Source organism: Globicephala melas, chromosome 3 (genome assembly GCF_963455315.2).
Source record: "Globicephala melas chromosome 3, mGloMel1.2, whole genome shotgun sequence".
Taxonomy (NCBI): domain Eukaryota; kingdom Metazoa; phylum Chordata; class Mammalia; order Artiodactyla; family Delphinidae; genus Globicephala; species Globicephala melas.
The window spans coordinates 88,910,255-89,054,433 of record NC_083316.1 but is presented as its reverse complement, the minus strand read 5'-3'; the positions used below and the strand labels follow the sequence as shown (position 1 = coordinate 89,054,433).

At 36.9% G+C, this 144,179-nt stretch overlaps 1 protein-coding gene across 2 annotated transcripts; it reads left to right on the top strand.

The window, feature by feature from the left end:
* Nucleotides 1-52,071: 52,071 nt before the first annotated feature.
* On the top strand, nucleotides 52,072-130,937 carry PJA2 (praja ring finger ubiquitin ligase 2). 2 transcript variants are annotated; one of them, XM_060296091.2, is made up of 11 exons: nucleotides 52,078-52,217; nucleotides 52,654-52,959; nucleotides 78,714-78,831; nucleotides 80,149-80,349; nucleotides 81,811-82,861; nucleotides 94,689-94,874; nucleotides 106,551-106,736; nucleotides 112,209-112,320; nucleotides 124,573-124,687; nucleotides 125,061-125,182; nucleotides 127,760-130,937. In XM_060296091.2, the coding sequence occupies exons 3-11, from the start codon at nucleotides 78,801-78,803 to the stop codon at nucleotides 127,883-127,885; spliced, it is 2,130 nt and encodes a 709-aa protein (XP_060152074.1). In that variant the 5' UTR covers nucleotides 52,078-52,217; nucleotides 52,654-52,959; nucleotides 78,714-78,800; the 3' UTR covers nucleotides 127,886-130,937. The 2 variants fall into 2 exon arrangements, with proteins under 2 accessions (XP_030725768.1, XP_060152074.1); XM_030869908.2 differs by lacking the exon at nucleotides 52,654-52,959 and having other exon boundaries at nucleotides 52,072-52,217.
* The last annotated feature ends 13,242 nt before the right edge of the window (nucleotides 130,938-144,179 follow it).

The following is a 144,179-nucleotide window of genomic DNA, read 5'->3' as shown; positions in this document are numbered from 1 at the left end:
CTGTATCAATTTACATTCCCACTGACAGCTAAGCACATAATTTATCACTTTAATCCATAACTTTGGAGATGAACTATTGCTGGAAAAGCATGAGCCTAATGGTTGGGTAGAAGTACAACTTTCACCCTTACTTTTAGCTCATACTGTTAAATAATTTTGGAAAATAACTTCTATTGACTCATTCCTTTTACACTCTATCCATTTTGTTAAGGAGGATTATGGCAACTATTCATGCATCAAAAAGTTTTGAAGACATAACTCATAGCATCTCTTTAGTGAATCAAGAGTCAGTGTATTTTTACAGCACTTAACTTTTCATAGAATGACTTTCACCTTTTCCTGAAAAGGTCAAGATAGAAAAAATATGGAATCTCTTATCTGCTATGCAATCAACTGTAAATATTCTTTGTATGCACGGTGCCTGGCACATCGTAAGAAAGAAAGGAGAAATGAAGGGAGAGAGGCAGGGAGGGCTCCCTTGGAAACCTGCTTTTGCATCACATTAAGAATTAACCTGAGACTGTTCTGCTCAGTCTTTGACTGTGATTTACAAAACGCAAATATACGCTTGTATCTGTAGGCTAATATGTTGTAGACTGGGGAGATGTCATTCCAACAGGGGAAACATTGTTTGAAATACTAAGCATGTCTCTTCTCTCACTACCATTAATGATACCTGGGTAAACCACAGAGACCTCATGGCATGACTTTTATTAGGGCCATGTCCTATTAGCCATGCCCAAAATCTAGACCTTGCTAGGTCCCACTGCTGAAGATATGACAGAAAAAGGAACATAATTTACCATTCTGCAACAGTGACGAACATAGAACTGGGTAGAGTTTGGCTTTAACTTACTAAGCTATAAAGGTTTGGTTTATATATATATATATATATATATTCTGTGCTATATAATATCAGAACAGCTATTATCAGGAGTGGTTATAATAAGCATCATAATAACTACCACTTAGTGAGTGACCACAAATCGAGGCACTTGGCTAAGCTTTCTTTTTTTTTTTTTTTTTTTTTTTTTACGGTGTGTGGGCCTCTCACTGTTGTGACCTCTCCCGTTGCGGAGCACAGGCTCCAGACGTGCAGGCCCGGCGGCCATGGCACACGGGCCAAGCCGCTCCGCGGCATGTGGGATCCTCCCAGACCGGGGCACGAACCCGTGTCCCCTGCATCGGCAGGCAGACTCTCAACCACTGCGCCACCAGGGAAGCCCCAGCTTTCTTTTTTATTATTGTGCTCAATTAATTACAACAACCCTGCAAGGTAGTGTTGTTCTGCCTATTTTGAGGACAGGGAAGTGGAGGTTAAATAACTTTGTAAGGAGTGGATCCAGTTATTTCAACTCCATCAGTCACCAAACCTCCTTCTCATTCCACAATTCCCACACATATTCAAAACCACTATATTCATTGAAACGTTTTTGAGTGGCCACTACCATAAATGGTATTTGGTGTAGAGTACATGTGAGTTCCCAAATTTATTTAGAGAAAACTGCCATTAAAGTTTTCCTGTGGAAGTCCAAGCCCTAGAACTTATTTCTTCTTTCTTTATCAAAGTCTGTTTCATGGATTTATAATTTATGTAAGACTATTCAAGTTGCCTGAATTTGAGGACTCTAAGAGCAAATGTTGGATCTCAGAATTTCAGGACAGGATTGATTAATTCATTCCACACTGACTGTGTAAGCACTGAGTTTGACACTGAGTATACAGAAGTAATGACGTGCAGATAGCCTTGACCTTGATGAGCCCACCGTGATACCTTTCTTTTAAAGTCCGATGAAACAAATTGCAGTAATGTTATGAGGGTGGGGAAAATGTATTAAAGAGAACAAATGACACTAATCATTTAGAGGCCCCTGAATTGCTAGGTCTGGAAATTGTTGAACTGCTAAATTCAACACCAGATTGTCTTGGGGCAGGTAAAAATATTGATCTGTCCCAGGACCGACACTTAAGCTCCCTCTTTCAAAATAAATGTCAGAATATCATTCTATTATGAATTCCCAGACAGAAATGGAAGCTCACTGATGCACTTTAAATTCCATCAAAGGATTAAAAAGGAGAAGAAATATAAGAGAAGCTTTGGACATGGTTGGGTACCCTTAGATATTGTTAATACATCCTAATTCTGCTTGCAAACACTCTTTATATTGAATAACAAGAAGCAATTAAGATGTGGTATAGTGAAGCATGCTTTGCCAGAAGCTGTTTAATCCATAACCTATGACATGGACTTTCTTATCTAATACTTCTTTTTGAAACCTTTCTCCGCTATACCCCTGTATAACTGTAAATACATCATCCTATTTATTCCTCCTGCTCTATGCTTCCAACTCACGTCTCCTTCAAGTTAAGGAAATAGGCTACCCCCAGAGTAAAAATATTACTGACAACTCCGAAGTGAAAACAGTTCTAATGGGAAATACCTTGGTACCATTGCAGGGGGCTACCAGCGCGGCTGTTTCTAGCAATCAGTTAGGAACTGGCAGATGTTAAATTGACATATGTTAGGAAATAGCTTTCAGAGACTCATGTTTCCAAACGTATAAAAGAAAAACAGATGACACCACCTTTTTTTGGCTTAAACTGGATAACTAGAAAATCACACCGGATGTGTTAAGATGTTTCCCTTTAGAAATATTTTCTGTTTCCTGAGAAAGAATGAGCAAAAGCAGAAGCGACATATGTGCTCCTCAAAGTGTGCTTTGGTCTTCTTTTATAAATTTAAATTTCTATTGTGATTAAAGTATTTGACCAAAAATAATGGGGCAAAAAAACAATGAATTCAGTATTTTTGTAATTGGTATAGATTTTATAAACTGATGAATTATTCAGTTCTTCATAAGGATTAGTTAGTGGGAGATCTAAATAGAATCCTAAGGGAAAACACATCATGGAGAAGCCTGAAATATGAAAAACAATTGAATGAGATAACTTATTCTATTCAATAAGAATTGAAATGTTAATCTCACTTTCCTGACATTTTTATCTTAAATGATTCATTCTGACGTAGGTAAGGTATTAACACAGAAAAACATACTTAGGTTGTTGGCATTTTCACTGTACAGATTACAATTTGACAAAGACATTTATTGGTTTTGCCTGTTTTGTCATTGCTCTCCTTCAGGTGACAGCACGTCTAATATATATTTGAGGAACCATCCCTTTTCCACACTCTATGTAGCTGTTCTCCACACCTGGGCGGGCTGGTCTCCAGGGGTGAGTAGTAATCTGAGATTGGCCAATCAGTGGATTCTAATCTCATAGCTGCAACGATTGACTCAGTGTTTGGCACATGGCTCAATTTAGGCCAGTAAGACACATCCATGGAACTCTTGGTAAGGTCATAAAAAAATGGACTTCTCTTCCTATTGGAATTCAGCTTGTTGGATATAATCCTTGAGCTCCTAGAAGACATTTTGCCACCATGAAATAAGGGTCTATTCAAAAATTAAGCCAACACAGAGGAAAGCAAGGGGATGGGGGAGGAGTAGACAGGGAAAAGGAAGAGCGAGAAAGAGGAAGACAGAATGAAAGAGAGAGAGGGAGAGACTGAGTCCTGATGGTACCTTTTTAGCCTGTGCATCTAACCTATTCTTGAACTTCTCAATTAGTTAAGCTAATTCCCCCTCTTTGCTTAAGACCAGTTTGCACTGAGTTTCTTTCATTTGCCATCAAGAGAGCATAAAGCTACATGAGAAATCACTTTAGACTGGGGGAATTAGGGATGTTCCATGGAGGAAGTAGTACTGGGCAGGATCTTGAAGGAAGCTAGACTGGAGTAAGCAGAGATGGAGAGAAGGGCATTGCTGAGTGCAGCTGCATGATCCAAGGCATTGGGGTCAATCTGAGAAGGGAAGTTGCTACAGGGTTATAATCTCAGGATCCATGAAGGACTCCACGTTGGCTCTTAGTCCCAGTTACCCCATCTAGACCCCGAACATCCTTGTTGACAGCACAGTATTCCATGAGGTGGGATGTACTCTCCTAAAGAGAATGGATGTGCTTTTGTGTGAGGAGACACACAGCCTGGAGCCTGCATGAATAGACACTGTGTACAGTAGTAATGGAGACATAAGCAGAGGGACCAGCCTGCGAAGCTGGGAACCCTACATCCGTGGTCTGAAAATCCTGGCCCAACCAGCATGGGACCTTCAGGACTTCCCTATAAATATATTGGTTGCTCAGGGAGAACTGTGGAAGTCTAGATTGGCTGGAAAAAGGTCACCACTGAGGATGGTGGCTTTATAACATTTTTGAGCAGAGTAAGAAAGATATGTTATATCAGAGCACATATACAAATAAACCAAACAAAAGTTTACACAATAGGACTTACTTTCACTACTGGTTATGAACCCTGAAATTTTCTATTCTATTTCATTCTACACTCTATTTCTTTCCTTCTTTTTCTGAATGCTAGTTGAACACACTAAAGTGATTTCATGGCCCACTTTCAAACTAGCAGTTTTAAAAACACTGACCTAAAAGAGCTGTTGGGAAATACCAGCAGATGTCACTGTAGGTGACCACACCAATGTAACAGCTGCAGCAGGTGACCATGGCAACGGCAGCTCCCTGCCAGGACAGCATCCAATTTAGTGTGTTTATTGTCATTTATTTTTTTAAAGGCCATGTAGTAATAAGGTTCTTCATTCCAAAAATGTAAAAGGACACACAGGGAAAACTCTCCTTCCCATTCCTGCCTCTCAGCCCTCCTCAAGGGCAATGAATGTTACTAGTTTCTTCTGTCATCTTCCAAAGATATCTTCTGCATATATAAGCATAAACATATATTCTTTTTCCCCTTATTTTACGTGAAGAATAGCATAATTCAGGGCTTTCCTGTTGGCACAGTGGTTAAGAACCCACCTGCCAATGCAGGGGACACGGGTTCCAGCCCTGGTCCAGGAAGATTCCACATGCCGCGGAGCAACTAAGCCTGTGCTCCACAACTACTGAGCCTGTGCTATAGAGCCCACGAACCACAACTACTGAGCCAGTGTGCCACAACTACTGAAGCCTGCATGCCTAGAACCCGTGCTCCCCAGCAAGAGAAGCCACTGCAATGAGAAGTCCGCATACCACAACAAAGAGTAGCCCCCGCTCGCTGCAACTAGAGAAAGCCCACGTGCAGCAATGAAGACCCAATGCAGCCAAAAATAAAATTAATTAATTAATTTTAAAAAATAGCTCTTAAAAAAAAAAGAATAGCGTAATTACAACATCGTTCTGTACCTTTCTTATCTTCCTTTAGCATATCTTACTGATTATTCCACCAGTACAAACACAGAAGGCATCCCCATTCTGTTTATGGCTGCATAGTATTTCACTGTACCTTGTGCCATTATTTATTGAACCAGACACCTACTGACTACATATTTAGGTTGTTTCCAATATTTTGCTCTTGCAGACACTGATGTACTGAATAATTTTCTGGCTCATCATTTTCCCCATATGAGAATATTGATGCCAACATCCTTAGAAGTGGAATTCCTGAGTAAAAGGGAATATATATTTGTAATTCTGATAGATACTGTCAAATTGCCTTCCAGAAACTACTTTTCTAGTTTGTACTAGTTTTACACTTGCATGTTCTTAAAAATAGTGTTATTTAAGTTTCCCAGTGTTTGCCAATGATTTGGTGAAAAATATTATCTCAATATGGTTTTAATTTACATTTCTTTTATTATGAAAATGACTGATCATTTTTTCTATATACTTAAGAGCCAAGGGTATGTTTCCTATTACTCTTTTTTCACTCCTTTACATCCACTTTGAAGAGCAACCATCAGCTGACAAGTAAAGCAAGCACTAGTACTTGGCTTAGCTTGTCTAAATAGCAAGTAACTGTGTATTTATTGAGCAAATACTATATCCTTGAGAGCACTGTGCAAAGTACTATGGAGTAGAAAAAAATGTATCCTAGTTATCATTAATCTGTGTGGAGACAACCTAATTATTTCAGCTGCTTTCATAGCTGATACGCCCTCAAAGGCCAGACAACCCCTAGTCCAATATCAACCACCGGATCAGATGAAATAATCTGCAGTCTAAATCCTAACATACTACACTAGGTGATGGTGATTCAAAGATAAATAAGACAGAGTTTTGTTTTGTTTTTTTTTTAACATCTTTATTGGGGTATAATTGCTTTACAATGGTGTGTTAGTTTCTGCTTTATAACAAAGTGAATCAGTCATACATAAACATATGTTCCCATATGTCTTCCCTGTTGCGTCTCCTCCCTCCCACCCTCCCCATCCCACCCCTCCAGGCTGTCACAAAGCACCGAGCCAATATCCCTGTGCCATGCGGCTGCTTCCCACTAGCTATCTACCTTACTGCGTTTGTTAGTGTGTATATGCCCATGACTCTCTCTCGCCCTGTCACAGCTCACCCTTCCCCCTCCCCATAACCTCAAGTCCTTTCTCTAAGAGGTCTGCGTCTTTATTCCTGCTTTACCCCTAGGTTCTTCATGACATTTTTTTCTTAAATTCCATATATATGTGTTAGCATACAGTATTTGTCTTTTTCTTTCTGACTTACTTCACTCTGTATGACAGACTCTAGGTCTATCCACCTCATTACAAATAGCTCAATTTCGTTTCTTTTTATGGCTGAGTAATATTCCATTGTATATATGTGCCACATCTTCTTTATCCATTCATCCGATGACGGGCACTTAGGTTGTTTCCATCTCCGGGCTATTGTAAATAGAGCTGCAATGAACATTTTGGTACATGACTCTTTTTGAATTTTGGTTTTCTCAGGGTATATGCCCAGTAGTGGGATTGCTGGGTCATATGGTAGTTCTATTTGTAGTTTTTTAAGGAACCTCCATACTGTTCTCCATAGTGGCTGAACCAATTCACATTCCCACCAGCAGTGCAAGAGTGTTACCTTTTCTCCACACCCTCTCCAGCATTTATTGTTTCTAGATTTTTTGATGATGGCCATTCTGACTGGTGTGAGATGATATCTCATTGTAGTTTTGATTTGCATTTCTCTAATGATTAATGATGTTGAGCATTCTTTCATGTGTTTGTTGGCAGTCTGTATATCTTCTTTGGAGAAATGTCTATTTAGGTCTTCTGCCCATTTTTGGATTGGGTTGTTTGTTTTCTTGTTATTGAGCTGCATGAGCTGCTTGTAAATTTTGGAGATTAATCCTTTGTCGGTTGCTTCATTTGCAAATATTTTCTCCCATTCTGAGGGTTGTCTTTTGGTCTTGTTTATGGTTTCCTTTGCTGTGCAAAAGCTTTGAAGTTTCATTAGGTCCCATTTGTTTATTTTTGTTTTTATTTCCATTACTCTAGGAGGTGGGTCAGAAAGGATCTTGCTTTGATTTATGTCATAGAGTGTTCTGCCTATGTTTTCCTCTAAGAGTTTGATAGTTTCTGGCCTTACATTTAGTTCTTTAATCCATTTTGAGCTTATTTTTGTGTATGGTGTTAGGGAGTGATCTAATCTCATACTTTTACATGTACCTGTCCAGTTTTCCCAGCACCACTTATTGAAGAGGCTGTCCTTTCTCCATTGTACATTACTGCCACCTTTATCAAAGATAAGGTGTCCATATGTGCATGGGTTTATCTCTGGGCTTTCTATCCTGTTCCATTGATCTATCTTTCTGTTTTTGTGCCAGTACCATACCGTCTTGATGACTGTAGCTTTGTAGTATAGTCTGAAGTCAGGGAGCCTGATTCCTCCAGTTCCTTCTTTCGTTCTCAAGATTGCTTTGGCTATTCGGGGTCTTTTGTGTTTCCATACAAATTGTGAAATTTTTTGTTCTAGTTCTGTGAAAAATGCCAGTGGTAGTTTGATAGGGATTGCATTGAATCTATAGATTGCTTTGGGTAGTAGAGTCATTTTCACAATGTTGATTCTTCCAATCCAAGAACATGGTATATCTCTCCATCTATTTGTATCATCTTTAATTTCTTTCATCAGTGTCTTATAATTTTCTGCATACAGGTCTTTTGTCTCCTTAGGTAGGTTTATTCCTAGATATTTTATTCTTTTTGTTGCAATGGTAAATGGGAGTGTTTTCTTGATTTCACTTTCAGATTTTTCATCATTAGTATATAGGAATGCGAGAGATTTCTGTGCATTAATTTTGTATCCTGCCACTTTACCAAATTCATTGATTAGCTCTAGTAGTTTTCTGGTAGCATCTTTAGGGTTCTCTATGTATAGGATCATGTCATCTGCAAACAGTGACAGCTTTACTTCTTCTTTTCCGATTTGGATTCCTTTTATTTCCTTTTCTTCTCTGATTGCTGTGGCTAAAACTTCCAAAACAATGTTGAATAAGAGTGGTGAGAGTGGGCAACCTTGTCTTGTTCCTGATCTTAGTGGAAATGCTTTCAGTTTTTCACCATTGAGGATGATGTTTGCTGTGGGCTTGTCATATATGGCCTTTATTATGTTGAGGAAAGTTCCCTCTATGCCTACTTTCTGCAGGGTTTTTATCATAAATGGGTGTTGAATTTTGTCAAAAGCTTTCTCTGCATCTATTGAGATGATCATATGGTTTTTCTCCTTCAATTTGTTAATATGGTTTATCACGTTGATAGATTTGCGTATATTGAAGAATGCTTGCATTCCTGGAATAAACCCCACTTGATCATGGTGTATGATCCTTTTAATGTGCTGTTGGATTCTGTTTGCTAGTATTTTGTTGAGGATTTTTGCATCTATGTTCATCATTGATATTGGCCTGTAGTTTTCTTTCTTTGTGACATCCTTGTCTGGTTTTGGTATCAAGGTGATGGTGGCCTCGTAGAAGGAGTTAGGGAGTGGTCCTCTCACTGCTATATTTTGGAAGAGTTTGAGAAGGATAGGTGTTAGCTCTTCTCTAAATGTTTGATAGAATTCGCCTGTGAAGCCATCTGGTCCTGGGCTTTTCTTTGTTGGAAGATTTTTAATCACAGTTTCAATTTCAGTGCTTGTAATTGGTCTGTTCATATTTTCTATTTCTTCCTGATTCAGTCTTGGCAGGTTGTGCATTTCTAAGAATTTGTCCATTTCTTCCAGATTGTCCATTTTATTGGCATAGAGTTGCTTGTAGTAATCTCTCATGATCTCTTTTATCTCTGCAGTGTCAGTTGTTACCTCTCCTTTTGCATTTCTAATTCTATTGATTTGAGTCTTCTCCCTTTTTTTCTTGATGAGTCTGGCTAGTGGTTTATCTATTTTGTTTATCTTCTCAAAGAACCAGCTTTTAGTTTTATTGATCTTTGCTATTGTTTCCTTCATTTCTTTTTCATTTATTTCTGATCTGATTTTTATGATTTCTTTCCTTCTGCTAGCTTTGGGGTTTTTTTGTTCTTCTTTCTCTAATTGCTTGAGGTGCAAGGTTAGGTTGTTTATTCGAGATGTTTCCTGCTTCTTAAGGTGGGCTTGTATTGCTATAAACTTCCCCCTTAGAACTGCTTTTGCTGCATCCCACAGGTTTTGGGTCGTTGTGTCTCCATTGTCATTTGTTTCTAGGTATTTTTTGATTTCCTCTTTGATTTCTTCAGTGATCTCTTCATTATTAAGTAGTGTATTGTTTAGCCTCCATGTGTTTGTATTTTTTACAGATCTTTTCCTGTAATTGATATCTAGTCTCATGGCGTTGTGGTCAGAAAAGATACTTGATACAATTTCAATTTTCTTAAATTTACCAAGGCTTGATTTGTGACCTAAGATATGATCTATCCTGGAGAATGTTCCATGAGCACTTGAGAAAAATGTGTATTCTGTTGTTTTGGGATGGAGTGTCCTATAAATATCAATTAAGTCCATCTTGTTTAATGTATCATTTAAAGCTTGTGTTTCCTTATTTATTTTCATTTTGGATGATCTGTCCATGGGTGAAAGTGGGGTGTTTAAGTCCCCTAGTATGAATGTGTTACTGTCGATTTCCCCTTTTATGGCTGTTAGTATTTGCCTTATGTATTGAGGTGCTCCTATGTTGGGTGCATAAATATTTACAATTGTTATATCTTCTTCTTGGATCGATCCCTTGATCATTATGTAGTGTCCTTCTTTGTCTCTTTTAATAGTCCTTATTTTAAAGTCTATTTTGTCTGATATGAGAATTGCTACTCCAGCTTTCTTTTGGCTTCCATTTGCATGGAATATCTTTTTCCATCCCCTTACTTTCAGTCTGTATGTGTCTCTAGGTCTGAAGTGGGTCTCTTGTAGGCAGCATATATAAGGGTCTTGTTTTTGTATCCATTCAGCTAATCTGTGTCTTTTGGTGGGAGCATTTAGTCCATTTACATTTAAGGTAATTATCGATATGTATGTTCCTATTCCCATTTTCTAAATTGTTTTGGGTTCGTTATTGTAGGTCTTTTCCTTCTCTTGTGTTTCTTGCCTAGAGAAGATCCTTTAGCATTTGTTGTAAAGCTGGTTTGGTGGTGCTGAACTCTCTCAGCTTTTGCTTGTCTGTAAAGGTTTTAATTTCTCCATCAAATCTGAATGAGATCCTTGCTGGGTAGAGTAGTCTTGGCTGCATGTTTTTCTCCTTCATCACTTTCAGTATGTCCTGCCACTCCCTTCTGGCTTGTAGGGTTTCTGCTGAGAGATCAGCTGTTAACCTTATGGGGATTCCCTTATGTGTTATTTGTTGTTTTTCCCTTGCTGCTTTTAATATGCTTTCTTTGTATTTAATTTTTGACAGTTTGATTAATATGTGTCTTGGCGTATTTCTCCTTGTATTTATCTTGTATGGGACTCTCTGTGCTTCCTGGACTTGATTAACTATTTCCTTTCCCATATTAGGGAAGTTTTCAACTATAATCTCTTCAAATATTTTCTCAGTCCCTTTCTTTTTCTCTTCTTCTTCTGGAACCCCTATAATTCGAATGTTGGTGCGTTTAATGTTGTCCCAGAGGTCTCTGAGACTGTCCTCAGTTCTTTTCATTCTTTTTTCTTTATTCTGCTCTGCAGTAGTTATTTCCACTATTTTATCTTCCAGGTCACTTATCCGTTCTTCTGCCTCAGTTATTCTGCTATTGATCCCATCTAGAGTACTTTTAATTCCATTTATTGTGTTGTTCATCGTTGCTTGTTTCATCTTTAGTTCTTCTAGGTCCTTGTTAACTGATTCTTGCATTTTGTCCAATCTATTGTCCATTCTATCTCCAAGATTTCGGATCAACGTTACTATCATTATTCTGAATTCTCTTTCAGGTAGACTGCCTATTTCCTCTTCATTTGTTAGGTCTGGTGCATTTTTATCTTGCTCCTTTATCTGCTGTGTGTTTTTCTGTCTTCTCATTTTGCTTATCTTACTGTGTTTGGGGTCTCCTTTTTGCAGGCTGCAGGTTTGTAGTTCCTCCTGTTTTTGATGTCTGTCTCCAGTGGCTAAGGTTGGTTCAGTGGGTTGTGTAGGCTTCCTGGTGGAGGGGGCTAGTGCCTGTGTTGTGGTGGATGAGGCTGGATCTTGTCTCTCTAGTGGGCAGGTTCACGTCTGGTGGTGTGTTTGGGGGTGTCTGTGGCCTTATTATGATTTTAGGCAGCCTCTCTGCTAATGGGTGGGGTTGTGTTCCTGTTTTGCTAGTTGTTTGGCATAGGTTTTCCAGCACTGTGGCTTTCTGGTCGTTGAGTGAAGCTGGGTGCTGGTGTTAAGATGGAGGTCTCTGGGAGATTTTCGCCGTTTGATATTATGTGGAGCTGGGAGGTCTCTTGTTGATCAGTGTCCTGAAGTTGGCTGTCCTACCTCAGAGGCAGAGCCCTGCCTCCTGGCTGGAGCACCAAAAGCTTTTCATCCACAGGCTCAGGATAAAAGGGAGAAAAAGTAGAGGGAATTAGTAGAAGTATGAGGAAAGAAAGAATGAAAGGAGGGTAGGAAGGAAGGAAGAAAGAAAGAAAGAAGCAAAGAAGGAAAGAAGGCAAGAAGGAAAGAAAGGAGGGAGGGAGGGAGGGAGGAAGGAAGGAAGGAGGGAAAGAAGGAAAAAAGACAGAAAGAAAGAAGATACAGTAAAAATAAAATAAAGTATAATAAAGTTATTGAATTAAAAACTTCTTATTTAGAAAAAAAAAAAAAGGGACGGAAAGAACCTTAGGACAAATGTTGGAAGCAAAGCTATACCGACAAAATCTTACACAGAAGCATACACATACACCCTCACTAAAAGAGGTAAATGGGGAAAAATCCTAAATCTTGCTGTCAGAGACCACCTCCTCAATTTGGGATGATTCGTTGTCTAAAGGAGGGAAGGAAGGACGGAAAGAAAGAAAGAAAGAACGAAGGTAAAGTATAATAAGGTTATTAAAATTAATTATTAAGAAAAAAAATTTAAAAAAAAACATGGACGGATAGAACCCTAGGACAAATGGTGGAAGCAAGACTATACAGACAAGATCTCACACAGAAGCATACACATACACATTCACAAAAAGAGGAAAGGGGAAAAAATCATAGATCTTGCTCCTAAAGTCCACTTCCTTAATTTGGGATGATTGGTTGTCTATTCAGGTATTCCACAGATGCAGGGTACATCAAGTTGATTGTGGAACTTTAATCCGCTGCTTCTGAGGCTGCTGGGAGAGATTTCCCTTTCTCTTCTTTGTTCTCACAGCTCCCAGGGCTAAGCTTTGGATTTGGCCCTGCCACTGCGTGTAGATCGCTGGAGGGCGTCTGTTTTTTGCTCAGACAGGATGGGGTTAAAAGAGCCGCTGATTGGGGGCTCTGGCGCACTCAGGCCGGCGGGGACGGAGGGGCACAGAGTGCGGGGCGGGCCTGCGGTGGCAGCCGGCGTGACTTTGCACCAGCCTGAGGCGCGCTGTGCGCTCTCCCGGGGAAGTTGTCCCTGGATCCCGGGAACCCGGCAGTGGCGGGCTGCACAGGCTCCGCGGAAGAGAGGTGTGGAGAGTGACCTGTGCTCGCACACAGGCCCCTCGGTGGCGGCAGCAGCAGCCTTAACGTCTCCCGCCCGCCTCTGGGGTCCGCGCTTTTAGCCGCGGCTTGCGCCCGTCTCTGGATTCCGCGCTTTCAGCCGCGGCTCGCGCCCGTCTCTGGATTCCGCGCTTTCAGCCGCGGCTCGCGCCCGTCTCTGGGGTTCGCGCTTTTAGCCGCGGCTCGCGCCCGTCTCTGGAGTTCCTTTAAGCAGCGTTCTTAAACCCCTCTCCTCACGCCCCAGGAAACAAAGAGGGAAGGAAAAGTCTCCTGCCTCTTCTGCAGGTGCAGGCTTTTCCCCGGACTCCCTCCCGGCTAGCTGTGGTGCACTAACCCCTTCAGGCTATGTTCAAGCCGCCAGCCCCAGTCCTCTCCCTGCGCTCCGGCCTCAGCTCGCAGCCCCGCCCGCCCCGGCGGGTGAGCAGACAAGCCTCTCGGGCTGGTGAGTGCCGGTCGGCACCGATCCTCTGTGCGGGAATCTCCCCGCTTTGCCCTCCGCACCCGTTGCTGTGCTCTCCTCCGCAGCCTCGAAGCTCCCCCCTCCGCCTCCCGCAGTCTCCGCCCGCGAAGGGGCTTCCTAGAGTGTGGAAACTTTTCCTCCTTCACAGCTCCCTCCCACTGGTGCAGGTGCCGTCCCTATTCTTTTGTCTCTGTTTTTTCTTTTGCCCTACCCAGGTACGTGGGGAGTTTCTTGCCTTTTGGGAGGTCTGAGGTCTTCTGCCAGCCTTCAGTAGGTGTTCTGTAGGAGTTGTTCCACGTGTAGATGTATTTCTGGTGTATCTGTGGGGAGGAAGGTGATCTCCGCGTCTTACTCTTCCGCCATCTTCCGCCTTCTCCTCCAATCCTTTTTAATGCCTCTCCAAACAGCTAGAGCCAACCATTCGGGGATGGCAACCACGCCTTCGGGCCCTAGCAGCGGCAGCCGAACTGACCAAACAAACACTCAAACTGACTCTAAGACAGAGTTTTGAGGGGAAAAAATAAACAAAATATAGCAACCAAAATAAAGCTATCTGTACTGAAAGTTATTCCTGGTACAAGAGGATGAAGTTGGGAGTGGCCAGTTCTGCTAGGGTGACAAAGTTCACTGAAGGAGTTGTTGCAGATAAGCCCTCAGAGCCCTTTCTTGAGAGGTCTGCTTGGTTACAAAACCCTTTCCACCTCACCATCCTTGCTTGCTTGAGTTCTCATAACTTAATCTGATTTTCTCAACAACTGAATGCTAACTTTGTTCATTCCTTCAAATTACTTGTCCCATTTGCTTTACATTGGTCACTTATCATCCTTCTAAATTGTAACCATCTGAAGGCAAGGATTAGGTCTTACTTATACCCAAGCCTGTGCAACATAGGCATTCAGTAGATACTCTTGAATGGGTGAAAGGAAGGGTGAATGGATGAGTACATTCCTTCCAAAAGGTCCTGTCTGGTGACAATTACCCTACTCACCACATTATTGATCAGCCAAAGCCATTCTTTGCAGGTGCAACACTCTGCAGATGTCAAAGCCAGCCCTGACCCCTGCTCAGAAGACACTGAGGGACCTGTCTCTTTAAGGGTGTCAATTATGGAACAACCCCTGATTATGGAATATTATCAGGACCCTAGATTATCAAATGGCTGTATCTGGGTCAAGGAGGTGTTACAGTTTTTATAATATCTCAAAGAGTTATTTAATTCATACTTTTGGAAAAGACAGGTAAATAATAAAAATGTTTACTGAACTGCCAGCTTAGGTATATGGTTATGTATATATCCCAAATGTTCCCTAGGATTTGTTTATGAAAATAATGAATATGTCTACTATAGGTACTATAGGTCTCTCAAAGTTACAAATTCATATCCAAAAGCCGGAATGAAAAGAAGCCACTCTCAGCCTCTATGCCTCTGTGAGGACAGTATTTTGACTATGTAGGTCATGGGATTTTTTGCCTTTAACAGAATACTTCCTGTTGTTTAATCTTTATGGTTTTTTGAACTGATTGTTTCCATGTCTGTAAGATTCCTATAGTTGCATCAACAATGACTAAGAGCTTGAGGAGCAGTTCCCTGTGCAGAGTCAGAACTTCAACCGAGTCCTGTTGTTCCATTTCTCTGGACCGCATCGTTCTCATCTGTGCTAATATCACAGAACTGTTAAGAGAATCATATAAAATAAAATTGCTTCTTTACATTGTAGAATGCTATCATAGAGTTATTGTAGAAATCTCCTAAACTTACAGGAATTACCTCCTGTTTGGGTTAAATTTCTTTTTATTGCAATGAGAAAGAATTAACAGGATATCAACAGATAGAGCATTTCATACTCCCTTCATTCCCTATGAATTCCCAATTAATAGTTCCTCCTAGTTCTTTGTCTAATGGTGAGAATCTTGTCTGAACTGTCCTGAGCCCCAGAGCTGAGGTCTCTTAGGTGGCAACTGGGGAGTATATGACAGAAAATGTTTTTTCATAGTTCTAAATCCAAGTCTCTATCGCGGCAGGGTGCTTCCCACATAAAGAAGGGTATATTCTGACCCTTTTTATTATTTTCCACAAGGTAAAACTGTGACTTCAATGAGAAATTCAATTATAGATTCATTGCAGGAGTTGCACAGATATTACCCACATACTCACACTCCAGACATACAGCCTCTTTTTCAGAAAGGGCCCTGTGACCCTGGGATACTTTGCTGAAAAACAATGGTCATGAGCTAATAATTCCATGTTCCCATAAGAAAAAAAAATCATTGCATAGAAACACCAGAGGTCTCAAGCCCATTTGGGAATTTTTGGGAAGCTCTCTCATAACAAGTAGTATAGCATGGTTGCACAAGAACTGCCCCAAAGTAAGTAGAGGTGGATTCTAGTCTGGTCATCCTACTCTGTATTATGTAACTCTGACAAGTCACAACTGTTGCAGTGTATGTTTCTTTACCAGCAAAACAAGTCCATATGATCTCCAAGACCCCTTACAACTCCAACATGCCATGATTTTTCTCATTAGAGCTGTCTTTAAATACACAAACGCTGATGTCATGTATTGGAGGGGAGAACAAAACAGAGTTTGACATTGAAATTATTGCCCTCAGTCATCCATACCTAAAAACTTAAGGTCTGAATAAGCATACTTTATAACTTTAGCATACCTAAATGGTCACAATTGTAGAAAGGTAAATAAACAGTCTCATAAAAGCAGTAAGTTATAAAGAATCTGTTTTATGGAACAAGATTAAATTTTTTCCAAAGGAAAAACTAAAAAAAAAAAAAAAAAACAGAGTTTGAATCTCTGTCTGTCTCAATGACTTAAAAAGTTACAGTTTTTAATCAGAAAGGCAAAATCTTTAGTGGTGATAATGAAGGACCAATAATGATTTTCTCTTCTTCATGCAAACGTAGAAGGATGTTATCTGCATAGAGGCTAATTTTGTACACCACTGAACCAGAACAGATCCAATGACTAGGCCTGAACATCTATCTCAGTGATATTGCAAAGGGCATTGATGAGAGAGGAGGTGAGAGGAGATTAGGTCTCTGTATCAAATAAATTATCTATTTGCATCTAAAAGCCACAGTGTCTATTCAAATGCCATGTTTTTGAAAGGGACAAATATTCCTTGGCTAGATCAAAAGCTATGAAGCCATTTTGGGGTTTCTATTCAATAGAATAAAAGGGAAGAACCAAGAATTCTAAGTTCAGTTCAGGATTGAAATACTCCTAAGTGTCAGCATGCTGCTAAATATATGCTACATGCATAATTTCCCAGACATCACTGACTATGTCTCTCAGTTTACTGATAACTTTGAAAAATTAATTTGATTCAGTATCAAAAGTTGTCAACATATTATTTTAAAGTAGTGACATCAGGGTTTAAGTATAGGGGAAGTCATCTTAGAAAGGTTGAACTTAACAAAAAAGCCTTGATTTTCTCCATACAAAGATGATCTTAATAAATTCAGATAAAATTTTTTTTTAATTAAAATCACCTGCAAGCCCATCAGTCCATTAATATTATCATGTTTTTTCCTTTGTATTTTTTCATATATAGGTGGAGTTGCACTTTTTTTTAACAAAAATGGGACCATGGTGCACGTACTGCTTTTTAATTTGCTCTTCTCACCAGCCCTCCATATTGAACGTCTTCATAAATCCCTGAATTTTCATGTATAAACAGTTTCAAACTGGCACTTTGAAGAGACCTAGAGCTTCCTCTGAGATTCCTGAGGTGTTTTCAGGGTTTGGACTGTGGCTGAGTGGACAGGGTGCCTCCCCACCCCCACCCCATCCCAAATCCAACATTCATCAATAGGAGATTTGTTTTTAAACATGCTTTACTTTAAAAAAAAAAAACTTATCTCTTTAAAGGGCTCTGCTGGTAAAAAGAAAAATTAAAAATCACTGCTCTATATAAATTTTAATGTCTGTAATTTTGGGCATATACATATATATGTATATCATATTCTGATTAATAGATCCCTTTTGACATAGTAGGTAAGAGTCACACTTCCTAGGTTTGAATCCCAACTCTGTCACTGACCAGCAGTGACCAACATTATAGTTGTCTTAAAATACCCACAAATTCTTCGACACTCCTGCCATAAGTATAGTTATAGATAGATATTAATCAAGAACCTGTATTAATCAGAATACATTCAACTTCAATGACAAATAATCCAACCCAAAATGATCTCTGCAAAAAGAAAAATAAAAGAATTTATTTATTGGCTTACATAGCTATTCATATTAGCTTCAGGCAAGGCTGGATCCAGGTACTCATCAAATCTCAGTCTGTTTCTAACTCTTGATCATTCAGTCATCCTCTCTTTTATGCTAACTTTATTTTCAAATTTATCTTCTTGTCAGGGCCCCTGAAATTTCTAGGTTTATATCTACCAGTTTTACATTATAGTCAGAGTTCTTACTTGTAACCACAGACTCTTAGTCTGAGGATTAAACAGAAAGTGAGTTTATTAAATGACTGCTTTGTAGGCTACAGAATGGTAAAGGCTAAAGAACCATGCCGGCAGCCAAGCTTCCAACAAGAATGGTCTAAAGAAACTACCATGATGCTGCCACTGACACCACCAAGGCTGGGTGCTCTGTTTACACCGGTGCCAAAAGCTCAAATGCTGATGGTAGTAAGGCCACTACCAGTCCAGAACTCAACCGTGCAACCACTGCCACCCTCAAAAGCCATACATCTTAGTCGTTATCCTCGCCAGTCAAATAGGGCCCCCAGAGCTTCCTTCCTTGTGTTGTTGACTTCCCAATGAAAGTTTCACATGACAGAGTGATTGAGGGAGGCACATAGGTCATATGCCTGTTTCCTCACTGCTAAAGAGACTGGATTTTCAGTGTTCTACCTTGGTGAGGCAGACCTCATAAAGTAGAAATTCTGTGAAACTTGGGCATTTGTTCAAAAATGCTGGGCCAAAAACATGATGAATATCCAGAAGAACAGCTCCAGGGTAGAGTGACTGTGCAGGAGTTACTGGCTTAAATACAGAACCAATTGCTCTATTATCCACATCCAGAGCATAGTTTGACTTCAGCCTCGTCTCCTCTCCAGAGTCAGAACATTAGCCCGTATGAACCAAAACCAAGATGGAACGGTGTCTTCTTTCCAGAATCCTTCCAGCAGGCAAGCTATTTCATACAACTAACGTATCGTGAGCTTTAAAATAAGTGCCATGTGAGAAAGGAAGTTAACCTGGCAAATGATCAAAACATAAAATTGCAAATGAGTTAATGACATTTCATAATTTTAAACTTTGCCTATTTGAAAAATAGTTGAGATTTACCACTATCTCATACATGAAAAGTTTAAGAAAAGAAGAATAATGTGCAGATGCCAGCATCTGAACAATTTTTAGCTGATAACGTAGTTCCTTTGGTATTGTTAACATGCTTGGATCTCTCACTCAGATATGTGCTATGGTCTTCACAAAGGGTTTTAGGACATTAATCACTCATTCTGGAAGCAAATTTACCCTCATCTGATGCTGATTGCTATTATACAGTTAATAAGATAAAAATGCATCAAATATTAAAAATCAATTAAGTTACAGAAAACATGATGAATGATCCAAAAGGATTGAATGCCGTCTAGACTAAGAACAAATTTTTGCTTTTATTATTTTATGGATATATCTTTTATAATTAATTTAACTTGGCAATTCAACATTTTTGCACCTGTCTATTGCATTTCATAATATAAAGATAAATTTCTCAGGCTATTATCCATGCTTTTCTTACATGTTTTTCTCCATATGGAAACAAATTTCTTACATGCTTTTCTCCATATGGAAACAAATTGAAAGTGCTGTGCTTGTCAGAAGCTAGATCTGGTGTGTATAGAGAACTATATATAGAGATGGCCCTCAAGAACTTAGAAATGAAGGAAATGGATTGCTTTATGAGACAAACTGTGAAATGAGCATAACTACCATATCTTTGATGGGCAAATTATCCTGCAAAAGAGATAACTTTCTAGCCCTTCAGAACTATAAAGTTTGGATGATGTTTATATCCGTACCTGTCATGTCAGCCCAGGAAATCCAGAAAAGGAGAGTCATGGAGTGTAGTTTGGGATCCTTCCCTGCACACACAAAGGAGAGTTATCAAGGATAACATTGGCAGTGTCCATCTCAATGGGTTCTTAATGAGAGGGAGTCTTAGGCATCATACTTTGAATACTGTCTCTAGGGCAAGACTATGTCCATGGAGATTTGGACACATCAGCCCTGATAGTAACAATCATTTGATTTATCTATTGCCTGTTGCTAAAATTTTTATGTTCAGATAAACTTTTAATCACATAAACTTGATTATAGAGAGGGAAAAGCTCTTCATTCTGACTGTGGGTCTTCTAGTTCCCATGACAGTTGTTTTTCATTTTTAGTTAGTAAGTTCTCATTCTGATATCTCCTGCAATCTCCTGGGCAGCTTATGTTAAATCAGTGTCACAGGACTTCTAGAAATTGACCATATTCAGTGGCCTCTCCCTGAGCCCACTTGCAAATGCTGATCTACATGGGAATTTCTATACTTGATCCTAAACTAAGCCACCATGGCTACAATATTAGAAACCAAATCAAGGTCTGTAAACCACAGTTTGCTAAGAAAAAAAAGAATTGGGGATGTCTGATATCACAAGGTGGATTTCAACATCCACCACTGTGTAGGCAGCCCAATCAACTGAAACCTACAAATGAGCATATTCTCAGAGCCTGGAACAGATAGATGTGTGTGGCTCAAGCAGCCCTTGAAGTGAGATGTTCCTCCCTGCATAACTGTTAGTTTTATGGTGAACAGTGTGTGTGTGTGTGTGTGTGTGTGTGTGTGTGTGTGTGTGTGTGTGAGAGAGAGAGAGAGAGAGAGAGAGAGAGAGAATCTAAATAGATTTTCCTGATGTCTGACCTAGAAATCAAACTAATACCAGCTCATAATTGTCACTGTGGTGGCCATTGTGATAGATATCGATCATGCAAGTAAGAAAGGGGGAGCAGGGTTGGAGTACCTTTCTGTGTAGCTGTGTATCATATATCCTGGGTCTGACCTAATAGAGGATCCTGATATATGTATAATTCCCCGGCCAGCATCGCTGCCTCCATTACGCCCACTATGATCACTATTACCCTCTTTCCAAACTCCCAAACCTAGAAGGGGACTGTGTTTCAATTTCAAACTGTCCATGAACAGAAATTTTCTCAAATGTGGGTGTTGCCACAAGTCAAATAACAATTTACTAGCTGACATTAATGGACTTCTTGGTATGTATCAAGTGGTTATGACTGACCCTGTTAACTAGAACTACTGGAATGGAAGAACACTTTTTAACAAAAGGTTAAAGGCTGTCTCCAAAAGAGGAAAGATGTTCTGCAAAGACAAAATTAGAAATGTTTTAATTTGTATTTCTCTAATATAAGTGAAATTGAACAGCTTGTCACATATTTAACAGCAATTTTTATATCTTTTTTTTGTGAATTGCCTGTTTCTCTCTTTCCCCCATTTTTTCTAATGATTTTTGATCCTCTCCCCCTCTATTTTTTATCTTATTTTATTTTGAAAATAGACATTGTTTTAGAACAGTTTTAGTACTAGTTAGATATTCCATACAATGTCCCACTACTGGCATTTGTCTTATATTTTCCTCATGATAAGACTGGAGTCATAGGTTAGGGGGGAGGAAGACCCCACAGGTCAAGTGTTGTTTTCATCACATTTCATTAAGAGTATGTACTACCAGCAAATGATTTATGAATATTGATGTTGATCTTTATCACCTGGCTGAGGTGGTATATGTCACATTTCTCTGTTGTAAAGTTACTCTTTTTTCCCCACTTTCCATACGGTCCTCTTCAGAAGGAAGTCACTGTGCACAGACTGCCCTTAAGGAGTGGGGAGTTATACTTCCCTTCCTTGAGGTTGGAGTATCTACATAAATTATTTGAAATTCTTCTGCACAGATTTGTCTCTTCTCTCCCATTTGTTACTTCATTTAATCGTTTGTTTCTATCAGTATGGACTCATTGATATTAAGTTTCCACTCTGGGCTGTAATCCATACTACTTTATTTTCTTGCTCAAATTGTTCCCACTTTGGCTAGTAAAACCATGGGTATGGAGATTTCTCTTTTAAAAGGTTTTAAACTACTAATTCAATTTCTTTGATAATTATAAGACTGTTATATATTTTATCTTTTGGTGTTAAGGAGTTTGTCCATTTTATCAAATTATTGAATTTACGTGTGTAGGGGGTTATTTTAGTGTTCCTTTATTATCCTTTTAATTTCTGAAGAGTCTATAAATATCCTCTCTTGAATGCCTCATATTGATAGTTGGTGTCTTCTATTTCCATTTGTCAGACTTGCTAGAGTTTTATCAATTTTATTAATCTTTTCAAAGAAACAGATGTTAATTGATTTTTCTCTATTGTTTTTATACTTTAAGTCTCATTAATTTCTGGCCTTTATTATTTTTTAATGCTTGCATTGGATTATTTTGTTCTTTTTCTAGTTTCTTGAGGTGGAAGCTTTATTTATTTGAAACTTCTTTTCTCATAGTATAAGAATTTTAATACTATAAATTTACCTCTAAGTACTGCTTTAGCAGTATCCCACAGATTTTGCTAAGTTGTATTTTCATTTTTATTTAGTTCAACATTTTTTATTCCCCTTGAGAATTGTCCTTTGAGTAGTGAACTTAGGACTGTATTTTAAATTCCAAGTGTTTAAAGATTTTTCTGTCATTTTTCTTTTATTGATTTCTAGTTTAATTCCATTATAGTCAGAATGCATTTTGCATGACTTCAATTCTTTTACAGTTGTTAAGGTTGTTTTATGACCTAAAATACGATCTATCTTGGTAAGTGTTTGTGCACTTCAAAAGAATGTGTTTTCTGCTGTTGTGGATGGAACACTTTATAAATGTTAACTAGATTCAGTTGGTCGATAGGATTCAGGTTCTCTCTGTCCTTGCTGATTTTCTTTCTACTGGGTCTATTTTACTGATAGGAGAGTGTTGAAGTTTCTCCTGCTTTCTTCAGTAACAGAACTTCCAAATTATAGCCGGGCGTTTCACTGCCTAGCTAGAGGTTGCATTCTCCAGCTACTTTACAGCTGAGTGTGAACTTGTGATTAGTTCTGGCAATGGGATGTGAGCTGAAGTGATATGTCACTTCCTAGTTACACCAAAAAACAAAACAATACAACTACCTTACTCTTATCCTTTCCCTTTTTATTTGTCTGGGAAATGGGAAGAGCTAGAGCATAACTATCTTCATCCCACAGAAGGAAACCACATGTTGAAGATGGCATAATAGCCTTGTACTGCCCAACTTTGGACAATTATGCTGCGAAAGAAATATGCTTTTATCTAGTTTTAAGCAACTCTGCTTTGAGGGGGTTTGTTACTTCTCTTTAGCTTATGAACTACTAGATACCAAAATTTAATGAATTATATTTATATATTTCATCATGTATAAAAGCCCAAAATACAATTTTCAGTGAAAAGAAGTTGTTGAATGATTTATACAGGTTTATATAAGTGTGAAAATATGAAAAAGAAAACTACATATTGTTTATATATAAATAAATAAAATTATAAAATGTATGCACAGGAATGATACATTCAGGTTAGGAGATATATCTAGGGAAAGTGGGAGGGAAATAAGATTAAAAAGACTGCACTAAAGGGACTTTGTTATATTTTATTTATTGTTAAAAATACTGACATAAATAATTGTATCAATAAATATAATTGCAAAACTGTATGGTATACATGTATATTCATGATAAATTTCTCTAGATTTTTATAAATGTTTGAAATATTTCACAACTAAAAAATAATTAAAAATAAAAGCCTACATGGAGAAAGTGGTATTTCCCTTGAAGGATATATGGGATTTACACAGTCATATTTTATCAGTCTGTATTAGTTTCCTACTGTTGCTGTAACAAATTGCCACAAAATTAGTGGCCTTAAACAACACAGATTTATATCTTACAGTTTTGACAGTCAGAAATCCGAAATATGTCTCACTGGGCTAAAATGAAGATATCAGCAGGGCTGTGTTTTTCTGATGGCTCTAGGGAAGAATCCATTTCCTTACCTTTTCCAGCTTTTAGAAGCTGCCCACATTCATTGGCATATGACTCCTTTCCATCTTTAAAGCCAGCAATTGTGGGTCACATGTTTCTCTCTCTTTCTGATTCTTATGCTTCCCTCTTCCCCATTTAATATTGTGTGATTACATTGGGCCACCTGGAAAAATCTCTTCATCTTAAAATCAGCTGATTAGCAATCTTAATTTCATCTGCAACCCTAATTCCCCCTTGCCATGTAGCGTACTATATTCAGAGGTTCTGGTGATTAGGTTGTGAACATCTTTGAGGAGCCATTATTTTGTCTATGACGGAGGCCATCAGTATTCTTCGTTTACAAGCAATAGAAATTGTCTCTAACTTAAGCAGATAGGGAATTTATTAGATGGATAAAGGTTTAGCTCATAGAATTACAGAGAAGCTGAATAATTTTGTGTTGGAATGGATGTGAAACAGAGCAGCTCTGGATAGCTAGAAAGTAGGAGATGTTTGACAATCTTTTTAATAGACACTACTATCTTGATGAATAGTTCCAACTATGTTTATTCTTATGCTGCTCAAGATTGAAATTCCAGGGAGAGATAGATTCTGACTGGCTTTCCATAAGTAATGTATCTACTCTTTAGCCAGAGTTGGGATGAGCACCTTGATTGATGGACCCACAAAAATTGTATACAATGAGAGGAAGTTCTTCCCCAATGGAAAATCTAGATATTATTATCAGAAGAAGAAGAAATGTATGTTAGGCAGGCAAAATAAGAGATGCCTCCTGTAGTAGGAAGAGGTATCTTGAGTAATAATAGCATTGTCAGCTAGTTGTAGTGGAATCACATAAATTTTATATATTATCAATAAGTTTAGTTTGGCTAACGTAGAGCATGTAAATAGCCCTTCCAGGATAACAACAGGAAAGTAGGCTCAGCTGTGTAGAACTGTCCCTGAGTGTGCTGGTGAGAGATTTTACCCAAGGTCACAGGGCATAGACAGCTACCAAATGCTTTAGGATTGAGGAATACTAATAGCCACTATAGTTAAGCAATCTCAGGTCAATGGCTTTGGGAACAAACGGAATAGCAAGTTAGATTCAGAATACAGTTATGCCACTAATAGCTAAGAACAAATCTTACCTAGTTATTTCCATTCTCTCTTGCATTAGAAACAAAGTTTCTAGTTAGTGAGAGACAAGTATGATTTCCTAGAAATCAATTATTTCTTCAGATCTTTGGGGAAGAAGGCAAGATTCATGATTTTCTGTAAAGATGTATCTAAAAAGTCCTACACAGAGACTCAGCATAACCTCCCATAATGACAATCATAGAAGCAAGCATACACAAAAACTTCTTTATCCTACTCCATTAATTTTTGTCTTTCAGGCCCCTTAATTATCTACCTCATCGTTCTTCCTACCCAGTAGCCATTTTTTCCCAGTTATTCAGTAAAGGAATTTGTACATTCATCCTAGCCAAATCCTTAACTAGAATATGCTCCACACAGAATTGTTAGATGATTTTCAAAGAAACTAATTTTAAAAGTCACACATTTGAAGGTTGATGTTTAGGCTTCACAAAGAAAAATTGCTAAAGTAAGTAATTTGATGCTCAAAAATATTTGCAACTTACATCCATGACAAAGATAAAAAGAATTCCTGGCCAGAACTACTACTCCTCAGGAATCCTGGAAGCAATATGAAACTCAAGCTGTGAATCTGAAAAGGAATGTAAAGTATTAACAAGTACTATCAATGTACCATCATCATTGACTAGAAATATTTTCCCCTTGCTTCTGAAACATCATCCATTTTTATCTGGATTATAACAGCTCCTCTTCTGTCTCTCTTGTTTTGTTGGCCAGTGGAATAGATGAGTCATTTCACCATCTGGGCTAGAGGAAAAGGAGATGTATTGCTGAATAAAGCTGAATATTATCTGCATAATGATGGCCCTGCAGTCCAAAATATCTCTCTTTCTCACTGTCCTCATCTACACTTAGTCTTTCTTCAAAACAAAATTAAGGGGTATTCTACAAAAGCAATTTCTGGCTACTTCTTCCCATCTCTAAGTCAACATTTCCAAACTTTTGGCAATATAAACTCCAGGCAGCATTGACTTTTCAAAGGCTTAGTAATGGCTGAAAAGCCTGGATTAAATTAATTTAGCAAAACAAATACACCATATTTTTTGAGGTGCCATTCAAATTTCTTCATAGCAACATTCCTCAAAAGCAAAGTCAGAAGTTGAAGAGATAAATGTCAGTTTTTGCTTAGAGGTAGAATTAGGGTTGCCCAAATGTTGCAGGTAGAATTAGGGTTGCCCACATGTTGCAGATTTTCTGTTCATCGTGTGTGTGTGTGTGTGTGTGTGTGTGTGTGTGTGTGTGTGTGTGTACATTCATGTATACTTTGCTAAATGCCAGGATACAGCAGAGAAAAGGAAAGACATATATCTTGTCTTCATAGTTTATAGAGGAGTGTGATCAAACATACAGACTATCTACAGGATATATATGTATTTCTAGGAATATAAGACCTGCGTTTAAAACACAGGTAATCATATTTTGTTTGTGTAAGATTACTTTCTTTTCATGAGTTAATGCAAGCCATATGGTTCATAGCTTTATATTGTTGTATTATATATATACATATATATGTTATGCTCTATTTTCAATTTTTAAAATACGACTAAGAATTTCAGTTATCTGAAGAAACAAGCTTACTAATAAAATAATAGCTTGAGTACTGACAAGCATTGTTGAGGAAACGTGACAAATGCTGTGAAGAGTCTATTAAGTTATACAAGGTACAATTGAGGGAACTGGTAATGTTCAGTATGAAAAACAGATGACATGTGTATACAGAATCTCAGAAGTTTAGAGATAAAAGGGGCTTTATTAAGATAATTTAATCCAAGTGTTTCATTTTGCAGAAAGAATGATATGGTAACTTCTTTTAGACTATGGAATTGGTCAGTGGTAGAATGAGGATTGCAACCGAAATCTCACAACAGTTCAGTGTTCTTTCTTCAGTTTCATTCGACATTTCCATGGCAGCTGACTTTAAGTTTCAGAAATGCTGTTATCATCATCATCTTCAGTCAGTCAATCAATATCATCACTAATATTTGTTGAATGCTCACTCTGTGTTGGTTACTGATCTAAGCACTAAATTACTACCTTATACCTCATAATAACTCTCTAGGGTAGGTGCTGTTATAATCCTTATTTTTCAGATGAAGAAAATAAGAATTAGAGAGGTCACCCAGCTAGTAAAAAACAAAGTCAGGAATCAAATATTGGTCTGACTCCAGTAGTTAAAATAAAACTTTTAAGTATTGCACTCTATTCTGAATAACTAGAGTCATCAGATCTAGGACTCATGGGTGGATGTTATAAGAGAGAAAAGTTCATCTTATATGAGGAGGAAATTTCTAACATCACACTACTAACAAGTCTGTTGGAATGAAACCCCATTTAGATGAGCTCCCTAAATACTACAAGGGTTCAAATGGATCTTGGGGAAGGATTTCTGCATTGAGTAAGAAGCTGAACCATTGATATCAACTCTTTCTCTTAAATCTTCAGATTTTTTATCTTTCAGAAATCATTTGATACAGTGTTGTAGATCTCACAGCCTAATTATCTCTGCATTTGCTGTTACTATAATTAGAAGAATCTATTTTCTAAACATATTTAAGCATTCACATTTCTAAAAGTTATGCCGAATATTGGTTCTGAATATCGGCTATGTGCTCTGCGGAGGCCATTTATTACTTCTTTTGGTTACCTGGAAACCAAACTTCTTTGCTGTTTGAGGAATTTCTTACTATACAAATCCTAAGGGGAGGCAGAGCTTCCCATTATAGTAGCAGAAAATGCCAGATACCTGCTTTCCTACTCTCTACTGGCACATGACTTAGGCTCTGGTAATCAGATGTCCCCTCCAGTGACTTTGACTCAGGAGCTGGTGATGTTAAGAAGCATAGTCAGGGAAGAATTCTTTTGGCAATAACAGCAACCAATTTTCAGAGGCAGAGTTGCCAAGAGTAAAATCCAGCACTGGTGCAGGCTGTATCATCCAGTGCTCAGTGGGGTGGCAGCAGTGTACTGATAGCACGGTTATGTGGCATATCTCAGGCTGTGATTCTGCATGCCAAACCTCTATTTGTCCCTGCCATTTTCCCAAGCTTACTTCTGCAGTCTTCTATACACTTCTGGGAACTACCCAATATATATATTTTAATTGAAGTATAGTTGATTTATAATATTAGTTTCAAGTGAACAACTTAGTGATTCTAATTTTTAAAGATTATACTGCATTTCAAGTTATTGTAAATTATTGGCTATGTTCCCTGTGTTGCACAATATTTCCTTGTAGCTCATTTATTTTATGCATAGTAGTTTGTACCTCTTAATCCCCTACCCTGATCTTGCCGTTCAATCCTCCTCACTCCCCACTGGTAACCACTAATTTGTTCTCTATAACTGAGTCTGTTTCTGTTTCTTATATTCCTTTGTTTATTTTTTAGATTCTACATATAAGTGATAACATACAGTATTTGTTTTTCTCTGTCTGACTTATTTCACTAAGAATACTATGCTCTAGGTCCAACCATATTGTTGGAATGGCAGAAATCCATTCTTTTTTGTGGCTGAGTAATATTCTATTGTGTATATTTTAAAAACACATCTTCTTTATCCATTCATCTGTTGATGGACACTTAGTTTGCTTCCACATCTTGGCTACTGTAAATAATGCAGATCTGAACATTGGTTTGCATGTATTTTTGGGAATTTGTGTTTTCATTTACTTTGGATATATGCCCAGGAGTGGATTTGCTGGATGATATGGTAGTTCCATTTTTAGTTTGTTGACAAACCTCCGTACTGTTTTCCACAGTGACTGCACCAATTTACATTCCCACCAAGAGTATACTAGGGTTACCTTTAATCCACATCCTCACCAACATTTGTTATTTGTAGTCTTTTTGATGATAGCCATACTGACAGGTGTGAATTAGTATTGCATTGTGGTTTTGCTTTGCATTTCTCAGATGATTAGTGACGTTGAGCATCTTTTCATGTGCCTGTTGGCCCTATGTGTGTCTTCTTTGGGAAAACGTCTATTCTTGTCTTCTGCCCATTTTCCAATTGGGTTACCTTGGGGCTTTTTTTGATATTGTGTTATATGAACTGTTTATATGTTTGGATAGTAACCCGTTATTGGTCGTATCATTTGCAAATATTTTCTCCCTTATAGTAGGTTAGCATTTCATTTTGTCAGTGGTTTCCTTTCCTGTGCAAAATCTCTTAAGTTTAATTAGGTCTCATTTGTTTATTTTTGCCTTTGTTTCCTTTGCTTTAGGAGACCAATCCAAAAAAAATATTGCTATGATTTATGTTAAAGAATGTTCTGCCTATGTTTTCTTCTAGGAGTTTTATGGTCTTACATTTATATCTTTAATCCATACTGAGTTTATTTTTGTAAATGGTATGAGAAAATTGTAATCTCATTCTTTTACATGTAGCTGTCCAGTTTGCCCAGCACCACTTATTAAAGAAACTGTCTTTTCTCCACTGTAATTCTTGCCTCCTTTGTCATAGACTAATAGAATAAGTGCATGGGCTTATTTCTGAGCTCTCTATTCTATTCCATTGATCTGTATATCTGTTTTGTGCCAGTACCATGCTGTTTTGATTTCTGTAGCTTTGTAGTATAGTCTGAAGTCAGGAAGTATGATAACCTCCAGCTTTGTTCTTTTTTCTCAAGATTGCTTTGGCTATTCAGAGTCTTTTGTGGTCTGATATAAATTTTAGGAGTATTTGGTCTAGTTCTGTGAAAAATGTCATGGGTGTTCTGATAGGGATTGCATTAAATCTGTAGATGGCTTTGAATAGTATGTACCTTTTAATAAAATTAATTCTTCCAATCCATGAACATGGGATATCTTTCCACTTATTTGTATACTCTTCAATTTCCTTCATCAGTGTCTTATAGTTTACAGAGTATAGGTCTTTCACCTCTATGGTTAAATTTATTCCTAGATATTTTATTATTTTGGGGGCAATTGTAGATAGGATTGATTTTTTAATTCTCTTTGTGATAGTCCATTATAGTGCATAGAAAAGCAACGGATTTCTGTATATTAGTCTTATATCCTGAAAATTTACTGAATTCAGTTAGTAGTTCTAATAGTCTTCTGGTGGAGACTTTAGGGTTTTCCATATATAGTATGTCATCTGCAAAGAGTGACAGTTTTATTTCTATGTTTCAAATTTGGATGCTTCATATTTCTTTTCCGTGTCTGATTGTTGTGGCTAGGACTTCCAGTACTATGTTAAATGGAAGTAGCAAGAGTGGTCATTCTTGTCTTGTTCCTGATTTTAGAAAAGAAGGCTTTCCGTTTTCACCATTATGATTTTAGCTGTGGGTTTTTTGTATATGACCTTTATTATGTTGAGATATGTTCCCTCTATACCAACTTTGATGAGGTTTTATCATGAATGGACATTGAATTTTGTCAAAAGCTTTTTCTTCATCTATTGAGATGATCATATGGTTTTTATTCTTCAGTTTGTTAATGTGGTGTATTGATTGATTTGCAGACATTGAACCATCCTTGATGATCAAATCACCAATTGATTTGCAGATATTGAACCATGCTTGCATCCCTGGAATAAATCCCACTTGATCTTGGTGTGTGATCCTTTTTATATATTGTTGAATTCAGTTCAGTAATAGTTTGTTGAGGATTTTGCATCTATATTCATAGAGATATTGGCCTATAATTTTTTTATATGTGATGTCTTTGTTTATAGTATCAAGGTAATTGTGGCCTCATAGATGAATTTGGGAGTGTTCCATCCTCTTCAATTTTTTGGAATCATTTGAGAAGGATAGTATTAGATCTTCTTTATATGTTTGGTAAATTCCTCTGTGAAGCTGTTTGGTCCTGGACCTTTGTTTGCTGGGAGTTTTTTAAATTACAAATTCAATTTTACTACTAGTGATTGTTCTGTTCAGATTGTCTATTTCTTCCTGATTCAGTCTTGGAAGATTGTGTGTTTCTAGAAATTTATCTATTTCTTCTATGTTGTCCAATTTGTTGGCATATAATTGTTCATAGTATTCTGTTATTATTTTTTATATCTCTGCGGTATTGGTTATTTCTCCTCTTCAATTTCTTATTTTGTTTGTGAGCATGGCTAAAAGTTTATCATTTTGTTTATCTTTTCAAAAAAAACAGCTCTTTGTTTCATTGGTATTTATATTGCTTTTTTGGTCTCTATTTTATTTATTTCCTTTCTGAGCTTTATTATTTCCTTCCTACAGCTGATTTTGAGCTTTGTTTTTTCTTCTTCTTCTAACTCTTTAAGATGGTAGGTTAGGGTGTTTATTTGAGACTTTTCTTGTTTCTTGAGGTATACCTGTATCGCTATAAACTTCCCTCTTACAATTGCTTTTGCTGTGTCCCTTAGATTTTGGAAGGCTGTGGTTTTATTTTCATTTTTCTCAAGGTATTTTCTGATTTCTTCATTGACCCATTTGTTTTTTAGTAGCATGCTCTTTAGTCTCCACATGTTTCTGTTTTTCTCATTTTTCTCTCAGCAATTGAATTCTAGCTTCATAATGTTGTGGTCAGAAAACATGCTTGACATAATTTTTAGCCTCTTAAATGCATTGAGACTTGTTTTGTGGCCTAGCATGTGATCTATCCCGGAGAACATTTCTTATATTCTTGAAAACAATGTGTATTCTGCTTTTTGCGGATGGAATGCCATGTAGATATCTGTTAAGTCCAACTGATCTATTGTATTAATTAAGACCACTGTTGCCTTAATGATTTTATGTCTGGACGATCTGTCCATTGGTGTAAGTGGAGTGTTAAAGTCCCCTACTATTATTATATTATTGGCGATTTCTCCCTTTATGACCAATAATATTTGCTTTATATATTTAGTTGCTCCTGTATTTGGTACATATATGTTAACAAATATAAAATCCTCTTCTTGTACTGATCCCTTTATCATGATTTAATGTGCTTCTTTGTCATTTGTTATAGATTTTGTTTTAAAGCCTATTTTGCCTGAAATGAGTATTGCTACATCCACTTTCTAGTCATATGTTTGCATGAAATATCTTTTTCCATCACCTCACTTTTAGTCTCTGTGTGTCTTTAGCTCTGAATTGAGTCACTTATAAGCAACATATAGGTGAGTCTGTTTTTTTTTTAATCCAGTCAGTAACCATATGTCCTTTGATTGGAGCATTTAGTCCATTGCATTTAAATTGATTATTGACAGTGCTTAATGTCATTTTTTAACTTGTTTTCTGATTATTTTTATAGTTCTATGTTCATTTATTTTTGTTTTAGTTTCTTGCCTATGGTTTGATGTTTTCTTTAGTGGTATGCTTGTTCCTTTCTCTATGGTTTTTGTGTATCTACTGTAGGTGTTTGATTTGTGGTTATCATGGGGTTCATATGTGTTGACCTAGAACTATATTTACTTCTTTTAAACTGTTAGTCATTTAGGTTCAAAAAGAATCTAAAGCATCTAAAATATCTACATTTTTTACTCCCCTCCCCTACATTTTGTCATATTCTACTTCTACTTCTTCTACTTTGATGTCATATTCTACTTCTTCAAGTTTATCCCTTCACTGTTTATTGTAGTTATTGTTGATTTACTTTTTTTGTCTTTTAATTTTTGTACTATTTAAGTGGTTCATCCACAGCCTTCAGTATTCATTTGCTTTTACTAGTAGGATTTTTCCTTTCCTATAGATTCTTACTTCTTGTTGTAGCCATTTTTTTCTACTTAGAGAAGACCCTTTATATCTTTTAGGGTAGGTTTAGTATTGATGAACTCCTTTAGTTTGTGATTGTCTGAGAAGTTCATTACCTCTTCTTCAATTCTAAATGATAATCTTGTTGGATAGAATATCCTGAATTGTATGTCTTTCCCCGTAGCACTTAGAATATATCATGCCACTACCTTCTGGCCTGCAAAGTTTCTGCAGAAAAATCAGTTGATAGCTTTATTGCCGGGGTAGGGGGGACGTGTCTTGTATATGACTCTTTTTTTTTTTCTTTTGCTGCATTTAGACTTCTTTCTTTAACTTTTGCCATTTTAATTATGATATGCCTTGGTGTGGATTTGTTTGAGTTCATCTCTTTTGAGACCCTCTGTGCTTCTTGTACCTGGATATCTGTTTCTTTTTTCAGGTTCAGGAAGTTTTCAGTGATAATTTCATCAAATCCATTGCCTACAACTTTTTCTCTCTTTTCTCCTGGGGACCCCTACAATGCCAATATTTGTACCCTTCATGTTATCCTAGAGGTCCCTTAAACTGTAAAGTTTTTGTTGTCCCTTTTGCTGTTCTGAATGTGTGATTTCCATCATTGTATCTTCCAGATCACTTCTGCATTTCCCCATATCACCCAGTCTGCTATTAATTCCTTCTGGTGTATTTTTTATTTCAGTTATTGTATTTTTCAGTTCTGACTGGTTCTTCTTTCTTTAGTTCTGACTGCTTCTTCATATTTTCTAGTCCCTTGCTAAATTTCTCACGTGTTCACCTATTCTTTTCCCTAATTCACTTAGTATTCTTATACTAATGCTTTGAACTCTTTATCTGAAAAATTATTTGTGTTTCATTAGCTATTTTTTCAGGGTTTTTCTGTTGTTCTTTCATTTGAAATAAATACCTTTGTCCTCTCATTTTGACGAAGTTTCTCTTTCTCTATGAAATTAGGTGAAATAGTTACCTATTGCAGTCTTGAAGGGGTTTTCTTATGTGGGAGTGTCCCTATACAGTCTTTGTGTACCCAGTGACTTGGGTGGGAGAATTGGATCTGATGTGAGCATGAGTCATGCCCTCCTCCAGAGTGTGCTGATGGCTATCACCTTGGTAGAAAGTGATGCTGGATCTGGAGGGACTAAAGCCAGAGGCAGGTGTGAGCCAGGGCTTCTCCTCTTCTCAGTGACCAACACCACCCATCACCTTGTGGGGGCAGGGTTGGGTCCCAAGTTGCTGGAGCAGAAGTCTTGATGGTTGGGTCCAAGCTGGCTCTGTTCTCTGTAAGAGTGTGCTTTCCCCCATTGCAGCACTGACACTTTTGGCACAGAGGGGAGCAATCCTGGAGCAAGAGCATCTGGAGCAGGTGCTCATTGTGAAACAGAGTGCAGACTGTGTCAGAGTCCTGGACTGCTCCTAATCTACTGCCTTTATAGGCACCAGCAATGGCCACCTTACCCCATTCGGATGCCATTCTGGGTCCAGGCTTGTACTGTGCCTTACAATTCCACACTACCATAAGCTCTGTCAGCCCTTACCTTAATGTGGAGCTGTGCCACAGAGCAAGTGTGGCCAGAGCAGGAGCTTGGCTCAGACTGGGGGGCACACAGTGGCAGTCACAGGAAAATGGCCAAAGTCCTGGGCAATTTCCATCTGCTTCCGCTGCCTTGTTTTGGGAGTAAGCAAGTGTTGGCTCACCCTTCACAAGAAGAGTCTAGGTTTCTAACAGCCCTTCTGCTAGTCTCACTGGTTTTCAAACCAGCTAAGCAAACCCATCTTCCAGGTTTGGATCCCAGGGCTGTGGTACCCAATATGGGGCTCAAACCACTCATTCCCCAGGGAGGATTCCCCTCTTCTTCTGTGTTCCCTGCTAAGTGTATAGGTCCTGACTTTTCTACCTATTACGTGTGGATTTTTTCTTACAGTCTTGATTGTGCAAGAATCTTTCTGCCAGTCTCCACTTTGTTTTCAGTGAGCATTGCTGTACATATAGATGTATTTTTGATGTGTTCATGGGGGGAAGGTGACACCATGTCCTCCTACTCCACTATTTTGATCTCCACCCCAGTTTCTTTTTCAGTACTTTCACTTACCTCTTTAATTAACCACTTTGGGTTAATTACAGCCTTAACTGATACAGTCCCCAACATAAGGAAACAGAATTCATCACTTTCAGTTTAAATATATACTCTCTTTCTCTTACAAGTATGGATGCATTCAAAATTAAATGAATCCCTACTGTTTTTAGTGCTCCTTGCCAGGCAATGCTGAAGACATATCCGAGTATAAGATCCAGGGAAAGACTTATAGGCTTGAATAATCTATTAGATCAAAGAGTATTTTTGAAACAACATGTTATCTCCTCTTCCTCTTGAATCTACATAAAAATAATATTTTTAAAAATTTATAAGTATAAACCCTAAATTATAAAGGTAATAGGAGGAAGGACATCAGCACATGAGAGACTTCAATTAATTTATAGGAAATAGAAATCAAATGGAAAATGTAACTGATGGCACCAGTCAGAAAAAAGCTAAAATCTCAAGGATACTTAGAAGGAGTTATAGCTGATGTGGGAAATTAGCAAACTTAAAAGAGTTTCAGATATACTTGGTATTCAGCAAGCTAGATATTAGAAGTACGAAAAGCATGAGTAAGATATGGAACTGAAAAATGATCATTGAAAGCTCTAAAGAAATGCTAAGCAATAGAAATATACTTTGAGCCAAATATATAATTTTAAATATTATAGTACCCAAAGTAAAAAGAAACAGTGAAGTTAATTTTGATATATTTAAATTAACCCAACACATATCTGAAATACTAATATTTCAATAAGTAATCAATATACAAATTTTAATGAGTTTTCTTTTTTGTACCAAATCTTTACAATCTGGTGTATATTTTATACTTATAGCCATCTTAATTCAGACTAGACTACATTTCATGTGCTCAGTAGCCACATGTAGCTAATGGCTACTATACTGCACAATGTGGCTCTATATGAAATTCCATGGGGAAAAGTAAAACAGTCAAGTGTCCATCTCCAAGACAGAATAGTTAAATACACTTTCACTCCCCTGAAAAAACTGAATGTCCCTGGAGCAATATTTTGGCATTTAAATATCTGTGATTCTCGCAGAAAAAGAGCTTCCTCCGCTTAAAGACAAATAAAAGACTGTCTTCCAGTCAACAAACCCCATTCATATTCACAGAACTTGCAATTTACTTATTATTTTCAAATCAGAACACAAATCAAGGGTCATCATATATGTAAAGAAAGCTTGTAATAGAAGGGAGAGGAATACTGATATTAAAAACTACTGTAAATAACATTGAAGGAAACATAACAGAAGGGAGCTTTAAAAAAATAAAAGAAACCTTTAATTAGAATTTTTGGGGTCAGCAAGATGGCAGAATAGGAGTTTTCTGTCATCATTTCCCCCACAGAACATTGATTCCGACAACCATCCATGGATAAGAGCACCTTTGTGGGAGCCCAGGAGTCCAGCGGAAAAGTTTCAGCACACCATTGGAACAAAAAAATCCAAGAATAGATGTATTGAAGAAGGTACGAAGAATAGTTTCACTTTACCCATGATACCCCTTCCCCAAGGCAGCACAGCTCAGTGCTGAGAGAGGTCCCTTTAACCAAACAATTTCTCCCACAGGGGAAAGTGAGAGCGTAGTGAATGAGTACCCACAGAAATGAGACAGATAGATGTATCTATCTATGGAATACTATTCTGCCTTTTAAAAACTTGCCATTTATACATGTGTGAACCTGGAGGACATTATTCTAAGTGAACTAAACTAGACACAGAAAGACAAATACTGCATGATCTCATTTACTCGTGGAATTTCAAAAACTCAACTCAGTAACAGAAAGTAGGATGGTGGCTACCAGGGTGAGAGAATAGGGGAGATGTTGATCATAGGTACAAACCTTCAGTTATAATATAAACAAGTTCTAGAGGCCTGATAAATAGGCCTAACATAATATATGGTGACTATAGTTAATAATGATGTATTGTATACTTGAAATTTGCTAAGAGGGTATATTACAAGTGTTCACACACACACGCACGCACACACACATAAAGTAACTGTATGATGTGATTACTATGCTAATTAGCTTGATTGTGGTAATCACTCCAAAATGTATATGTATAGCAAGACATCAGATTGTATACCTTAAATATATACAATTTTTATTTGTCAATCATACTTCAATAAAGCTGAGTGGGGTGGAATTAATCTTTGGAAAGATTCAAGAAAAGATTACATCCAAAAAATAAGAGCAGTATGGCATAAAAAAGGAAGAAATCTTAGAAATAAAAAATATGATGGCTGAAAAAATAATTCAATAGGAGGAATTAACAGTTACAAACTCTTAGAAAGCTGAAGAAAATTTTAGAGGATGAAAGAGTGAGAGCAAAGAATTGAAAGATACCTAGAGAGAGAGCAAAGAAAAGAGAGTGAAGGAAATTATCAATTATAATAATATTAAAAAAAATTTCCCTGTGCTCAGATTTGTCTTCATACCAAAATGTACCCAGTGCCTAGCACGTGAATCAAAATAGACCCACAATTTAGAACAACTTGTTGTAAAAGTTTAGAACACAAAAGATAAGGAAAATGTGCTAAAAGCTTCCAGAGGGGATAAACTACAGGTCACCTACTATATCATTTAAAAACAGTTTCAGAAAACTGAAATCCACTCTAGTAAAATTTCTTATATGATAAAGAATGGCTGGGAGGAAGGGCTGATAAATAGGCTCTGATTTGGGCATCCAAGAACTATCCATAAAGTCGCACTGAAAAGCTGGACAACCAAAAGAACTTCTGCCCTTACCATGAACAGAAAAAAGAGTATCAGGAGCTGTTTGGCAATTCAAAGAAATGATCACCTTAGTTCCCAGCTCCAGAACTGCATCATCTCCACAATAATCGACACCAACATAATGGATATCTCACCTCCTAACTCTGGACTGCCACAAAACTTAAGAGCAGACACCAGGATCTCGGCCACAGTTGCTAGAGATAATTCCAATTCTTACAACCTGGGCTTACAGCAGAAATAACCAGAACAGTAGAAGGGTAGCATTGACTTGTGAGATTCACTTTCATCTTACAAATCTCACATGAGTGCATGTAATTGGCAGAACCTAAATCATACCTGGAAACTTAGCAGCAATAGAATCTAAGAAGGAGAGTTCTTAACTTTCCAGTTTTCAGATATCTCAGAAGGTTGTAAGGAAAGCTGAAGAGGTCAATAATCATTGTCTGTCATACTACAGCCCCCACTTTCTTCTTTTCATACTTAAACTTTCACACAAAAACAGCTACCATATAACTGCATTTAGTCTTTCTAGGAAAGAGAACCAAAGTCTTATCAGTCACTGCACCCACTTCTCAAACCAATATTGATGTTTTGAAACCCAGTGATTCTCAAATCCTAGCCTGCATTTGATTCTCCTGGAAGGCTCATTAAACACACAGTGCTGAACCTCACCCCCAATGTTTCTGATTCAGTAAGTGTGGGATACACCTTGAAATTTTGCATTTTCAACAGGTTCCTAGGTGATGCTGTTGCACTTCTGCAGGTTCAATAGGATGAGAACCACAGGTGTAAGATTTTTTTTTTAGGTCTTAAAGCAAAATTCATATTTGCTCATCACATTTTTTTAATTTAATTTTATTTACTTTTTTATACAGTAGGTTCTTATTAGTCATCAATTTTATACACATCAGTGTATACAGGTCAATCCCAATCAACCAATCATCACACCACCATTCCCACCCCCCCACAGCTTTCCCCCCCTTGATGTCCATACGTTTGTTCTCTACACCTGTGTCTCAATATCTGCCCTGCAAACCTGTTCATCTGTACCATTTTTCTAGGTTCTAAATATATGCGTTAATATACGATATTTGTTTTTCTCTTTGACTTACTTCACTCTGTATGACAGTCTCCAGATGCATCCATGTCTCAACAAATGACCCAATTTAGTTCCTTTTTATGGCTGAGTAATATTCCACTGTATGTATGTACCACAACTTCTTTATCCATTCGTCTGTCGATGGGCATTTAGGTTGCTTCTGTGACCTGGCTATTGTAAATACTGCTGCAATGAACGTTGGGGTGCATGTGTCTTTTTGAATTATGGTTTTCTCTGGGTATATGCCCAGTAGTGGGATTGCTGGATCATATGGTAATTCTATTTTTAGTTTTTTAAGGAACCTCCATACTGTTCTCCATAGTGGCTGTATCCATCTACATTCCCACCAACAGTGCAAGAGGGTTCCCTTTTCTCCACACCCTCTCCAGCATTGGTTGTTTGTAGATTTTCTGATGATGCCCATTCTAACTGGTGTGAGGTGATACCTCATTGTAGTTTTGTTTGCATTTCTCTAATACTTAGTGATGTTGAGCAGCTTTTCATGTGCTTCTTGGCCATCTGTATGTCTTCTTTGGAGAAATGTCTATGTAGGTCTTTGTACATTTTTGGATTGGGTTTTTGTTTCTTTAATATTGAGCTTTATGAGCTGTTTATATATTTTGAGGATTGATCCTTTGTCTGATGATTCATTTGCAAATATTTTCTCCCATTCTGAGGGTTGTCTTTTAGTCTTGTTTATGGTTTCCTTTGCTGTGCAAAAGCTTTTAAGTTTCATTAGGTCCCATTTGTTTATTTTTGTTTTTATTTCCATTACTCTAGGAGGGGATCAAAAAAGATCTTGCTGTGATTTATGTCAAAGAGTGTTCTTCCTATGTTTTCCTCTAAGAGTTTTATAGTGTCCGGTCTTACATTTAGATCTCTAATCCATTTTGCGTTTATTTTTGTGTTTGGTGTTAGGGAGTGTTCTAATTTCCTTCTTTTACATGTAGCTGTCCAGTTTTCCCAGTACAACTTATTGAAGAGACTTGTCTTTTCTCCATTGTATATCCTTGCCTCCTTTGGCATAGATTAGTTGACCATAGGTGCAGGGGTTTATCTCTGGGCTTTCTGTCTTATTCCATTGATCTATATTTCTGTTTTTGTGTCAGTACCATATTGTCTTCATTACTGTAGCTTTGTAGTATAGTCTGAAGTCACGGTGTCTGATTCCTCCAGCTCTGCTTTTTTCCCTCAAAACTGCTTTGGCTATTCGAGGTGTTTTGTGTCTCCATACAAATTTGAAGATATTTTGTTGTAGTTCCATAAAAAATGCCTTTGGTAATTTGATAGGGATTGCATTGAATCTGTAGATTGCTTTGGGTACTATAGTCATTTTCACAATATTGATTCTTCTGATCCAAGAACAGAGTATATCTCTCCATCTGTTGGTATCATCTTTAATTTCTTTCATCAGTGTCTTATAGTTTTCTGCATACAGGTCTTTTGTCTCCCTAGGTAGGTTTATTCCTAGGTATTTTATTCTTTGTGTTGCAATGGTAAATGGGAGTGTTTCCTTAATTTTTCTTTCAGATTTTTCATCATTAGTGTTTAGGAATGCAAGAGATTTCTGTGCATTAACTTTGTATCCTGCAACTTTACCAAATTCATTGATTAGCTCTAGTAGTTTTCTAGTGGCATTTTTAGGACTCTCTATGTATAGTATCATGTCATCTGCAAACAGTGACAGTTTTACTTCTTCTTTTCCAAGTTGTATTCCTTTTATTTCTCTGATTGCCATGGCTAAGACTTCCAAAACTATGTTGAATAATTGTGGTGAGAGTGGACATCCTTGTCTCATTCATGATCTTAGAGGAAATGCTTTCAGTTTTTCACCATTGAGAATGATGTTTGCTACTGGTTTGTCATACATGGTCTTTATTATGTTGAGGTAGCTTCCCTCTATGCCCATTTTCTGGAGAGTTTTTATCATATATCGGTGTTGAATTTTGTCAAAAGCTTTTTCTGCATCTATTGAGATGATCATATGGTTTTTATTCTTCAATTTGTTAGTATGGTGTATCACATTGATTGATTTGCATATAGTGAAGAATTCTTGCATCCCTGGGATAAATCCCACTTGATCATGGTGTATGATCCTTCTAATGTGTTGTTGGATTCTGTTTGCTAGTATTTGGTTGAGGATTTTTGGATCTATATTCATCACTGATATTGGTCTGTAATTTTCCTTATCTGTAGTATCTTTGTCTGGTTTTGGTATCAGCGTGATGGTGGCCTCATAGAATGAATTTGGGAGTGTTCCTTCCTCTGCAAGTTTTTGGAAGAGTTTGAGAAGGATGGGTGTTAGCTCTTCTCTAAATGTTTGATAGAATTCACCTGTGAAGCCATCTGGTCCTGGGCTTTTGTTTGTTGGAAGATTTTTAATCAGAGTTTCAATTTCATTACTTGTGATTGGTCTGTTCATATTTTCTGTTTCTTCCTGATTCAGTCTTGGAAGGTTATACCTGTCTAAGAATTTGTCCATTTCTTCCAGGTTGTCCATTTTATTGGCATACAGTTGCTTGTAGTAGTCTTTTAGGATGTTTTCTATTTCTGTGGTGTATGTTGTAACTTCTCCTTTTTCATTTCTAATATTATTGATTTGAGTCCTCTCCCTCTTTTTCTTGATGAGTCTGGCTAATGGTTTATCAACTTTGTTTATCTTCTCAAAGAAGCAGATTTTAGTTTTATTGATCTTTGCTATTGTTTTCTTTGTTTCTATTTCATTTATTTCTGCTCTGATCTTTATGATTTCTTTCCTTCGGCTAATTTTGGGTTTTGTTTGTTCTTCTTTCTCTACTTCCTTTAGGTGTAAGCTTAAATTGTTTAATTGAGATTTTTCTTGATTCTTGAGATGGGTTTGTATAGCTATAAACTTCCCTCTTAGAATTGCTTTTGCTGCATCCCATAGGTTTTGGATCGTCATGTTTTCATTGTCATTTGTTTGTAGGTATTTTTTGATTTCCTCTTTGAATTCTTCAGTGAGCTCTTGGTTTTTTAGTAATGTATTGTTTAGCCTCCGTGTGTTTGTGTTTTTTACATATTTTTCCCTGTAATTCATTTCTAATCTCATAGCATTGTGGTCAGAAAAGATGCTTGATATGTTTTCAGTTTTCTTAAATTTACTGAGGCTTGATTTGTGACCCAAGATGTGATCTATCCTGGAGAATGTTCCATGCACACTTGAGAAGAAAATGTAATCTGCAGTTTGGGGATGGAATGTCCTATAAATATCCATTAAATCTATCTGGTCTGTTGTGTCATTTAAAGCTTCTGTTTCCTTATTTTTTTTTCATTTTGGATGATCTGTCCATTGGTGTAAGTGAGGTGTTAAAGTCTCCCACAGTTATTGTGTTACTGTCGATTTTCTCTTTTATAGCTGTTAGCAGTTGCCTTATGTATTGAGGTGCTCCTATGTTGGGTGCATATATATTTACAGTTGTTATATCTTCTTCTTGGATTAATCCCTTGATCATTATGTAGTGTCCTTCCTTGTCTCTTGTAACATTCTTTATTTTTAAGTTTATTTTATCTGGTATGAGTATAGCTACTCCAGCTTTCTTTTGATTTCCATTTGCATGGAATATCTTTTTCCATCCCCTGACTTTCAGTCTGTATGTGTCCCTAGGTTTGAAGTGGGTCTCTTGTAGACAGCATATACATGGGTCTTGTTTTTGTATCCATTCAGCAAGCATGTGTCTTTTGGTTGGAACATTTAATCCATTCACGTTTAAGGTAATTATCGCTATGTATGTTCCTATTACCATTTTCTTAATTATTTTGCGTTTGTTTTTTGTAGGTCCTTGTCTTCTCTTGTGTTTCCTACTTAGAGAAGTTCCTTTAGCATTTGTTGTAGTGCTGGTTTGGTGGTGCTGCACTCTCTTAGCTTTTGCTTGTCTGTAAAGCTTTTGATTTCTCCATTGAATCTGAATGAGATCCTTACTGGGTAGAGTAATCTTGATTGTAGCTTCTTCCCTTTCATCACTTTAAGTATATCATGCCACTGCCTTCTGGCTTGTAGAGTTTCTGCGGACAAATCAGCTGTTAACCTTATGGGAGTTCCCTTGTATGTTATTTGTCATTTTTCCCTTGCTGCTTTCAATAATTTTTCTTTGTCTTTAATTTTTGACAATTTGTTTACTATGTGTCATGGCGTGTTTCTCCTTGGGTTTATCCTGTATGGGACTCTCTGAGCTTCCTGGACTTGGGTGGCTATTTCCTTTCCCATGTTTGGGAAGTTTTCTACTATAATCTCTTCAAATATTTTCTCTGGTCCTTTCTCTCTCTCTTCTCCTTCTCCTATAATGCGAATGTTGTTGCATTTAATGTTGTCCCAGAGGTCTCTTAGGCTGTCTTAATTTCTTTTCATTCTTTTTTCTCTATTCTATTCCACAACAGTGAATTCCACTGTTCTGTCTTCCATGTCACTTATCCGTTCTTCTGCCTCAGTTATTCTGCTATTGAGTCCTTCTAGTGTAGTTTTCATTTCAGTTATTGTATTGTTCATCTCTGTTTGTTTGTTCTTTAATTCTTCTAGGTCTTTGTTAAACATTTCTTGCATCATCTCGATCTTTGCCTCCATTCTTTTTCTGAGGTCCTGGATCATCTTCACTATCATTATTCTGAAGTTTTTTTTTTGGAAGGTTGCGTATCTCCACTTCATTTAGTTGTTTTTCTGGGGTTTTGTCTTGTTCCTTTATCTGGTACATAGCCCTCTGCCTTTTCATCTTGCCTATCTTTCTGTGAATGTGGTTTTTGTTACACAGGCTGCAGGACTGTAGTTGTTCTTGCTTATGCTGTCTGCCCTCTCCAGGTGTATGATTTAGAATAAATTGTGTCACAGGCTGTAATTGGTATATTATTTGTAACCTCTTTTTCAACTACCTATTTCTTTTTTCTTTTGCCCTCTGGGTGGTCAAAGTTCTTTTTCACTATTCGGTGGGGAGTCTCAAAACAAACTTGGAACACATGGTTGTAGATGACTCAGGCTCTTCCAGGATGGGTGATTGAATTACAGTATAAAAAAATACCTCTCCCCCATCCCCTTTCTCTCCCACCAGTAGGTGGTCCTTATGTCTACAGCAAATACCACTAGACTTCTCTTGAGTTTCTCCATAACATTTTAGGGTTTATCTGTTACATTATCTAGTTTTGCTTAATTAATACAAGATTTCTTATAACAAAATATTGTAAATACATGGCACTGACCTAGCAGTTGGTCAGCAGATGGTAAAGTGTCTGATAGTAGATGCTAGAAAAATGGAGATCCATGCTATGCAGTCTCAAAGCTTTTGCTTATAAAAGAGCTGTCACTGTGGTAATTTGGGAGGAAGATAAGGTGCCTGCAGAGTCTACAAAATTTTGAAAACAGAATGTTAGAGGTGTGTGCTGTTGCCACCGACAGTTTATCAATGTATAAGATGAAAGAGATGAGCTCAGGCAAGAAATGGTTGTATGCAAATAGAAATAGAGAAATTCCCGAAGTTTGGAGCTGCAAATTACTGGAAAAGTGGACTTCCACTCTAAGCTGTGAGATAAAAGACAGAAAGGTTTTTATCAATACAGGCCAATGAAGACTAATCTTTAGTCTTTCCCACCCAAGCCTGATGGCCTCGAGGTAATCACCATTAAATGGAAATAGAGAGGCATGGAGGTTAGAAAGCAAAGAATTAAACAAGACTTGGGAATAAAATCTGCGAAAGAAGTCTTGATATGTCTAATATCACCTAAGACTGCATGGAAGAAAAAATGTCAAAAGTTTAAGATTTGAAATGAGTTTTATTGATAAAGAACCATGATTCTAAATGATGGTTCATGACTAAAAATGTGTTTCCTTGTTCAAACTTTAAAACAATCATCTGGTGTACTTCTGGTTGCAACCACAGTTGATAAACATCCATCAGACTAACCTTCCCACTGAAAGTAATTATAAAAATGGGGAAAATATATAAAACAATGTTTGAAGGCATTGAAGAGGTACCAACACAGGTAGGAGTTAAGAACCTATGATTCTTGAGAGAAGTGAAACATATGGGAAGCTTCACATTCATCCTGGATTTTTCCTTGACAGTGTTTACCATATTGTGGTGCCAAGTACTAGAGTTGAAGCCAAAAGTGGCATTCTTAGTACACAAGGAGACAAGAAGTCAGAAGACAGGGCTGTACATAAATGATATTATTACCAATGGTTTACACAATCCAGAATCAGCATTCCAGGAAAATAAGATGGGTGTTTTCAGTAAAAAAAAAAAAAGATGTGAAGAATGAAAATGCATTTTGTGAAAGGGAAAAAGGGTAGTTTTGTTCTAGAGCTGGTTGTTTCTGAATGGAAAAGAAAATAGGGGACGGATCAATATGGATACAGAAAGTTATGGAAGGTTTGTGGAAGAGGAACACTGAGGGAGTTTTGTGCTTGGTCAGGATTGGCTAAGATAAGATTGAATTTAATTAAGAAAATGGATTTAAAGGTAAAGTGGTACTAAACCTGAATTTGGTTTTCTCTCTGAGAGGACAAAGTTTCCTTAAAATGTTGAACTGCTTTTGATAATAGGTTGTGTGAGTTTCTTTGTATTTAAGTGATTTAATACAACCTTTGAGATCTTTTATTGTCACTTTGGTTGAGTGAATGGATATTGTTTCACATTGATTTATGATCCTATTTGACCAGGTGTTTTAAAACTTTTTGATATTTTTGACAAAATTCCCAAACATCAAATTTTAAATAAAGTTCATTTGACTTCTAGCTAACTTTGAGGTTTTCCAAAGGGTCTCTGAAACACCTCAAAATATTTGGGTTTTTTTTTCTATCTCAGAGAGAAATATTAAAGTAATTAAACTTATTTGGTATGTTGAATTACATGGGAAACATTATTGAATGAGTGGTGATAAAACTTCTTTGGTTGTATCATGTGGGTAAATGTTATTAACATAGATATTCTAGAAATTATATGGAACTCCTAAAATTCTGGTATGTCCTGGTAAAATGTTATCAGTCATATTGCTAGTAATTATCTTAAATTGCTATATGTCATAGCAGTAGCCAAGTTTCTTTTCAACTGCATTGTAATCAGTTCTTTAACCTTGACTTTTTAAGTCTTTTGTCATTTATTGTTGCACTCTGATGCTTTTGCAAAAATGCTTTATCTTCAAGAAGATTCATAGAAATGACTTTTTGACAAGTACAGGTTTCTGATAACTTTCAGATCATACCACTGAACTGGGTAAGGAATTAAAGAATTCTAGGAAAACCTGATTACTTCAAAAAAACTACTAACAGAAGATTAAGATCAAGGATAAGTTACATAGGACTGAACAAACTTATGAGTATGGTTATAATTTTTCTTTCTGTCTAAAATATCACTGTTTTTTAACCTGTGTTTTCCAGATATGAGGAAAGCTTTAAGTTATACCTCAATAAGTAGAATTGAAACATTTATCTTTCCTCTCTACCTGATCCCTCCAGAATTTGGAAACTCTTAAGTTCCCAGAAGCTTTCTCAGGCATAAGGAAGGCCAATTTCTAAAAAGTGCCAGAATCTCAAGGTATTTGGCAACCTCCAGAAGAGAAGAATTCACCCAAATCCATCACCCAAATCTATAGATATCACAAGTGGAATCTATGACACACCCCTGGTGTGGTTTTCCTGGCCTTGAGAGTTTTTGTTTTTTGTTTTTTAAAGTTCAATCTGAGATTACTTATGAAAAGTTCCAGCACAGCCAGTTTGAAAAAGCCTATGTCATCAGTTAACCAGACTTATTTTACAAACAGATTAGTCTTAATTTGGCTATATTTGGTAGAAATGAGGGTAATTTTAGGGAGAAAAAGATTATGTTTTAGTGAATATTAAATTCTAGTTTTGTTAATTGAGGTCTGTACTTACTGGCTAAGACTCACTTTCTAGATAGCTCCTTGTAAAGTTTAGTTATTAAAAGGACACTCTAAATTTGTTTCTGAAGCTTATCACGGTGATCTAACTTTGGCTGAAGTTCGGATTCACCATGACCTGCAACCAGGAGATTATTCATACTGGAAGAGATTTCACATAAAGGACTCTCTACAGCCACCTTGGAAGAAACCATCTCAGCCCTCTCCTGGATGAACTGCAACTCCTGTTTTTGACACTTGACTACAACTAAGACCAGCACTACCAGGGATGAGAAGAAGATGACATCTGAAGTATACAGCTAACCCAGGACACTGGACTAGGCCTGTATACTGATTACTTTGACAATTGCTCATGCTTTTGCTTATAAACCAAATGTATTTCTTCTTTGTGCTCAATCTTATGCAAGTTTCAAAAACTAATCAAATTGCTGAGTTTATGGCCAATTACCTATGTCCATTACTCCCTGTTTGCCTTGGTGGATTTCTCTTCTCCAGGGATCTAACTGGATGGCTCTTAGAACTTTTTATTTTAAAGGAAAGAACTCTAGCACCACTCAAGCTAATGTTACCACCAATGTCACTGAGACCCTCTTACCCAGCCAATTAATAATGCCTATTCTGAACTTGGCCATAAATACTCATTTTCATTAGATATTGAGTATTGGGTGGCTCCTAACAGGACCTAATGGATTTCTGGAAAAAGTTTATGACCTTGGCTCTCCCCAGATTGCTTAGGAAGGTATATAATTGGTGAAACAGCCCCTGCCAATCTGCCAATCTGCCTTTAATGCAGGCACATGGGGCTTGATCAGTTTTCCAATAGTACGATCATTTGATCTCATTATTTGTTCCTTCACTTGGAATAGAAGATATCATTATTCATATAAAGGCTTTAACAAAATTCACTCAGCAAGATTAGAATGATAGTAATCAAACCATTAGGTGCTCAATTTGGAAGTCTCCATGATGAAAAAAGCAATCTTACAGAATTGCATAGCCCTCAATATTTTAGCTACTTCCCAGGGGGGAACTTGTGCTGTAATATGTACTGAATACTGCATCTTTATACCTGACGAGTCTTCAAATGTAACCAGTCTTATGACCCATATGAAGTGTCACATTTCTGCTCTGAACAATCCTCTTCCCAGTTTAGGGGAAACATTAGGAAAATGGTTTGATTCAGGAAGATCTTGGCTTAAATCTTTGCTAATGATGTTGTTGATCCTAGTGGCAATTTTAGCTACAGTTTGTGGAACTTGCAAGGTAAGAGTTTCTTGCCTTTCACACTATGTGTCACTTGCTCATACTAAGATAATGATGTCTAAATGACTTGAAAGTATAGATTACACCAATAGTTCTCTATAAAATAATGGACATACACAATGCACATGTGAGAAAAATAGGCTTAAGTCTTACTGGACAACCTAGAATTGACTGTCAGTCCTTGCCAAACATTCTGCTATTATAATCCCCCCAAAAACAGAGAACCAGGCTATTAAGACTTGGCATTGGGACTTCCCTGGTGGCGCAGTAGTTAAGAATCCGCCTGTCAGTGCAGGGGACATGGGTTCAAGCCCTGGTCCGGGAAGATCCCACATGCCGCAGAACAACTAAACCCGTGCACCACAACTACTGAGCCTGCGCTCTAGAGCCCACAAGCCACAACTACTGAGCCTGTGTGCCACAACTACTGAAGCCTGCACACCTAGAGCCCATGCTCCACAGCAAGAGAAGCCACCACAATGAGAAGCTCATGCACTGCAACCAAGAGCAGCCCCTGCTCTCCACAACTAGAGAAAGCCCGTGCACAGCCACCAAGACCCAATGCAGCCAAAAATTAATAAATAAATATATTAAAAAAAAAAGACTTGGCATCAAGGGACATGATGACGCAGTGCAGGCAAGCAACCACCCTGGAAAATATTTGCTCATCTACTGCTTTCTATCAAAAGGTTAATGATCAAAAGGGGGAAATTGTGAAATAAAATTCATATTTTATGACAAGACAAGAAACAGTTAACCATAAAAAATTTTTTTTCTTCTCCCTTTGGCTTCCTCTCTCCCCTCTACTCTGCATTATATATTGACCAAACCTCCCCCATCAGCAGAAATATCTGCTAACCATAAAGAGCAACATTTTCCTGGCATCAACAAGACAACTCCTTAAAAGATAACATTGCTTCTTGATCTTGTAAGGGACCGCGATGATGCTTAGATATGGATTATGTAAACCTTCAATAATACATCATTTAATGCACAGCCCTGTCTCAAAAAGCTTATATAACTGTGCCTTGAATTCTAATGGGCAGATTATTCTCAGAGCTTTCTGAGTTGCTGTTCCCTGGGTTATAATTCTCAATTTGTCTTGAATAAAATTTTCCATTTCTTTCTTATATTGACTGATTAAGTTTTCATCAGCAGTGGTGTGTGGCCATTGATGATTCTGTTTGGTTAGCTTCATGCTCATCTAATGATTAGACAGAGATTTCCTTAGATGCCTTGAATCAGTATGTCTCCCAGGGTTTGTTGAGGGTATGTGTGTGTGTGTGTTTTGGGCAGGGCTTCAACACCAAGCCAGGCAGTTGACAGTTCTCCCTTAGCTTTCACTTCTTCCTTATGCAAAGCCTCAAGGTCAGCCTTAGGTGAATGTTTAGGGCCTTCTCAGGTCTTTCCTGAGCTTACGCACTGCTTAGCACAGCCCTGGGCATGTGTGTGAGTTTCTGGATTCTCATGAATATGTTGGAGCTTACAAAGTTCCTACAGACAAATCTCCAGCTTTTCCTTTTAAGCTTTTTGGTTAACCTATGTCTGCCCCAACCTGTTTCCACTGCCTAAGGTGTGGCAAAGTTAATCAATTCCCTTTCATTGTGTTTTTTTGTTTGCTTGCTTGTTTGTGTTTTTTTTGTTGTTGTTTGTTTTGTTTTGTTTTTTACAAACACTTCTGGGGAAAAGCCTTTTCCCCAGAAAACCACTGGTTTGGCTCTGAATCAAATCAAATCAAGATAGGCTTGCAAGTAAGATCTTCTGGGGAACCACCAGATAGGTTAAATGATGACTCTTCTCTTGGAATTAGGCTTTGGAGGAGTTCCAGCCTCATTCTGCCTTGTCTGATATCTGCCAGGCTGCTCTTTTCACCATGATTGTCAACTATTGTTTTTCAGTGCTATAGTGGAGTTGGAGATGATGGGATTAGATTAGAACAAGCCAAAACATTACAAACCTTGCTCTTCTTACTGAGATTCAGCTGTTTTCTTGAATAAATGCTTCCTGGGTTGCTGCAAGCCCTTGGTTGATTTCCACAGTTCTGAAAAAGTTGACTCTGACAATTTTGCCAGTTTTCTCATTGCTTTTACGGAGAGAAGAATTTTCAGAGGTGCTTACATCTGCATTTTTGCTGATGTCACTCTAAGGATATAATTTGAATTCAGGTCCTCTCACTCCTTTACCAATCCTCCTTCTGTTACATCTGTGGTTCTCCAACTTTGCGTGCATCAGAATCACCTCAAAGGCTTGCTAAGATACAGGTCGCTTGGCTCCACACCTAGAGTTTCCAATTCAGGTCTGAGGTTGGACCTACCTGAGGATTTGCATTTTAAAAAAGTTCCCAGGTAATGCTGATGCTGTTGGTATGGGGATCACTCTTTAAGAACTAACTACTGCATTACATCCTGTGGTACCTTCAACTCATTGCCTTAGGGAGTGTTTCCCACCTCTGAAATCAATAATAATACATATGTCATTAATACGTATCTCTATATATTATGTAATAATATAATACATAAGCCAATATAAATATGTATTTAGTACTTACTACATGCTAGGTATGATATGTTTCACATTTATTAGGTTATTTAGTCTATAGTACAGCAGGTCATGAGTAGGCTTTATTACTTTCCACATATTTAAACTGGAAATTGAGGCCAGAGATGTAAGAGTCCAGAGGCACTCAGCAATAAATGCGGGAGCTAGGATGAGACTATAGTCTTTTGATTCTGGAATACATGCTATAAGCCTCCACGAGAGTGTTTCTCAAAGAGTAACATAGATCACTTCTGATGCCTTGGATAACTTTAGTTGGGACATGCATGCAGGATTAAAAACAATGACTATTTTTCTAACCTTTGATTACATCATGATAAAAATGCCATTTGCCTACCTGCTTTTTAAATGTTTCTAGTGCTTACTAACGCTCCCTTTTTACAGGGAGTAGTCTTTAGGCTGAGAGATCTTAGTAGAAAAAATACTCTCTATCCCCAGAATTTAAAAACATTGTTTTATGTTCACTTTTCTTTCAGTTACTTTCAGCTTAGGAGAGGTGACACAGGTTTTCCATTAATAGTCATTTATAAAGGTTTTACTCTTAAAGAAATTGAAGGAAAGACACATTTATTTAAAGAAAATAATAAATACTACTGCGAGTGGTATACACAGATATGGTATGAAAGAGATTGAAATTTGGGGAAACCCTGCCCCAACAAACTCGTTAGTGTACCCAATTGAATCAATATGCAACAACCTAAAAGGAGATCAAGGAAATGTGATTAAAGTATCAATTCTCTTTCAAAGAAGGAGAGACTTGTATGGAGAAAAAGCCACAACTTCTAGAGCAACATGTGTAAAGCAGAGAAATATCAAGTGGGAAATGGTTTCTGGGTAAGAAATGTACTACTGGAGTGGGCTGAGCGTTAGTTTGGCTTCACAAAATGTCAAGCAAATTCTCATAGTCCAAGTTTTATAGGAAATCTGGGATAAGTTGTTTTCATCAAAAGCAAAAAAATGAGTCTTGGTTCACTGGCAGGAGATTTCGCAGTTGCCAGGGACAGCACAAGAAATGGGGTTCTTAACTCTTGGCGGAGGGGATGCGATAAATATATCTTGGGCATTGGGCATGTGTGCGGAGGGGGTGAAGAGGTGAAGAGAGTTGAGGGTAAGATGGAAGGAGAGTGGTACTGTAATCAGAGAAGCGGACACGTTCAGGATGAAAAAAGAGGACATATGCAGGATGAAGAAACAATTTAGCACCAGTGACATGACTGCCTAAACTGTTATCCTTGTTTAAATTAAGCAAGGTGTCCAGGGACTACAGCTGTTGTTATTTATTTTGGTTGCATGTGATGTTACTTCCCGGCTTGACAACCCATCAGCCCCAAGGTGCAACTGGAAGTCTCTGGTCAGGCCATAGCTATACAGAGGAAACGCGGGCATCCCCTATAACCCGCTCCCACCCCTAAAAGAATCAGAAAAGAAGGGGCAGGCGACTGACTGGGGGACTGCGGAGTGGGAGGGGAGAAGGCACTATATAGTGTGCAGGCAAGGTGGGCAGGGAGGAAGACCTGCCCTTCTTCCGTCTGCTATTTTCTCTTGGCCCACCCATATCTGAACTGCAAAGGTTTGAACTTCATGCCAGGAGACCTTAATCTTGTTAGTTAGGTTTCCAGTCAAATTAGGATTCATTTTAACGCCTCCATCTTGGTTGCTGCTGTTGGAATTTCTGAAAGTCTAGCTGCGCCAGTTCTTCCTTTAGCTCTCCGCACCCACTTCCCTTTCCCTGAGACCCCGCCCTTTTCTCCCAGCCCAAACCACAAAAGGCCTGCTGTTCCAGCCCTAGCATGGTGCCCCGCCCCTGCCCCCCAACGTCGCAGTGCTGCAGGGAACGGAGGCGGGGCCAGGCAGGGGTGGGTTTCGTCCTTCCGCTCTACGGCCAATCGGTGAACTCGCCCCTGGGCGAGAAAGCGGGACCAGGGTGTAAAGACAGTCCAAGTATGTTTCCCTTTTTCTGCCACGTCCCAACCATTGACGTGAGCCCACTCTCAGGTTCCGATTGGGTATGTGGATTTTTCCCGCAGAGGTCCTTTAAGCCTATTGGTCGACTCTGTTTTGGGGGCGGGGCGTGCGTTCCCTCCTCCTTCTCCTCTGCCGCGGCGCAAGGGGCGGGACGCGCCGCGGCCGCTTCTGCTTCCGCCTCCGGAGCCGCCGCCGCCGCTGCCGCCGCAGCCGCCGCCGCCGCCAGCCGCTGCGCGTTCGGCGGGGGAGGAGTCGGAGGCGGAGAAGAAGGCGGTGGTGGCTGTTGCAGGATCGAGCGCTGTTCTCGCTCCGGAGGCGCTGCACAGTTCGGTGAGGGTTTTTTTTTTTTTTTTTTAATCTGGCTTGTTCTCATGTTGGGAAGGTGAGGGACAAGGCGAGGAAATTGCTGCCTTCACCTCCTCCGTTTCTTAATTTCTGTCCTCGAGATGGAGTGGGGCCTGTCCCTGGCCCGCCGCGCCGGCCATGGTGGGTGGGGTTGATGGCTGGGAGAGGCCTTCTCCTTCTGGGCCCTGTCCAGCCCGAACCTGGGGCCACGCTCTTGTTGGCGGCCGCAGCGCCCGCTGCCTCCGGCGATGGCATAGATTGGTATTGGGGTCTCCACCGGCCGCTTTTTCTTGCTGCCTCTTCTGCTGTCCTTGGTGCCTTGGCCAAGGACCCCGCTGCCTTAATCCCTACAATCGCGACTGTGTTAGAAGAGTGTGTCACCTACTAACACCTCTCACCCGCCCTCTCTGCCCATTTCCAGTCACCCTGTGTAGAGCTGATCCGTCTTACGCTACAGGCCTGCATCAGCACCCCTTCCTCGAAAAACCTTCCATTGCCGTCGCTCTACTGACTGTATTTGCATTTTTCCCGATTGTCACCGAGGCTCTGTCACGCAGACACCCTGTACAGACCATAACAATCGTTCATCTCCCGATATTAGCACCATTCCATCAATGCTTCGCCTAGTTAGAGCTGTCAGGTCAGAGCACGCCTCTGGCGGATGCACCTTCAATTTCGGCCTCCCTGAGATTACTGCTTGTTAATCATTTTGCGCACATTCAAAATGGTGAGTTTAAAGCCGCTCAGACCAAGTTGAAGAAGAGGGGAGGAGGTAGTCTTTTTTACTGAGAGGAAGAATCTATTTAGGAGACTTAACCTCTCCAGGCATTTTTTTTTTTTTCTTCTTTTTCTTTTTTAACATACGCATAGGCACTGCTTTGAGTCTGCTGGTTCGGGGAAGTTTATGATTTTTTTAAAGGCCTAATATGTTGTTATTTTTATCATATCTGGTAAGTTAAATTTCTTTACATTGGCAGCCACCTCTGGTGAAGACTATAGATCATTTGCAGAGTATGTAAATAAACATGAAGATAAACGTTTTAAAGATTTTTATAAACGTTTAAACTATTTTTCCCATGTCCTCTGGAATTTATCATTTTTATATGAAATAACTTTAATTAAAAAAAATTAATTACAGACATACGAACTAGATGTAAAATTCAGCAATACAGAAAATGAACTATTAAGTAAAATGTGAACATTTCCTTTCATCCCCCAGTCTCATTCCACTGTCTAGAGTTAACAGTATTGTACTTCTTTCTCATGTACACTTTTAAACACATATGCATACATGTAAAGTTGGGGGAGTTTGGTGGGATATACCAAACACATTGGTATATCACTTGCTTTTTTCACTAAATTACATATCTTGGCCATCTTTACTTGTTAAACCTGTCTCCCTGATACTTTTTAAAAACTAAATGATATTTCAATAGCTTCAGTGGGCTGTAATTTACTTAACCATTCCCTTACTGAAAGACATTTGAATTAATTAGTTTCTTTTTCCTATCACAAATAATGCTTTATTTGAAGCCAACTTTTACATTTATTTGTTTTTAATTACAAACTTTAAATCTTCTTAAATTTTAAAACTTCAGACAGTATGGAAGACTGTAATGTAAAAAGTCTTGTCCTTCTAGTTCTACCTTCATCCTAAGAGCTGTTCAGGAAACTTCCTCTTTATGTGATTATTTCTGGAGCATGGATTCCTAGAAATGGAATTGCTGGGTTAAAAAGAGAATGCATATTTAAAATTTTGATAACCATTTCTCCCTCCTTATTACTCATTTTGAAATTATTCTTGACTCTTATGCATTTCTTCTCCAAATGAACTTTAGACTCAACTTGTAAATTAAATTAAAAATCCTCAGGTATTTTGAATGAGATTATATTGAAATTTTAGATTAATATGGGGCAAACTGACCTTCATGATAACTGGGTCTCTCCCCTCAGAAATATGTGTATGTATGGTATGTCTCTACATTTTATTCACACCTTGCTTAGGGAATGTTTTATAGTTTTATTCCCATATGTATGACATTCCTTCTTAGTATTCCTAGCTATTTTATGATTTGATAGCTCTGGTGGATGGAAACTTTCTAGTAACATTTTTTCTCTTTTTCTCCCCCTCCAGTTACATGAAAGCTTTTGAATTTTTTTCTGCTTATCATGTATCTAATCACTTTATTGAGTTGATTATCTGAAAATACAGTTTTTTGGCTTTCTTTTAAATTTTATAATTTGTGTGTTTTCCTCATTGCTTTGGCTATTATATGTTTTATATAATGTTAAATAATAGCAGTGATAGTTCAACTTGGTGTTGTTTCAGACTTTAAGGGGATTGTTTCTGATTTTTTAGCCATCAATTATGATGTTTGATGAAGCTTTCTGATAAATGGAGAGTATGATAGGTTAAAATGTGTTTTTGTATTCTTAGCTTTCCAAGATGATTTTATTGTTGTTTTTCATTTCTGATGACATTTTAAAAAGCCATAAATGGGTATTGAATTTTATTGATGTTTTTGATATCTTTTGAGTGGTCGTATAGGGGCATCACCAGTATTCCCTTAATATTTTCCCAAGAGAACTCTTTTTTAAAGAATCAACTTTATTGGGGATAATTTACATACAATAAAATGTACAGCTCGGTGTGTTTTTTCTTGTTTTTTTTTTTTTTTTGTGGTACGCGGGGCTTTCACTGTTGTGGCCTCTCCCGTTGCGGAGCACAGGCTCCGGACGCGCAGGCCTAGCGGCCATGGCTCACGGGCCCAGCCGCTCCGGGTCATGTGGGATCTTCCCGGACCGGGGCACGAACCCGTGTCCCCTGCATCGGCAGGCGGACTCTCAACCACTGCGCCACCAGGGAAGCCCCAGCTCGGTGTGTTTTGACATATGTATACACCCATGTCTCCACTACCACAATCAAGAGTAGAATATTTTCATTACCCCAATAAAGATACAGAATATTTCTGTCATCCCCAAAAGTTCCCTTCTGCCCTTTTGCAGTAAGTCACATTTTCACCCTCAGCTCTAGGAAACAGTTTGTCCTCTTTTTCTCACTATAAATGGGTTTCATTTGTTCTAGAATTTTATATAAACAGAATTATGTAATATGTATTCTTTTGCATCCATGTTTTTTTCTTTCACTATGATTTTGAGGATAATGCATATGTTTGTATGTTTAGCTGCTTCACTTTTATTGCTGAGTAGTAGTTTATGGTATTGATTTACTACAGTTATTGACCATTTCACCTATATATGGATATTTGGATTGTCTCCAGTTTGGGGTTGTTATTAGTAAAGCCGCTATGAACATTCATTCATGAGTTATTGTGTGAACATATGTTTTCATTTCTCTCGGGTAAATACTTAGAAATGGATTTGTTGGGTTGTATTGTAAACAAATGTTTAATTATAAGAACCTGCCAAACTGTTTCCCATTTTACAGTTCTAGTTGATCTACATTCTCATCAACACTTGGTTATTTTAGTCTTTTTAATTTTAGCCCTTCTAGTGGATATGTGGTAGTATGACACTGTATTTTAAATTTGTATTTATCTGATGATTAATGATATTGAGAATTTGTTCATGAGTTATGGGTCATTTGTATGTCTTCCTTTGTGAAGTACGTGTTCAAATCTTTTGCCCATTTTTAAACGTTGAGTTGTTTGTCTTATTGAGTTGGAGGAATTCTTTATACATTTTTCTGTACAAGTCCTTTGACCCACACAGATGCATATACAGAGAGTGCAGTCTGAAGCTTACCTTTTCATTTTCCTAACTGTTTAAAATAGAGGGGCTTTTAATTTTGACTAAATTCACTTTGTCAGTTTTTCCTTTTATGATTTGTATTTCTGTGTTCTGTTTGCTCAGTGCAAAGTTACACATATTTCCTCTTACGTTTTCTTCTACAAATGTTATAGTTTTTATGTCAAGGTGTATCATCCATTTTGAGTTAATTTTTGTATATGGTGTGAGATAGGGTCAAGTTTATTTTCCCAATTCTAGCACCATTTTGGGGGAACACTTTCCTTTCCAGCCTTGAATTAACTTAGTCAAAAATCAATTGACCGTGTATGTGAGTCTGTTTCTGGACTGTCCCCTTGATCTTTGTATCTATCATTTTGCCAATGCCACATTGTCATGATTATTGTTGCTTTATAGTAAGTTTTTAAATCAGGTAATGTAAGTTCTTCAGCTTTATTTTTTTCCAAAATCATTCTGGCTATTCTAGTTCTTTTGCTTTTCCATAAATTTTTTAGAAACGACTTGTTGGTTTCTACAGAGAGTACTGAGGGGATGTTAATTTAGATTATATTGAATGCATGGATCCATTTTGGAAGAATTGACATCTTAATATTGAGTCTTTCAATCAGTGAACACAGGATATCTCCGTCTATTTTGTTTTAATCAAAGATCTTCATTTTCCATCATTAGCATTTTATAGTTTCAACATACAGATGTTCATATTTTGTCAGATTTATATCCAAGTATTTCATCACTTCTGATGGTATTATAAATATAATTTTCCTAAATTTCCATGTCCAGTTGTTCACTGACAGTATTTAGAAATACAGTTTTGTATACTGACCTTGAACCTGGCAACCTTGCTAAGCTCACCTATTCTAGTAACATTTTTTTTTTTTTTTGTAGATTCTTTTGGATTTTCTCATGTAGATAGTTGTATCATTTGTGGATATAGGACAGTTTTGTTTCTCTTGTTTTCAGTTTGTGTGTAACCACCTCCCCTACCACCCTTTTTTTTTCCTTATTGCACTGGCTAGGCCCTCCAGTATGATGTTGAGCAGGAGTGGTGAGAGCAGATATCCTTGTTTTGTTCCTGATCTTAAGAGAAAAGCTTTCAATCTTTCATTATTAAGTATACAAGGGCCTTTTATCAGGTTTTATTATATACTACATATTATTATATTAAGTATAATAATCCTTTTATCAAGTTAATGATGTCCCCATTCTGTTTCTAGACTGCTGAGAGTTTTTTAATCATGATTGGACATTGTGCTCAAATGTTTTAACTGTACTTATTGAGATGATCTTATGGTTTATCTTCTTTGGTGTGTTAATAAGATAGATTACATTGATTTATTTTCAGATGTTGAGTCAACCTTGCATTCTCTAGATATGCTTCACTTGGTTGTGATGTATTATCATTTTCATAAATTGGTGGATTAGATTTGCTAATTGTTGAGTATTTTTTGGTATCTGTGTACATGAAGAATAACTTTTTGTGTAATATTTTTGTATCAGAATAATGCTGGCCTCATAGGTTTAAAGTGTTTATTCCTCTTATATTTCCCGAAAAATCTTGGATAGGATTAGTATTATTTCATAAATGTTTGTCAGAGTTTGCAAGCTAACTCATCTGGGCCTAGTTTAATATGTTGAAAGGCTTTAAAGGATAAATTTAATTACTTTAATAGGTATAGGATGGTTAGGGTTATCTAATTTTTCTTAAAAACTTCCAGTCTTTGACTATGTGAGTGATCTACAATATGAGCTTTAGTAGTTTGTATCTTTCAATGAATTTGTCTCTTTCATCTATTAATTGCCATGAAGTTGTTTCTTTATTGTCCTTTTAATGTCTATAGCATCTATAGTGGTGTCTTTTCTTTCATTCCTGATATTGGCAATGTGTCCCCTCTTTTGTCTTTATTAGTTTGTTTCCACGTTTACCAATTTTGTTAATTTTTCCAAAGATCCAGCTTTTTATTTTATTACTCAAAAAACAAATGTTTTCAATTTCATTGATTTCTGCTCTTTACTATTCCTTCTTGTGTGCTTTGGATTTAAATCCACTCTGTTACAATTTTTTAAGGTATAAGCTTAGGCTATTGATTTGAGACCTTTCTTCTTTTCCTTCTAAGCACCACATTAGATGGTCCCACAATTTTTTTAAAAATTATTATTTATTTATTTATTATTTTTGGCTGTGTTGGGTCTTTGTTGCTGCGCGGGGGCTCTTTCTAGTTGGGGCGAGCGGGGGCTACTCTTCTTTGTGGTGTGCAGGCTTCTCATTGCGGTGGCTTCTCTTGTTGTGGAGCACGGGCTCTAGGTGCGTGGGCTTCAGTAGTTGTGGCTTGCAGGCTCTAGAGCGCAGGTTCAGTAGTTGTGGCACATGGGCTTAGTTACTCCATGGCATGTGGTATCTTCCGGGACCAGGGCTCGAACCCATGTCCCCTGCATTGGCAGGATTCTTAACCACTGTGCCACCAGGGAAGCCCTGGTCCCACAAAGTTTTATGTTGATATTTTCTGAGTTCTTATGTGACTTTCACAATGACCCATGGGTTGTTTAGAAATATATTGTTTAATTTCCAATTATTTGTTGATTTTGCCTAGCTCTATAATTGATTTCTATGCTTAATTTTGTTTTAGATGGAAAGCATGCTTTGTATAATTTTGTTTGAATTCTTTGAAGTTTTATTACTCAGAACATGGTAAGTCTTGGTAAATGTTCCATGTGCAATTCAAAATAATGTATATTATGCTGCTTTGGGGTGGAATATTCTATAAATTCTACATTCCATATTAAAAACTAAATTATATATTTATATGAAATATTCTGTAATTGTCAGTTGACTGGTGGTGCTTGTTAGGTTTTCTATTTCCTAACTGAGGTTTTGTCTACTTGTTTTGTTGGTCACTGAGAAGAATTGAAGTCTCCAAGTATAATTGTGGATTTGTCTATTTCTCCTCTTTGTTCTAACTATTTTTGCTTCATGAATTTTGAACCTCTGTTGTCAGATGCATATATGTTTAGGATTGTTATGTCTTTTTGGTGAATGGACCCCTTTGTCATTATATAGTATCCTTCTTTGTCTCTGGTAATATTTCTTCTGCAGTCTACTTTATCTGATATTAATACTGCCACTCCATCTTTCTTTTGATTCATGTTTGCATGATTAAAAAAAACACCTTTAAAAGCATTTATTTTTAAAAAAGAAAAGCACTTTAAAGGCACACATAATATGAAAGTAAAAAGATTGGATAAATATTGTTTGCAAACACTCACCAAAAGAAGGCTGATGTGCCTATATTAATATTGTACAAAATAGACATAAAGGAAGAAGTATAAGAGATAACAGGAAAGTATCATAATAAGTAGGTCAGTTCATCAAGACGATATAATAAGTGTGTGTTTACCTAATAACATAGCTTCTGAATATAGAAGTTAATATAATTAGCAGTAAAGATAGTATGCATTCATAGCTGGAGATTTTACATATACATTTGATGTAACTGATAGAACAATTATATAAAAATATCAGTATGGGAACAGAAAATTTGAATGACATGATTAATCAACTTGATATAATTGACATTCATAGAACATATTATCTAAAGACTGAAGACTATACTTTCTTTTTTCAAGTGCACTTGGGACATTTGCCAAAATATTCTGGTCCTTGAAGTATGATCAAATTTCACAGAATTGAAATTATACAGTACATGTTTTCTGATCACTGTGGAATTAATTACAACTCAGGAACAGAAAATAACTATCAAGGCTCCAAATGTTTGAAGATTAATCAAGACATTTCTAAATAGCCCATGAATCAAAATGAAGTCACGATGGAAATTAGAAAATATTTTGATCTGAAAAACAACAGAAGTATTACATCAGAGCTTGTTGAGTGTAACTGAAGCAGTGCTTTGAGAGGACTTTATTGCTTTATACAGGCACGCTTCATTTTTATTGTGCTTTGTTTCATTGCACTTCACAGATACTGTGTTTCTCTACAAACTGAGGTTTACGGCAACCCTGCAATGAGCAAGTTTATCAGTGCCATTTGTCCAACAGCATTTTCTCACTGATAGTTAGCACTTTTTTGACAGTAAAATACTTTTTTTTTTTTCTTTGCGGTATGCAGGCCTCTCACTGTTGTGGCCTCTCCCGTTGCGGAGCAGAGGCTCCAGACGCGCAGGCTCAGTGGCCATGGCTCACGGGCCCAGCCGCTCCGCGACATGTGGAATCCTCCCGGACCGGGGCACGAACCCGTGTCCCCTGCATCGGCAGGCGGACTGTCAACCACTGCGCCACCAGGGAAGCCTCAGTAAAATACTTTTTAATTAAGTTGTGTCCATTGGGGTTTTTTTTAACCACAATGCTATTACATGCTTAATAGACTACACTATAGCAAAAATGTAACTTTTATACACACTGTGAAACCAAAAAAAAATTTACTTCCTTTGTTGCACTGTTCACTTTATTTTGGTGGTTTGAAACTGAACCCACAATATCTCTGAGGTATGCCTGTATGCATATATTAGTAAGGAAGAAAAGTTCAAAATCAGTGGTGTAAGCTCACAACTGAAGGGAGCAACAAATTAAACCCAAAGAAAGCAGAAAGAAGGAAGTAGTAAATATAAAAGTAGAAATCAATGAAACAGAAAAATTTACAGTTTGTTGAGAAGACTTTTAAAAAATAATAAGCCTGTAGTGACTGATCAAGAAAAAATTGGGGGACAACAGACAATACCAATACTAAGAATGAAAAACTGAAGCATCACTACAAATTGTATAGATATTAAATTGTTAAGGAAAATTATGAACAATTTTATATTAGTACATATTTGCTAACTTGAATGAAAGGTCATAATCTTTGAAAAACAAATTGAATTTATTAAAAACTTTTCCATCAAGAAAACCCCAGGCCCAGATGGCTTCACTGGTAAACCTCTCAAACATTTAAGTAAGATATAATGGTAATTTTACACAGACTTTTTCGAGAACTGAAAAAGAAAACATTTCCCTGAACATTTTATGATTTTTGCATAATCTTGGTAGGAAAAACCTAACAAGAACATGAGAAAAAAGAGATAATTACAGGCCAATAATTCTCAAGAACATAGATACAGAGATAATCCAGTGATATGTAAAAAAGATATCACAGATTTGTTCCAGGAATACAAGGTTGGTTTGTTGTTTTACAATTAATCAATGTAGTCCATCTCTTTAACAGTGTAGAAGACTCATACGATCATCTCTGTAGATGGAGAAATCATTTGACAAAAGTCACCATCTGTCGTGTTAAAAAATCCTCATCAAATTAGGAATAGAAGAAAATACTGTTAATTTTCTGGAGTATCAACAACAACAACAAAAACCCTACAGCTAATATCATACTCAATGAAAAACCTTGTTTCATGTCCCATATCTTTTTTTTTCTATTTAACATTATGCTGGAATTCTAACCAGTGCCCTCAGGATAAAAAAAGTTAATTTTAAAAAATGGAAAAAAAAATTTTTTTTTTGTGGTACACGGGCCTTTCACTGTTGTGGCCTCTCCTGTTGCGGAGCACAGGCTCCGGATGCGCAGGCTCAGCGGCCATGGCTCACGGGCCCAGCCACTCCGCAGCATGTGGGATCTTCCCGGACCGGGGCACGAACCCATGTCTCCTGCATTGGCAGGCGGACTCTCAACCACTGCGCCACCAGGGAAGCCCTAAAAATTGGAAAAAAATTTTAAAAGTGTTTACCAGCAAAGTTTTAGAATAAGTGAATTTAGCAAGGTGACTGGATACAAGGACAACATGCAAAAATTAACTGTAAGTTGTGTGTTAACAACCAAAAAGTATGAAATAAAATTAGAAAAGTACATTTAGAATAGCATCAAAATATGTAAGATACCTAAGGATAAATATAATAAAAACTTGGGCAAAACTTCTACACTGAAAAATATAAAACAGTGCTGAGACATTTTAAAATACTTAAATAAGTGGAGAAATATTCCATCTTTATATGGTAGGAACTCAATATTGTTAAAATGTCAATTACCCCAGGTTGAGCTATAGGTTCAATAAAATTTCAATTAATATCCCAGAATTTAAAAATTTTAATCAAATGGATTCCAAAATTTATATCAAAATGTAAATGTCTCAAGACTTGCTATAAAGTTACAGTAATTAAGACAGTGTTATATTAGAACCAGGTAGACAAAAAGACCAATGGAAGAATATGAGTGTCTAGAAATAGACCTTCACATATGTCGTTTCTTGGTTTATGACAAAAACTGCACTGAAGTTAAGAAAACATTTACTTTTAATAGTGTTAGATAAATTGGATATTGGATATTTGGGAATAAATGAACCTTGATTTTTACTTGATACTATATTCAAAAGCTCATTTGAGTTGGATCATAGAACTAAATGTAAAAGCTAAAATTATCAAGATTCTAGAAGAAAACCTAGAAGTATATCTTCATCACCGTGGGGTAGGCAAAAATTTTTTAAATAGAACATAAAATTGATAAATTAGACTACAATCAGTTACAAATTTCTATTCATGAAGACATCATTAAAGAAAAGAGGCAAGCCACAGACTGCAAGAATATACTCACATTAAGTAAATCTGGTGAAAGACTTGTATCCAGAAAAATATAAGTAACTCTTAAAAATCAAAAAGAAAAAGGCAAACAACACACATTAAAAAATATGCAAAAAAGCAGGCAGGTCTTCACAAAAGAAGTTATCCAAAAGGCCAATGTGCATAGGTAAAGGTGCTCTACATCAGTGGTCCCCAACCTTTTTGGCACCAGGGACTGGTTTCGTGGAAGACAGTTTTTCCATGGACCGGCAAGGGGGGATGGTTCAGGCGGTAATGCGAGCAGTGGGGAGAGATGGGGAGTGGCAGATGAAGCTTCCCTCTCCCGCCGCTCATCTCCTTCTGTGCGGCCTGGTTCCTAACAGGCTGCAGACTGGTAGTGGTCTGCGGCCCGGGGTTTGAGGATCCCTCCTCTACATTATTACTCATCAGGGAAATGTCACAATGAGGCACCATCACACCCCTGTCAGAATGGCTGAAATTAGAGACTGACAATATCAAGTGTTGCCAAGGATGTGAAACAATATCAAGTGTTGCCAAGGGTATGAAACAACTGATACTCTTTTTTTTTTTTTTTTGCGGTACGCGGGTCTCACTGTTGTGGCCTCTCCCGTTGCAGAGCACAGGCTCCGCGGCCATGGCTCACGGGCCTAGCTGCTCTGCGGCATGTGGGATCTTCCTGGACCGGGGCACGAACCCGTGTCCCCTGCATCGGCAGGCAGACTCCCAACCACTGCGCCACCAGGGAAGCCCACAGCTGATACTCTTATATATTGCTGGTGGGAATGTCAGGTTGTTTCAGCCACTTTACAAAACTGTCAGTATGTGTTATAGCCAAACATAGCTGTGGACTGTGATCCCGTAATTTCAGGTCAGATGTACCCAAGAAAGGTAAACAAAACAAAACAAAACATGTACAAGGATGTTCATAACGTGAATGAATCCCAGAAACATTGTGTCAAGCAAAAGTAGACAGACACAAAAGAGTTCATGATGTATGATTCCACTTGTATGAAGTTTAAAATAGGAAAAACTAAACTGAGGTAATAGAGGTCAGGAGAGTGGTTGCCTTTGGTTCGTGAGGAGTCAGTGTCTTGGAAGGAGAGAGAGAGAGAACCCTCTGAAGTGATGGTATATGATTTACATCTTGACATAGGTGGTAGTTTTTCAGATATATACCTATGTAAAAATTCATTGAATTGTAATGTGTACTTGAGTTTTATACTTTATTATATGTAAACAATTCTTCAACAAATGATTGCAGAGAAAAGGAAAATAATTTAAGTTTTTATCATGAAAAGTTCCAAACAAATTTCAGTAGAGTACAAGGAGCCCCCATGTACATATCATCTTGCTTCAACATTTTGCCATGCTTGTTTCTGTATCTCCCCAACCGCCATTCACATATGTTCCTTTTTTTTTTTGTTTTTTTGGTAGTGCTTACATCTAAATGTCTATCACAGATACATTAATTTATTCTGAGCATATTTTGTGTTTTTTAACATCAGATGAAATTTGCTACCTTTTCATATGCATAACATTTTATTTTTTATTTTCCTTATTTCCTGTACCCTTGTTTTTTCTTTTCCTGGCTCACTGACATGAAAATAAATCTCTGCAGCTTTTTTTTTTTAATTGAAGTATAGTTGATTTACAGTGTTGTGTTAGTTCTCTGCAGCTTTTTTATTCTGAGCTGACTGACTTGCACATCTCAAAAGAGGGTAGGTTGAGCAGCATCCTTATTTGTGACACATTTGAATCAGAGATCTTCCTATCTAAATGAGGTAAATTTGACAAATGTTCTTCATCTTGTTTTTTAATGAATTGATACTATATTTTTTCATCTTACTTTTCTTTTGTTAATCTTTTTCCCCCTTAGCCAATTACGCTTCCAGTAAAACACAGAAAATATTGTTCTACTGTGTTGGGTGTATGCTCATTCAAGTCTTTCTTCAAGGATTGCTGTTGATAGTCTTTAAAAAAAAACAGTATTTTGTTAACACTTTTTTTTTTTAACAGAATGAGAAGTTTATAAACACTTGGTGAGATAGAGGGTTTACCAGAACAGAATTTGAAAATACAGTTTTTTACCTACTTAAATATAACATTTTTGGATTATTTGTTTCTGATTATGTATATTTTATGTCTGAGTTATGTTTTGTAATGTAATTTTCACTGTACCAATGCTGAGTTTACTGTTCCTCTTTTACAGTGGTTTACAAAAAAGTTTTCAGAGAAGAGTAGTAGTTAATCAAGTATAGCCTTCTCTCAGGTTACCTCTTGTAACTAGGGATAGCAAACCCATTTCATCTTAGAAGTTTAACAGTTGTACCTGAAATTTTCTCTCTGATTTAGGTATTATCATTTCTACAGCTGCTCCTTGCAGAATTTGCCAGTCATAGCCTGGAAGTTTGCTTGTGTAGCAGCTTGTAACTTTCAAGTCTTGTGGTTGATAATAGGTTACTTGATTTACTGAATGTGTCCAGTTGCTTACAGTGATATATGGGAGTAATGTCACCTCAGTCCTTATTTATTGTTTACTAGTTAGATGTACTGAATATTTTGCAGTTGTATATATGTATAAGCAACTATTTGTGCTTGTGGATAGAAGACATGAAAAATCTAGAGATACATTAAAAATAATATGTAAGCGTGAAACAGAATCAAGTGCAAGCTTACATTGTTCAAAATGGATACTTTATTAATCTCCTGGGATATTTACTTTGCCTTAGCAGCTGAAAGTGGAACGATGAGATAATGTTAGGAAGCTAAGTTTCAATGTAATTGGTTCCAACATATATGAAACAGCTTTCTAGTGGCATTTGTCAGAGTTTGTCATAAACTCATTTTGTCATGAAGTGTTGATTTCTGAATATATAGCTCAAGTGTGGTAATAATTACAAATTTTGTATGACTAAAGAATTATCTTACTAAAAGGAAATGCAGGCTAGATAATTATAAAAGTTTGTTTTTTTGTGGTTTTTTTTTTTTGCGGTACGCGGCCCCCCCCCACTGCTGTGGCCTCTCCCGCTGCGGAGCACAGGCTCCGGACGCACAGGCTCAGCGGCCATGGCTCACGGGCCCAGCCACTCCGCGGCATGTGGGTTCCTCCCGGACCGGGGCACGAACCCACGTCCCCTGCATCGGCAGGCGGACTCTCAACCACTGCGCCACCAGGGAAGCCCTATAAAAGTTTGTTTTAAGAGGAATCTTAAGAAACATTTCTAGGGCACTTTGGAAGCATATATGTAAAGCTAAATATGGGAGAATATAAAATAAATATTCCAGTGGGCTTGGAAGAGTAATCAAGACTTCCCTCTTCAAATAGTTGGATCAAATTGTATTTGTTTCTGAACTAACTTTTTGTTTTGTTCTGTTTCTTATATAACAGTATCTGAGTTTTAGGTGTCCAACATTATGATTCAATATCTGTGTTCATTACAAAGTGATCATTACCAAAAGTCTAGTTACCATTCATTACCATATATTCTTGGTGGGAATGTAAATTGCTGCAGCCACTATGGAAAACAATATGGAGGTCCCTCAAAAAATTAAAAATAGAACTATCATCTGATCCAGAAATTCCACTTATGGGTATTTATTTGAAGAAAATGAAAACACTAACTTGAAAAGATGTATGCACCCCATGTTCAGTGAAGCATCATTTACAACAGCCAAGATATGGGAACAGCCTAAGTGCCCATCCGTGGATAAATAGATAAAGAAGATGTGGTGTGTGTGTGTGTGTGTGTGTGTATGTATATATGTGTATATAATGGGATATTAGCCATTAAAAATAATGAAATCTTGGTATTGTGACAATATGGGTGGACCTTGAGGGCATTTTGCTAAGAAATCAAACAGAGAAAGACGAATACCATGTGATCTCACATGTGGAATCTTAAAAAACAAAAAAACCCAAACTCATACATACAGAGAACAGATTGGTAGTTGCTAGAGGTGGGGGTTAGGAGCAGGCAAAATGGATGAAGGGGGTCAGAAAGTGCATATTTCCAGTTATAAAATATGTAAGTCATGGGCATGTAATGTACAGCATGTTGACTAATAGTTAATAGTACTATGTGGCATATTTGCAAGTTGCTAAGAGAGTAGATTTCAAAAGTTCTTTTCACAAGAAAAAAATTTCATAACTGTATAGTAACAGATATTAACTAGACTTGTGATTATTTCACAATATATATAAATATTGAATAATTATGTTGTACACCTAATACAATGTTATATGTCATTAACACCCCCCCCTTTTTTTTTTTTTCCAAGTGAGTTTTTTCTGGCTCCCAGCAAATGGATCACAGTGGTATAGATACAGGCTTTCAGTTGAAACTTTTCCTCTGGAAGTTCAACTGATTTCTCTCTTTCTGCCTAAAACTTCATTTAAATTATTTAGATGTAAATTCTAAAAGTAAGTGTTCCTGATCCAGTAGCTTTTCAATGAGTATCTACTAGGTGATAGGTGGAGTGTAAGTGCTAAGCAGCAGTTCTGACACTGTCAACAAGCAAAAGGCCAGTATAATTAATTTTGGTACTGTTATCCCTAACATGGCATTTTCCAAGCTGAGAATAAGTAGATCTTTTAAAGGGAGAAAATGTACTTTCATGAGATGGTATTAGAAAATCTTCATTCTGGTGATAGGTGGAAATATAAGAAATTTCAGAATCTAAGTACACGTAATTGAAATTGCTTGTATTTATCTAATACAGGATAATTTGTTATGCAGCAATAGACCTAGCAGCTCAGAACATTTATTATCTCATAGTTTCTATCGGTCAGAAATTTAGAAACAGCCTGGCTGGGTAGTTTTGGATCAAGGTCTCAGGAGGCTACAATCAAGATGTAGGCTGGGACTGCAGTCATCTGAAGCCTTGACTGGGGCTGGAGAATCTGCGTCCTAGGTGGTTCATTCACATGGCTATTGCCAGAAGACCTCAGTTTCTTCTGGCTTTTGGCAGAAACTGCCAGTTCCTCATCATGTGGACCTTTCCATAGGACTGCTTGAGTGATCTTATGGTGTAGCACCTGGCTTCTCCCAGAGAGAGTGAGCCAAGAGAGAGTAAGGAGGAAGCCACAATGTCTTCTGTGCCTGAATCTTGTACATCACACACTTCTATCATTTTATCTTCATTAGAAAAAAGTCACTAATTATAGCCTACACTTAAAGGGAACAAATTAGGCTCTGCTTTTTGAAGGGAGAAGTATCAAAGAATTTGTGGACATATTATAAAACCAGCACATTATTCTAACAGAGGTATGGTGATGTTACTGAAGTGAGTGGGCTACATTGCAAAAATAATAATAATAAATGTGTAAGTTTTAAGTATTATACAAGCTGGTCTGTTAGTTGACTACTCAGTGGTGTAGGAGAACTATGATTCTGAAGGCAGTTCAAGGTGTAGGCTTAGTATGTATCAACTTCAGTGTATATTGTGTTCATTTAGATATATGAACATTCATTATTCTGTTTGCTTAAGTCTTTTGCTTTATTACTATTTTATTTATTTTTTAACATTTATTAAAGTATAGTTGCTTTACAATGGTGTGTTAGTTTCTGTTGTACAACAGAGTGAATCAGCTATATGTATACATATATCCCCATATCCCCTCCCTCTTGCGTCTCCCTCCCATCCTCCCTATCCCACCTCTCTAGGTGGTCACAAAGCACCCAGCTGATCTCCCTGTGCTATGTGGCTGCTTCCCACTGGCTATCTGTTTTACATTTGGTAGTGTATGTATGTCCATGCCACTCTCTCACTTCATCCCAGCTTACCCTTCCCCGCCCTGTGTCCTTAAGTCCATTCTCTACATCTGCGTCTTTATTCCTGTCCTGCCCCTAGGTTCTTCAGAACCACTTTTGTTTTTAGATTCCATATACATGTGTTAGCATACGGTATTTTTTTTTCTCTTTCTAACTTGCTTCACTCTGTATGACAGACTCTAGGTCCATCCACCTCACTACAGATAACTCAATTTGGCTTCTTTCAATGGCTGAGTAATATTCCATTGTATGTATGTGCCACATCTTCTTTATCCATTCATCTGTCAATGGACACTTAGGTTGCTTCCATGTCCTGGCTATTGTAAATAGTGCTGCAATGAACAATGTGGTACATGACTCTTTTTGCATTATGGTCTTCTCAGGGTATATGCCTAATAGTGGGATTACTGGGTCATATGGTAGTTTTTTTTTTTTTAGATTTTAAGGAACCTCCATACTGTTCTCCATAGTGGCTGTATCAATTTACATTCCCACCAAAAGTGTAGGAGGGTTCCCTTTTCTCCACACCCTCTCCAGCATTTATTGTTTGTAGATTTTTTAATGATGGCCATTCTGACCTGTGTGAGGTAATACCTCATTGTAGTTTTAATTTGCATTTCTCTAATGATTAGTGATGTTGACCATCCTTTCATATGTTTGTTGGCAATCTGTATATCTTCTTAGGAGAAATGTCTATTTAGGTCTTCTGCCCGTTTTTACATTGGGTTTTTTTTTTTTTTTTTGATGTTGAGCTGCATGAGCTGCTTGTATATTTTGAAGATTGATCCTTTGTCAGTTGCTTCATTTGCAAATATTTTCTCCCATTCTGAGGGTTGTCTTTTCATCTTGTTTATGGTTTCCTTTGCTGTGCAAAAGTTTTGAAGTTTCATTAGGTCCCATTTGTTTATTTTTGTTTTTATTTCCATTTCTCTAGGAGGTGGGTCAAAAAGGATCTTGCTGTGATTTATGTAATAGAGTGTTGTGCCTGTGTTTTCCTCTAAGAGTTTGATAGTGTCTGGTCTTACATTTTGGTCTTTAATCCATTTTGAGTTTATTTTTGTGTATGGTGTTAGTGAATGTTCTAATTTCATTCTTTTCCATGTAGCTGTCCAGTTTTCCCAGCACCACTCATTGAAGAGGCTGTCTTATCTCCATTGTATATGCTTGCCTCCTTCATCAAAGATAAGGTGACCATATGTGCGTGGGTTTATCTCTGGTCTTTTCATCCTGTTCCATTGATCTATCTTTCTGTTTTTGTGCCAGTACCGTACTGTATTTATTACTGTAGCTTTGTAGTATAGTTTGAAGTCAGGAAGCCACATTCCTTCAGCTCCGTTTTTCTTTCTCAAGATTGCTTTGGCTATTCAGGGTCTTTTGTGTTTCCATACAAAGTGTGAAATTTTTTGTTCTAGTTCTGTGAAAAATGCCAGTGGTAGTCTGATAGGGATTGCATTGAATCTGTAGATTGCTTTCGGTAGTATAGCCATTGTCACAATGTTGATTCTTTCAATCCAAGAACATGGTATATCTCTCCATCTGTTTGTATCATCTTTAATTTCTTTCATCAGTGTCTTATAGTTTTCTGCATACAGGTCTTTTGTCTCCTTAGGTAGGTTTATTCCTAGGTATTTTATTCTTTTTGTTGCAATGGTGAATGGGAGTGTTTCCTTAATTTCTCTTCCAGATTTTTCATCATTAGTATATAGGAATGCCAGAGATTTCTGTGCATTAATTTGGTATTCTGCTACTTTATCAAATTCATTGATTAGCTCTAGTAGTTTTCTGGTTGCATCTTTAGGACTCTCTATGTATAGTATCATGACATAAGCAAACAGTGAGAGCTTTACTTCTTCTTTTCTGATCTGGATTCCTTTTATTTCTTTTTCTTCTCTGATTGCTGTGGCTGAAACTTCCAAAACTATGTTGAATAATAGTGGTGAGAGTGGGCATCCTTGTCTTGTTAATGATCTTAGAGGAAATCATTTCAGTTTTTCACCATTGAGGACTATGTTGTTTGTGGGTTTGTCATATATGACCTTTATTATGTTGAGTTAGGTTCCCTCTATGCCCAGTTTCTGGAGAGTTTTTTATCATAAATGGGTGTTGAATTTTGTCGAAAGCTTTTTCTGCATCTACTGAGATTTTCATATGGTTTTTATCCTTCAATTTGTTAATATGGTGTATCACATTGATTTGCAAATATTGAAGAATCCTTGCATTCCTGGGATAAACCCCACTTGATCATGGTGTATGATCCTTTTAATGTGATGTTGGATTCTGTTTGCTAGTATTTGGTTGAGGATTTTTGCATCTGTGTTCATCAGTCATATTGTCCTGTAGTTTGAGAAGGATAGGTGTTAGCTCTTCTCTAAATGTTTGATGGAATTCGCCTGTGAAGCCATCTGGTCCTGGGCTTTTGTTTGTTTGAAGATTTTTTTTTTTTTTTTTTCTTGTGGTACGCGGGCCTCTCACTGTTTTGGCCTCTCCCGTTGCGGAGCACAGGCTCAGCAGCCATGGCTCACAGGCCCAGCCGCTCCGTGGCATGTGGGATCTTCCCGGACCGGGGCATGAACTTGCGTCCCCTGCATCGGCAGGCGGACTCTCAACCACTGCGCCACCAGGGAAGCCCTGTTTGAAGATTTTTAATCACCGTTTCAATTTCAGTGCTTGTGATTGGTCTGTTTGTATTTTCTATTTCTTCCTGGTTCAGTCTTGGAAGGCTGTACTTTTGTAAGAATTTGTCCATTTTTTCCATGTTGTCCATCTTATTGGCATACAGTTGTTTGTAGTAATCTCTCATGATCCTTTGTATTTCTGCAGTGTCAGTTGTTACTTCTCCTTTTTCATTTCTAATTCTATTGATTTGAGTCTTCTCCCTTTTTTTTTTTTGTTTGTTTGTTTTTGCTGTATGCTGGCCTCTCACTGTTGTGGCCTCTCCCGTTGCGGACCACAGGCTCCAGACGCACAGGCTCAGCAGCCATGGCTCACGGGCCCAGCTGCCCCGCGGCATGTGGGATCTTCCCGAACTGTGGCACGAACCAGTGTTGCCTGCACCGGCAGGCGGAACCTCAACCACTGTGCCACCAGGGAAGCCCTCCCTTTTTTTCTTGCTGAGTCTGGCTAATAGTTTATCAACTTTATCATCTCAAAGAACCAGCTTTTAGTTTTATTCATCTTTGCTATTGTTTCCTTCATTTGTTTTTCATTTATTTCTGATCTGATCTTTATGATTTCTTTCCTTCGGCTAACGTTGGGTTTTTTTTTTTTCCTTCTTTCTCTAATTGATTTAGGCGTAAGGTTAGGTTGTTTATTTGAGATGTTTCTTGTTTCTTGAGGTAGGATCGTATTGCTGTAAACTTCCCTTTTAGAACTGCTTTTGCTGCATCCCATATGTTTTGGGTCATCATGTTTCTAGGTATTGTTTGATTTCCTCTCTGATTTCTTTGGTGATCTCTTGGTTATTTAGTAACAAATTGTTTAGCCTCCATGTGTTTGTATTTTTTACAGGTTTTTTTTCCCTGTAATTGATATCTAGTCTCATAGTGTTGTGGTTGGAAAGGATACTTGATATGATTTCAGTTTTCTTAAATTTACCAAGACTTGATTTGTGACCGAAGATATAATCTATCCTGGAGAATGTTCCATGAACACTTGAGGAGAAAGTGTATTCTGTTGTTTCTGAGTGGAATGTCCTATAAATATCAATTAAGTCCTTCTTGTTTAATGTGTCATTTAAAGCTTGTGTTTCCTTATTTATTTTCATTTTGGATGATCTGTCCATTGGTGAAAGTGGGGTGGCAAATTCCCCTACTATTATTGTGTTACCATTGATTTCCCCTTTTATGGCTTTTAGCATTTGCCTTATGTATTGAGGTGCTCCTATGTTGGTTGCATAAATATTTAAATTGTTATATCTTCTTCTTGGATTGATCCTTTGATCATTATGTACTGTCCTTCTTTGTCTCTTGTAATAGTCTTTATTTTAAAGTCTATTTTGTCTGATATGAGAATTGCTTCTCCAGCTTTTTTTGATTTCCATTTGCATGGAATATTTTTTTCCTTCCTCTCACTTTCAGTCTGTGTGTGTCCCTAGGTCTGAAGTGGGTCTCTTGTAGACAGCATATATACAGGTCTTGTTTTTGTATCCATTCAGCCCCTCTTTGTCTTTTGATTGGAGCATTTAATCCATTTACATTTCAGGTAATTATCAATATGTATGTTTCTGTTGCCATTTTCTTAATTGTTTTGGGTTTGTTATTGTAGACCTTTTCCTTCTCTTGTGTTTCCTGCCTTGAGAAGTTCCTTTAGTATTTGCTGTAAAGCTTTTTTGTTGGTGCTGAATTCTCTTAGCTTTTGCTTGTCTGTAAAGGTTGTAATTTCTCCATCAAATCTGAATGAGATCTTTGCTGGGTAGAGTAATCTTTGTTGTAGGCTTTTCCCTTTCATCACTTTAAATATGTCCTGCCACTCCTTTCTGGCTTGCAGAGTTTCTGCTGATAGATCAGCTGTTAACCTTATGGGGATTCTCTTGTATGTTATTTGTTGCCTTCCCCTTGCTGCTTTCAATATTTTTTCTCTTTGTATTAATTTTTTTATAGTTTACATAATATGTGTCTTGGTGTGTTTCTTTTTGGATTTATCCTTTATGGGACTCTGCGTTTCCTGGACTTGATTGACTATTTCCTCTCCCATGTTAGGGAAGTTTTCAACTATAATCTCTTCAAATATTTTCTCAGTGCCTTTCTTTTTCTCTTCTTCTTCGGGACCCCTAAAATTCGAATGTTGATGTGTTTAATGTTGTCCCAGAGGTCTCTGAGACTGTCCTCAATTTTTTTCATTTTTTTTTCTTTATTCTGCTCTGCAGTAGTTATTTCCACTATTTTATCTTCCAGGTCACTTACCCGTTTTTCTGCCTCAGTTATTCTGCTGTTGATTCCTTTTAGAGAATTTTTAATTTCATTTATTGTGTTGTTCATCATTGTTTGTTTGCTCTTTAGTTCTTCCATGTCCTTGTTAAACGGTTCTTGTATTTTCTTCTATTTCCAAGATTTTGGATCATCTTTACTATCATTATTCTGAATTCTCTTTCACGTAGACTGCTTATCTCCTCTTCATTTGTTTGGTCTGGTTGGTTTTTACCTTGCTCCTTCATCTGCTGTGTATTTCTCTGTCTTCTTCTTTTGCTTACCTTACTTTGTTTGGGGTCTCCTTTTTGCAGGCTGCAGGTTCATAGTTCCCATTGTTTTTGGTATCTGCCCCCAGTGGGTAAGGCTGGTTCAGTGCGTTATGTAGGCTTCCTAGTGGAGGGGACTGGTGCCTGTGTTCTGTTGAATGAGGCTGGATCTTTTCTTTCTGGTGGGCAGGGCTGCGTCAGGTGGTGTGTTTTGGGGTGTCCGTGAACTTATGATTTTAGGCAGCCTCTCTGCTAATGGGTGGGGCTGTGTTCCTGTCTGGCTTGCTGGTTGTTTGTCATGGGGTGTCTTGCACTGGAGCTTGCTGGTCATTGAGTGGAGCTGGGTCTTAGCATTGAGTCGGGGATCTCTGGGAGAGCTCTCGCGGATTGATATTACGTGGGGCCCGGAGGTTTCTGGTGGTCCTGTGTTCTGAACTCAGCTCTCCCACCTCAGAGGCTGATGCCTGACACCCGGCTGGAACACCAAGACCCTGTCAACCAGATGGCCAGGTACATGGGGGAGTTTCTTGCCTTTTGGGAGGTCTGAGGTCTTCTACCAGCGTTTAGTAGGTGTTCTGTAGGAGTTGTTCCACATGTAGATGTATGTTTGATGTATTTGTGGGGGGGAAGGTGATCTCCACGTCTTAACTCCTCTACCATCTTGAAGGTCCTCTTTTATTACTATTTTAGATTTTTAGTTTTCTGAATTAGTTCTACTACCACTAGCTTTCATTTAATGTGTGTAAGTATAAGTGTTGGAGTTAGAATATAAGTATTCCCAACTCTTCATCTCTTTTCATTATATTTTCATATTTCCATCAGAGAAAGGAGCACAGAATTGCCATTCATTCATTCATTCATCCCTTTTTTCACAACTGTTTAAATTCGTATCTTGTTAGAGAATGTAAAGACACAGTGCATTTAATAGACATAATGCACTTAAAGCAAGGTCTTTATCTTTAAATTCACCACAGTCTTTCAATTCTGCTGTGGGAAGTGTACACCCCATACCCATGCTTTTCCTTGTATTCTTTTGAAGGTTGTTTCCATTGCCTATCTAGAGCTGCTGGTGTACTATCCTAGTTAAAATTATAAATGATGCTATCTAGGTAAAAAGCTGGAAGATCTAGAATTAATACTTCCCTGATTAACTCCTTTAATTCTTAGACAGCAGCATATTTATGGCGTTTTTTTTGGGTTTTTTTTTTTTGGTTATTGTTTTTGCTTTTATAATTAGGAAGACGTATATGAAGATTCCACAGCATTTGAGATGAATAATCGTCACAAGTAGAGAGGAATCATATGTTGTTTATTAGGTGAATAGTACTAGCAAAGGAAACGTTTCTTTAGAGAAGACTCAGAAACCAAATGTTCCCAATAAACTTTAGATACAAATTTGGCACTGATGAATTAATCATTTTAATCTTGACACACAGCTAGGTCTTTATTCTTTATTATTTATCCTCTCCTCCCTGTTTTGCTTTGTTTTCTCTTTTATACTTCAGAGATAGGAACGAGTTACATTTGTCTACATAGCTGGCCTCAGATAAAATAGAGATAATTAGTGTCTACAGAGAGATTCTAGTCTACATTTTATTCGTAAGACAAGAGCCACTATTGAAAATGATGATGATGATGATAGAAGAAGAAGAGAATAAGAAAGTGCAAGAAATTTCAAAAATTATTGTAGAGAATGTTGGAAGGCTGGAATTTAAAGCAGATGAAAGCTACCATTCCGTAAATTGAAAATGAGAAAGAAAAGTTTAGAGACAAAGGATTAAACTGCGTGGGCCAAATACAGTGAAAATAGGAAGGAAAAGAAAAAGGACATCTTTGAGACAATCTAATGAAAGCCTTTAAATTAAAGCAGCCCTACTAGGGCTATGGAGTAGAAATTTTTTAAATGGTCTAAGAAAGTCCTTGCGAAATTATAGAATACTGTTTATTAAGAGAAAATCCTAATTATTCCGAAGAAAATTGGTTTACCTACAAAAGGATGAGAAATAAACTGGCAGAACAGTTTCTTAACAGCAACATGGGATGCTTAGAAAACATTGCCTTTTAGAGTTTGTAAAAAATGATTTTGTTTTGACCTATATCCAAAGTGTAAGGGAAAGATGAAAATATTTTGACATGCAAAGACTCAGTGTTTACCTCCTTAAATAAAATTCCTGAAACAATTACTTGAAGATCTTCTAGTAAAGACAAAACAAACAAATGCACACCCCGTCCCAAAACAAACAAAAGAAAGGAAAACATGGGTTTCAAATCAGGGGACCTAACTCAGAAGTACCATCAAAAGTTAGCACAGAAGTAGTTGGATCTTGAAAACAAGTAGACTAAATTTATATCAGGATGTTGGAGGGCTCCAAAAATAATCTTTTAGAAGGAAGTGGATTCATGTTGAAGAAAAGTATGATTAAGAAACAGAGCGATTTTCATGATTTTGTACTCTTAACAGCACTCTCTCTTAACAGCACATTCTGCAGGCATTTATACCCACTGTTCTACCAAAGGTGCCCCGTGTCAGGAACTCCAGTAATCTTCCATGTTGCTAAGTCTAGTGGTCAGTTATAGATCCTTGTCATACTTTACCTTTTAGCAGCATTGGCACAGTGGATCAATTCTTTGGTCTAAAGCCCTGTCTTCATTTGACATCCACACTCCTGGATTTTTTCTTTTCTCTCACAAGCCCCTCTCATTGGTCGGTTTTCCTGATACTTCTTTTTCCCTGGCCTCTTAATTTTGGATCATCTCAGGGTTCAGCCCATGAACTTCTTTCCTTCTCCAAGCCTACTTAGACATCTCTTCCAAGTTCAAGCCCTTTTGAATATTGTCCATATCCTGATAACTTCCAAATTATGCTGGCAGTTCAGAATTGTCCAGTGAACTCCAGCATCCTATTTAACATTTCTACTTGAATATCTAATAGATATCTCAAATTTAGCACATCCAGAACTAAACTCAAGATACTTTCTCCAAACCTATGTCTTCCACAGATTTTCCTGTCAGTTAATGTCAACTCTGTTTTTCTAGTTGCCCAGGCTATAAAACTTAGAGTCAGCCTCAAATCCTTACCTTCTTTCATAACCTACATCAGAAAACTTTGTTGGCTCTACTTTCACAATATAGACAGAATCTGACCATTTCTCACCACCTGTTTTTACTCTGGTCCAAACCACTGTGATCTCTTGTCAGTATTTCCATAGCTTTCTAGCCAGTCTTCCTGCCTTTGACCTTGTTCCCCTTCATCTGAACACAGTAGCCAGGACTTCCCTGGTGGCGCAGTAGTTGAGAGTCCGCCTGCCGATGCAGGGGACACGGGTTCGTGCCCCGGTCCGGGAAGATCCCACATGCCGCGGAGCGGCTGGGCCTGTGAGCCATGGCCGCTGAGCCCGTGCGTTCAGAGCCTATGCTCCGCAAGGGGAGAGGCCACAACAGTGGGAGGCCCACGTACCAAATAAATAAATAAATAAATAAATAAACACAGTAGCCAGAGTGTTCCTTTTAAAACAGAAGTTCTCTTCTCAGAACTGTTTGGTGGTTTTCCCTCTCACTCAAAATAAAACCTACATTTCTTCTATTATCCTGTAAAGCCCTATGTTGTTTGTTCCACCTTACTCCCTTCTCCCTAATTAACTTTCTGACCTCATCTGTTACTTTCTCTCGTCCTCATTCCATCCCAGACTTCTTGCTAAGGTAAATTCTGGAAATTCTTACTTCAGGATCTTCTTTTTATTCTGCTGAGAATGTTCTTTCCCTAGGTTTACACGTGGCTCCCTCCTCACAGGTGTTTGCTCAAATGATTCCTTCTCAGTGAGGCCTTCCCTAACCACACTACTTTAAACTGCACACCCTTAGGAGCTCTTTATTCTCTGCTCTATTTTGCTCCATAGTATTTATTGTCTAACATATCTTTATTTTTTGCTTATTTGTTTAATGTCTATACCCCATACTGCAGTTTTAGGAGGGCAGGAATATTTGTCTATTTTGTTCATTGTTATATCCTCAGCACTGAAAATAGTGCCTGGAATATTGCCTTATTTCAAAGAAAAGACTTTGGGTAAAATACTCATGAACTTAAATCCATGGCCAACCTTTGAGTCTGCATGTATTATTATACTGTGAATCTGTGAAGATTCAAGTTAATTGCACATTATTTTTCTTACTATTAAAACAATATTAATCAGAGCTTGTGTTTTTGCCAGTATGGTAGAATTATTTTCTTGATATTCCTTTACCCTTTAGCTATTGTTAACCATCTGACTTGATTTAGCTATATTAGAACATTACTGTACAACCTATTGCTGAATTTATAATTTATATGGGAGGATATGTGTACTTTTATGTATGTTAATTTATAGCTATACATGGCTAGATAGATATATACAGTTAAACTAATTTTCAGAACTATCATCTTGTAACAGCTTTAAGTTGGTGGTAGGCAGCTTAGCAATAGCTCGTTTTTAAGTAATTAAAGTATTTAATTAAAAAGCTAAGCTCTTGACAAACTTTAAAAAAAAGCACAGGTTGCAACTTTTAAAATAGTAAATAAATGGATTAACTTCAAAACAGATGAAGTCATTTTATACTTTGCATGGTAAATTTTAGTTCTTCTAATTTAGAATGGGTTTTTCTTTGGGATTAAAATATCTGAATGATCAATTGACTATTATTGTAAAGAACAAGTGTATCATTTTTATACACGTTAATTATTAATTGTCATAAGCCACTATATATTTTTAAAATGTACCACTATACATTTTTAAAATGAAGTTTGTATTCCTAGGGTTAACTTCTTTTAACAATGCCAGGGCTAAAGGAACTTAGTGTTTGATGGAGAAGCAGAGAGTGTGTAGTAGACCCCCAAACAGTTTGGTCACATACCCCAATCAACATTTCTCCCAATATATTTGCTTATTTACTTATAAATTATTTGTGTGTTGTTATCATTGTCAATCTTAAGGATGATACATACTTAAGGCAAGGTTTTTCAAGAGGAGATCTAAATCTCTTTCAAATAGCCATCTTCATAGTTTTGAGGTTTTTTGATTGACTTGTCAGATCCAATTGTGTTTTTCTCTGTTATTATGGGCTAGCTAAGAACTTCACTAGGAGAAGTAGTATTAGTTTTGCTATTTTTGTTTTGTGCTATATTATTACTATTTTGTTTAATCCATGGTTTCTTTGTAGGAATCACCTGCAGCTTATCCATTGTGTGAGTAAAAACTAAATCACATCCATAATTCCACTGAACTGGGCACACAAAAACTGCCATATATGTCACAGTATACTGAAAAGGAGCCAGCAGGTAAGCAAGGTGTCTCTGTCAGTTCCTCTACATTGAGAACTTCATATTTTTCCTTCCAGATTCCTTGAGTACCATACGTGATGTGTGATCATCGTCTTACTTAAGGCTAGTTTCAATCCATGTATTGAATATTTATAAAGCTTAATTTCTAATTTTTAATACAAAAATGAGTATAAATAGAAACTCATATTTTCTTTCCGTACCCCCTTGGCATCTATTGTGCTTTCCACTTTGGAGACTATTCTTTTGGAGGTGGTGTTAAGGGTACTGGTCTGGAGTCATAATATTGGGTTATTGGACAAGTTTCTTACATAATTCATTTTAACCCTAGTTTTTTATTCTTTAAAATAAAATACAGTATCCACCTCAACAGGTTTGTGAGGGGATGAAGTAACAATGTAACACTTGGTATCATATATTATAATGTTATAAATACAGGTTTTTGTGCTTAAAAGCAATTATAGTTCTTATTCTAATGCAATAAAACAAAAATGTGTAACTTTTTCATTTATTGACTATTCCGTATACTGTGAGAAAATATTTTGTTTAGTTCCTGCATAATATATGTAAAACTCAATGGACTAAGCAAACTTTTACTATATGTATATATGAGATAATGTCCTACTCAGTAAAAGATGCTACTGTTGCTACTATATGTCCCTCAGGCATCGAACTTAGTATTCGAGTTGTTCAAATGTTGATGGCTTTTTCTTTTCATACATACCATATGTATACCATTGGTAGTTTTGAAGAGTTTGACTTGGCTCACCACTGTTTTCTTTTGGAGAGTTTTACCTGACCCTGATCTTTGGGATATATTTTATTGTGGTCCCGTTAGTTCTTTATAATAGTACAGATACCATTTAAAGAAATTACCTGTTACCTTTGACTGGAATTTATTCACTTTTAATGTAATTGAAACCATCGTATCATGTACGTGTGAATAATTCACTCAACAAATACGTATTGAGCACTTATACATAAGGTACTTTGATAACTTGGAGAATCATTCTCCAATCCTTAAGGAGCTTTTGCAGTATAGTAATTTGGCAAGTGGAAAAAAATTGGGGTAAGTAACGTTATAAAAATCTGAAGTACCTTAAAGGAACCAAACTTTAAGATATTTGGGGGATAAGGGGGTCACATAACTCTCATAATGTAGTATTTCATGTTTTCTTTTCAGGTATGTTTTATATTGCTAGTAAGGGGCATTCGATGTTCAGTAGCATATGATTTGGCAATATATGTTGAAACATTACCCCAAATGTCAGAATAAGTCATTGCTATGTCTCTTTAATTTTTAACTTTGTTTTTCAGCAATGGATCAAGAATCCAGCAAGGCGGCCTGGCCCAAACCAGCAGGAGGATATCAGACAATCACAGGCAGGCGATATGGCAGAAGACATGCATACGTCAGTTTCAAACCGTGTATGACCAGGCATGAAAGAAGCTTAGGTAGGGCTGGTGATGACTATGAAGTGTTGGAACTAGATGATGTTCCAAAAGAAAATTCCTCAGGTATGCAACATGGGATTATTTAAAAGCTATTAATAACCATGTAAGAATTGATCTTGTAATATTTGAAATAGTGGGTTTTATGTGTGTCTCTGAGTATAAATGCTATACATTTCCTATTAAGAAATTCATTTCAAAATTTTCTATTAACTTAATAGTGTATACATTTAAACATAGAAAAAGATAGAATATGGCCAATCAATAACTACATTGTCATGGCAGTGATTACATGTTGTCACATCCTTCAGCCAGAGGAATTCTTCATCTTTCAATCCAAAAAAATTTTTAATGTGAACTGAGTATATTTTTCCCTGCATATTACATTTAAATAGCTTTTTGTTTTATTTGTATCTCAATAATTTAGCTTGGTTAAGTTGATTCGTTTAGAATCATATAAAATATAAATGTCAAGTAATACATAGTTATTTAATTAAAATTTCCTAATTATTCATTAGTTTGAAAAAGTATTTTGCAGGTATCCATGTACTATAACTACACATTTTTGGACTGGAATGTCATCTTCCTCTTGTCCTGAGCAAACTTGATAATTCTAGGTTATTTTTTTTACTGTCATTTATATACAAGAATCTGAATTATTACCTAAGGTCCTTCTGTTAAAGCAGCCTTTTTGTGATATGGTAAGACTTCCCTTCAGTTATTTATAAATTTTTGTTCCAACAGGTCTTAGCATCTTCATTTTTTGTTATTACATTAGTGATGGTAAAAGATAGTCATGTTTAAAGTAATTTGTGGAGTAGTTAGGATTTTACTCTTGTCTCAAAATTCTGACAAACTATGACAAAGAGAATCAACACATTGACTCTTTTGTTGTTTTTCACTGATAGCTGTAACATAGTTAAAGTTAACTCATTGTAGGTATATTTTAACAATTCATTTTGGGGATAGAAATGTAATATTATGTATCTAGGGACTGAGATATAATCTTCTGAATTGACATAAAACACAGTAGAGTCTCATTTCTGTTAGATCTGTATATAGCCTGTTCTTATATCTATTATAACCACCTTTTAAAATATCTACATGTAAAAAAAAATCTGCATGTAATAAAGTAATTTAAGTCTGAATTGCACAGTCCAACAACTGGGAGGGCAGATTGGTTACCCTGTGACTTCACTTATGCCTCTCATTGTTAGTCTCTTATTAGCCTCTCTTTTAAATGTCTTTTACAGAATGTTTTAGGTATTAGGATTTAGGTGAAAAACCTACAGAAGACATCTGAGGGAGAGGATATTAAGAGGCTACACAGTGGCATAAATGAACTCATAGGGTAACCCGTCCACCCTCCCAGTTAAGTTAGGGAGCCTATTAGCACCTGTCAGAGAAATTCACTCATATTCTCAAATAATTAATAATTGGTATGATTTCTAGTTAAAGAGTCATTATTAAATAAAACATTATCTAAATTAATCCCTCTAAATATGTTTTCTTTTGTTCCCTATGAAGGTTCCAGTCCATTGGATCAAGTTCATTCTTCTTTACCCAATGACCCTTTATTTGAAAAAACTGAAGCAGAAATTCCCATTTGTGATACAGCATTGAATCAAACCATTGAGAGCAGTCCATCCTTTGCTGCAGTACATCATAGCGAGGAAGGCAGGGAGACCTTAGGAAGCAGTACGGATCTTCACAATCATTCTGAGGGAGAATATACTTCAGAAGTTTGTAATGCTTCAAGTGTTCAAAATGGAATTACATTGGTTCATACTGACTCTTACGATCCAGATGGCAGACATGGAGAGGATAATGACAGTCATCAGCTCTCTGCAGACGTTGTGGAAGGTGGTAGATATCAGGAAGCATTGGGCAATACAGTGTTTGAGTTGGAAAATGGAGAGGTAGAGGCATACACTGGTCTTTCACCAACAGTTCCCTCTTTTAACTGTGAATTAAGAGATGAGTTCGAAGAGGTAGATTCAGCACCTTTAGTGAAAAGTTCAACTGGTGATACTGAGTTTGTCAATCAGAACAATCAGGAATTTCAGAGGTCCTCTTCTGAAGATGAAGTGGTTAGAAAGAAACAACAAAATAATACTAGCCAGGAGAGACAAAGAGAAAATTCAGTTGAAGATTCAGCCTGTGCTCCCAGGCATATTTGCAGCGAGCAAAATACCAGTGATAGGGGCAAAAACCAGGGAAGTTCTCCTGAACAGGTAGTGAGGCCCAAAGTTAGGAAACTGATAAGTTCAAGCCAGGTGGACCAAGAAACAGGTTTTAATAGGCATGAGGCTAAGCAAAGAAGTGTTCAGAGGTGGAGAGAGGCTTTGGAAGTTGAGGAAAATGGCTCAGATGACCTCTTAATAAAATGTGATGACTATGATGGAGAACATGATTGTATGTTCTTGGATCTGCCTTTCGCAAGAGTTACACAGAGAGACACAGAAGATAACCAAATAACACCAGAAAGTGGAGCCACAGGAAGGCAAGAAGTTGTGGATAACACGTTTTGGAATGGCTGTGGAGATTATTACCAACTGTATGACAAAGATGAAGATAGGTAAGGTTTCGTGCTGTGCTTTGTGAGATGGTTTAGTGAGCAAAGTGGTTTATTTCTAGTACCATGATATTTGGTGGATGGGCTATCTGACATGGTCAGTAAGTTAGATATTTTGACTTATCAAATATTCTTATTTACTGAGTGGTAACCATACATGTAAACTACTCGTTAGTTTTTCACAGAAACTCTCTTTGAGGGATTTCAGGATTTTACAGAAATTATAAGTTCAGGTAATGGTTATTCATTATTATAAAAAGATAGAGCTACTAATTATTTCAGTTCATGGTATTTCAGTTAATAAAATGCAAGGTAAACATTTATTGTATTAAAAAAAATTTCTAAGCCAGTCTGGGTTTAAAAAGTGATTAAAACCACAGAAAATTTTGATTGGTAATATTGCATTAACTTTGCCAGTATTTACTAATATCACCTGTTTATTCTTCCTGTTGCTGTTCCTGTCACTGTTTATTTTTTACTTATTTTTGTTTAGCATTTAATTTTCATTAACAACTTTATGTGGTACATTCTATTATTTTCCGCATTTACAGATGAAACTGAGGCATAAGAGCACTTACTAACTTCCTAAGGTCACAAAGCTAGTAAAAGGTGGAGCTGGAATTTGATTATCTACTTATTGACTAACTCCAGTCTCTGTGTTCTTCACTACTATAATTTACTATTTTCAAGAGAACATATAACTTTTCTTACAATAAGCATTCTGTTTCCTCTTACATAGATTCCTTTTTTTCCAAACTGTAGGACAACAGAAAGAAGAGAGAAATGGAGAATTTCTTTGTCCAACTGCTGACTTTTCATTACCCCAGAGTCACTTTCACCTATCCTTTTAAGCTAGTGGGAACCCTTGCCATGCTCAATTACAGTGCAATTTCAAGATTTTATTAATTTAAAGAAATAGTTTTTTTTAACTAGAAAGTACTACAAGGGAAGAAATTTATCCTTTTGAATATGAATGCATTTTATATATTTTATTTCATATCATAAAGTTAATAAAATCTTTTTGATTTTCATTGGATGTATGAATTAAGCTTCCGTAGTATAGTATAAGTAACTTGTAGAAATAATTAAAATATTCTACTGCTATCTTGAAGTTTGTAAACTTCAAGGGTTAGCAGACAATATTTATGTAACCTACTATTTTCTAAGCTAAGAATAAAGTTAGTTAAGAACTTGTGTCTGAGACTTCCCTGGCAGTCCAGTGGTTAGGATGCTGCACTTCCACTGCAGGGGGTACAGGTTCTATCCCTGGCTGGGGAACTAAGATTTTGTATGCCGTGTGGTGCGGCCAATTAAAAAAAAAAAAAAAAAAAGAACTTGTGCCTGATTTATTTCTGTTTTTTCAGTTTAGGTCCACAGTCTTTTATCCAAAATCTGCAAAGTTCTAAAAACAGAAATTGACAACAAAACCTGACCTAATATTAACTTACTTGATGGCAGATCTAGATCTAAATTAAAACGAGGACTATTTTCAAGTATTCATACATTTTGCTACAGAAATATGAAAGTGTTTGATTTCTGGGTGCTGGCTTAGACCCCAGTGGGAATTGTTAAGTAGTATTTCTAAGCATTTTTTACTACATTTTGCTTTTTTGAAGAAAATCATTTAATTTGGCTGTGCTTTCTCCATTATAGACACTAATCAAAAATAAAAGCTTTTCTTGTTTGCTTTTTATAATTAGGCCTGATGTCATCTAATGAAGTTGATGAAATATTTACACTGTTTTCCACCCTCAAGAAAAAGGGTAGTTTACTTGGCTCTTGGTTTTTTTTTTAATTATTTTATTTATTTATTTTTTTAACATCTTTTTTGGAGTATAATTGCTTTACAATGGTGTGTTAGTTTCTGCGTTATAACAAAGTGAATCAGTTATACATATATACATATCCCCATATCTCTTCCTTCTTGAGTCTCCCTCCCTCCCACCCTCCCTAACCCACCCCTCTAGTTGGTCACAAAGCACCAAGCTGATCTCCCTGTGCTATGTGGCTGCTTCCCACTAGCTATCTACCTTACGTTTGGTAGTGTATATGTGTCCATGCCACTCTCTCACTTCGTCCCAGTTTACCCTTCCCCCTCCCAGTATCCTCAAGTCCATTCTCTAGTAGGTCTGCGTCTTTATTCCCGTTTTGCCCCTAGGTTCTTCATGACCATTTTTTATTTCTTTTTTAGATTCCATATATATGTGTTAGCATACAGTATTTGTTTTTCTCTTTCTGACTTCACTCTGTATGACAGACTCTAGGTCCATCCACCTCACTACAAATAACTCAATTTTGTTTCTTTTTATGGCTGAGTAATATTCCATTGTATATATGTGCCACATCTTTATCCATTCATCTGTCGATGGGCACTTAGGTTGCTTCCATGTCCTGGCTATTGTAAATAGAGCTGCAGTGAACATTGTGGTACATGACTCATTTTGAATTATTGTTTTCTCAGGGTTTATGCCCAGAAGTGGGATTGCTGGGTCATATGGTAGTTCTATTTTTAGTTTTTTAAGGAACGTCCATACTGTTCTCCATAGTGGCTGTGTCAATTTACATTCCCACCAACAGTGCAAGAGGGTTCCCTTTTCTCCACACCCTCTCCAGCATTTATTGTTTGTAGATTTTTTGATGATGGCCATTCTGACTGGTGTGAGATGATATCTCATTGTAGTTTTGATTTGCATTTCTCTAATGATTAATGATGTTGAGCATTCTTTCATGTATTTGTTGGCAATCTGTATATCTTCTTTGGAGAAATGTCTATTTAGGTCTTCTGCCCATTTTTGTATTGGGTTGTTTGTTTTTTTAATATTGAGATGCATGAGCTGCTTGTAAATTTTGGAGATTAATCCTTTGTCAGTTGCTTCATTTGCAAATATTTTCTCCCATTCTGAGGGTTGTCTTTTGGTCTTGTTTATGGTTTCCTTCACTGTGCAAAAGGTTTTAAGTTTCATTAGGTCCCATTTGTTTATGTTTGTTGTTATTTCCATTTCTCTAGGAGGTGGGTCAAAAAGGATCTTGCTGTGATTTATGTCATAGAGTGTTCTGCCTATGTTTTCCTCTAAGAGTTTGATAGGGTCTGACCTTACATTTAGGTCTTTACTCCATTTTGAGTTTATTTTTGTGTATGGTGTTAGGGAGTGTTCTAATTTCATTCTTTTCCATGTAGCTGTCCAGTTTTCCCAGCACCACTTATTGAAGAGGCTGTCTTTTCTCCACTGTATATTCTTGCCTCCTTTATCAAAGATAAGGTGACCATATGTGCGTGGGTTTATCTCTCGACTTTCTATCCTGTTCCATTGATCTATATTTCTGTTTTTGTGCCAGTACCATACTATCTTGATGACTGTAGCTTTGTAGTATAGTCTGAAGTCAGAGAGCCTGATTCCTCCAGCTCTGTTTTTCTTTCTCAAGATTGCTTTGGCTATTCGGGATCTTTTGTGTTTCCATACAACTTGTGAAATTTTTTGTTCTAGTTCTGTGAAAAATGCCAGTGGTAGTTTGATAGGGATTGCGTTGAATCTGTAGATTGCTTTGGGTAGTAGAGTCATTTTCACAATGTTGATTCTTCCAATCCAAGAGCATGGTATATCTCTCTATCTGTTTGTATCATCTTTAATTTCTTTCATCAGTGTCTTATAATTTTCTGCATACAGGTCTTTTGTCTCCTTAGGTAGGTTTAATCCTAGATATTTTATTCTTTTTGTTGCAGTGGTAAATGGTAGTGTTTTTGGCTCTTGCTTTTTAAATTGATTTTTGCTGTTGTTGTTGTTAATAGTAGCATTGTTTTCTTTGCCTAGAATGATTCTGGCCTTTTAAGAGTTATAGGGTGTTGTCTTTGTATATTTATTTATAAGTTTTTTCCTTGAGTGATAATGTCAGTACTCTGAAAAATGACAGATTTTTTAATAAACAGAATATAGATGAGAAAAACACAGTTAATAGAAACTTTTTAGTAATATATTGACTTATAGAACCTATAGTTGGGTGTACTTAAATGATGGAACTAATTTTAGAGTATTCTTTAAGACACATCGAAATGACAGAAACACTTACTATTTTTTTTTGTTTCTTTTTTAAGGCTTTCATCAAGGATAATGATTCTACCTAGGATTCTACCTATATATGCATCTGTAAGCCTTAAGATATATTTTAGGACCTCATTTAAATAGTCTGTACAATCTTGGGGAGTAATTCTATTTCTGTGCTACTGTTTCCAGTTCCTCTGCCCTTACTCTCTGCAAGAGATCACAGTTCCAGAATGCCTTTTAATATGGCGCCAGATAAATGTTGAAATTTCATAGCTGTACACTCCTGTTTAGTTTCATTTTGCCACTTGTTCATCTTCCTAATGTTTTACTGTAGTTTTCCTAAGTTCTGGTATTTGCAGATTGGAGAAATGGGGAAACACAGTGACTCTCTCACCAGTACCTTGAGAAGGAAAGTATAAATAGCTTCTGCTTTGCGTCTGTGAGGGATTTTTGCATTTTCTCTGCTTTGTAAAACTTGAAGATGATATATTTGAAGAGTTTTCTTGTCATGTTAGTATTATAATAACTACAGAACTCTCTTACAAAGAACATAAACTAAAATTTACTGTGACATTTCAAGGTATAGGAATTTTTGGCCCCTTAAAAAGTATATAGTTTATTCTTTACAACTGGAAAAATACTTTAATGAATGTACGGCCTGATTCCCTGAAAAATTTTAAATGATCACTTAATCACATCTGAAACATTACACTTTATGGGATAAGCATTGTAGCTGGTTGCATTGCTCTGAGCTGTTTGACGAGAACTGAACGCCACCTTATTAAATTACAACTGCAAGGGGAATTTTAACAGGCAGCATATAATTACCAGACTTGGAATTAGACCGGAGAGTTAGGTTAATACCCTGCTCTTTTGAAATATACCCTGAGAACTTTAATAACTGTTTGAGGACAAGATCTTGAGTTTAAAAGAACCTTTCAGCCATGCCAGCACATTTTAACCTTAGGCCTAATCGCTCTGAAAAGAGGTGTGCTATCTCTTAACCACTTCTTACAGTACTTGAGGTTTTTTGGCAGAGTTTTTGTCCCTAGGCCTTAACCTTGCTTAAAAGGTAAAAAACCTTACCAAAGATAAAAATGTCAGGACAACTTTTTTGTTGTTGTTGATGACTTTGGGAGAATAAAAGGAATATTGGTTATTTAGTTGATTACAATTTGATATACTTAAAAAGGATTTATTGAAATCCTCCCAGGGGTCACATTTTGTTTCAGGTACTCTGTAAATACAAATAATCATGATTCCTGTTGCCTTGGTGTTCACCAGCCTTATGAGGAAGACAGAATATACAGATAATTATCATTGAGGCTAAATTAAGCTCCTTTCCTCTCCTGTATGTTTGCTGAAAGCCATGAAGAAAGCTCCTCTGATCTCGCTATCTCCCAACAAGTAAAACATCTATGAACAGCCAAAACAAAGATCTTTAAGCACATGCTCTAATATTTTAGGAAAACTTTATATCTTGTTTCCAAGTTCATAGAAGTTTAAAAGGAGTAAATTGGGGATAAATAACTTCGTTCTTCAGGCATGCTAGGGAGTCATAGATTACAATATTTTGATACTAGAGGAAAAGATCAGAAAGTTGTAAAAGGCAGGCAGAATTCAAAAAGAAAAACCAGGGACTTCCCGTGGTACTGCCAAGGGCTCAGGTCCGATCCCTGGTCAGGGAACTAAGGTCCCACAACCTGCCTGGCACAGCCAAAAAACCAAACCATTTGGGTCTTATTTACTAAATTAAGTAGACATAGATTTGAACAGCTTCCATTTGTATTACTTTATTACAACATAGTTCAGTGTTAGTACTAGTAAAAAGTCCCAAACTGTTAGATTATGGTTAGTATACTATTTTGGAAAATGCATTGAATTATATAATATGTTTTAATATAATTTCCTTCCAGAGTATTTTCAATAAAATTCAGAAGTGTTTTTGATCCACAGATGGTCAGATAAGAAAATTATCTAAAATTTCACTCTTCCCTAAGCTCCTATATAGTTGAGTTTTTGTGGATGTGATAAATATCAAAGAAGACAAACAAACCATTCCTTGGGGGACTTAGGGAATAAGAGGTGGCTTTTGCCTGGTTTTACTTCTGTATCTTATTTCTACCTAGATTTGTACATAAAATGTTTTGTCTAGAAACCACATATAATTTTATTTATGTGAAAAAGGTTTTTTGATTCACAATTGAATCTGTAAAGAGTGTAATACTTGAGTAAGTTATAGTTTTTTGCTCTTGCATATAGCTCTAAATGTTAACAGGAGACAGTACTAATGAAAGACCATATAAAAGTCACAGTGGTATTTTAGTTTTTACTTTGAAAAATTTTTAATGTTTAACTCACACGCTTTTATAATCAAGAACAAATGGGTCCTCGTTAGTCCATGACCATTTTGTGTCCTGTTTGTTCTGTTGCTTGTTCTCCTTGAGAAGTTATTTTAAAATCTTTTCTCTTTTTGCTTTTAGTTCCTTATACTCCTGTCATTCTTAGTGGATAACTTTGTCTCTGCTTTCCTGGAGATACTGAAATAATTAAATGTGAACTTTCTTGTTTCCTCTCCTCCATCAGAATACATATTAACGTACTAACATATTAGAATATGTTGGTATTGGTTCCTATTTTAAATTTCTTCTTCAATGAAGAGAGCTGACTTTTCTCATTCTGTGCCTGCAGTCATATCTGACACCTTACATATCTGTTACCTTTACTCCTGGGTTCCTTCTCTAAATTTTCTAAATCCTGGGGGCAGCCTTCATTGATCTTGCTCCCTCTTTTAACTACTTGCCTGTTTATATTTTCTCTTCCACTGCTGAATTTTCAGAATAAATGTTCCACATACTCTGCTTCTGTTCTTTCACTATCCACTATTATTAAATGCCTCAAAATCTAACTCCCTGTATTATTTCTGTATTCTCCCATGTTAACAGTGACCTCCCAATTTCCATAGCCAATTGATTTTTTTCTCTACCCATTTTCTTTGACTTCAGTGCTACCATTGAGCTGTTTGCTCACCCTTTTCTGCTCCATGGTTTCTCTTCCATTGACCTATGTTCGATGCTTCTTTGCTGCGTCTTCTTTGGGGTCTGCAAACTTTTTTTAAAAGGTTGACCAGATAGTAAATATTTTAGGCTTTGTGGACCAAAAGGCAATATTGAGGATATTATGTGGATACTTGTATGACCATTTTAAAATGAAAAAAACATCCTTAGCGTCCGGGCCACTAAAAAACAGACAGGTGGCCGGATTTGGCTTCTGCTCCAGGTCATAATTTGCTGACCTCTGGTATAAAGCTGTTGGGTGACCAGGAGGCTGATACTGCTATTCAGTAAGACCAGAGGATGTCAAGTAGATTTTCTTTGGTAGATAAAAGAGGAAAATGGTGGTGTGCTGGTAGAAAATCCAAATGAAATTTCTAAGCAAACAGCTTATATAATGAAAGAAGGAACTACCTTTATTAAATGTTTACCATTTTCCAAAAATTGTGTAAAACATTTTATCTGTGGTATTCATTTAAACAGCACTGTAGACCTGAAAAGTAAATATTAATATCCTCATTTTACAGATGAGGAGAAGTGAGCTCAGGGAAGTTCATTCATTGCCCAGGCTTGTACTAGTAAGTACTGAGCAGATCCTAACCTAAACTCTATCAGACTTCAGAGCTTGCTCTTGCCATTGTGGTGTTCCACTGCCACGGTGAAAAAGGCTATCATATGTTGTAGATGGAACTTTCACCTGATGTTAAATGTAGTATTTTGTTTCTTCAGTAAAGAAATTGCCTGTGGTAGGTTTTTTGTTTTTCATAGTAAAAAATCTTAGCCATCGATTCATAGTTTCCTCTGACTAGCCCTCTGAGCCAGTTTGGACTTTTAGAGCTACAAATTATTAATAGACATTAAGTTTGAAATTTGTCATAGATAATAACGTTCAGAATGAATTATTAATAGGAAATTATTGATATATTACTTTCTATCACTTATATCACAAATGTATGTTAATTTCTGGGGAACGTACTTTAAAGACGATTAATTGTTGGCCCTTTTTAAATAAACTGATATCACTGAAAGTTGTCTATGTAAAGTCGTTCGATAGCACAGTCTTAGTTAACTTCCAAGAGCTTACAGGTGCTTCACAATTCAGACAGATCTCCTTAGATGCTTTTCTGGGAAAAGGAACTGTGATTTTGCACTTAGAAAAATACCGTTAAATGCAGTGTTAAAGAAGCAGCTGCACTTTAGTGGTTTAGACTGAACGAATAAGAAGGCTAGTCCATTAATTAATTGAAAAACAAAAGAAGCAGTGTTTTCGAGGAAGGTCTTGAAAGAGTGATCTGGTCCTGAAATGGGAAAAAAGGTGAAGTGATTGTGAAGACATTCTTGGTGGTGGGAGGAATAGTTGTGATGAAAATTCGTATTTGGGGGACAGCATTTGGAATAAAGCATATATTGGAAGGAAAGAGTTGGATGTAAGGATGTACTCATAACTAGGATCAGATGTAATAAATCATAAGTGCCATTCGAAGTTCAAACTTTTTTTTTCTGTAGGCCAGTATTTTTTTTTTTTTTTTTTTGCTGTACGCGGGCCTCTCACTGTTGTGGCCTCTCCCGTTGTGGAGTACAGGCTCCGGACGCGCAGGCTCAGCGGCCATGGCTCACGGGCCCAGCCGCTCCGCGGCATATGGGATCTTCCCAAACCGGGGCACGAACCCGTGTCCCCTGCATCGGCAGGCGGACTCTCAACCACTGCGCCACCAGGGAAGCCCTAGGCCAGTATTTTTTAAAGAGGGTTAAGATATATTAAGTGGCACACAGACAAGTGTTTTTAATTTTTATCATTATATATTTATATTAGTGTGAATCAAAAAAAATATAGCTAGCACATCAAATTTGGAACTTTATGGATATTGCTTAAGAGATAACTAAAATGTATTTGAGTGAAAAAAAACTGTTGTTTAAAAAAAGATTTGATAATAGTTGCTGATGACATTATTTACTAAGCACTGTTAGAATGTTTTCTATATATTAACTCATTTATTCCTCAAATGAACTCAATGAGATAGTGGATACTATTATATTTACCTGATAGGTGAGGCAATAAAGGTACAGAGAGGTTAAGTAACCTTTTCACAGCTAATAACTGGTGCATTCAAATCCAGGCCAGCTGACTCCAGAACCTGTGTTCTCAACTGCTGTACCTTAAGACACAGTGTTAATGTACAACTGTAGCAAAAATTGTGAGGACTGTAGGCAAACGGCTTAAGTTTATGAAATGCAGCTTTAGTAGAGAGGAACTGTTGAAAGTTTTTGGAGTAATGTTAGAAATGTACTGTTTGATATAAATGGAAGTGATAGGAATATTCAGAATGCGTTCTTTGAGTTGAGGGATTTGGGATTAAGTTTAGGGACACCAGTTAATAATTGATTGTCTCAATCTAGGTTTGGAGAAAAGCACTTGAACCAAGGTTTGTTAGGGGAAATGGAGAAAAAGGAGCTAGGACATAAGAGCCATTGAACAGAAAGAATGGAAAGTAGAAAATGACTTAAAAGTGGGGAGTTTCTGAAGAGTCAAAGATATGTGGTTTCCAGCTTAAGGGCAGGATAATACCATTAGATAGAAAATCAAGAAAGGGACTTATATGGCAGATGAATTTTGTTATAAAAATATAATTTTTAAAAGGAGGCTGAAAATCTAAAAATGTTTGGTGGGCAGTTAGTGGTTATAAAAGCTTAGTATGGTGATCAGGGCTGGGGATATATATTTAAAAGTTATCTACTTCGAGGTGAGTGTTATGTGTAATGAGTAATAATGATGTAGGCCAGGGGTCTGCAAACTTTCTTAAGGGGCCAGATAGTAAATATTTTAGGTTTTTTAAACTAAGAGGCAAAATCCAATATAAATAGGTAAAAAAAAAAAAAACATTTTTAGCTCACATACCATAAAACAAACAAACAAAGCAGGCAGCAGGGCCAGATTTGGCTAAAAGGCTATAGTTTGCCAGTCCTTGACATAAGCTTCTTAAATATGTTGACTGTTTATCATAGACATTCTTTTTCTATTGAAATTTGGAGATATTCTATCAGTTATTTCATTAATTCAGAAAAGTTCAGAAGTTTCATATGTTATCTTTCTGGACAGGATCAATCTCTGAGAGAAATGTTTAAAAAATGAAATTCACTTTTAAGTAGGTGTTAAAAATTGCCAGAAATTAATCTAGAAATCCAACCCTACTTCTTAAAAACATTTCAAAACTGGAGTTGGTAATTTAGCTGTGAATTTGAGAAGCTTCATAGTCAAGGGAAGTTAGCTCAGTAAGCTCCTTTAAAACTATTTTCTGTGTTAGATTTTGACACTGATACAAGTCTGGAAATGATTTACTTGATCTTAGATTATTCTTTGGGTCACAGAAAATTTTACAGAATATAAGCAGTTTTGGCTCATACCCAGTGAAGGAACACCTTTTATTTGCTATGCCAGGGCTCTGTTCTATTTCTTCTCCAGGATATTTGGGCCCTGAAAATTGGGAGTTGATTTTATTTTTTTTTTACTTCTGCTAACTTCTCAGAGCTCAGATTAATGCTGCTCTTCGTTAATTGCATCTTGGGTTTATCTGCCTGTAGAAGGAGACAATACCAATTATCACTTCCTTTCAAAAAAGTAGATTAAATTTTGTGATTTTGGGGTTTCTTAAAAGTCAGTGCACAAAGGGTAATATCTTTAAGAGAATTCTTGACCAGAATGGTTGATATGGTTAGAAAAAGCATTTAAGATTTATTTTCAACACTGTTAAATAGTATTTTAGCTTCTGGTAGTATAAGATGTCTGATGCTTTGCTGTTGTTGAATGTGACCAAATTAACCAAAGTTAAATACGTATACTATCTAACAGTAATTCTTCGGAGATTTTTTATTAACCCTTTTATCACACTTTTTCATTCCTTATCGAAATATTCTCTTGAGTTGAAATTTATTTTGTGTTCACAGTCTTACCAAAGGACTTCAGTAAAGATTTGTCAGTGCTGCTTTTTATGAATTGAATCTCTCTCCATTGTAAAGTGTTTTTTGTAAAAGGAAGAAAAAAGTAAGCTTTTAAAACATGGTAATAGTGAAAATTATTCATAGAGGATGTAATATCAGTTGTCAGTATGTAATTAGAAAGTTGTTTTAAGTCAGGTGAGTAATAACTCTATTATTTATTCCAGATAGCATTTAACCTGGCATTATCGAATAAATTACTGAAAATTTTGCGTAGAAGTATGTCTAAAATATAAAGAACCTGTGTCTAAGCACCACAAAATTAGTTACTTTAATGAAGAAAATAATAAATTGATAATTTCATAACTTGCCATATGCTATGTTCATTTGAAAAAGTTACATTCTGCTGAATATTTATCTCTGTATTTATTTGTTTTTTTATTTATTTTTATTTTTTTTTTGCGGTATGCGGGCCTCTCACTGTTGTGGCCTCTCCCGTTGCGGAGCACAGGCTCTGGACGCGCAGGCTCAGCGGCCATGGCTCACGGGCCCAGCCGCTCCGCAGCATGTGGGATCCTTCCGGACCGGGGCACGAACCCGTGTCCCCTGCATCGGCAGGCGGACTCTCAACCACTGCGCCACCAGGGAAGCCCTGTATTTATTTTTAAAATAAGTTAAAATTTAATTGGCACCTGATGAAACATGTAGAGCATCAGTACTCCACTCTCTACCATGATGCCTGGTTAACACTCCAAATGATAAATGCACTTGTAATGACAGTATATTTCTGTTCTAAATTTGCAGTTCAGAATGCAGTGATGGAGAATGGTCTGCCTCTTTGCCTCATCGATTTTCTGGTACGGAAAAAGATCAGTCCTCAAGTGATGAAAGCTGGGAGACTCTGCCAGGAAAAGATGAGAATGAACCTGAACTACAAAGTGATAGCAGTGGTCCCGAAGAGGAAAACCAAGAATTATCTCTTCAGGAAGGGTATGTTAACAGTAAGATTTGTTATTTTTATGCGTACTGCACAAGAGTGTTATACATCACATTCAGATGTTGGATATGCTATTAATTGCATTTACAAGCCCTATGTAGGATCAGTAGATCCTGCTGAATTTTGTTATGCCTTCGGTGTTTTCCAAAGAACAATTAAATTGAAAATACTGGTAATTACAGTGTCTTGTCTTAGATACAGTATGTGTTTCCATTTTGCTTTATTGAAGAAATGTTGGACATTTAAGAGATCATTTTGGTAAGTCAGGTATGAGTGAATCAGAGCTGCCATTGCTATTCAGTGAAGATAATAGCAAGGGAGAAGGGAAGCCCTCAGAGGGAAATCAGTGATTTTTTCATGGAAATGCAGGCAGTAGGAAAAGTTGAAGTTTTAATATTTCTCTCTAATTGCATTGGATATCTCCAGAAATTAGTGGTTGATGATATATATCTTTGTCTTTTCCTAACTTTAATGGGAATGCTCTAGTGCAGGGCTTGTCAAATTTGTATTACAAAGGGCCAAATAGTAAATATTTCCAGCTTTGTGTGTCAGTCTCTGTTGGAGCTCCTCAGTTCTACTGTTATAGTGTAAAAGTAGCCATAGACAATATGTAATGAATGGGTGTAACTGTCTTCCAACAAAATTGTATTTATAAAATTGGCAAGCTGGAAATAACCTGTAGGCCATAGTTTACCAGCCCTTGCTCCACTAGTATTTCCCTAGTAAGAATGATTTGGGGTTTTAGGTTTATTTCATACATGTACACACACACATACACAATTTTTTTGTCTTAAATCACACCAAGGAAATTAAAAAAAAATTTTTTTTTAAATTGGGGTATCGTTGCTTTACAATGTTGTGTTAGTTTCTGCTGTACAGCAAAGTGAATCAGCTATACGTATACATATATCCCCTCTTTTTCTGGATTTTCTTCCCATTTAGGTCACCACAGAGCATTGAGTAGAGTTCCCTATGCTATACAGCAGGTTCTCATTAGTTATCTGTTTTATACATATTAGTGTATATATGTCAATCCCAATCACACTAAGGAAATTTTACCTGTTTGTATTTCATAGGTTTCTGGCAAGAATGTTTGTTGAATTTTATTAAAGTCTTGTTAGCACCAATGGAAATGATATAATGATTTTTTACTTTTGGCCTAATGATCATGAGCAATTTTATTTATTTATTTATTTATATATTTGTGTGTGTATATATATACACACACATATATATACACAAATATATATATATATTTGTGTGAGAGTGTGTGTGTATATCTTTTGGTGTTTAAATAGCTATTTATTCCTTTAAAGACTGTTAGTATTTGCTTGTGAAACCTTCTAGGCTTGGTGTTTTGTTGTGAGGGAGTATTTCTTTGATAATTAAATTTTTTTTCTATAATAATTGGTTCTAATTTAGTCTCTCAAGGGAACTATTTTGGTAAATATGTTTTCTTAGGAAACACCTATTTCAACTTGGACATTACAATTTTTACTTTTCAAAAAGTTTAAATTTCCAGTTTGAGATTACTTCTGTAAGAAACTCTGGAGATAAAGCATATTAGAAAATTTGTAAAGAAAGAAATGTAAGAACATAATTGGTTTTGATAGTGGTAGGTTGAGGTGGCATTTTTTTCCTCTTCCTAACTTTATGTTTGATCATCTCTAATCACTATTAGTTAGTTTACTAAGTTTTATTAATTTTTTCATATGTAATTTGTGATAGTAGCTATTCATGCAACAGATATTTATCGAGCATATAGTATGTGCCAAGCATGGTACTGGATCCTGGGATTATTATCAGTGAACACGACAAATAAGATTCTCCCATGAAGTTTACATTATGGTGGGAGAGGCAGGTAATAAACAAGATACAAATATGATAAATTACAAACTGATAATTACTGTGAAGGGAATAAAACACTAATGTGATAAAGTAACTGACAGAGGCTTACATTAATTAGAGTGATCAGGGAGGACTTCTCTTAGGAATTGACTTTTGAGCTGAGCTCTAAAAGATGAGAATTAGCAGTTAGTTGAAGGAGAGCTTTCTAGGCAAAAAGAAAGATGAGAGCAGAGGTACTGAAAAGGAAAGGGCTTGGCATGTAAGACGGTAGTGGGGCTGAAGCAGATGAGTGGAAAGAATAGTAATATGAGATGAAGTTGGCAGGAACCAGACTATGCAGGACATGTAGCATCTGGAATTTATTCAGAGAGCAGTGAGATTTTAAGTGAGGAATTAACTGATTTGACACACATTTTTAAAGGATCACTCTAACAGCTTTGTGGAGATCGAATTGGAAAGGGACTAAAGTAAAAAAGAGGATGAGAGTGGATTAGGCTGTGAGGGGATGGTAGTGAGAATTTAAAAAGGTGAAGAGGTTTCAGAATATTTTTGAGTTATAAGTATTAGGAAGGATTGGGTGTGAGATGAGGGAGAAATCAGTCAGTTATGCCTAGGTTTTTTGGTTGGAACATTGGGTAGATGTTAATGTTGTTGACTGAGATGAGGAAGCCTGAGGAGAGGACTGGGAAGTAGGAACTCCTTTTTGAAATTTTCAGTGCCAGTGAGACATGCATTGTAGACGGCAGGAGGCACTTGGATATTTAACCTACAAGTTTAAGGAAAGTATCCTGAATTGTAGGTAGATGTACAGGTATATGTATAAACAGAAACACATTTGAAAATCATCAGCTACTTGCATTGATATCCTACAGTAATAAAACCGGTAGTTTGATTAAAAAAAATAGAAATCAAGTGGTGAGGGGGAACAGAACTAAAATGCTGGACAGCAGTAGTATTTCAGTTGATGGGGGAAGATCAGAGTTGAAGTGTATAGTTTGGGAGAGGTCTGAAAGTTAACTGTTGACATGTTAAATTTGTATGGTAAAATTTCAAGGGTAACAACTACAAGAATAAATACAGAGTATATGTATTGGAAACCAGTAGAAGAGGAAAAAAGGAGTTTAAGACATGGAAAAATAACATTTAAAGTCAATCCAAATAACAGTTAAAAAAAAGGAAGAAAAAGCATAAAAAAGGGAAGAAAAATAAAGATGAAAAAGCAGGATGTAAGAAAAAGTCCTGTAATAAACATAAATTGCTTACTCTCTGCTTGTGAAAGAAAAGCTTCAAATCAGTTGGATTTTCTTAAAGTTAAATGCTGTTTACAAAAGACACACTTAAAGCATTAATATACAGAAAGATTGAAAGTAAAAGGGCAGAAAATGATATTTCAGGGAAACACTAACTAAAAGAAAATGGACTAATTATACTAACATTAGCAATTTAGACTTAAAGACAGAAAAAGCATTAATGGGGAGAGTGGAGGTCACTATGTAGTAAGTCCAATTTACTAGTAAAATGTAGCAGTTTTAAACTTGAATGCACAGACTTAAAATATATACATCAAAATTTAACCAACCTTGAGAATATTGACAGATTTTCTGTCATATTAGAAAATTTTTAAATACCTTTCTCAATTAATGATTCATGGATATAAAAAATTAATTGCAGATTTGAACAACTTACTTAAGCTTGCTTTAATGAACACTGCATGCTGTGGAATACACAAACACACAAAAACTGAACATGTACTAGACTGCAAAGTACAGGTTAACACATTTCAAAGAATCAATGTCCTAGAGACCATTTTCTCTGACCACAGTGCAATTAATTTAGAAATAAATAATACAAATATAAATTCTTAATATATAAATATACTTTATATAAAACCCTCCATGCATTTTAAATTATCCATCCTTTTAAAAAAGCAGTAGGACAGGGCTTCCCTGGTGGCACAGTGGTTGAGAGTCTGCCTGCCGATGCAGGGGACACGGGTTCGTGCCCCGGTCCGGGAAGATCCCACATGCCGCGGAGCAGCCATGGCCGCTGAGCCTGCGCGTCTGGAGGCTGTGCTCTGCAACGGGAGAGGCCACAACAGTGAGAGGCCCGCGTACCACAAAAAAAAAAAAAAAGCAGTAGGGCAAAGAAGAAATCATACTAGAAGTTTAAAATGCTCACCAACTCAATGATAATGGAAATACCACCAATCAAAATCTGTGGAATTGCAATGAAATTGATATTTAAAGGGAAATTTATCTTTATAAATGCTTATGTTAGAAAAGAACAAAAGCTGAAAGTGGAGTAGCTATGCATTTAACTTAAAAAACAGAAAAGGAATATTAGAATCAACAAAGAAACTAAGGAGATAAGAATTAGAATTAGGGAAGATAAGAACAAAATTCAATAAATCAGAAAACAGTTACGATAGAATCAAAGAAATCAGAAGCTGATACTTTGAAAAGATTAAGAAAAAGAGACATTCTACTTGATAGTGAACAGGAAAATAAAGATGACACAAATAATACTGAAACACAAAAGTGGACACAGCTGCAAACACAATAAAGTTTGTATAGACTTTTTAAAAAGAGTACTATGAACTTTATACCAGTAAATTTGAAAACTTAGAAGAAGTTGACAAAATCCTAGAAAAATAGAATTCACCAAAAGTCACTCAAGAAGAAATAGGAAACCTAAATAATATGATAACTATTACAGATACATAATCAGTGGTTTAAAATCTTCCCATGGAGAAAACAACTGATCCAGGTGATTTTAGAGCCGAATTCTCTTAAACTAAACTTTCAAGGATCATATCACACTACCCTTCAAGAGAATGGAAAAAGAACTATTTCTCCAAGTCATTCGAATAAGGCCAATATAACCCTAATACCAAAAGAATTTGTGAAGGAAATTATAAACCTATTTCGTTCATTAAAATACACATCAAAATCTTAAAGAGAATTATTGGAAATCTGAATTTGTAAGTGTATTTTTTTAACAGATAAAACTCAGTTACCAATCTGAGTTTATTCCAGATATGCAGAAGTAGTTTCACATTGTATACCTGTAAATGTCATCACCAAATCGTTAGCAAAATACAGGAGAAAATTCATATGATAAATTCTGTAGATGCAAGGGAAAAAAAATCACTTAGTAATGTTCAGTGCCTCCTTATGATAAAAATTCAGAAACTAAGATCAGAACAGAATTTCCTTGCCCTCATAAAAACTGTCTAAAAAAAAATAGAAATCATTTCAATAAGGAAGCATTAAAAAAAATTCCCCCTTAAGATCAGGAGCAAGACAGGTTGCACCATTTCTGTAGCCATTGGGGGGGAAGTATTAGCATGGCAGGATGGGAGAATAATAAAAGGCAGAAAAATAAAAGAAGTTGTAAAGGAAGAGACACCGAAAAGGAAAGAACCAAACTAGGAAAATATATTTATAGTATAAAGTCTTAATGTGCAGAATGTATAAAGAACTCCTAGGGCCTCCCTGGTGGCGCAGTGGTTGAGAGTCCGCCTGCCGATGCAAGGGATGCGGGTTCGTGCCCCGGTCCGGGAAGATCCCACATGCCGTGGAGCAGCTGGGCCCGTGAGCCATGGCCTCTGAGCCTGCGCATCCAGAGCCTGTGCTCCACAACAGGAGAGGCCACAACAGTGAGAGGCCCGCGTACCGCAAAAAAAAAAAAAGAACTCCTAGACATCAGTAAGAAAAACTGACAGTCTGATTGCAAAATCACCAAAACATTGAGCAGGTAATTCAATGAAGAAGAAATATTAATGGTGAATAAAAATATCAAAAGATGCTTACTTACATCATTAGTAATCAGGGGCGTGTACATTAAGATTACAAGGAGGTATCATCTTTTACCCACCCATCGGATTAGCAAATATTAAGAAATATGACAATGTCAGGTGTTTTGGAGGATATAAATCCGTTCTTACACACTGCTGGTTGAGGTGGATATTACCCAAGTATTAATTAATAAGAGAAAAATTAGTGGCATATTCGTACATGGAGTATTACATAGCAATGGTAATGAATGAGCCACAGCTACATGCAAAAGCATGGATGAACCTTAAAGATAGAATATTGAGTGAGAACAACTATTCCTGGGAAAATGTGTATGATACCTATTTCATAAAGCTTAAAAACAAGCAGTAGTAAATATCTTGTTTAAGTATGCAAAAATAGTGAAAACATCTTTCAAAAAGCAATGGAGGTGGGCTTCCCTGGTGGCACAGTAGTTAAGAATCCGCCTGCCAATTCAGGGGACACGGGTTCAATCCCTGGTCCAAGAGGATCCCACGAGCCGTGGAGCAGCTGGGCCCATGCGCTGCAACTGCTGAGCCTGCACTCTAGAGCCAGCGAGCCACAACTACTGAGCCTGCGTGCCACAACTGTTGAGGCCCACACGCCTGAAGCCCCTGCTCCGCAACAAGAGAAGCCACCACAATGAGAAGCCCGTGCACTGCAATGAAGAGTCGCCCCAGCTCGCTGCAACTAGAGAAAGCCCGCGTGCACAGCAACAAAGACCCAACGCAGCCAAAAATTTAAAAAATAATAATAATAAATATTTTTTAAAATTAAAAAAAAAAAGCAATAGAGGGACTTCCCTGGTGGTCCAGTGGTTAAGAATCCTCCTTGCAATGCAGGGGACGCCGGTTCAATCCCTGGTTGGGGAACTAGGATCCCGCATGCCATGGGGCATGCACACCACAACTAGAGAGCCCATGTGCCACAACAAAATATCTGGTGTGCTGCAACCAAGACCCAACGCAGCCCAAAAAAATGAATAAATAAATAAATATTAAAAAAAAGAAAAATGCAGTGGAATGACAACAGCATCAACAAGATAGTACTTTGCTCTGTGGTCAGGCCAAGGGGATAGGAAAAGTGTAGAAAACAAGGTATATGCTAGTCAGTCGTAATATTCTAGTTCCTGGCTTAAGTGGTGGGTTTATGAATGTTCAGTATAATATGCTTTATAACTAAAATAGATTGTATATATTTTGCATTTGAAAAAAAGAAATTAAAAAGTAAAGGGAATTGAAGGTGAGAAAATGGAGATACCCAATTCTTTACTAAAGGGAAGGGATTACAGGTGGATTTTGGGCCTAGAAAAGTGTTGTTCTCACCCCTAAAAACCTAAAAGCATGATTGTTTGCTTGTAGGATGTTCAAGAAGAAAGTAATTAACTGATAATTGTAGCAAAGATAAAGTGAAGTTCTTGAGAAGATAAGAAGATGAAAAGGGATCCATAGCTCAGGGAGAGGGTCTATAGGAGCAGAGACTCCTCCATTGTAACTAGTGGAAAGGTAACAGGTAGGTACAAGTGTAGGTGAGTCTGTAGATTTGCTGCTGGGAAGAAAAGATGAGTCTCAAGTGACTTCAGTATTCTCATTGTTACTAGATGTTGAGAGATGGGGAGGATAGGAAGGTGACATTTAATAAGAAAAGGTGGGAAATGGGCTTTCAGAGAACCAGGCAACAGACTTACTAGGTAGACACTTAGTAATTGCTGGACAGTATTAAGTGTCCATTTGAGATTTATGTTTTTGAATTTAAAGTTAAATTAGAGACATCACACTTTTGTATTTTTCTTTAGGCTTTTCCAGCTGTTCTGGTGACTTTACAAACTTTTAATGTAAATACTCTTAACAATTTTTAGTAAAAATTTAATAATAAAATTTTTCTATTAATCAATGCTAAATATATTAGACTAAAGAAACAATTCTTCAAATTAAGTGTTGGGAATCCATCTTTGCAACTGGATGCCATGAAATCCATGCAAAGGATTTGCAACAGGGTACCCTTGATTTTGTAAGCTGTAATTCCCTTTAGGCTTTTTTGACTCTTAAGTCAAATTTCATTTACTTTCTTCTGTACTTTACCTCCACGATAGGGATTAGAAATCTTAAACATTTGCTATACAATTAGTATTATTAAAAATGAGCTTATATCTAAAGCTTAGCAAGTACTTAAATGTATGTGTGTCTTGTTATAAAATGAAAACCAGTTAGTTAAATACCATTTAACTAGGAATGTTTATTATGCTGTCCAGAATTTTATAAAATAAATTTCTTATAATATAGCTATATTACTTTAAAATGTTGGTATTAACCTGAAGATTTAATATTCTGTGCTGTTTTTAATGGATACTCAAATTGCTGATTTTATTAGCTAAAGGAAGCCACTCAGATTTGTAAAATCAGAGTAGTTAGTGTTTTCAGGGATTTAATTTGATTTGTCTGCCTTTCAGAAATTCTACGATGCATGATTATATAATAACATATTTTAAAACTTTTTAATGAAAATTTCTTTAAGATACCCAATAGTATTAGTTTATTGGTATATCTTAATACTTTTAATATTGCTATTCCAGTAATGTTATTAAATTTAGTTTCTGTTATTGAAAAATAGAGATCTTTAATCATGAAGCATAAATCATAAAGGGAGCAACAGTCTATTTATCTGAAGCTTTGAAGTAACAGTATGGCCTGTAATTAAGAGAATATCATGTGGGTGGTCTTCTAGGATTTTCACTGGAGGTAGGTTGTGCAGATACCTGATGGGGCATTTTTGGCTTCCTGTTACGGCAGCAGCATTCATTTCCTCCAAACTGTGCTGAAATTGCTCAAAAGGAAAGAACAGATTGGCAATTTCCCTTCCCAGGTGAAATACTTGTGACGTTGGTAGTAGTGGCAGTAGGGCTTCTGCATCTTCCATCTACTGGGTTACTTTTTTAGACTTGACCATTTGGAGGTATGATTAAATAATATGTCTTTTTAAGTCTCATAAATTACTGTGTAACATTGTAATGACATTTTGTTGATTTTTGAATTACCAAAATGAAGAAAGGGCCTTGGAGGTCTAAATTTTTGTGAATGTGTTACTTATGGTGTGTGTGTGATATGGGCATATGTGTATATATATAGGGAGGAAGAAAACAGAGATTGCTGAAATGTTTTCAAGATTTTTTAAGCATCTAAACTTACATTATATACTTACATTCCCATGGGGATATTTGTTTCTCTTGTTAGCTACACAAAATGAAAGATACTTTTGACCCTATTATTCAGAATCTCTTTTTTTTTTTTAAGATCAAAATTCCTTTTGTTATAGTTTCAAGACAACTCTGGCCCAGCACATGGCTACTCTTCTAGCCTGATAAGTTTTGTGTTAAATGGTGAATGAACTTTATGTAACATGTTGAAAGCATATGCTAAACAGCACTTATTTTCTGTTTCTGTAACTGTGTTATAATGAGTCGTGAAAGACAATCAAATGTTTAAGCAAAATATGTAGCCAAGAATTGTTTATATAGTAAAAGTATTAATGACATTTTTGTTTATTGATTCAGAATTATTTCTTATTTTAGTTTCCTTCTTTGAATTTAAAAAACTCATAAATTAATGTTTATTTCTTATACTGAATCATTTTCACCAATGTATTTGAGTTTTATGTTATGTATCTGAAGTACAGAGTAACAGAGTCATTTTTTTTTTTTTTTTTTTTTTGCGGTACGCGGGCCTCTCACTGTTGTGGCCTCTCCCGTTGTGGAGCACAGGCTCCAGACGAGCAGGCTCAGCAGCCATGGCTCACAGGCCCAGCCGCTCCGCGGCATGTGGGATCTTCCTGGACCGGGGCACGAACCCGTGTCCCCTGCATCGGCAGGTGGACTCTCAACCACTGTGCTACCAGGGAAGCCCACAGAGTCATTTTGATGGCTGTATAATAGGAAACAGAAATGTATTTAGAAATAACAGACATTTCCAAGGACTATTCTGGGCTTAATCTCTAAATTATTCAACTTTTAAAAAATTATTTTTCAAGGATTTATTATTACATTTGCAACACAGAGAGAGAGAGTACCTATGATGTGTCAAGCACTTGTTACAGGAAGTGAGGCTACAATGATGAGAGACAACATTGTATGCCCTTGAGAAGTTCCCAGTCTAGGAGAAGACAAATGAGTCACCAGAAGAGTTACAGTACAATGTGGCAAGTACTCTCATAAAAGTGTGAAGAGAGATGTGCTGCTTAGGAATTTTTAGTTTGATTTTGTATTTTAAAACCATTTGAGGCTTAATTTTTCATTGGACCTAATTATTATGCATGAAAATAAAGCATCTACTATCTTTATGTATTAGACATTAAAAATTTAACAAAATAAGCACATTTTGTTATGCTAATTTCTCTAATTTTACGAGACTAAATCTTATAAATGTGTTATTCTGAAGTGTAGTTTAGGATCTGAAATTAAAGAAACATTTATGAATTTAGCTATACAAAGAGATACTGTTTCTTTGTATTTAAAATGTGTTGATTCTTGTATGTGGGCATTATCTGCATCTCTTTCATAAATATTTTTATCCCTCAAGTTAAATTTGCACATTAGAATGAATAGAATTCTAATTAGAGTTGTTCTTCAAGTTGAAATACATAAATTGTTGTATAACATTATTTCTCATCTTAAAACCCAAACTAAAATTAAACTTTGCCAAGACTATATTTAACCTCCTTTTGATATAGTAAAAGGTATTTTTTTGTTAAATAAAATGAAAAAGAAAATCCTACCAGTATAATTTATTTATAAATGGTCATTGCAGCCTTGAAATACCTTTTTTTTCTTATATAATTATTAATATTTCTCAATTTGGTCTTTGTGTCCAGATTTTTGGTGTTTTGACTTTTCTGTAAGTGTTTTCTTTAATGTGTATGTTGTGAAATTTAACAATCTGTTTATCTTTGGCTTCAAGGTTTTGCATAATGTTTAAAATGACACTGAGATTTTTGTAAAAATGTCTCTCCTGATTCTTCTTGTACTTTTTTTGTTTAGTGGTGTTGAGGATGGACATGCATTTTTTTAAAAGTAGATATGGAATTTATTTAAGACTAAATAATGACATAGAGATTTAACTCCCTCCCTCCAGGTGGATACCCAGTTGTCTCAATATCATTTATCGAGTGATCCTTTTCCTTATATTTTTGAAATACTTCTTTCATCTTTCTTATTTTCTTTATTGATTTCTCTGTCCCTGTTTCTGTGAGCTTATTTTCTAGTGGGAGAATGACTAACAGTAAACAAATAAGAAAATGATAAGTAAAAGTAAGTTCTATAATGAAAACAAGAAGAATGACATATAGTCAGTGACTGGTGATCTACTTAAAATGAGTGGTCAAGACAGGCTTCCCTGAAAGAAGTGACATTTACTCTGAAAACCAAGGAAGGAGGCTGTGCAAAACTCTGGTGAAAGTACATTTCAGGTAGAGGAAACGGCCCCAAGGTGAATGACCTCCATGTGCTCCAAGAGAAGAAAGAATAGTAGGAGTATAGTGAATGAGGGATGGGGGAAGAGCAGTGAGGAACATAGGAAGAGTTGGAAAAGAGGGCTGAGGGGAAAGCATGTATAATGTAGAGATTTGTAGGCCGGGCTGAGCACTTGGGTTTTATTTTAACTGTGAAGGGAAACTACTCAAGATCAGGGCTTAAAGATTCAGATTGTCTAGGATGAGTTTTTCTTATTTTTCTCCTGCAAAAGAGGAAATATAGGAACATAGTATGTATATCAAATAAATAGGTTATTATGTAATTAGGAGCTATTTCTATATACATATGACTCTATAACAAATTTGCTTCCCTTTTAAATAATTTTACATTTTAAAGAAAACAGATTTTTAGAATCATCTAAGTACCAAGAATTTAGAACTCAAAGAATAAAGTATCTACTTGCACTAAATAGAACTCTTTAAAGAAAAAATTTATGATGTGTTTTAAAAATAATATTTTTTCTTCCATTAAAATGTTTGTATTAGGGAACAGACATCCTTGGAAGAAGGAGAAATTCCTTGGTTACAGTACAATGAAGTCAATGAAAGCAGCAGTGATGAAGGAAATGAGCCTGCCAACGAATTTGCACAGCCAGAAGCTTTCATGTTGGATGGTAACAATAACCTTGAGGATGACTCCAGTGTGAGTGAAGACTTGGATGTGGACTGGAGGTATGTAGCACAGTGTGTTTACCATCCTTAATTGATCATTGAGTAGAATTTGTTTTTGATTCTGAAGTATGAAAACTGAATATTTGATAATCAGCTAAGAAATAGCTCAATTTTCTCATCTGTCAGTCTTCCTCTCCCTCAAAGCTCATTTCAGGTGTCACTTCATACGTGAACTTCTTTCTTACTCCAGTCATGACCTCTTCCTTCTTTGACCGTTAGCTCTGTGGAAGCTTACTTTATATCCTAGTTATTTATACAATTAATGGTTTGAGGATTCCGACTTTTAAATTTGGCTTTTTTAAAAAAAATTTTTTATACAACAAATGCATGTCATGTATCCCAATCTCCTTAATATAACACTTAGTATAATCCTTTAAAAATAAAAAGTCCATGATGAATACTACCTGAAGAATTTCAAAACCTGTGATTGAATCATAAGACTATAGTTTTCCTTCTTCATATGCAAAATATGGAAAATATAATTGTACCTTCTCAGAAATGTTGAATGTATTAAATTTACTTTATGCTGACAAAGAACAGTGAGCTTCAAATAAAAGTAACATATAAATTAAATGGATTATAGAATTGTTATGGCTCATGATATAATGATCAGAATTTAACTGTTTTGGTTTATAAACTTAGACTTATTTTTCAAGTGTGCAGTAACCCTCTGGAAGCAGCTAGTTATTGAGATATAGAGGGAATGTTCCAACTAATCCCTTTTTGTTACTTTTTCTGGAAAAATCATGACTTGGTACTACCCTCGTTTTCATCTCTGCACAGATATATTTTTAAGAATTTGTCTTGTTTTTCCAGTTAAAATTCCATTACAGAAAATTTAGAAAAATAAAGGTAAGAAAAACTCATTCATACCCCTGGTAACCCTGCAAGTTTCTAGAACTTATGTTTTTAAGGCCTGCTTTGTGTCTTCAGTTTCTCTTTCTGAGTGTTTAGTTACTTCTTTGTACTTCTCCAAATTGTTCCAGACATGAAACTCAACATCTCCATGAATTCCTCCTTACTGTTTCCTTTTCTCACTCCCTAGGGGAAGAAAAAAATTATATGTTCAGAGCAGACTCTTATTGACCATGTTGTGGAAGTAGAAGTGGGGTTTCCTTACAGCCACACAATTTGTAATTCCATCCTAAATATTCTCCTCCAAAACCTATTTTCTGTCTTCCCAAACATTGTGGAAAATCAGTGGCTTCACCTAGTCCTAGTCTTGGTGATCTTGACACCCCCTTCATCTCTTCCCTCTTTTATGTCTGCCCATTCCCCTGTTACTGAACTCCTTGTTAATTCTGATGTCTTCTCTGATGACATTATACAAAGTCATTACAGTGCTCAGCAGGTGACAGAATTGCCTATTTAGTGTCATCTATGTGTGTTGGGAAGCAGTTATGGTTTTATATGAGGAATTACGTTCTTTTGCACATTTTTGAAATTTTATGAATATAATTTTTACAGCTCCATTATATAGGTGCTCCATCCTATAGATGCACTAAAATTTAATTATTTCCCCATTGAAATAGTGCAGTAAACTTCCCCCCCATAAAACTTGATTTGTACTTCAGTTTATTTCTTTAGGACAGATTAGCAAGAGGTGACATTACTGAGATGTGTGATATTTTTTAAGATCTTGATGTATTGGATATATTTCTAAGTAACTTTCAAAACAGGTTTCACATAAAAAATTTTTTTCTCCACTTGTTTTTGCAGTCCATTGGTCCCACCAGCTTTTTTTTTTTTCTTAATTTACTTATTTTATTTTATTTATTCTTGGCTGCGTTGCTTTTCTCTAGTTGCGGTGAGCGGAGGCTAATCTTTGTCGTGGTGCGCAGGCTTCTCATTGCAGTGGCTTCTCTAGTTGTGGAGCTCGGGCTCTAGGCACGCAGAGAGTGCAGGCTCAGTAGTTGTGGCACACAGGCTTAGTTGCTCCGCGGCATGTGGGATCTTCCCGGACCAGGGCTCGAACCTGTGTCCCCTGCATTGGCAGGCGGATTCTTAACCACTGTGCCAGCAGGGAAGCCCTCACATAAAAATTTGAAGGTATAATCAAGGTCTTTATTGAACAAAATTTAGCTTAAATTTGAAAACTTCTAATTCATTGATGATCTTTCTAAATGTGGCTGTTGTATTAAGATTTTAGAGACATTGCTGGTTGTTCCAAAATTTGGGGAGCTTCAAAGTACTTTTTTTTTTTAATATGGAAAACAATTTAGCATTGATTTTAAGACAAAATTTTTGAAGGTTACTGTTCTGAATTTTGTCTAGATATGGCAATACCTCCTTATTTGCTTTTGTGGTACTCTATTCAATTTATATGGTAGTAGCTAAGTGTTGATAAGGTGAAAATGTGGTTTGATTTTCATATTAAAATAGCATATCATTTTGACAACTAAAAGGAAAAGCCATGACAAACAGCAGCAATTCTTATCTAAAGCCAAAATTTGAGGCACTTTCTTTTCAGTTTTGCCACTGCTTAGGAAAAAATTAAATCCCTTTGTTTTTTTTATTTTAGCTTAAAGGAAAATGGAAAAAGTCCTCTATCAAAAGTTTGTTGGTTTATTTGTTTTGAGTAAGTCACAGAAATATTGTAGAATAACCAGAGAATATTTCATAGATTGGTGTGGTAGGAGTTGATGTGCAGAAAACATAGATTTTGGATTTAGACATATCCCAAATGTACCATTTATTTATTCTTTGATAACAACTTAAGCTTTCTCTTGGCTAGAAATTGGGGTTATAATTATTATTTTTTAATAATTATTAACCTAATAAGAAATCAGGGTTGTAATAATTAACCTAATAAGATTGTGAGAAATTAATTCTTTGTGGATATTAATTACCATGCTTTAATAATAGAATTTTTAAACTCTTTTGAAATTATTTCAGACTTACAGAAAAATGGCAAAAGTAGTACAGGAAATTCCCATATATCTCTAAGATTCCCTAAATGTTAACATTTACCACATTCGTGTTACCATTCTTTCTTTCCTTTCTTTATATTCATATTTTTTTCTGACGCATTTATGTGTAAGTTACAAACATGATGCCTCTTTACTCATAAATAGCCTAGAATGAATTTCATAAAAACAAGGATATTTTCTTATATAGCATAATAAAATTGTCAAAATGAGGAAATTAACACTGATACAGTACCGTTATCTAATCTACACACCTATTCAAATGTCTATAATTGTCCCACTAAGGCCATTTTTGGTCCAATCCAAGACCACCATGTTAGTTAACATGTTTCTTTAGTTTCTTTTAACCTGGAATATTTCCTCAGTCTTCTTTGTCTTTTATAACTTTGACATTTTTAAAAGTACAGGCCATTTATTTTGTAGAATGTCCCTCAGGTTGGTTTTGTCCAATGTCATAATTAGATTCAAGTTACACATTTTTAGCAGGAATACCTTAGAAACAATGTTCTGTTCTTCTCAGTTCATATCAGAAGGCACATGGTGTCGAATTGTCCCATTACTGATGATGTTAATTCTGATCACTTGGTAAAGGTTTTATCTTTCAGATATCATCACTGTACAGTTGCCATTTTTAGCTTTATGTAAGCGTCTAGTGGGAAGATAACCTGTTTCCTTTCAAACTATCAAGCTACCAACTACTAGTTTTAGTGTCCTTTGTGATTGTTGTCTGAGACAGTTATGACCATAGTGTTTACCAAATGAATGATACTAGAATTTTTAATATTAGCTGATTATTCTTAAGTTACCAAATTACAACCAAGTACCATGCTCTGAGTGTCTAGATTTGTTTGGCCTAGAGAAGAAAAGAATTCTTGGGGGATAGTTGACTCCAATCATTTGAAGGAGTTTTTTGCGAAGGGAAAGTGGGCATAGTTTGTGTTGCTTCAGCAGGCAGAACTAGAGCACTTACTTCACATAAGTTTCAAACTTCTATTAGGGCTCTCCCATACTGCATGCACCTGCTTAGAAAGCGGTATGTTTTCAGCACGGAGGAAATGGTTCTACTGTTTCTTGAATGCCTACTCTGGTGCCATCTCTGTGCAAGGCACCTGTGTGCATCTACTCATTTAATTTGTTTTACAGATAAAGAAACAGTAACAGTTAAATAATATTTTCATACTGTTTAAGTATGACTCAGTTAAATGTGACATTAAATTCCTATCTGACTCCAAGACTCTTCCTCTTTGCACTACATTTCACTGATAGATAAATGAGTTCTAGTATTGCAGAGGAGGTTTATTCAGTAATCTTAGTTTTAATTCTAATTCTAAAATCTGTGATTGTAGGAAAATGTCTGTTCCTTTGTACCATGTGATGTCTGCTGATTTCTAGATACTACAAAGCTTTAATATATTCTTCATAGGAGTACTTCTGTATCTCTGGGCAATAGATTTGTAATTTTAATGGTGGCAGAAAGATTGACATCATAACTGTTTTGAGCTAGCATGTGTAACTGGATTTTTCTGACTATGATATTCAGTTTCTGATAGAAATGCGGAAGTCAACAGAAGTTTTCCTTTAGGTAGACAAAATAAGTTCAGTTTTGGAGATCTTGGATTTGAGGTGGTAGGAGTTCATTGAGGTAAAGTGCCCCACAGAAAACTAAAAATGTAGGTCAAGAACTCAAGAGGGATTTTGGAATTAGAGGTTTAGGGATCATCTGTAGAAAGGATAATTGAAGGGGTGGACTTGAATGTAATTGCCAAGGGAACAAGGTTTAGAGAGAAGAGGACTGAGGATATACTTAACGTTTTCTGAATCTTGAAATACTTAGTATTTCTAAGACTAGAGAAAAAGGAGGGATCCATGTATATGTAGGCATGGAGGAAGCAGATAAGGACCAGATTAAGACATAATATTTTTCTTCAAGGGGCTTACAACCCTTCAGAAAAAAATAATAATAATAAAAATGAGCAGTTAGGAGCTAAATCTTTTCAAACTGAATAATAAGGGAAGAGCCCTAGTTTTTAGAAGAATAGAAGAGAGATTAGTGAGATAAACTTGAGAAAATAAAATTTTCTTAAGCCCGAAGTAATTAAGCAGTACAAGGTAAGAGAAGAAAAAGAGGCTTTGACCAATGAAAGAATTAAAATAAATGCAGTATTCTTAACATGTTCTCACCTAAATTTAGATTGGAAACTAAAATAAAGGGGAAAGATATGGTAAAGAATTAGGAGGGAAAAAGTACTACCTTTATCCCAGCCATAAACAGTTCCCAGAGCTAGAACTAGAAACAGAGAATTTTCTTACAAACTTTGTGCAGTGAGTGTGGCAGCCTATTGGGGCTGGGAATGGTATCTTACCTCCATATGCTTAGCATTTAACTCTTCTGTTGGGTTCTTCCTGCCCCTCACCACATGAGATTTATATTAAAATATTTTAAGGTTTTCTGCTTGTAGCATCTTTATTGGCTTGTCAGTATGCTAATATAATTATGTCTTCACTATAAAGGTTTCCCAAATCACGGTTGTACTTTTTTTTCCAGCCTGTTTGACGGCTTTGCAGATGGACTAGGAGTTGCTGAAGCTATTTCTTACGTGGACCCTCAGTTCCTCACTTACATGGCACTAGAAGAACGCTTAGCCCAGGCTATGGAGGTATTTTAGTGCTTATTTTAGTGCTCTGGTACCCATATATAGGTTGGTGGGATGCCAAGTGATAACAATGAAAGGTTTCTTTAACTGCTTTTAAGAAAAGGTGAATAATTTTCTTACCAATTTAATAACAATTACTGAATAATGATTCAGTATGTGTATAGAAATTGTACTTGACATCCTGCCAATTTGCCTAAAATTACAATATTTTCCAGTTTTTACTACAGAATGTAAAGTGTTTGTTTTGCTTGCATTTAGAAAATGTTCTTCCTCTATAGAATTACTGTATACAGGTCTGTGAATCTGAATATTTTATACACACACACACAGGTATATTTGTTAACTGCAATTAAAGATCTCTAAAGATATGTTACAAATCACTTCCCTTTTTTGGTTCTTAAGGCTTCTAAGTCTATCTAGCTGCTTAATGTAGTTAGAAAAGTTATTCCCTTTCATCCCCACACACATACACAGGTTAATAAATGTGGCACATTTGGTGCCTGTTTGTCTTGCCTTCTTTGCTTTATTTGACCAAAACACAACAACTTGTTCATAATTGTATTTGCCTATGGTCAAAAGCCCAAGCATTTTCATGTTTGGGAACTTCCACTGCACTAGTGGATTTTGTTGTAAGAAGTCTTTCTTTAAATCACTATTTCCACAGTGATTTCCAAAGTAGATGAACAGTAATAACGTGAATGAGTCAAAAGTGAGAGAACAAAAATGAAAGAGGGAACTTTCAGGAACACTATAATACCATTTTATCTTGAAATGTAATGAGATTAGAAAGCCCAGTCCTGGTGACGCAGTGGTTGAGAGTCCGTCTGCCGATGCAGGGAACATGGGTTCGCGCCCCGGTCCGGGAAGATCCCACATGCCGTGGAGCGGCTGGACCTGTGAGCCATGGCTGCTGAACCTGCGCATCCGGAGCCTGTGCTCCACAACGGGAGAGGCCACAACAGTGAGAGGCCTGCGTACCGCAAAAAAAAAAAAAAAAAAAGCCCAGTTTAGATTTATAAATTAGGTATTAGGTAGATAGAGAGATCCAGACCTATTTATCTACACGCACATATGCATGCACAGGTACACACACAAGTTAGCTCTGCATTGGTATCACTTTTTTAAGTGTGTGTAATCTTCCATGGAGATCATTGCTGTCAGTTATGCATTATAGTGTATGTTTTTCTCAAAGTGACCATAGCAGAAATACTGTGTATCATGGTGATCATTTTGAAATGTATAGAAATATCAAATCACTATGTAGTGTAACGAACTAATACAGTGTGCTAGGTCAATTATACTTCAAAAACAAACTCAGGAAAAGAATCAGATTTGTGGTTACTAGAGGTGGGGGGTTGGGGGGAGGGGGAATTGGATGAAGGTGGTCAAAAGGCATAAACTTTCAGTTATAAGATAAATAAGTACTAGGGATGTAATGTGCAACATGATAAATATAATTAACACTGCTGTATATTATATATGAAAGTTGTTGAGAGAGTAAATCCTAAGAGTTCTCATCACAAGGAAATAACTTTTTTTCTATTTCTTTAATTTTGCATCTATATTGAGATGATGGGTGCTCACTAAACTTATTGGGATAATCATTTCATGGTGTATGTAAGTCACATCATTATGCTATATATGTTAAACTTACATGGTGCTGTATGTCAATTATATCTCAGTAAAACTGGGAGAAGAAAAGGAAAAATACTATGTACTAGAAGAAAAGTCAGAATATCATGAGACAGGATAATACACTTAGGACTTTTCCCAGATTATATAACTTGCCTTGCCAAATTCTGACACATGGGAAACAGTGGCACAGCATGATAACCTGCATCAGGAATAGAATATATAAAGATTAAGGATCACTAACTTCCTTGAGTTAAAGGCATTTTAAGGGACCACATGGAATATACATCAATATTAGAGTCTGGTTTCACAGTCGTTAAATGATTTGTTTCCATTATTATGCCAGTGGTTTATGATTCCTACAATATGGAGATGTCTTTATAAAGAAGTTTTGAAAATTAAGAGTTTTATTGTTTATTACTAATGGGAACTGTGACATTTGATTGGCATCTTGAAAGAAGAGCGAGAGAGACTGGTCATGAGAGGTCATGCTAGGTGAAGGCATTAGCAGAGTGGACAAAGACAAGAGGAAGGAAAGAATGTAGTATGTCCAGGGAACATAGAGTCTCCACATTGTTGCCTCCTGCTCTCAGGAACCCAGTGGCACTGCCGCTTTCAGTTGTTCTTACCCACCTATCCTTCTGTTTCAGATTAATAGCATTAAATGTCTCCCCTTCTCCGCAGCATAACATATTCTTCAGATTTAGTGCTCAGCTTTATTTTATTTGAATTTGATTGAGACTTGCTTCTCTTCTAGAGAATCAATACAGTTCCTTCTTCCTATCACTCTCTAGAAATCTTTATTTTTCTAGCATGCACTTACTTATTCATTTTGAAAAATGAAACTGAAATAATTTATAATTTAGGATTTTTCCTTTTAAATTTAATACTAACATTCTTTAAATAAAGCAAAAACAAGTAATAAGACAAACTGAGTGCTTTGATTTGTTTTTTTTCTCAGCAGCCCTATCTTTTTCTGTCAGTGGTTGTTTTCATTTCTGTTATTTTTCCAGTACTAGGCTGTTCTTTCTTTTCAGGTAGTAGATACTGGTGAATATATTGGCAATAAACATTTGCCTCATATCTCTGTCTCAGATATGAGGGCAAAATATTTAAGATATTTAACTGTTTGAAAAAATGATTTTAAAGCTTTTTACTCACTCCCAAAGAAATCTTGGGGGAAAAAAAGTATTCCTTTGCACATCTTTACGTTGACATCTAAAATTTTTTGGCATAAATCTTAAGTAATATTATTTACCCTATTATATCACTTTTGCAATAAAAATATGTTCAGGAATTTAAATGTAAAAAAAATGGTTTAGATTGAGTATAAAATGTTTGTTGTGTCTATTGATCAAAAACGAACTGTTATAAAATTTGATAATTACTTAAACATAAAGTAAAATTTTACTAGAAATGTATCTCTTAATGAGATAGAAGCTTTTTTCCCTTCCTAATTACTTTGTGAGTGAATTTTATTCCTAGAATGAGGCATAATTCAGCATCAACTTTATTTCTGTTTTTTATCTTATGAATGTAGATTGAAAATCCTTATTCAAATAAGTAAATTGGTAGGGATGGAAGGAGTTTATCATAGCATTGTCACTGAATTCTTCTCAGATATTACCAAAATCACAAAAACTTGGCAAGTTGTTTAGATCCTCCTATTTTTTTTGAAAGTAGAAAATTGGAAGCCATCTACAAAGATTTCTTATCAGTCATTGTAGTTCAGTTTGACCCCGGTATTTCAGATTGCCCCTTTGAAGGGGGAAGAAGTATGCTTTTATTTATAAAGTGGAAAAACGGTGAGTATAAAAAGGAATGTGGGAACAGGATCAGAAGCAAAGCCCTTTTCCTCCTGCACTGTCTCTTCAGCATCCTCTATGAACAAAGCTTAACATCATGACAACTGTCAGAAGGGAATATATTTAAATGGCCCAAATCCATTTTCACAGAGCTTACAAAAACAGTGAATTTAGATCTGAGAAGCAATAATTGATTATTGGAACAGTCCATATGTTTGACTACTTGGATTCTGTATACACATTTCTACACACATTTCAACTGCCGTCCAACGACAGTCCAGCTATATTTCTACCCAGCAAGATACAGCTATTCTAACAAAAGAAGAAGTTTCACCTTTTCCCCAGAATGAACAGATGAACAGTCCCAAGAGTCATTGTATTCATCGCTGGCTATATTAATTACTTCATAAATTGTCAGTCATACTGAATATTCTCTTATATAAAGATTAAATTGTAAAGTTGACTGCTATATAAAATAAAAATGGGAAGATCGGGAAAAAAGAAAATGGTTAGTAGATACAGATAAATATATACATATAACAAGCAAATAGAAAATATGCAAAGCTACTAGTCCTTGTTTCTGTATTTGGTCACAGGCTGTAATTCATAGCTATAGTGTCTTTCTTCCTTATTTTCTCTGTCATCAGCAAGAATCTCACCTGGTTGGGATTCTTTACTTGGTGGTGTGACCCAAACCTACATTTCTCAAGAGTCTGTGTCCTCAATCATCCTGCCTTTTTTGGCTGCTGTAGTTTTCTGGTAACTTTATACTATTGGGCATAGAAGTACTGAGAGATGTATACTCTATACTTGAAATTATCACAGGATTTTCAAGTAGAGAAAGGCTGGTTTGTGGAGGGTAAGCTACTCCTACTGGTACAAGGAGGCTCAGAGTGACATGGGGATTCAAAATAGTCAGTTTCATCTGAGTTCAACCAGATGTCCCCATTCTAAGTCTCAGAATCCTGTTTTTTAACCAATCAGTGATATAATTTTTGAGAAACTTGACTGAGAATTAATTTAATTTAAAATGTATGTTTGATTTTCAAAAGTAAGAGATTTTTTTCGGGGCTATCATGGACATGCTCTGGTTCTCATACCGTGCTTCACTTTGAGAGTTAATGGGCCCAAGTCTGTCACTTTCTCTTTGTAAATGTGCAGGAGCGCTCAGAAGGATCCATCCCACGTCACAGTTTTTATAGTCATCATTATTGCCATTAGGTCAGGTGCAGCAGCCACCTGGGTTCCCAAGACATGTGCTTTAGTTGGCACTTCGTTGTGTTCAACCACAGTGATAGTTTAATTTTGATTCCACTGAAGACCATGGATTGATAGCACCCCTCTTCAGTTGGTAAAGAGCTCAGCAGTGAGCTCAAGCCCAAAAGCTCAACCAAACCAATCCCATTCTTACTTCATGGAATCATGCCTGATACCAGTTCTTTATCAGTCTGAGCTCAGTCACAGGGAGAAAACAATTAATTTGAATGGGGTAAGTTTAGTATAAAGAATTACTAACTATAGTTAGGCTACTAGGAAGTAAAGTGAATTCTAAAGAATATAGGAATAGTAGATTTAAGGAATAGCCTTAGGGCTGAGATGAAGCACTCCACCTCCCCACCCCCCAGGGCTGAAAGCTAGGCTGCGTTGAAGAGGACACAACCATGGCTCTTAGAGAAGTGTTTATGCTATTATGCTGGCAGAACTTGCTGGAAATCTGCCCTCTGGATCTTGGCAAAAATCTACCTTTGGAGTGCTAAAGAAACTATTCACAGGGAAGAGACTAACTGGAAGCGCTCCTGCTACAAAACCACCCAAGATGGGTGCCAGGGGAAGCTGCTGGCCACCTTATACTGCAGCTGTCAGGCACTGGGGAAACTGCATGTGCTTCCGGATCCAAGTGCTGGAGAAACCTTTCATCACGCTGGAGGAGCCTGGCGCAGAAGCCGTCTGTGCTCCAGAAGCCCACAACAGGGAAGCCTCACACACTGCGCACTAGAACTAAACAGCCCATTCCTCCTGTGATGTCTCTCCAGCACCCTCTCCTGCACAGCCTAAGATCATGGTAGCTGACAAAGGAAAAATATTTAAAGGGCCCAGATCTATTTTCACAGGACGGAGATGAGAGGTGAATTTGTCAGAGGCAATACTTCTATTACTGGCACACTGTTTTTCTTTTTGCAATATCTATCTGCAAATCCAGAGTCAAATTTGGTGTTCAATGTTATTAACTATGTTTATTAACTTTTATTACTGTGAATTTTTTTTGCTCGCTCTTTTTTTAGTCCTGACTTTGCTTTGGCCTTGGCCCTATCCTTTTTTGTAAGTCATCTCAAATCCTTTTTGGAAAGACGGTTGCTAAAATATCTTGGCTAGATCTTGAGGAGTATACAAAAGATTATGTTTGCCATCCAAGAGAACGCAATGTTAACCATCAGGCAGAAAGAATCCTATTCCTACCTAGGAAGCCTAGTTTGTTTATTTTTTATTGTGGTAACAGGCACATAATGTAAAATTTACTATTCTAACTACTTTTAAGTATATAGTTAAATGGCATTGTACATAAACAACCACATTCCCTCCTTTCCTCATCCTGTGGCAACCATCATTCTACTGTTTATCTTATGAATTTTACTACTTTAGGTACCTCATATCAGGTATACAATATTTATCCTAATGTAACTGGCCTATTTCACTTAGCATAATGCCTTCAGTGTTCATCCTTGTTTTAGCATGTGTCAGAATTCCCTTCTTTTTCAAGGTTGAATTCTACTCCATTGCATGTGTATACCACATTTTTCCAGCTTTATTGAGATGTATTTGACATGTAACATTGTGTAAGTTTAAGGTGTACAGTGTGTTGATTTGATACACATATATTGTGAAATTATCACAGTAGGATTGTTAACCTCCATCACCTCACATAACTACCATTTCTTTCTTGTGGTGAGAACATTTAAGATTTACTCTCTTACCAACTTTCAAGTATATAGTACAATTTGTTATCTATAATCACTTTGCTACCTTGGATCCCCAGAACTTACTCATAACTGGAAGTTTGTACCCTTTGACCAGTAACTGCCCATTTCCCCCAACTCCCAGTCTCTGGCAACCACCATTCTACTCTCTGTTTCTATGAGTTCACCTTTTTTAGATTCCACATATAAGTTATATTATACAGTATTTGTGTTTCTCTCTCTGACTTATTTCACTTAGCATAATGCCCTCAAGTTTCATCCATGTTGTCACAAATGGCATGATTTCCTTTTTTCTCGTGGCTAAATAATATTCCATTTTATAGATAGATATATAGATAGATCTATGCGCACACACACACACACACACACCACACCACACCACACCTTCTTTATCCATTCATTCATAAGTGGATGCTTAGGTTGTTTCTATATCTTAGCTATTGTGAATAATACTACAGTGAAGATCCTGATTTTATTTCCTTTAGATAACTATCAAGAAGTGGGGTTGTTGGATCATATGGTAGTTCTATTTTTAATTTTGTGGGGGGGAACTTTCTGCTGTTTTCCATAGTGGCTGCATCAGTTAACATTCCCACCAACAGTGCATGAGGGTTCCCTTATATCCCCAGCTTTACCAACACTTTGATTTCTTGTCTTTTTCATGATAGCCATTCTAACAGGTGTGAGGTGGTATCTCATTGTGGTTTTGATTTGCATTTTCCTGATGATTAGTGATATTGAGCATCTGTTAGTGTACCTGTTGGCCTTTTGTATGTCTTCCTTGGAAAAATGTCTATTCAGTTCCTCTGCTCATTTTTTTATTGTTTGTTTTTTAGCTCATAAGTTCCTTACGTGTTTTGAATATTGATCCCTTATCAGATACATGATTTGTAAATATTTTGTCCCACTTTGTAGCTAGGCTTTTCATTTTGTTGATTGTTTTTTTCCAATGCAGAAGCTTTTGAGTTTAATGTAGTCCACTTATTTATTTTTGCTTTTGTTGCTTATGCTTTAGTTGTCACATCCAGAAAATCATTGCCAAAACCAATGTCAAGGAACTTTTTCTCAGTATTTTCTTCTAGGAGTTTTATAGTTTCAGGCCTTATGTGTAAGTTTTTATTCCATTTCAAGTTAATTTTTGTCAGTGGTGTAAGGTAGGGGTTCAGCTTTATGCATGTGATTATCCAGTTTTCCCAGTACCATTTACTGAAGAGATTATCCTTTCCCCATTGAGTATTCCTGGCTCCCTTATCAGTTGTTCGTATTTGCCAGGGTTTATTTCTGGTCTCTCGATTCTGTTATTTGGTCTATATGTCTGTTTTTATGCCAGTACCATACTGTTTTAATTATTATAGTTTTGTATACAGTTTGAAATCAGGAAATGTGACGGCTTCAGCTTTGGCTATTCAGGATAAGGATCTTTTGTGGTTCTGTACAGATTTTAAGATTTTTTTCTATTTCCATGAAAAATGCCATTGGAATTTTGATAGGGATTGCATTAAACCTGTATATTGCTTTAGGTAGTATGGACATTTTAACATATATTTTAATTCTTCCAATCCATGAACATGGGATGTCTTTGCATTATTCATGTCTTCTTTCAGCAAAGTGGTATAGTTTTCAGTGTATAGATCTTTCACCTCTTTGCTTGAGCTTATTCCTAAGTATTTTATTAAATTTTTTATGCTGTCATGAATGGGATTTTTTAAAATTTCTTTTTCAGATATTTTATTATTAATGTATAGAAACACAAGTGATTCCTATATGTTGATTTTGTATCCTGCAACTTTACTGAATTTGTTGATTAGTTCTAACTTTGTGTGTGTGTGTGTGGAGTCTAGGAATTTCTATATATATAAGATCTTATCTGCAAACAAAGACACTTTTACTTCTTCCTTTCCAATTTGATGCCTTTTATTTATTTTTCTTGCCTGATTACTTTGGCTAGGATTTCTGTACTATGTTTAATAGGAGTGGTGAGAGTGGGCACCCTTGTCTTGTTCTTGATTTTAGGGGGAAAACTTTCCACCTTTCACTGTTGATTATGATGTTAGCTGTGGGCTTTGTGTGCCTTTATTATGTTGAGGTATGTTCCTTCTATACCCATCTGTGAAAAGTTTTCATCATGAAAGGTTGCTGCGTTTTGTCAAATGAGTGTTTTCCTTTTCTTTTTCTTTTTTTTTTTTTTGCATCTATTGGGATGATCATATGCATTTTATCTTTTCATTTTATAAATGTGCTGTATCATATTTATTGATTCATATGTGTTGATCCATCCTTGCATCCCAGGGATAAATATCACTTGATCATGGTGTGTGATCCGTTTATGTGCTGTTGAATATGGTCTGTTACTATTTTGTTGAGGATTTTTGCATCTACGTTCATCAGGATTATTGGGCTGTAACTTTCTTTTCTTGTACAGGCATACCTCGGAGATATTGCGGGTTTGGCTCCAGACCACCGCAGTAAAGTGAATATCACAATAAAGCAAGTCAACAAATTTTTTCATTTCCCAGTGCATATAAAAAGTTATGTTTACACTATACTTACTCTATTAAGTAGGCAATAGCATTATGTCTAGAAAAACAATGTATATACCTTAATTTTTAAATACTTCATTGCTAAAAACGCTAACTGTCATGCAAGGTTGCCACAAACCTTGAATTTGTAAATAACACAATATCTGTGAAGCGCAATGAAGCAGAACTCAATGCAGTAAGGTATGCCTCTTGTGTCATAAACTGGCTTTGCTATCAGAGTAATGCTGGACTCATAAAATGAGTTTGGGAGTGTTCCTCCTCCTCTTGAAAGAGTTTGAGAAGGATTGGCATTAATTCTTTAAATGTTTGGTAGAATTTCCCAGGGAAACCATCTGCTCCTGGGCTTTTCTGTTGGGGGAGATTTTTGATTACTGATTCATTCTCCCTGCTTGTATTGGTCTGTTCAGTATTTCTGTTTCTTTACGATTCATTCTTGGTAGGTTTTATGTTTCTCTTCTAATATATCCAATTTGTTGGTGTACAGTTATTCATGATAGTCTCCTCTGATACTTTTATTTCTGTGTTATCAGTTGTAATGTCTCCTCTTTCATTTATTATTCTATTTGGGTCTTTTGTCTTTTTTCTTAGTCTAACTAAAGGCTTGTCAATGTTACTTTTTCAAAAAAAAACAGGTGTTAGTTGGTATTTTCTATTTTTCTGGTCTCTACACTTTCTGCTCTGATCTTTGTTACTTCCTTCCTCCTGATAACTTTCAGCTTAGTTTCTTTTTCAGATATTTTGAAAAAAATTTTCAAACTATTTTCTACTTCCTTGAGGTGTAAAGTTAGGTTGTTTGGTATATTTCCTTTTTCTTAATGTAGGCATTTTTTTGCTATAAACTTCCCTCTTAGAACTGCTTTTGTTTTGTCCTGTAAGTTTTGGTATATTGTGTTTCCATTATTGTTTGTTTCAAGATATCTTCTGATTTCTTCTTTGCCTCATTGGTTGTTCAGGAGTGTGTTGTTTAATTTCCACATTTTTGTGAATTTTCCAGTTTTCTTCCTATTGTTGATTTTTCATTTCTTGCCATTTTGGACAGAAAAGATAATTGGTGTGATTTCAGTCTTCTCAAATTTGCCAAGACTTGTTTTGTGACATATATGATCTAACCTGGATAATGTTTCATGTGCATTCAAGAAGAATGTGTCTTCCGCTGCTGTTTTGTGGAATGTTCTGTATATGTCTGTTAGGTCCATTTTACCTAAAGTATAGTTCAAGTCCAATATTTCCTTTTTGTTTTCTGTCCGGATAATATCTCCATTATTGAAAGTGAAATATTGGACTCCCCTAATATCATATTGTTGTCTAATCTCACTTCAGATCTGTTTTTATTTGCTTAATATATTTAGTTGCTCTTTTTTTTGGGTACATATTCATTTATGATTGTTGTATTCTCTTGATGAGTTGATTCTGTATCATTGTATAATAATCTTCTTTGCCTCTTGTTACCATTTTTGGCTCAAAGTCTCTTGTCTGATATAAGTATAGCTGCCCCTGCTCTCTTTGGTTTCCACTTGAATGGAGTGTCTTTTTCCATCCCTTTACTTTGAGCCTATGTGTTTCTTAAAGCTGAAGTGAGTCTCTTACAGGCAGCATGTAGTTGGGTCTTGTTTTTTTTTCCATTCGCCACTGTATGCCTTTTGATTGGAGAATTTAGTCCATTTATATTAGAGTAACTATTGATAGATAAGAACTTACTAATGCCTTCTTATTATGTTGTCTGGCTGTTTTGTAGTTCCCTTGTTACTTTCTCCTTCTCTTATTGTCTCCTTTTGTGACTTGGTGATTTTTTTACCTTTTGTGAATCTAATGTAGACTTTTGCTTTGTGGTTACCATGAGGTTTACATAAAACATCTTAACAGCCTACTTTATGCTGGTAACTTCAATTGCCTACAAAAACTTTACCCTTTTATTTCCCCACTCTTACGTTTTTGATGTCACAGTTTACCTTTTCTTATATTGAGTATTCATTAATAAGTTATTGTAGTATAATTATTTTTAATACTCTTGTCCTTTAACATTTATTCTTAGTGAAGTGGTTAATATATTACCATATTACGATATCAGAATATTCTGAATTTCACTATATATTGAATATTTATCTTTACCAACCACATTTTGTTCATCCATTCATCTGTGGATACTTGGTGTGTTTCTACCTTTTAGATCCTGTGATTATAGGTCCTATCTGCAGTTCTAACCTAATTGTAGCCATAAGGGCTAATCAAGCCACAAAAAGATGAGGGTGACTTGTACTAGATGGTCATATGATTTGCTGTTCTTTCCATTCCTGTGAGTGACTTTTTCCAGACATTTGAACTCCTAAATAAAGTTCACAACCCAGATAACCTAGGAATACAGGCATACCTCAGAGATATTCCAGGTTCAGTTCAAGAGCACTACAATAAAGTGAGTCACACAAATTTTTGGTTTCTCAGTGCATATAAAAGTTATGTTTACACTATACTGTAGTCAATTAAGTGTGCAATAGCAGTATGTCCCAAAAAAATGTACATACCTGAATTAAAAAACACTTTATTGCTAAAAAATGCTAACCATCATCTTGGCCTTCAGTGAGTCATAGTAGTAACATCAAAGATCACTGATCACAGATCACCATAACAATTATAATAATATTGAAAAAGTTTTAAATATTGTGAGAATTACCAGAATGTGACACAGAGACATGAAGTGAGAAATGCTGTTGGAAAAAGTGGCACTGATAGATTTGTTTGAGCCAGGATTGCCAGAAACCTTCAATTTGTAAAAACATGCAGTACCTGCAAAGTGCAATAAAATGAGTTGTGCCAGTACTAGTGAACCAGTAATGTGGGTGTGCTGACTCTATACCAGTAGTAGATACAGCCGTTCAGAAATGCATTATTTGCTTCCCTGCCTTGAACATCTTGTAACCTTGGCCACATTTTATATTTCATGAGTTGAACCTGTTCAAAGTATTTATTTTCTTTCATGTTATTGATCTCATATATAAGCTCATAAGTTGGAAGAGGTAACCACTCTTGAAAATATAAGTATGATGGACAAGTAAATGGTTATTGAGACAAGATAGATTTTTGTTGTACTTGTGAAAAGTAGGGATTTTTTTTCCTGTGTTTTTTGATTTTTTGGTTTGGTGATGGTTCCTTTTGGAAGGAGGCAAAAAGGGCAGGGACTGAAGCAAAAGAAACCAGTAGGAAGAGGATAATGGTGGATATAATTTTGGAAGATACCTTTAAAAATAGTTTTTCATTACTGTTTTAAAAAGTGTTTCCTAACAAAGAAATGCGACTTGTCATTTTCAGACTGCCCTGGCACATTTAGAGTCTCTTGCAGTGGATGTTGAGGTGGCCAATCCACCAGCCAGTAAGGAGAGCATTGATGGTCTTCCAGAGACCCTTGTTCTTGAAGATCACACTGGTAAGGGCAAAGTTGATCTCTAATGTTGAACGACACTTTGCATATTCAAGTATATTACCAATGCACCTAGAAGATAAAATAGTGACTGTCAGAAACTTTCATTAGATTTTGTATGAAACCTAATTCAGACAAACTTTTACCTAGTGGAATTTTTTAATTTATCAAGTGATAGGCTGGGACAACTTTTCTACAAAAGCAATGTTTATTAAATTCCAAATTGTCATGTATTAAGCTGAAACACTTTTGCCAATTAATTCACCGAAGTCTGGTTCTTTTGTCTTTCATAGGTGTTGTCTATGAGTTAATATGTTGGTTTTCAATTTTATTAAAATTGAACTTCATGGGATTGATAAATCAAATTATTTGTTTTCAGCTATTGGTCAGGAGCAATGCTGTCCAATCTGTTGCAGTGAGTATATTAAGGATGATATAGCAACAGAGTTACCCTGTCATCATTTCTTTCACAAACCTTGTGTCTCAATTTGGCTGCAGAAGGTGAGTTGCAGATTTACTTTTTTAAAGTTAATAGTTTCTCCTACAAGTTAATGATGATAGTAGTGTCTTTAAGCCTATTTTATTTAGCTACATACTCGTAGTAATTTTTAATTCAGTGTTTAAAATTGGTTACCTTTTAATGATTACAGATTAACGATATATCAGACTATTTTACCTTACTAACATTGTCTAAAAACAATATAGGCAAATGATTTTAGGATAAAGCTAATTAGATCTTTGATTATATCCCTGAAATTTGATGTTTTCAAAAATATCTTAAGCAAAGAAGCCTTTAGGACTACTCAGAGTACTATAACAGTATACAGATATTCTGCTAATATGAGATGGTATCTTTAAAAATGTATATGAGGAAAAGCAACAAGATCCTACCATATAGCACAGGGAACTATATTTAATATCCTGGGATAAACTGTAATGGCAAAGAATATGAAAAAGAATATATATATGTATAACTGAATCACTTTGCTATATAGCAAAAATTAACACAACATTGGAAATCAACTGTACTACAAGAAAATAATTTTAAAAATTAAAATGTATATGATAAATATTTAATAACCTACCAAGTAGCTCCTATTCAAATTTTTATATACTGTTTTTCAATGTTTACCCAATAATTTTTAAGTATATTTGAATTACTTAAGAAAAAAAAGGTTTTACTTACATCTTCACAGTGAATTCTATTCTTGCATAAAGGATATTTACATGTAGTTCAGTAGAAATTCCCAAATCACATTCCCAGCTTAATTACTTACGGATATGGCTCCCTTTCTTCTCTATAAGCACTCCCTTCCTTCTCTCTTCTCTTATTTCCTACCCTCTCCTTTCTCCCTTCTTTTCTTTCCTTTCTCTTTCTTTGCTGTTGCTCCCCCTCTACTGCTACTTCATCTTTGTCAAAACTCTAGTTGGTATCTAAAATCCAGTGCAGAAATGTTCATGATTCCTTTATAAAATCTAAAGTTTCGGGCTTCCCTGGTGGCGCAGTGGTTGAGAGTCCGCCTGCCGATATAGGGGACGCGGGTTCGTGCCCCGGTCCGGGAGGATCCCACATGCCGCGGAGTGGCTGGGCCCGTGAGCCATGGCCGCTGAGCCTGTGCGTCCGGAGCCTGTGCTCCGCAATGGGAGAGGCCACAACAGTGAGAGGCCCGCGTACCACAAAAAAAATAATAAATAAATAAAATAAAAAATCTAAAGTTTCTGTCTAGGCTTTCCAGGCCTTCTGTGATCTAGTCTATCTCATCAGATTTACTCCTCTGTACATTTACTCATGTTTGCTTAGCCTGGTGTGGTCTTCCCCTTACTGTAAGAATAGATGATCTAGGTAGGTCCGCTTAAATTCGACCTTTTCTATCCTTAATATCCTCTTTTTTAAACTCTCACAATAGTATCAGAGCCTTAAGAAGGATCTGGTGTTGTCTGTGCCTGCTCTGTGTCAGGTATTGCTGGATGATTGATGTGTGTTTTCCCATTTAATCCTAACAGTAACTCTGGGACATATTGGTATCCTTATTCTCATTTTCCAATCATTGTTATTCATCCAAGGTTACACAGCTAGTGTGTGGTTGATTGAGACTATACTCATACTCTTGACTCTAAAATGTTGCTCTTTTGGCCCCATCTGTATGGCAAGTGCACAATAAATGTTTGCTGAATTAAATTCTTGAATTGTAAATATTATGTATGTTGTACATCTTGAATTGTCATTGATTTTGCTTTAACCCAAGGTAATAATCTCTGTAGTCTGTCTCCTGTCAGGAAGAAGCTTATTGTGAAGCCTTTCCTCTAGGGAGAAGGTTTCCAGGTTCTGAATCTTTGTCACCTTCAATAACCTGATTTCTTCAACCTTTTTTCTATCAGGGAGATCTCTGGGAAAAAGACAAGATTTGTGAGGGGATAACATATCGCCAGATGACACATCTCTGTAACCTTCCATTGGTCCTAAAATAATGTACTCCCAGTCTAACTGCTTTCCCTGTTCCACCTTCCCTCATTGATTTGTTTTATCATTTAGAAGGCACCTAACTCTCCATATCTTTTTGAAAACGAAGTATATGGCTTATAAAGGAGGTCTGCGGTCCATCTGCTTTGACATATCTGTGCTACACTAAAGTAAGGCTTTAGTATATATGAGGAAGGTCCTAGGGGGATAATTTGGTGTAATAAATATGTGAATTAATTAGGTCTCTGGTTTCTCTAATATATGCATTCAGTGCAGGTGAAGACATGCCCTGTGACTCCTTGCTCACCCCTGTAGCACCAGTGCCAAGTGGAGCATGTAGTAGACTCTTAATTAATACTCACTACATGAAAGATGAGTGACCTAAAAGATGCAAACATGATTAGGAGACACTGTTTACCCTCAGAGAAATTGAGTCTGATTGGGATGAAGAGGAAATAGCATCAAAATTTTGCCTCTCTGTACTGTGTGGATTTGAAGTTTATTTGGTTTTGTTTTTAAGTTATTTGACTTGTTTTGAGGATAATGATACTGCTCAGATACTTTGTAGCAGTTAAGATCTTTCCATTGGCTGTGAACTTGTTTTTTTCTCCCCCTAGTCAGGGACGTGCCCTGTGTGCCGCCGTCATTTCCCACCTGCTGTGATGGAAACACCTGCAGCTGCTTCCTCTGAGCCTGATCATGATGCCCCACCTGCAAATGACAGTACTGCAGAAGCCCCCTAAGCCTGAACACTTGAATGAGATCGGTCTATCCAAGTAAATCTGCAGATCCTTCTAAAATATGATGTGCAAATAATTATATATAAATATATTTAAAATGCTATATATAGTCTATGCCATAGTTTAGAAAGAGAATATTAACCTTTCTAAACTAAATTTAGGTTTGCAGAAAGTACTAAACATTTTCAAGCTGAATGTTGAAGTAGTGCGTTCATTTTCTTTAGTTTAATATGTTATTAATTGTAATGTCAAGCTTATTGATTAACTTGATCCAGAAGAAATAATCATCTGTGTGGCACACATTATTGGTTTTGTCTGAAGTACTGCCACTAAGTGATTATAATTAAGTTTTCCTATTTGCATCAAATGTGAAGATTGTGATCACAACAGTAGTAAAATTTGGTTTTGTTGGAAATAAAAAAGAATTCTAAAGCATGCTTTTTCATTGGTCCCTTTGGTTTTGCTTCATCAAAACCTCTTGGTTCATAATACTGAGTGGTTTTATAAGAAGATAACTTACTCTTTCATCTTTGTTTAAAATTAGGACTTTTTAGAATGCCAAACAAAACTTCTGGCTAGAGCATCACAAAATTTTTAAATCTTAGATGTAATCTCCTTGAAATGGTTAGGTAGTAAAATAAGTTATTATATTTGAAATGGTGGATGTGCTTAAAGTAAGGTTAGTAAAGCATATAAACAATCTCATGTGCTCAGTGCTTGGTACAGTGAGATGAATTAGATGGCCTTATGAAGTCCTTTCTATTTGGTTAAAATTATACTTGAAGGTCCAGAACACTCATGGCACATTTGTGTAATAAACACTGGATATAGTTAAAGGTAATTTTGGCTCTGAAATATTTTGGAAAGTCTGAAAACAAGCATAAAGTGTTTTAAAACACTCATTCTGTTGTATCCCGAAGGAAAATCTGAATCCTTAAAAAACTAGAAGAATTAATTGTGCTGTCTTGTATAAAGCATAAAACTGATGGGGTCCAGGACAGATTTGGCCATACCTTTTTACAACATATCTAAACCTTACTATGTTATAATTTATTATTTTAAAATATTGTTGAACAAGGATTATTCGTACTACATTATCAGCCTTTGTTTCTTTACACTAATTTATTTTGGGAAAATTATGCACCTGGAACTAAAATAAAAACAAGTAGTTTCAAATTAAGCCATGGGTGAAAAAGGAATAGATTGTATGATTGCCTAGTGATTGTATGAACAGAACTGAACAGGTTCCGTTCTTAATTTCCTTTCTCTAAAAGAGAAAAGAAGATGCTGACCTCACATTTATCCTCTGAAAGAGATCTGTTCACAAGCTTTTACAAAAGTGAGGAAATCAGCTTTCCTTACTTTACTTTTTTTTTAATGGGAAATTTGACCCACAGGGTCATCTTTGTAATCATGTAACCAAACTAAGAGTGCACAGCTTTCTGTTTAGGTGATCACACCCAGTAGGCAAGTATGTATCAACATGGACATAATATTTAATTTACGGATGTGATTAGGTATCAACACCAGAGAATGATGGGTGTTAGAATGCCACATTTGAGCAAGTAAAATAGTAAAACACATAGTGAGTGTACATCTATCCAAGTAGTACAATGATGATTTAGTTTAGACACATAAAAAGAATGTTTATATGGCTTCCCAAATGCAAAATTACATTTTATTTGTGTAATTTCTCTGCATATTTATATTCCACCTCTTTTCTTCATTCTTAAAAATAAATGAATTTTCACTGTTGGCACATTTGAGGCTTAAATATAAGGAACATAACACTTGCATTCTAATTTTTGCATATATTGTAAATGTGTCTGGTACTTACAGCAAAATACTGTGTATCGTTTTATGGGTAAAACAAAACTGAACATTGCATGCATGTAATGTGGTGACTTTGTAATTTAGGGGTTCTTTGGGGCTTCTGTGACTTTGGAAATGCTTACATTCAAGCCTTAATGTTGCATTAGGTAGCATGTTTTCCTTCTGATGTATATAGTCACTGTTGTATAAACTAATCATTGCTTGTTTTCTACTCTGTGATCTTTCCATACCGTATTTCATTGATGATCAATTAGTGTCAAGGAGTCAAATCAAATTAAAATTAATTCTCATGTGTATATTGTGGAAATTTGTGGCTAGTGTGATTTTTATTGTTGTTGTTTGTTTCCTTTAAATAATTATGATCAGTTGTGACACTTAGTGGTTAAACTGACATTGTTACAGATTTCTCTGTAATAAGCCACACACATTATATTTAGGCAGTGTAAAGGGACCTTGGTTTTCTCTTCCTAGATAGCAGCTGTCCCAAAGAAAATATTTCTTCTTTGGCTGTTAAGATTTAACTATTATCTGCCAGTTGTTAAGAGGTTTTGGTTCCAAATTCAACCAGCAGTGTTGAGAGCTGAACTTAAGATAGCTGTTGTACTTTTTGCTTTCCATCTGTTTCTGCCCTTCATTCTTGGCTCCCTACTATCTGTAAACAGCTGCTATGAAGGAGAAAAGTTGAATAAGAATTGGCTTAAAAATTCTTTTAAAAAGAAAATTGAGGTTTTAGAATTTTCATTGTAACAAACTGATAGAAGCTGAGGCTGACAAGTTAGGACACCTAAATATTGTTTGATCACGTCTTGGCTCCTTTTGAAAAAGTAAAGAATATATGAAGGTAAATTAGAAATATAAATATTAATAAAAGTACTGTTTCTCTTATTTCTCTATTATATGTTAAGTGACTTGACCTAATAATTTTATTTTTTTAAACGTCGTCTTCTTTCTTGTAATTTGAATGCTGATATTTAAAGGTAGATCTATGTGGTTTTCTTTCGTGTTTCTTAATTGTTTATCTCTAAGCTAACTAACTCTTATCTGTGATCTGCATTTATATATAAACTGTTAAATATATGTGAACTGTTAAAATGGAATGCAAGTTTTTCAAAAGCCCAGGTCTAAACGTAATGATTGGTTTATTGTTCTACAACCCCAATCCATCATTTTTCGTGTAAATCATAAACAATAAACAGGATATACTCAGTGGTCATTTCTAATATTTAATTGTGTAGCCTTATCACTTCTATAATGTAACCCCCTGGAGGATTTAGTGTTTATAGCAAAGTACACAGCTACTAAGGAAGTCTGGAATAGGCTCCTGAGTGCGTGATTTTATACTCCTTTAACTGTGATCTAAGAAGGAAAACCCTAAAAGAGACCTCAGCTGTACAGAAGTGGTTGATGAACTTCCAGAGTTGGAGCCCACTCAGCACCCCTACAAGGGTTGGATTTCGTTAGAAAAGTATCACCCAAATATTCCTATAAATAGCACATATGTGAAGCTAGGCAGAAAAGTCCTGTCTCGTCTGTGTGACCACCTCTTCCTGTCTTCCCTCAGGCTTCACACTTTTCTCAGATCTTGCATGATATCTATTCTAGACCAGCCTGGCATTGGCTATTCCCATCCCTCACTTAAAATGTGTTGCTCAGAACTAAACACAGTTCCTCTGACTAGAGCAAGGTCCAGAAGCATTATTGCCAACATCAAAGTGACTCTCATATGACTGTCATGACTCGTATATGTTGATAGTGTTATCATTACCATCATTATTAGGCAAGCGTATCACGTTGTTGTCTCTTGCTAAACTTCAAGGTATTGCTGGTAAGCCAAGTCTGTTCCTAATAATTACTTACACAATTTCTTCTTAACCTAATTGGACTACATTCATCCTTACTAAATTTAACTTGTAAAGGTCCATATGAATTCTGATTCTTCTCTCATCCTGCATCAGTCCCAATTTTGATGAAGTATGCCTTTGGTGTTTAGTGGCTCTGTCCGAGTTACTGATAAATACTGAATAGAACAGGATGAAATACAGATCCTCTTCAGAATGCCACTGTAGACTGCCCTCTAGATGACTTTGATCCACCAGTCAGTACTCTGGGTACAGTTGTTGAAGCAACTACCAGTCACTTAAGTGCTTTTGTTTCTTCATCGTTCCTAAAAGGACACCGTAAGAAATTTTGTCCTGTTTGGTCGACAAGCACTATGGAAGTAGCCTAATCTGCTAGTATATTAAATCAAGAAAACAAATGAAGTTAGCTGGAAATGCTTCACTCTTAGTGAAACCATGCAACCTCCTTTTCTAACTGCTCACATGCCATCTGTTCATCTTCTCTAGAATTTGATAAGTGATCAATGTCAACCTCATTTTTCTAATTTTTGGAATCTTCCTTTTTTCCTCTCAAAAATTAATGATATTTGAAGTAACATGACCTTGACAAGTCACTTAATCACTCTGCTTCTGTTTTCTCTATAAAGACTAAATTAAAGGTTCAGTACTCCTGTTTGTGCATGGGTAAAGGTCTGAAAAAAATGTTCTTTGTTGATGTGCAAAGTCATGGGGAATAAAAAAGCATCTTAATCACCTCTCAGGAGCGGAAAGAATTTGACATGGAAACTTTATTAAATCAAAAGAAATAAAATGTAATTAATGTCAGTTTTACTAAAAGGCTACATGCCTGGATGTGGCAGTTTATTCCATTTTGTATTCTTAGTTTATAATCAATATGCAGTTTTTTAGTAAATATTAAGAGGGGGAGGTCTTTATCTTATTTTTTTTGGAAAGATAATACCTCTTAGCCATTCACTGTCAGTAAGAGAAATTATGCAAGCCACCATTATTTCTTTTCCTTTGATTATAAAGCAGCAATTCTTAATAAGATTCACTGAGAAAAATGCATTTTTACATTATAAGAATAGTTCCCATTTATGAAGTGCTAAATATTAGACATTGTGTTAGGCTTTTTGTTTTAGCTAATCTTCATAATGAATCTGCAGCGTAGTTTATATTGCCCCAACTTTTACAAATGAAAAAATTGAGTCCTGGTTCTTAAACAAGAGCCTGAGGGCTCTGTGTAGTTCATGCCACCTTCCTGGGTAGGAACAACCTGTATGATCAACGTTAATATTTACTAAGTTGTTTGAAATGTAGTCTGAGTTTTAAAAATGGGAAAAGTGGGGGGTCTTTAAAATTCTGAAAAATATTTTGTTAGTTTTTCCTTTTTGTATTATTTTGCTAAATTGTTATAGAGAGACATTTTTGCCTTAAGTAATATACTGCTGACCAAAGTTATAATGTCCTACTTAGTGAAGTTTCTTAGTCACCATTAAGATCTGATGAGAACTTCCTACCTTGGCCGTACTATTTGGGATCCTTAAATTATTCTGTGGAAACTCTCTCTGGCCTGAGAGGTGTGTGGCATCCTCTTGTCTCTTCAACCAATGAGACCTTACTAATGCAGATATCTGTCTATAAGCAACTAGCCCTACCCTTTCCAAAAGTCTCTGGATTTCTTCCTTCAGAAGCCATGGACATTTGCCCTCACAGTTGCAATCACTCAGAGTGGAGAACTTACCCCCAGACTGCTTCATCATTAGAAACAAACATTTGACACAGGGTTTCCTTTTGATTTCAGTCCTTAAATGGTATTTTAAATTCTTTCCAGGCATTTAAGCTATGCCCTAGTTCTCTTGTCTATTCTATTTCCATTTTCTTGTTAAAAGACCTCAAGTGTTGCAAATATTATAAGGGGCTTCACTATGTACCACCATTGTGATCGGCCTTTGGCCTCCACAAACAATTCCTCCTCCTGACCTGGAGCAAGGATCCTTCAACCCTGGTATTGCAGTACCCTAGGTTTGGTGCCACTAAAGAATGTCAGAGTTTTTATTTTAGTTTAAATTCACATTTAAGGCAGATGAGGATAGGAATTGGGGAGCTTACAAAATCAACCTTGTCTGGAAAGCAAGCTCTAGCCTAGATTGGATGATGATGACTCACAAGTGAACCGGGGTTATAGCCCAATCTAAATGAGTAAAGAACACCTGAAGGAAGATGCTTAAATTTTTTAATAAAAATTAGTTATCTTATAAAATAATAAACATATCAGGCTGGCGTCCTCCCTGAATCTGTGGACACAACACTTTCATCAAAGCCAACAAATTAACTCCGTGTGCTGAGCTGCTATCTGTTTAACAAATGTTTATCAAGTGCCTAATCTAGCACAACTGTTAACAAGATCATCAAACTCCCTGGCCTCCTGGAGTGTTCCCTGTATTGAGGAGACTCTATTACACGTTTCTTCCCAAAGCAGCTGGATTCACTGTATGGGAAGGAGTTCATCTTGGCCTGGAGGGTGCCTGTGATTATCCAAACAAGAAACAACCAAAGCAGGGAGAAAGACTAACACGTGCCGAGCCCCCCCAAGGTGACTAGCTACCGGCAGCTACCCTCATTCCCCAATGATCTATAGCTGTGTTACTGTATTTATAGGTTGAAGATCTCTTAGGAGGTTATATGCCCTATGGCCCCCAGCAGGTCATGATATCTCACAACCAGAGAATTTGGAAACATATATTTTTTTTCCAGAGATGGGGCTGGCCATAATGGAGAGAAGCAAAACTTAAAAGTGTTTCACCTTATTTGTGTTGTATTATTACCTTTGCTTCCTACTCCCTGTGCTCTAAGGCATTTACACATAAGCATCCAGTGTGTTTTTCCCCAGAAAATGGAACATAACGCAGGCAATTCTGAGACATTGCTTTCCTGCTGGCTTTTGTAACCATGCTGGAAAACCAGGGCTAACATACCCTGAAAACTGTCTTACTAAGGGCTGGACAAGGAGTAAGCGCCACTGTCAAATTTGCTACACCGTGATTACCATAGAAACTGAATGAACTGGGCAGCAAGGGCACTAAACGCTATGCAGATGCACAGTCGTGTTAGGACAGCCCCTGCCTGACTCAGCAGCAGCACCGTGGTACACAGAGGTGCCACACCTACGCATGCCAAGGCTCACTCAGGGAGGGCAGAAATGCTGCACAATCCTTTGGGTTCTTGTCTCCTCGCCACCCCCACTGCTGTATAACGCATTTTTCTCCCCCAGATCAGGTCCTGGAGAAGCCCCTAGAGCTTATTTAATCCTTTTGTAGGTGACACTTTATAAAGAGGAAGCAGAGTAGAAGGCTGCATTAGATGGTGCCTGCCACGGCCACCCTACTTGAAGCATCCCTTCTCATTGTCCAGAGCTGCCGACCCTGCTTGTAAGCTAACACATTTCATAGATTCTAGCTGAATCTATGGGACCCCTGGATCAGAGACAAAGGGTTTTATTTCTCATGGTACAGTGGGCAGCATGAGCTACATAATCGCCTAAACAGTTCCCGTTGCCCCCATGTCCCTACGGACAATGCAGATCTTGGCCCAGGTGGACGCTGGACACACAGTGAGTCTGTAGCACAGATGAGAAAACTCGAGCTTAGGAAACCCTAGTCTTATAAAGGGACTGCTGGTAAGCCTGCCTAACCTTGCCCTGGAGAAAGACATTATATGTTATCTTGGTCAGGAAACAAATCTGTCCTCCGACCTGGGGGGATGAGGGAGGGATAATATATATCTGTTTTCTAGGATTTTTCTATACAGACTCCAGTACAGAGCAAAGCTGTCAATGCCTCTTGCTCAGAAGACATGAGAAACACAAGAAACCCATGAATTGTCTCCCAACGCCTGTAGACCCTGCTTAAAGGGATGGGATACTGCAGGTCAAGAAATCCCACTCACCCCAGCCACAGCTGATTTGACTGGTGGGGGCATCAGACTCAAGGCCCATCCATTCAGAGGTTGGCCAGTGGCCAGGGGCTAAAGGTTACGCAGGCCAGCAGGTCCTCTCACTAAATTTGCCTATTTTGGTTGGGAAAAAGGCAATTCCCAGTAGGAAATGGGAGATGAATTCAGCAAAAGGGTTGTACGAGGAGGGATTAAAGTTGTGAGTAGCCACGATCATGCTGAAGCGATGAGGCAGCAGAAAGTAAGAGCAACTAGAAACTACAAGTGGGAGAAGATATGCGAGAGTGGATTGGGAAGGAAGGCAACTGCAGTGGAGGGCAGGAAGCGGAGCCTCGTTACTGTGGACACTAGAACGGAGAAGCAGTCATAGCTCCTTACTTTTCATCCCCATCTGCTCCCCACACCAAAATGGGCATCCGTGGGCTTCCCTGGTGGTGCAGTGGTTGAGAGTCCGCCTGCCGATGCAGGGGACACGGGTTCGTGCCCCGGTCCTGGAAGTTCCCACATGCCACGGAGCGGCTGGGCCCGTGAGCCATGGCCACTAGGCCTGCGTGTCCAGAGCCTGTGCTCCGCGGGGGGAGAGGTCACAGCAGTGAGAGGCCCACGTACCGCAAAAAAAAAAAAAAGGGGCATCCATTACAGTAACACATACACAAGCCATTACTGCAGAGAATTTGAGTGAGTCTTTAGCTGAAAAAGAACTCAGGTTATAAGGAACAGAAGAGGTGCAGAAAGATGTCGTAGGACAGTAAATTAGCTAACATTTATTGAGTGCATACTATATGCCAGGAACATTTGTAGGTAGTTTTACATGCATTATCTTAGTTAATCCTAACAAAAATTTTTAGATGTAGACTTCTAATCTCCAAAGGGCATCGAAAGGTTGAGTAGCTGCCCACGGTCACACAGCTAGTAAGTAGGGGAGTCAGGATTCCAATCCAGTGCTCTTCACTGCTTTGTTCTGTTGCATCCTGCATAGGCAAGTGAGTTAACACTCAAGGTAAGAATAAATGAAGTAAATTTCAGCTTCAGCACTGATAGTTCTCACAGGCTGACCTGCAAGTTCAATAGCCTAACCTAACATTTGGACCAAAAACTACTCTGAAGTTGGTAATTACCTTTATCAATCAGCCCAAAGAGGCTGAGAGGAGCATAAACATATTAAATTGCTTTAGTCTCCTACCTGAAGAAAGCAAAAGATCTCAGCAGCTGCAGAAGTTTATGTTACTTTCCAATCCACTGCAGAGAGAATTCTGCCTCAATCATTCTCTTGTCAGTCCCTGTGGTCCCCACAGTACCAGTGACCATTACCCACATCTCTAAGTAAGAACAATAATGTGGTCAAGGAAGCCTGTTATTTTTCACACCGGTAAGCCCTGGGTAGAAAGCAGGTTGTGATTGAATGGGGATAAATGTCAAGTCCCTACTATTCTTCACCCTAAATCTACTCCACATGGTCTTGTTCTGTCCTAATTAGTCTCTGCCCCAGATAGCTAATCCTTTTGGTTAATGAATACCCATGGCCTCATCATCTCCAGTTACAGATACCACGGGAAGCTGGGAGAGCATTGCCCAAGCAACTTGGCAGAAGGTGCTTTACTATTCATAGACTGCTGTGCTTAGAATCAATGAAAACTTAACAATTAAATCACCAACATATTACCTCGCCTAAGGAGGAAGCAGCAGCTTGCCCATGATCGTACAACCGGAAAATGCTGGAGCTAGGACTTGAAACCACGCCTCCTGACCATGCCCCAAACTTCTCTTGCTTTCTGGCCCAGTGTCATCCTCTGGTGAGTCAGGGCAGCAGCAAGATTAGATCAGAAATAGGTTGTATTTACCTCCAAACCTGCTCCGTGCGTAGGTCCTCATCTGCCAGCAGACAAAGTGAGAAAATGACAAATAAGCAGATGAAGACTTTTGCTTGTGAATTCCTGTTTTTATTCTTCCATTTTTGGACCTTTTTAAGTTAGGAAAGACTTGGGGTGAGGAGGTAGGGGGAGAGAGAGAGAGAGAGAGAGAGAGAGAGAGAGAAAACAGAGTGGCAGAGTGGGGAGCTAGAATGAGACAAAAAATAAAAGCAATGTCTGGTTCTCTGGCTTCCAGCACCTGCGGGAATTTCGCAATAGGTGTTCTGCGCTCTTGCAGAGCACAAACGTTAAACTTCTAAGGGGGTTTAAAATACAAATGTCACGCGTTTAAAAAATAAATTTTAATAACATTGCAAAAATACCCGAGAAATTGAAAGAACATATAGCAAATCCCTATATACCCATTATCTGTCTGCAGTGGATTTGACAACTTAAGAACTATTAACATTTTACCACATTGACAGAAAATGCTCATATGTATATTTATGTATAGTAGTCGTTCCTTTTCCTCAAAAAAGGGCCGTGTCCCTGGGAAAGTTGTTTTGACTTCAACCTATACTACCTGATTCATTCTCAGAGGCCCTTCTAAAACCACATATGTCTCCCACCATCAAGGACCATAAATAGGCTTTGCCTAACTTGTCAACTCTGATCAGTTTGCTGGAGGGAGTACAGCTGAATCCAGGGTCAGAGAGAGAGAGTGCCACGACTGGGAAGGTATGTCCAGCTCTAGTATGGGAGGGGTGGCTTAGGGGCTGAGAGCCCTGCTTGCTCCCAGCTCTACCTCACTACGCCCTGCGCCCCCCCCCCCCACCACAGCCCTCTGTTCACTGCGGGATGTGCCACAGCTGTTCAGCCCAGCAGCTAGATAAGCTTCCTACCCTGCGAGCTTTAAGAGACTGAGCTGTTGTAATGCTCTGCTCTCAAATCACTGTAAAAGCTGAACTGCACTGCATTCAGGAAGACATGTCTTAAAGGAATTAGTTTATCCTTCTCTGGTTAACTCCCTCTGCAGAAAATTCTACCTCTAACCTCTGGCCTGTTTTCCACCGTAGTTCCTCCCTGGAAAGACTGTGGAAGGCCTCATGCATGGGAAGCAGTGTTTCTTCCGCTCCAGGCAGGAGGTGAGGTGCATTTCATCTCTTCTAGACTGGAGCCTAGCCTGCCTTTGTGTTTCTGACAGCTTGCTTTGCAGGAAGCCCTTTATTACAATGAAAGTACAGGGTGAAATTTTGAGCTTTTTAAGGATAACACTGATTAATCATCCCTAGGAACTGGTGATTGCTTCGTGGTCCCGAAGTAGGAAACCTGCTGGGTAAAAAAAGAAATCACATTGAAGGGAACACTCTGTCTTGTAAATTGAGTAATAGCATCTCTGGTGTTAAAAGTAAGAGATGATGTACACAGAAGTGAGGATAAGCTTCATTGCACCCAAGGAGAATATTTTTTCTTTTCAAATGGAAATACAAATTTCAGGTTGTTTTGTGTAGACTTTCTTGACCCTGAGAAGAGGGAAGATGAGGGAATATTTACATAATCCAAGTTACAAGGGAAGAGAAAAACACCTCAATCCTGCTTGTTACTCCAGAGGTGAGAGGCACTAGCCTTTTCTACTCTTTTCTCTCCCTCCTTCCCTCCTCCCCTTCCTTCTTTTACTTCTTTCCTTCATCAGCCAGATTGGCTCAGTTGAAATCCTAAATCCAACCATTTACCAGCTGCGAAATCTTGGGCAGTTTACTTGACCTCCACGTGTGTTGCCTCATCTATACATCAGGGATAGATAGTATTTCTCTTGTAGGGTGGTCATGAGAGTTCACTGAGTCAGTACAGTGATACTTGAGTCTGGTCAGGCCCCTAATAACTTTTACGGCAGAACACTTCTTCCCCACTCCCCATGTTTCCCTCCATGGGGCGGGAACTCCGCTGCTGGGACACTCCCAACCTCTCTCGCTCTCATTTGCGGGGCAGTGGCTTAATCCGGTTAGAATTAGGGCGAGTAAACCGGCGTGCTTGTCTCAGCTTCTCTTCATCTCTTGGAAGTGAGTAGTCGCCTCTGCCCTTCCGAGGGCAGTCCTCGTACGAGACTGGCTCTGGCCCAGCGCTGTAACGGCGGCGCCATCAGGCTAATCCCAGATTCCCTAGTGAGACGCGCAGCGCTGCGCTTTGCGGCAAGTGAGGGTCCTGCGCCTTGGCGTTGCTTCCTCAAGGCGTTCCTGGTCCCCCTTCAGGGCCTGGGTCTGGCTGGACAGGCCGTGACGTCTGGGCAGGTATCCCTGTGAACCCCAGACCCGGCATTTGCTCCCTCACCCTCTACATGCAAGTGGGCATAATGAGCCGTGGCCCGGCTCTGGTCCCAGGAGCATGAGCTGGCCAGCAACTTTCTCCCGCTGACTAACAATATGTCTTTTGAAAAGTGGACAAGATTAGGCCGCCAGAATGATGCTGATCCGCAGTGCCTCTCACTCACATCAGAAAGGGAGCAAGTTCAGTCTTGGCTTGAGCTGCATGTGTGGGCCTGTGTCACTGAAGCCGCCTGTTCTATGGCACTTAAGTTGGGGGCCAGCAGGTGTCCTTCACCCTGTTCCACTCCCACCGCTGGCACCCAGGGCAGTCACCCACCCCCAGCAGGTCGTCTCTGGGGTGGCAGTGCCATCTCCTCTGAGGACACTGGAGACCATTGCCCCACCACACCAGTGGGACCCTTTCCACCTGTGTCTCCTGCCTCCAGTCGTGGTGACCTCGTGGTGCTCTCACAGGTTGGTCTTAAACTGTGCTGGATGAGGGAGGGATCAGCATTTCTTGTGCGGAAGGAACTGCTCTCTCCTGCCATCTGACACCCCTTCTCCCTGTTGATGGTGTGGAAGAGGTCTACATGGAAAGAGATCACATTCGAGGAATGAAGTGATTGCAGCCTAAGGAGTTCAAGAGAGGATGTAGTTGGAAGATACGCTGTTCTGTTTATGCCATAAAATTCAGAACAGTACATTTAACGTATCTAGAAGATGAATTATTGTTCCCATTTTCCTGCCTACTCTGGATAAGACTTGCATATGTGGTCATCATCAATGAAGCACAATAACAACCTTTGATGGAGTCTTTGGAAGCCGGTATCCACAGGCCACACTTTGAGCAATACAGTGGCATCAGGAGTAATGATGTAACCAGCATTAAATAATGGAAGGAGGAACGTGTAGAGGCAAGAAGACCTATGTTTCAATACAAACATGTTCTGAAAGCCATGGCCTCAAGAGTAATAATGCTATTGCTATCATTTCCTCCTTATGGGCGATATGAAATTAGCCAGGAACGTTGCATATGATAATAAAGAACATGAATAAATGGCTCCTGAACCTGGACGGGAAGAAATCGTGCCTGCATAGTATGAAAAATATTCACATGCACTGATGGATAATAAACAAATATGTAAGTACATCTTCTTTTCTCATTATTGGTTCTAAATCTTGATTGATGAATCACAGTACCTCACATGGGTCCATGAGTTTTATAATATATTTTTAATCAAATTATTTCTCTAGACAAGGGCCCAACAAAAATATTTTTGGAGCCTTGCACACCTTAGGGGTTGTCCTAAAGAAAAGCATTTGCTCATAGAAAAAACCTATTCCCCCGTCTTACCTTTATAAGTAACAAAGGTGCTATTTTGGCCACTAACTGCAACCCTTTTGTCTTATTCCTCAGTTTGTTTAGAATTTGGTCAGGAAAGAGGGGTGCTATTTATTCAAGCCCTCTCAAAGTCCTCAATAGTAAGCACTCCAAGTTAGTTATTATCATTTTTTAAGCATTCAGGTTACATTTTGTTAATATTGAGGTAAAACTGATGTATAACATTATATTAGTTTCAGGTATACAACATAATGATTCAGTGTATATATGTATTACAAAATGATCACCACAATAAGTCTAAACATCCATCATCACACATAGTTACAAATTTTTTTCCTTGTGATGAGGACTCTTAATGTTTGCAAATATTTTCTCCCATTCAGTACATTGTCTTTTCATTTTGTTGATGCAAAGGCTTTTTTTTTTTTTTTTTTTGCGGCGGCTTTTTGATTTGACGTAGTCCCACTTGTTTATTTTTGCTTTGTTGCTTTTGCTTTTGGAGTCAGATCTAAAAAATCATTGCTAAAACTGAGTCAAGGAGCTGACCGCTTATGTTTCTTCTAGGAGTTTTATGGTTCCAGTTCTTACACTCAAGTCTTTAATCCATTTTGAGTTAATTTTGGTGTACAGTGTAAGATAATGGTCTAGTTTCATTCTTTTGCATGTGGCTGTCCAGTGTTCCCAACACCATTTATTGAAGAGACTGTCCTTTCCATTTGTATATTTTTGGCTCTTTTATCATAAATTAATTGACCATGTATGCATGAGTTTATTTCTGGGCTCTCTATTCTGTTCCATTGATCTATTCATGTGTTTTTATGCAAATAAAATACAGTTTTGATTACTTTAGCTTTGTAATATAGTTTGAAGTTAGGGAGCATTATGCTGCCTCCTTTGCTTTTCTTTCTCAAGATTGCTTTAGCTATTCAGGGTCTTTTGTGGTTCCATAAAAATCTTAGGATTGTTTGTTCTATTTCTATGAAAAATGCCATTGGAATTTTGATAGGGATTGCATTGAATCTCTATATTTCTTTGAGTAGTGTGGACATTTTAACACTATTAATTCTTTTTTTTTAACATCTTTATTGGAGTATAATTGCTTTACATTGTTGTGTTAGTTTCTGCTGTATAACAAAGTAAATCAGCTACACGTATACTTATATCCCCATATCCCCTCCCTCTTGTGTCTCCCTCCCACCCTCCCTATCCCACCCCTCTAGGTGGTCACAAAGCACCGAGCTGATCTCCCTGTGCTTTGTGGCTGCTTTCCACTAGCTATCTGTTTTACATTTGATAGTGTATACATGTCAGTGCCACTTTCTCACTTCGTCCCAGTTTACCCTTCCCCTCCCTGTGTCCTTAAGTCCATTCTCTACATCTGCATCTTTTTTCCTGTCCTGCCCCTATGTTCTTCAGAACCATTTTTTTTTTTTAGATTCCATATATATAACACTATTAATTCTTACAATTCATGATCATGGATGTCTTTTCATTTATTTGTGTCTTCTTCAACTTTTTTCATCAATGTTTATAGTTTTTAGTGTACACCTCCTTGGTTAAATTTATTCCTAGCTATTTTATTCTTTTCAATGCAATTCTAGATGGCATTATTTTCCTAATTTTTCCTCCTGATAGTTTGTTATTAGAGTATAGAAACACAACAGATTTTTGTATATTGATTTTGTATCTTGCAACTTTATCATTGATTAGTTCTAACAGTTTTTGGTGAAGTCTATAAGGTTTCCTATATGTATTATTATGTAATCTGTAAATAATGACAGTTTTACTTTTTCCTTTCTGATTTGGATGCCTTTTATTTCTTTTTCTTGCCTAATTGCTCTGGCTAGGACTTTCAGTACTATGTTGAGTAACAGTAGCGAGAATGGGCATCCTTGTCTTATTTCTGATTTTAGAAGAAAAGCTTGCAGCTTTTTACCATTGAGTAAGGTGTTAGCTGTGGGCTTGTCAAAAAATGGCCTTTATTATGTTGAGATACATTCCCTCTATAACTACCTTACTGAGAGTTTTTATCATAAGTGAATATTGAATTTTGTCAAATGCTTTTTCTTCATCAATTGAGATGATTATATGGGTTTTAAGCCTTCATTTTGTTAATGTGGTGTGTCATGTTGATTGATTTATGAATGTTGAACCATCCTTGTATCCCTGGAATAAATCTCATTTGATCATGGTGCATGATTCTTTTAATGTACTGTTGAATTTGGTTTGCTAATATTTTGTTGAGAATTTTGGTGTCTATATTCATTTGGGATATTGGCCTATAATTGTCTTTTCTTGTATTTTTTTTCTGGTTTTGGTATCAGGATAATGCTGGTTTCATTAAATGAGTTTGGAAGTGTTTTCTTTTCTCTCTCTCTCTTTTTTTTTTTTTTTCTTGGAAGAGTTTGAGAAGGTTTGGTATTAATTCTACTTTGAATGTTTGGTGGAATCCCCCAGTGAAGCCATCAGGTTCTGGACTTTTGTTTGTTGAGAGATTTTTGTTTATCAATTCAGTTTCCTTTCTAGTAATCATTCTATTTAGCTTTTCCATTTCCTTATAATTCAGTCTTGGAAGGTTGTATGTTTCTAGGAATTTATCCATTTCTTCCAGGTTGTCCAATTTGTTGACATATAATTATTTATAGAAGTCTCTTATGATTCCTTGTATTTCTGTGTATCAGTTGTAACATCTCCTGTTTTGTATGTGATTTTTACTTATTTGAGTCCTCTGCCTTTTTCTCTTGATGAGTCTAGCTAAAGGTTTGTCAATTTTGTTTATCATTAAAAGAACCAGTTCTTAGTTTCATTGATCTTTTCTCTTGTCTTTTTAGTCCCTATTTCATTTATTTTCACTCTGTTATATCCTTCCTTCTACTAATTTAGGTCTTTGTTCTTTTTTTTCTAGTTACCTGAGATGTAAACTTCATTTATTTGAGGTTATTTTTATTTCTTAAGGTAGATACTTACCACTGTGAACACTCTTAGAACTGCTTTTGCTGCATCCCACAAATTTTGGTATGTTGTATTTCCATTTTCATTTGTCTAGAGGTATTTTTTTATTTCTCCATTGACCCATTAGTTGCCCAGTAGCATGTTGTTTAATCTCCACATATTTGTGAAATTTCCAGTTTTTTCTTGTAATTGATTTATTGTTTCATGTCACTGTGATCAGAAAAG

What these genes read in the sequence shown, in the direction of transcription:
- PJA2 (XM_030869908.2), top strand. Translation starts at nt 78,801, where the DNA reads ATGTCACAGTATACTGAAAAGGAGCCAGCAG. An exon ending in TCCAAAAGAAAATTCCTCAG is followed by an intron (nt 80,350 to 81,810) that starts GTATGCAACATG and finishes TTCCCTATGAAG; the next exon opens with GTTCCAGTCCATTGGATCAA. An exon ending in TCTCAATTTGGCTGCAGAAG is followed by an intron (nt 125,183 to 127,759) that starts GTGAGTTGCAGA and finishes TTCTCCCCCTAG; the next exon opens with TCAGGGACGTGCCCTGTGTG.